Source organism: Lycium barbarum, chromosome 8 (genome assembly GCF_019175385.1).
Source record: "Lycium barbarum isolate Lr01 chromosome 8, ASM1917538v2, whole genome shotgun sequence".
NCBI lineage: Eukaryota > Viridiplantae > Streptophyta > Magnoliopsida > Solanales > Solanaceae > Lycium > Lycium barbarum.
This window is the reverse complement of record NC_083344.1, coordinates 128,630,573-128,774,751: the sequence shown is the minus strand read 5'-3', so window position 1 is coordinate 128,774,751 and position 144,179 is coordinate 128,630,573. Positions and strand designations below refer to the sequence as shown.

General features: G+C 35.9%; 6 protein-coding genes, 3 long non-coding RNA genes, 9 other non-coding genes and 2 pseudogenes across 28 annotated transcripts; 12 read left to right on the top strand and 8 right to left on the bottom strand.

Moving 5' to 3' along the window:
• The first annotated feature begins 2,794 nt into the window (after positions 1-2,794).
• LOC132607347 (TGACG-sequence-specific DNA-binding protein TGA-2.1) lies at positions 2,795-10,081 on the top strand. Its single transcript, XM_060321277.1, has 11 exons — positions 2,795-3,535; positions 4,351-4,454; positions 5,467-5,537; positions 5,676-5,861; positions 6,166-6,243; positions 6,329-6,388; positions 6,507-6,584; positions 6,679-6,730; positions 7,627-7,898; positions 8,562-8,810; positions 9,611-10,081. The coding sequence occupies exons 1-11, from the start codon at positions 3,438-3,440 to the stop codon at positions 9,758-9,760; spliced, it is 1,398 nt and encodes a 465-aa protein (XP_060177260.1). The 5' UTR covers positions 2,795-3,437; the 3' UTR covers positions 9,761-10,081.
• Positions 10,082-13,846: 3,765 nt separating this feature from the next.
• On the bottom strand, positions 13,847-13,953 carry LOC132608449 (small nucleolar RNA R71). The gene has a single exon (XR_009570369.1). It is a non-coding gene; the product is annotated as a small nucleolar RNA R71 (small nucleolar RNA).
• Positions 13,954-28,897: 14,944 nt separating this feature from the next.
• Positions 28,898-31,485, top strand: LOC132608333 (uncharacterized). The gene is made up of 4 exons (XM_060322368.1): positions 28,898-30,198; positions 30,294-30,441; positions 30,659-30,924; positions 31,386-31,485. The coding sequence occupies exons 1-4, from the start codon at positions 29,903-29,905 to the stop codon at positions 31,483-31,485; spliced, it is 810 nt and encodes a 269-aa protein (XP_060178351.1). The 5' UTR covers positions 28,898-29,902.
• Positions 31,486-32,250: 765 nt separating this feature from the next.
• On the bottom strand, positions 32,251-35,097 carry LOC132608332 (uncharacterized). The gene is made up of 4 exons (XM_060322367.1): positions 34,493-35,097; positions 33,656-34,209; positions 32,908-33,518; positions 32,251-32,691 (listed from the first exon to the last, which is right to left on the bottom strand). The coding sequence occupies exons 1-4, from the start codon at positions 35,095-35,097 to the stop codon at positions 32,251-32,253; spliced, it is 2,211 nt and encodes a 736-aa protein (XP_060178350.1).
• A 10,359-nt stretch (positions 35,098-45,456) lies between these two features.
• LOC132607345 (uncharacterized) lies at positions 45,457-52,431 on the top strand. Of its 6 annotated transcripts, none has more exons than XR_009570251.1 (5): positions 45,457-46,091; positions 47,856-47,949; positions 48,219-48,461; positions 50,849-51,118; positions 52,153-52,431. It is a non-coding gene; the product is annotated as an uncharacterized LOC132607345 (long non-coding RNA). The 6 variants fall into 6 exon arrangements; XR_009570248.1 differs by having other exon boundaries at positions 47,731-47,949; XR_009570250.1 differs by lacking the exon at positions 47,856-47,949.
• On the bottom strand, positions 45,796-46,010 carry LOC132608546 (small nucleolar RNA U3). The gene has a single exon (XR_009570455.1). It is a non-coding gene; the product is annotated as a small nucleolar RNA U3 (small nucleolar RNA).
• On the top strand, positions 48,726-48,886 carry LOC132608585 (U1 spliceosomal RNA). The gene has a single exon (XR_009570467.1). It is a non-coding gene; the product is annotated as a U1 spliceosomal RNA (small nuclear RNA).
• A 579-nt stretch (positions 52,432-53,010) lies between the features above and the next one.
• LOC132607344 (uncharacterized) lies at positions 53,011-59,882 on the top strand. 4 transcript variants are annotated; one of them, XR_009570244.1, is made up of 4 exons: positions 53,011-53,558; positions 55,182-55,912; positions 58,300-58,569; positions 59,604-59,882. It is a non-coding gene; the product is annotated as an uncharacterized LOC132607344 (long non-coding RNA). The 4 variants fall into 4 exon arrangements; XR_009570246.1 differs by having other exon boundaries at positions 53,012-53,558; positions 55,307-55,912; XR_009570245.1 differs by lacking the exon at positions 53,011-53,558 and having other exon boundaries at positions 54,028-55,400; positions 55,670-55,912.
• LOC132608545 (small nucleolar RNA U3) lies at positions 53,263-53,477 on the bottom strand. The gene has a single exon (XR_009570454.1). It is a non-coding gene; the product is annotated as a small nucleolar RNA U3 (small nucleolar RNA).
• LOC132608583 (U1 spliceosomal RNA) lies at positions 56,177-56,337 on the top strand. Its single transcript, XR_009570466.1, has one exon. It is a non-coding gene; the product is annotated as a U1 spliceosomal RNA (small nuclear RNA).
• Positions 59,883-60,394: 512 nt separating the features above from the next.
• Positions 60,395-64,345, top strand: LOC132607343 (uncharacterized). 3 transcript variants are annotated; one of them, XR_009570240.1, is made up of 2 exons: positions 60,395-61,010; positions 63,359-64,345. It is a non-coding gene; the product is annotated as an uncharacterized LOC132607343 (long non-coding RNA). The 3 variants fall into 3 exon arrangements; XR_009570241.1 differs by having other exon boundaries at positions 60,395-61,052; XR_009570242.1 differs by lacking the exon at positions 60,395-61,010 and adding an exon at positions 61,527-61,994.
• LOC132608547 (small nucleolar RNA U3) lies at positions 60,715-60,929 on the bottom strand. Its single transcript, XR_009570456.1, has one exon. It is a non-coding gene; the product is annotated as a small nucleolar RNA U3 (small nucleolar RNA).
• Positions 61,512-61,651, top strand: LOC132608589 (U1 spliceosomal RNA; annotated as a pseudogene).
• Positions 64,346-69,313: 4,968 nt separating the features above from the next.
• LOC132608559 (small nucleolar RNA U3) lies at positions 69,314-69,503 on the bottom strand (annotated as a pseudogene).
• Positions 69,504-72,053: 2,550 nt separating this feature from the next.
• Positions 72,054-72,214, top strand: LOC132608586 (U1 spliceosomal RNA). The gene has a single exon (XR_009570468.1). It is a non-coding gene; the product is annotated as a U1 spliceosomal RNA (small nuclear RNA).
• A 6,767-nt stretch (positions 72,215-78,981) lies between these two features.
• LOC132608548 (small nucleolar RNA U3) lies at positions 78,982-79,199 on the bottom strand. Its single transcript, XR_009570457.1, has one exon. It is a non-coding gene; the product is annotated as a small nucleolar RNA U3 (small nucleolar RNA).
• A 6,859-nt stretch (positions 79,200-86,058) lies between these two features.
• On the top strand, positions 86,059-86,219 carry LOC132608587 (U1 spliceosomal RNA). Its single transcript, XR_009570469.1, has one exon. It is a non-coding gene; the product is annotated as a U1 spliceosomal RNA (small nuclear RNA).
• An 8,346-nt stretch (positions 86,220-94,565) lies between these two features.
• LOC132607342 (rhomboid-like protein 20) lies at positions 94,566-109,499 on the top strand. Its single transcript, XM_060321276.1, has 8 exons — positions 94,566-94,844; positions 94,953-95,053; positions 97,781-97,921; positions 98,142-98,208; positions 100,514-100,662; positions 100,754-100,855; positions 105,851-105,979; positions 109,025-109,499. The coding sequence occupies exons 1-8, from the start codon at positions 94,820-94,822 to the stop codon at positions 109,190-109,192; spliced, it is 882 nt and encodes a 293-aa protein (XP_060177259.1). The 5' UTR covers positions 94,566-94,819; the 3' UTR covers positions 109,193-109,499.
• Positions 109,500-115,102: 5,603 nt separating this feature from the next.
• On the top strand, positions 115,103-117,162 carry LOC132605476 (alkane hydroxylase MAH1-like). Its single transcript, XM_060318614.1, has one exon. It carries the CDS (start codon positions 115,159-115,161, stop codon positions 116,707-116,709), a length of 1,551 nt encoding a protein of 516 aa, XP_060174597.1. The 5' UTR covers positions 115,103-115,158; the 3' UTR covers positions 116,710-117,162.
• Positions 117,163-123,013: 5,851 nt separating this feature from the next.
• LOC132607341 (alkane hydroxylase MAH1-like) lies at positions 123,014-124,947 on the bottom strand. The gene has a single exon (XM_060321275.1). It carries the CDS (start codon positions 124,623-124,625, stop codon positions 123,099-123,101), a length of 1,527 nt encoding a protein of 508 aa, XP_060177258.1. The 5' UTR covers positions 124,626-124,947; the 3' UTR covers positions 123,014-123,098.
• Between the last annotated feature and the right edge of the window lie 19,232 nt (positions 124,948-144,179).

Below are 144,179 nucleotides of genomic sequence, written 5' to 3'. Positions count from 1 at the left end.
CTATTTCCAGAAACATTTATTGACAATCATTAAAGCCAAAACTATTATTACATGTTTGACTATGACGCTTTAATCATTACTATTTCATTTATGGAATTTTCAACAAACTTTTTACTTCCTCCAATTTACAATTTGTGTACACTTGGAGGGTCGTTTGGTGCTCGGTATAAGTTGGAATATCCCAACATTAATTTTTTGTATCATATTTGATAGGAGGTATAAATTTATCCTGAGATAAATTTATACCTTATACCAAACAAAGCACAAAATGCATCCTGGGATAAAAGATGAGATATTCCATCTTATCCTACTTATACTGGGATTATTTTATCCCATCCAAAAGATGGGATAAAATAATCTCAACTCTTGGTCTAAATTAGTCCGGGCATTACAATCCCGGGATAATTTTGACTATCTACCAAATGATCACTTAGGGCCTGTTTGGAAAGCCACTCATGTAAATAGAATTTAGGTGTAATTATACAATTTGAAATTGAGGGCAAATAATTATGAAAGTAGAGATTACATAAGAACTCACTTATTTAAATAGGGATAAAATTAAAATAAAAAATAAAAAATCTTGATCACGTAAGTAATCACTTATTTTGAATTAAAATAAAAAAAATTAAGTGGAAACTTATTATCAACCGACGGTTGGACTTCTCCGTTGTTTTGTATATTCCAAAGCTCCAAGCCTCCAACTACTTTTCCTTAGCATTATCCACATCCACCAACGATCATTTACCTATCATGAATCTATAGGTCTTGTACAGTTAGTGCAACGGGGCAACCTATGTCACTATAATGTCTGTCCTAATTAATGAGATTAATTAATGTCTTACGAGGTTTGGCTAAAACTTTGAGCTACTGGACCTTGTGTTTTAGTTGTAGACATGATCTTCACATAGATGAATCAATCATCATATAAAATAAAAATGCAGTGAGATGATTGAAATCTTTTTGCTCTTCAACATTGTTTCAATTTAAAAAATGAAACTTTTTCTGACAAAGAGCAATTTATTCTTCTTAATATACTTATCACATGCGAATTTAAATTAATTAGACAACTAAGTGATTAAAACAACATAAATAGATCAAACACACTGCATTCAGTATTTGGCTACGTCGTATGGATTTTTAGGTCTTACTAACTAGTGTAACATATACTCTTGTTTGTAACAAAAAATTGGCTTAACTTTAATAAGTGTTAAGAGTTATTAGAGAACAAAAGTTTCCAACAAACAGTAAATCAGAAGACAATTTTCCCTCCGATTAACAGTTGTCTAGCTTGGCTCTAATATTTCTTATAATGGAGTCACGTAGATAAATAAAAGACCCAAACTTTACACCTAAACTATCTAATGCGTTTATATGTACATATATTTCGTATTAGTAGTACATATAACTGTTGCGTATTTTCTTTTACTTCGATCATTTTTATTTGCTACCGGTTGCTTCATCTGTATATTATTCTTGCCATTTTGTTGCTAGTATTTTTTTCGTTTAGCCTATTTTTGTACTGCGTAGTTGAGCTGAGAATCTATCAGAAATAGCCTCTCTACCCCTACAAAGGTTGAGCTGAGGGTCTATCAGAAATAGCCTCTCTACCCCCACAAAGGTAGGAGTAAGGTCTGCATGCATCTTATCCTCTCCAAACTCTAATTATGGAATTACACTAGTATGTTGTTGTTGAGTTTATATATATTCTCAGTTAAGCATATTTTGGAGTTTGGACAATTTAAAAAGTCTAGATATACCATTTACAAGAACGACACGCCCCAATGAAATCTCAAAAAGAGCCCGTTTGGATTGGCTTATAAGTTGGTCAAACCAACTTATAAGCCATTTTAAACTTATTTGAGTATTTGGCAAAAATAGAAAATAACTTAAAGTAAGTTAAAAAATGCTTAAATTAAGCCGTAATCAAGAAGTTGCTCAATTCCAACTTAATTTTTTGGCTTAAAATTCATTTTGGTTTGACCAACAACTTTACCCTTTTATCCCTTATATTTTTGTTAATTCCAATACTACCCTTACTTCTAAAAATCCTTTAAGCACTTTTATCCAACACACGTAACTGCTTATTTATAAAATAACTTTCAGCACTTAAAAGTACTTTAAGCACTTATACTTAAAAGTCACTTTTTTTTAGCTAATCCAAATGGACTCAAAGTGGGGTTTGAAGAGGATAGAGTGTACGCAGATCTTACCCCTATCTTGGGTAGAGAGGCTGTTTCCGGTTCTAGACATTCCATTCATCAATTGAAAAAGGTTCCAAACATACCCCTACGTGGCAGCCTAATTATTCAAAACTTCTCCAAATAGAAATGTTAGCTGGAATAACATATTTGAGATAAAAGATAGTGATATAAATTTATATAAACGGATATATAAATAATGGACAAATATAAAACAACTCATAAACCTTCGAGATATCAAATCCTTCAAACTAAAGGGATGCAAGTGAAAACAAAAAATCTTGGATGGGTCATTAGCTGTAATTTCCAAGACTTTCTGACTAGAATCTGAAATTAAAATGATACTATTACGTAAGTGGCCTAAATAATTTAGGGAATATTAAAATATTCCACAATTATATGGTAGTAGTGATGATTTCGGTGGCTTTGAAAATTGGACAAATAAATAAATAAAGCTTAACTTGAAAATGACGTGGTGGCTAGCGTAGTTTGTAATGGTCTCTACGTCACGTTTGTCTTCTTTTTCTCGTTCTTCGTGGACATATATAATATATATAAAATATAACATTATATTAAAGAAAATTATACAAATATAAATACACGGTCCATTGAATTTTGTGTTAGAAAAAAAAGAGTCTTGATATAGAAAACTCTAGATGAAATTGTTTATTTGCCAGTACTTAAACCACTCAACTTTGCTAAACTAGTATTTGTACCAAGTGGGGTATAGAAAATTTATATTTTCTTGATTTTTTTTTTTTTTTTTTTTTTAGCAATTTTAGCTTCTGGTAATACTTATTTTGATGAAAAAAGTAGTTGGTTTTTATTAAAGTTTTGATCTTTTTGCTGTTTTTCATATTTTCTTGAAGTCTTTTAACAATTTTAGCTTCTGGGTATTACTTATTTTGATGAAAAAAGTAGTTGGTTTTTATTAAAGTTTTGACCTTTTTTGGTGTTTTTTTGTGAAGAGTGTTCATTTCCAGCTGTTTTTTTTTGTCGTGGGGTTTAGTTTTCTTGATTCAATGGTCTAGTTTTGTCTTGATTTGTGTTAGCTGTTGGTTTTTGAGAGTTTGTATTAAAGTTGTTTTGATCTTTTATATAGGTTTTAGTTGGAGTGATTAAGCGGTTGGTTTTGGAAGTTTTTGGTTTTTTAGTCAACTTTGATAGTTTTGGTGCTTATATTTGAAGGGGTTTGTAGTTATTGGTTTTGTAAACTGAGGTTGATGATGGTGGTGGTTCATGACTAGTACAACTGTGAAGATTGGTACAGAAGGCAATAGGAGTGGTACTTCTGGGATGCCAAGTTTCATTTCTCAGATACCAGTTTCAAATCACATGTATATCTCTTAACATCCTTTTTTGATTTATTTATGAATTTTAATTCAGTCCTTGTAAGTATTGAATTTGTTTTAGTTTATCTGAGATGGGGATTACTGTTTATTCTCATCTTTATTGTGTTGAAGGATTCAAGTTTTGAAATTGTTGCTAGAGAACTAGGCCATGTGTATTTCATTTTGTTCATGTAAATAACATAGAAGTCACCTATAATTGAATTCTAGCTTGGAGAAGTGACTCCATGAGTTTTAGGATTAACTCTCTCTTTTTATTCATCAAGGTCCTGATAGTGGCTGAGGCACGATTTTCACCAAGGGGTTCATAAATAATTTTGTCCTTTTATATACCATGTGATTTTTGAATTCTAGTTTGGTAAGGTGACTCCATGAGTTTTAGGATAGTTTCTCTCTTTTCATTCATCGGGGTTGTGATAGTGGCGGAGATAGAATTTTCACCAAAGGGGTTCATAAATAATTTTGATCTTTTATATGCCATGTGTTTTCCGGCAAAGAGGCTTTGAATGAATCCCCTTCTGCCCCTGTAGTTCCGCCCTTGGTCGTCCATTCCACAGTTTAGGTAAATCAGCTGTTTGTATTTTCTACTTATCTTCCGCTAGTTCCTAAAAACAAGGGAAATATATAAGAGGAGGAAGGAATGTTAAACCATTTTTTTTTATTGTCAAGTTGTTTGAGAGAGTTCCTGTGGTATAATTACCGTGTTAGTGTGGATCTAGAATAGTTATATGTCATTGAAGGTGACATATTGAATAATCTATTCCTGTTTAATAATGTGTTTGGACTCTGATTTTGGATTTCAGGGGCACAGAAGGGAACAATACAAATACTTCTCGAATGTCTGAATTTGGGGTGCTTGAGCAATATCTTGGATTCCGTATTGGAGATGGTGCTAATGTTAATCGAAGTATGTATTTTTAAGACTAATCCTGAATGTTCTTGGTCTGTCTATCTTTCCTATCTGTCACCTGATAAAAGAATCTTGGCATCAAGTGTTCTTTAAATTACGGACTTACAGTAGGCACTAAGAGCCTGTTTGGATGGGCTTATGCCTATAAGCTGCAAACAGCTTATAAGCTAAAAAAAATAAGTTGGGGTAGTCTAACTTATTTTTTTTGGCTTATAAGCTGTTTTCAGCTTATAAGCTGCTTTAGATAAGCTAAGTCAAATGGGCCCAATTATTTTTTTGAGCTTATTTTAAGCACAAAATGACTTTAAGCTGGCCAGCCAAACACTCAAAAAAGCTGAAAACAGCTTATAAGCAACTTATAAGCAACTTTATAAGCCAATCCAAACGGGCTCTAAGTATGTTTTTATCTTTAGTGTTTTTAGTGAGCATTTGAAAGTACAATTCATGCCCTCGGTCGACGTGGTACTTTAACGATATGAATTCTCTTTATAGATAATCTACGAAAAAGTAATATTTCTATACAGATAATATCTATAGTTTTTGGAAAATATATTCGAGCGCATAGGAGAGTAAGTAAATAATGTTTTCTGATATTGAGATAGCTAATATGAATTAGGAAGACTAAAGTTCATTGTCCAAAATATTTTTTGATACATCTCGAACTGGGTCTTCCTGTTCAGACAATGTTAAATAAGAGTTAAATTAGTATACCTATTACAGGAAGGTTGGATTTCGCGCTAATGAACAAATGTGAATAGGTTATATGTCCTAATATGGGTGCAAGAGATATGACCTTTTTCCATACAAAAGTAGCGATTTTATTCTTGAGCTTGATTTCAACTGTAGTGGAAATGCTAGATTTACTGAAAAGCACTTGTGTTTCTTTCCTATTGTTCAGCTATACGTGATTCACAATTTTCCTGGAACTTGTGTTACTTATGTGAAGACTGACCATTTCCCATCTAGTATGATTGATAAATATGTCTTCGTTGTCCTTTTGTTGGTTTAGGTCCGCTATTTAATTCAACTTCTGCAACTAATCCAATAGTGGGTTTTGACGTCTCTGGAGCCATCAATAGGGTAAACATGACATTATTTTCTCCTCATTTCTTCCTAAAGAGAAGTAGAAACTGTTAACTTGATAGCGTTTAGCCAATTTTGATATCTTTTTTTCTCCTTTTTTTTTTTTTTTTTTTTTTTTTTTTGTCGGGCTTGCAGAATTTAGCTCCTTCAAATGTAAATTTGTCTACTGCTGCTTCGGGATCTCAGGCAATACAATTGCAATCAAACCTAGTTGCTGCCTCCGGCACTCATCCTGAGAATTGGGGAGAGTCCAACATGGCAGATTCCGGTTCTCGAACTGATACTTCAACTGACATGGATGGGGATGATAGAAATCAACGGGTAAGTTACTCTGCGTGTCTTGGTTTCATCGCTTAGCCTGTCTTAGTCCATTTCTACTTGGTATGGAAAGACCTCCGATCTCTTGGAATCAATGTTGATTTGACTAAGAATAAAACTTAATAGAAGTGAAGGGGCCATATAGGCGAACCAACGAAACCGTAGGATCTTTTAGTGTCAATAGTTGTCATTGCTTGCTTGAAAAATTAAGTGAAAATTTCTTTACTTTAAAGTATGATATTTGTCATTATCTGGTTTGTATTTTTACATTTCAGTCATGTATGATTTTTTTTTTCCTATTATGCAGATTGAGACAGGTCAATCCAGGGCTGTTGTAGCTTCAGATTCCAGTGACAAATCAAAAGAAAAAGTCTTGGATCAAAAGGTCCGTTTTTTACTATTTAGTTTCAGAAGAGGTGAACTCATGTTCCTTTATGATATTCTTTTTGCTTATTTGTCACTGCTTTCAGACATTACGAAGACTCGCCCAAAACCGTGAAGCTGCTAGAAAAAGTAGATTGAGGAAAAAAGTAAACCTTTCTTCTCTCATTCTCCTCCATTTTTTTTTCCCATTTCCCCACTTTGATATGTAATGTAAGCCTGTATCTTGTCTTTAAATGACTAATTCAGTACTTGCTTATGGTGTAGGCATATGTTCAACAGCTGGAGAATAGCCGGCTGAAGCTATCGCAGTTGGAGCAGGACCTTCAGCGAGCACGTCAACAGGTATTGGCTTTTTCTTCCTTTCACGTGCTTTCGGGAGGACAATCTTAGGAGGTTCCACAATCTTTTCTTATTTTGGGTTCTTGTCAAACTGAAGGGGAAGTACATTTCAAACATGGGAGATCAATCAAATGGAGTGGGAGCCAATGGTATGCCTTTTTCTTGTCATTTAACTTGTGTTCCCTAGCTTCCTTTTTCATTTCAACAAACAAGAAATTTGCTTGGATTCTTCTAGATCTGTTGAGGATGTATCACTTCTTGATACTAAATTGAGCTAGATGTGGGTTGTTTTTTCAGGAATAGTTCGTCTCTCATATGTTGTAGTTGCGTGATCTGTGTTTAGGAAGCAAATAAGACTGGAAAAATGTGTTCTTTTTGTTTGTAGAACTTCAGTTTTCTTGATTTTCCCTGATTAACTGGACTGGGTTAATAAGATTACTTTTGAAATCCATCTGCATGTCGATACACTGTGGATGACATAGAATTTTAATTTGAGGAACAAAGTAAACTGCAGCTTCCAATAGGTCCTCAATGTCTTAGCTTTGACCCTATATCAAAGGTTGTGAAGCTTTGGGCTATCGATGGGCTTGGTCGATGTTCATAATTATTTTTTAATAACCGTGGTGTCCGGGCCAGCTTGCGCGCACCTCACATAATTCCATGGGATACCTGCGACCTCCCACCAGCAACAGGTACCAGATAACTCTGTCCACCAAGGCTAGGACAGATGTGAAGAAATCACCTAAGTAATATTTTTGTCTCTGCTGGGACTTGAAAACCGACTTTGACATTGACCACTAGGCCACACCCTTGGGTGTGGTCGATGTTCATAATTCTCACACTTATGGTGGTTGCTATGATAAAGATAATGAATGAGTTAGTTGCTGCTTTATGCATTCAGTTTGTTTTAATACATGGCTTTTTCGTATTACACTGGTTTATTTTAATAAGATTATGTTCAACCCCTTATGTAGTTTCTGATTGCACTTTCCAGAAAGTTGTTTGCTCGTGCTAAGATAACCTTTCAGATTTTGCTGTTCTGCAGGGCCCTTAGCATTTGATGCAGAATATAGTCGTTGGTTAGAAGAACACAACAAACACATCACTGAGTTAAGGACAGCTGTCAATTCACATGCAAGTGACCCTGAACTGCGAAGTATTGTGAATAATGTCACTGCACAATTTGATGAGGTCTTCAGGGTGAAAGGAAATGCAGCCAAGGCGGACGTATTCCATGTCTTGTCAGGGATGTGGAAAACCCCCGCCGAGCGGTGTTTTATGTGGATTGGTGGCTTCCGCCCATCGGAACTTCTTAAGGTGACCTCTCTCTTGCTATTATGGGCGTGAATTTCTGCATATGTTCTTGTACATTTCGCATCTAGACTTTCCCTGTATAGGATTATAAAAAGCTGTTATCCTTTTTGATCATGTGTGAGAAGGTCCTATTATTAGCAGGACTAATAAGTTCTTATACTACGTGGAACTTCATTGATTTATCTTTGTGAAAATCTGCCGAGCTCGGTTCCCCCCCCCCCCCCCCCCCCCAACAGTTTTTGGTGCAAAAAAAATCGATCAGTCAGTTTTATTAAAAAAAAGTTCAAAAGCATTTGGGATCAAACCGAAGATAAGTTATTTCGGTTGGTTTTTGCCATGTGTTTAGTAGTGCTTTTTGGTAGTCACCATTAGCTTCAAGTCCATTATGTTAGTGGGACCAAAGGTGCTCCACTTTAGCAAACTTAAGGGACTAAAGATGCTCAAGGTTATACTTGAAGGACCAAAATAGATCTACTCCCATAGATAAGGGACAATTTCGGCTAAAAACTCTAGATCATACTCTTTGCAAAATTGAATAAATCATAATTGTATAGTATAACTTTAAAATGCTATTTCTAAGCCGTGTGCAAGTTACTTTATAACCAATTACACATTATTTTAGTAGTTTTCTCATTTTTTGGTGATATAATTTCTTTGGTACTGCAGCTTCTAGTCAATCAGTTAGAGCCTCTGACAGAGCAACAGGTAGCTGGCATTTACAACTTGCAGCAGTCATCCCATCAAGCGGAAGATGCTCTTTCACAAGGTATGGAAGCTTTGCAGCAATCCTTGGCGGAAACATTAGCCAATGGAACTCCAGCTCCCGAAGGGTCATCAGGGGATGTAGCTAATTACATGGGTCAAATGGCTATGGCTATGGGGAAGTTAGGGACTCTTGAAGGGTTTCTCCGTCAGGTAACTATATTTACTGCTGCTGCCTGTTCTTTTTATTTTAAAGATGGATGTGCTGCAAATGCTTGTTCAGTCATTTGAACATGCGGATGTCGGAGGCAAGCAATGTATCTCTGGAGGTGCAACCAGCATGTCCCCATGGAAACTTTAGAACACGTCTTGTTTCTTCTTTGAACTAAAAATCTCTGGGTACCTTGTCCTCTTTATGTCCTTTAAGGGTCATAAAATAAGCCAAGATTTCTGTTTGCCTGAAGTTCTAAAATCAACAATTGGCTTTTTGTCATCTGTATACCCTTCTCATACTTGTGTCTCTTATGAATTACTCCCTTCGTTCCAATTTAGTGAAGGTGTTTGGCTGCAAACAGAGTTTAAGAGGAAAATGAAGACTTTTGAAACTTTTGGCCTAAAGCCATAAATTTTTGTGGCTATAAAATAACAACATACCCAGTGTAGTCCCACAAGTGGGGTCTGGGGAGGGTAGGATATTCGCAGACCTTAACCCTTTGTGGGGGGCTATAAAATCATTTCAATAAGGGTAAAATGAGAAGTTTGAAGTTAAATTGTTACTAAATTAAAAAAGATGGCATTCTTTATGGGACTGAATAAAAAAGGAAGTGTGTCACATAAACTGGGATAGAGGGAGTATATGATTCAAGATGGCTCATGTTCATTTCCCCGTAGCAATGAGATGTAGCAACTCCATGTACAGAAGTTTCTGGTTTGTTTTATTAGTTTTATTTCTTCTTGGGGGGCAAAATTTGTGAAGCTAAAAGTCTCTGCATCTTTCTGGCAATTTTTAACAGGCGGACAATCTGCGTCAACAAACATTGCAACAAATGCATCGCATATTGACAACCAGACAATCGGCTCGTGCTCTTCTTGCAATAAATGAATATTTCTCCCGTCTTCGAGCTCTCAGTTCTCTTTGGCTTGCCAGACCACGAGAGCAATAAGCGCGACATAGATTGCAGTGTTCTGCTGATACACTGGCCAGTATGAGAGGCTGCTAAGTTAAATGTAAAGTGGTACTTTATGTGGCTGTGGAAGTGTAAAATTTGTTTTTTCTAGGTGTTAGGAATGCCATATGTTTACTTTGTGACATAGGAACCAATAATGTAACTGTGTTTTTAGCTTTGCAAGGCAAAAGTTTAGCTAGGGATTTTAAGTTGAAGAAATGTAAGAGATAGAAAGTTTATGCTTAAACAAATTATAGTTGTGATTTGGGAAATTTCTCTTCGGATGTTGGAAATATAGCAGTATGTCATCATTTTACTTCTCTATTTATGCAAGAAATATGGGTGTTCTTTAAACTATAAGTTTTTATGGCTTAAAGAAGCATACTATGAGCCCGTTTGGATTGGCTTACAGCTTAAAGCTGTTTGCAGCTTATAAGCTGAAAAAAATAAGTTGGGGTAGTCCAACTTATTTTTTTTGGCTTATAAGCTGTTTTCAGCTTATAAGCTGCTTTAGATAAACTAAGTCAAATGAGTCCAATTATTTTTTTGAGCTTATTTTAAGCATAAAATGACTTTAAGCTGGCCAGCCAAACACTCAAAAAAGCTGAAAACAGCTTATAAGCCAACTTATAAGCCAATCCAAACGGGCTCTATATCATAATTATCATTATGTAAATAGATCCGGTAAAGAGAACATGTATGTAATTTATGTTTCCTGCATAAATTGACAAATTTCGTTTCTTTTTACTCTAATTAATTTGTAGGGATGTAACAGACTACTTTCAAAGTCGAAAATCACTATTTTATAATTGAAAGATGGAAAAATAAAATGGAAAATTCATATAATTAAAACCAAAATCACCAACTTATTTCTGGTGAGCCCCTGCTGATATTTTCCTTTTTCTTCATGTTTATGTACTCCTCTATTGTGACTTAAAAGATTAAAAACATTTATATTATTAATCTTTTATTTTGTTGATAAAAAAGTGTGACAAGTAACTCTTAAGAGATTGTAGATACGAATTTTCAAAATAAGATGTCAAAAATGAGTTATTATTGTGTATCTTATAATTTTCAAAGTGTTGGTGAAAAATATTTTGGAAGTAGGTCTAATTGTACGATAAGCAGTAATAAGACATAATTAAGGAAACGTCTAAGAGAATCAAAGATACAATCTATTACAAATAGAAAAAAGAAAAAACCAATGAGTGATGGTACGCTCGTCATCTACGAGAAACCGGACCTAAAGAACCAGTATAAGTAATGGACTAAGCACACAGAGCAACATACTTAAATTTTTTTGTGCGGAATGCCCTTCAAAGGCACTGGTCTTTAATTTTTATCCCTCAAATTTGAAATCTTTAATTTTTGCCTTTCACCCTAGGGTTTTTTGGTTTGAATTCTCGCTCAGTTTTAAAAAAAATCGCAAAGCAGAAGTTTGTAGCAAAGTTAGGCTTATTCGGGCAAAGTTAGGCTTATTCAGGCAGAAGTTTGCCTTATACTTTTGCTCAAAATTTGGCCTATTCGGGCAAAAGTTAAACCTTAAGGCAGAGGTTTGTAAAATTTTAACTAAGTAAAAAAAAAATAAAAAAAAAAATTGCTTGAAGGCAAACCTATGCCCTGAAGCAAAAATCTGCCTTAAGTAGAGTCTGAAACTCTGCCTAGTTTTGTATGCGAAACTCTGCTTAGTTTTGTATGCAAAATTCTGTCTTACAAACCCAAACTCCATCTTGCAATTTTTAATTTTATTTTTGACTGAGCGAAATTTGAATCCAAAATCAAAGGATTTTTAGCGGAGAATAAAAATTAAAGACCACCAATTTGAGGGGGAAAAAATTAAAGACCGGTGCCTTTGAAGGGAAATCGTGCAAATGAGCCTCGTAGAATTTGACATCATTTTGGGCTCGATAGATGGAAGGATAAGGCCAAGAATTTGATGTAGAAATATAGTTGGTTGGTTATTTTCGGTCCATTTTGAGAAGAGTACTGATGTGCCGTGAATTTTGGCACATTTTATGCCTTTGTAACTAGAAATATTGCTTGATTTTAAGTGTTTTTATATTGTTTCTTATGTTATTTTTGTGTTTTATAGGGTTGATTAACTAAGGATCGGAAATGAGAAGTAATGCTGGAAAAACGGACAAATTTGAGCTAAGCGACGGTCCGTAACTCATGTTACGGACCGTAACGGTGTCCGTAACTCATGTTACGGTTCGTACCTTTGAACCGCAACAATGCCTGAATTTCCAGAAAGTTTCATTGAAACCATCAGTGTTACGGTGAAGTGTTACGGTCCGTAACTCATGTTACGGTCCGTAACATGTCACCGTAACATGAGCTAAATTTCCAGAGAGTTTCAATAAAATCTTCAGTGTTACGGTTTAGTGTTACGGTCCGTAACTCATGTTACGGTCCGTAACATGTCACCGTAACATGAGCTAAAATTCGAGAGAGTTGCCAAGTAATTGTCACCACTTACGCTTCAGAAGGACGGATCGTAACACAGGGTACGGTCCGTCGCATGGTGGCCGTAACGTCGAAGTGGTCAAATGACGAAATGAAGGACGGACCGTAACCTGAGTTACGGTCCGTAACAATGCGGCGTAAGGGCATTTTTGTCCAGAAACTTGGCGCGATTTTTGGCTCTATAAATACATAATGTAGGGTTTTAATTCATTATTCAGATTTTATTTTAGAGGCATAAACCCTAGATTTTTAATCTTGAAGTGATTGGAGCATTTAAGGCAACAACTTCACTCTCATTCCATCTTGTATTAGTATTGTAAGTGTATTATGTTAATCTTTAAGCTTTTTCTGTCAAGAAACATTATGAGTAGCTAATTTCAATTCTAAGGTTGTGAATCCCATGATGGGTATTATGTGAATGGGTTTCTATTATTGATATATGCATAATGGTTGTTGTTATTTATTCTATCTTTGTGTTGTAACGTTGGGTAATGATTGCAAGCATTAGCCGAAGCCATTATATTGACTTTTCTTGGGAAAGAGAGTCAATATTGGTAAGATTGAATAACAATGACTCGAGGCGTTAACCCTCGTTTAATAGACTAACTTAGGAATAAGAATAAGTCTAAATTGGCATTATTGGTCGCTCTTCGATTGTAACTCTTTTATATTCGGAAGAATCATAAAGAGGAAATACTGCTTAACTGTTGGGAAACATTAAGAAGTCTTTAAGAGATCAAGTGCATATTCTTAGAACAACCATTAGAAGTATATCACATTGAAATTCGAAGCATAATATCTAATCAAATTGGGAAACACAACCTTAGTCTCTCTCTCATATTAATTACATTCTAAGTCAAAGTATTCAATTACATTATTCAACAATCAATTCAAACTATCCGGAATAGGATTAAAGCATTTAAAGATTGGTATCGCATACGATTAGTACTCTTTTCTCTCCATATTCCCTGTGGGATTCGACCCCAACCTTGTTGGGTTACTATATTTGACAACGTCCGCTTTACGCCATTAATAGGTGTAATTTGAGCGTATCAAATTTTGGCGCCGTTGCCGGGGAATACGGTTCAGAAATTACTAATTGTTGTGTACTATTCTTTAAAACTTTTTCTATTCCATCACACCTCGTTTGCTGTTTTAGTGAACCAGGTGAACATGGCTGGAAGACCCCATCGCAATCAAGGGAACCAAGGGGGGATCCAAGTGAACCATCCTGCACCAGAAGAAGAGGAGGATGAGAATGTATTTGCAGAATTCATCGACGAAGCTGATTATGCTTCTGCTGTAGTTCCCCCGAGAACAGGAAATGCTAATTTCAAAATTGATAGTTCTATCTATCAGCTATTGAAACTTGAAGGCTATTTCCGAAATTCTTCGGAAGACTGTCCCCTTCGACACCTAAAGAATTTCGTGCATGTATGTTCCCAACAATCTCAAGGTGCTGTTCCTGCTGATGCACTGCGACTGCGGGTTTTCAAATATTCATTAGCTGGCCAAGCTAGGGAATGGTATGAAAAGCTCCCGAGCAATACTATTCATACCTGGAATGAGCTGGCCAATATCTTTCTAAAAAAATGGTTCCCACCCAGCAAAAAGGCTGAGCTTTGGGATAAGATTTTTGGGTTTAAACAACTTCCAGGGGAACAACTATATGCTGCATGGGAGAGGTTCAAATATTATCTAGCTCAATCTCCGAATCATGGATTTCCAGATGCAATTCTCACAGAGAAGTTCTACAAGGGGCTAGATACAATGAATCAAATAGCTGTCAACACTGCAGCTGGGGGATGCTTTATGGACAAAACCTTTGTCAACATCACCCGGTTGCTCGACAAGCTTACTACCCATAATCAAGCCTGGCATTCGACTGATAGCGAATTCCTATCATATGGTAGTCCCTCTGTGGCCGCGGTGGCCAAAGAAAATCATGAGCGAGATCATGCGTTCGCTCAACTGCAAACCACCGTGGATTTATTATCCAAAAGGCTTATGGAGAAAGAGGCCAAATGTGTAAACGTTATCGATGAGATGCCACCTCATGCTCCCGGAATGTATCAAGTTTCTGACGAAACTTATCTTGAGGGGCAGCCACAATATGAGGATGCGAATTATGTCAATAACTCGCAAGGGGGTTATCAACGGCAAAACTACCAAGGTTCCGGTAATCACCCATGGCAAAGGCCTCAACAAAATTACCAAGGACAGAATTATGGAAGAACTGATCAGGGTAATCCCAATCAAGGGAATTACAATAACAATAATTATGGCAACAAGAGCTCTAACCCCTACATTCCACCTAGGGGGCAAGCATCCAATTCCCAGCCATGGAAAGATAATTCAGCTACTAACTCTGCTGGTAACACGTCTAATGATTCTGCAGAACTGAAGAGTATGATGCAGAAAATGCTGATGAATCAAGACAGAACAGAGAGCACAATCAAGGGAATGTCCCAGGTCCAACTATCGCATTCAGCTTCCATTCAGAAGCTTGAAGCGCAATTCAGAGACCTTTCCCGAGAAGTGCATACTCCTCAACGGGGACAATTACCGAGTGATACAGTTCCTAATCCAAAAGGTAGTGGAGTGAACTCTGTGGAGAATGTACTTGCCATTAGCACCAGAAGTGGAAAAATACTTCAGGGTGACAATAAAAACCCAATTGATCATGAACCAATTGTTGAAAAAGAAGCGCAGCCTAGTGTATTGGATGATATTGTCGAGGAAGAAGCAGGGGAGGAAGTCCCCATTGTAGTTGAAGAAGAGCTGAATCTTAATAAACCAAAGGAACCGGTGGAAAACCAGGAAAAGGGGAAGGCAAAACTTTCCGGTGCTCTTCGCCCTTTGAGCCAATTGTTTAAATCTTCACCGCCTTTTCCTCAAAGGTTGGTGAGAAAAACAGAAGATGAGAAGTGCTTGAGATTTTATGATCAACTCAAGCAGTTGACGATGAACATTCCTTTCATGGATGCTGTTAAAGAAATGCCTGGCTTTGCTAAGTATTTGAAGGATCTTTTAACAAAGAAGAAAAAGCCATTGAAACACGACACTGTGGGTATCACTCACCGCGTTAGTGCCATTCTTTCCAAAACCACTGTGCAAAAGAGGGAAGATCCTGGAGCATTCACAATTCCATGCACCATAGGGCAGCAAAATTTTGCCAGGGCTTTGTGTGATAACGGGGCTAGCATAAATCTTATGCCCCTGGAAATTTTTAAGAGATCGGGGCTAGCTATGCCAAGGCCAACTACCATGAGGTTGCAGATGGCTGACAGATCGATAAAAAGGCCAGTTGGAGTAGTTGATGATGTGCTGGTTCAAATCGGGGAATTTCTACTGCCGGCAGATTTCGTGATTCTTGATTGTGCTATTGATCAAGAAATTTCTATTATTCTGGGAAGACCTTTCCTTGCCACAGGGAGGGCTCTTATGGACTCCGAAAAGCACGAAATAAAGTTCCGGGTGAACGATGAGGAGGTGACTTTTCACGCTAGCAAAGGCATGAAGTTACCTAGTCCTTATCAAAGCATTTCAGTCATAAACTCTGTTGACAAGGTGGATGAAGCAGTGGAATTTAAAATGGAGGAAGAATGCTTGAGCGAAGCATTGTTGGCCATCTTGGTGAATTTTGATGCCGACCAAATGGAGGGATATAATGAGACAGTGAATTCACTCACAGGTCTGGGGTCTTACTCTTATGAGCCCAAGAAATTGTCTCTTGATCTAGAGAAACGAACAACTCCTCCAGCAAAACCATCAATTATTGAGCCACCGAAACTGGAACTCAAGAAACTGCCATCACATCTTAAATATGTATTTCTTGGAGAAAATGCTACTCTTCCAGTTATTGTGTCATCGCTTCTGAATGAGGGCCAAATTCAAAGACTCATCGTAGTCTTGAGAAAGCATTTAAGAGCTCTGGGTTGGACTATTGCAGACATCCGGGGGATTCCCGCCGGAATTTGTGAGCACCGAATACAGTTGGAGGAGGAAAGTTCGCCGAGTGTTGAACATCAGAGAAGATTAAATCCACCGATGCAAGATGTGGTGAAGAAGGAGATCATTAAGTGGTTAGATGCTGGGGTGGTTTACCCGATTGCCAACAGCCCTTGGGTAAGCCCTGTTCAGTGTGTGCCAAAGAAAGGGGGCATCATTGTTGTCCCTAACTCGAAAAATGAGTTGATTCCAACAAGGACTGTCACCGGTTGGAGAGTGTGTATGGACTACCGGAAGCTGAATACCGCATCTTGCAAGGATCACTTCCCTATGCCTTTTATTGATCAAATGCTTGATCGGCTAGCCGGAAGATCTTATTACTGTTTCTTGGATGGGTACTCAGGATACAACCAGATCAACATTGCGTTGGAAGACCAAGAAAAGACTACTTTCACTTGTCCCTATGGGACATTCGCTTTCAGCCGGATGCCATTTGGTCTTTGCAATGCACCAGCTACCTTCCAAAGATGCATGATGTCCATATTCTCTGATATGGTTGAAAACTTTCTTGAAGTTTTCATGGATGATTTCTCGGTGGTGGGAGATTCATTCGATGAATGTTTGGGTCATCTTGATCGGGTGCTGCAACGGTGTGAGGAAACCAACCTCGTGCTCAACTGGGAGAAGTGTCATTTTATGGTCAAGGAGGGCATTGTCCTTGGCCATAAGATTTCAGAAAAAGGGATTGAGGTTGATCAAGCTAAAATCGATGTGATTTCACAACTCCCTCCGCCCATTTCAGTAAAAGGAGTTCGGAGTTTCTTGGGGCACGCCGGATTCTATAGAAGGTTTATCAAAGACTTCTCAAAAATTGCAAATCCCATGTGCAAACTCTTAGAAAAAGAATCCAAATTCAATTTTGATGAAAAGTGCATCAAGGCGTTTGACGAGTTGAAGCTGAAATTAACCTCCGCACCGATTGTGGTGTCCCCAGATTGGTCACTTCCCTTTGAATTAATGTGTGACGCCAGTGGTCTTGCAATTGGTGCTGTGCTTGGACAGCGGCTAAACAAAATGCTACACCCAATTTATTATGCCAGCAAAACATTGAATGGAGCCCAGCTGAACTATACAGTAACGGAGCAAGAATTACTTGCTATTGTTTATGCTTTTGAAAAGTTCCGGGCTTATTTGTTGGGTGCCAAGGTAGTGGTTCACACTGACCATGCTGCATTGCGCTATTTGATGACGAAAAAGGATGCTAAGCCTCGGTTGATAAGATGGGTGTTGTTGCTACAAGAATTTGACTTTGAAGTCAGAGACCGGAAAGGGTCAGAAAATCAAGTAGCTGACCATCTTTCCAGACTGGAAGCACCAGGGAGACCGAGTGATGTGCTAGATATTGATGACACTTTCCCGGATGAAAGAGTTTTGGTCATTTCCAATGATGTGGCACCATGGTATGCCGATATTGCCAATTATTTGGTAACTGGCATAGTTCCTGAAGAGTTGAAGACATATCAAAAGAAGAAGTTCTTGCGAGACTGCCGACAGTATTGTTGGGATGAGCCTTACTTATTCAGAACGTGTGCTGACAATATGATCCGGAGATGTGTGGCGGAATCTGAGGTGATGGACATCTTGAAAGCGTGCCATGATTCTCCAGTTGGTGGACATCACAGTGGAAATCGAACAGCAGCCAAGGTGCTAGAGTGTGGCTACTACTGGCCAGCCATTTATCGTGATGCAAATATGTTGGCACGCTCTTGTGATAAATGCCAACGCCAGGGCACAATAGGTCGGAGGCATGAAACTCCGATGAACTTTGTTCTTGAGGTGGAGCTATTTGATGTATGGGGAATTGATTTTATGGGGCCCTTCGTGAGCTCCTACGGCCTGAAATACATTCTTGTCGCAGTGGATTATGTCTCCAAATGGGTGGAGGCGGTGGCCTTGCCTAACAATGATGGTAGGAGAGTCAATGCGTTTCTCAAAAAGAACATCTTTACTAGATTTGGCACTCCTAGAGCTATTATTAGCGATGGTGGATCTCATTTCTGCAATAAACCATTTGCTGATCTTCTTGAAAAATATGGCGTGCATCACAGGGTTGCCACTCCATATCATCCTTAGACGAGTGGTCAGGTTGAGGTCTCAAACAGAGAAATAAAAAGCATCTTGGCAAAGACGGTCAATGTGAATCGCACTGACTGGTCTAAAAAGTTGGATGATGCTTTATGGGCATATCGCACGGCATTCAAAACGCCTATAGGGACTTCACCGTATAAGTTGGTATTTGGGAAGGCATGTCATTTGCCTATTGAGCTTGAGCATAAAGCCCTTTGGGCATTGAAAAAGCTGAATATGGATTGGCATGAAGCAACTAAGCTGCGGTTGTTTCAAATCAACGAGATGGATGAATTTAGGTACAATGCCTATGAAAGTGCAACACTGTACAAGGAAAAGATGAAATACTATCATGACTCGAAGATCCTAAAAAGGGATTTTCAGCCAAAAGACTTGGTCTTGTTGTACAATTCACGCCTGAAGTTCTTTCCAGGCAAGTTAAAGTCTCGTTGGTCTGGTCCTTTTGAAATTGTGAGTGTGTCCCCAAATGGAAGCGTCATTGAGGTGAAATCCGAGGATGGCACTCGGACTTTTAAGGTGAATGCACAAAGAGTGAAGCATTACCATTGGTGTATTGATGATGGTAAGGTCGTGGATAGGTATCGTTTGAAATATGGCTCCTGAACTCGAAAATGAGGTACCACGTCGAGCCGTGACGTTAAACCAAGCGCTGTGTGGGAGGCAACCCACATTTAACGCTTTGTAAGTAGTTTAAAGTTTGTATTTTCATTGTATTCTTTTGTGTTGTTGATGTGCTAATGTGGTGGGATTTTGAGAACTGAAGGGACCAAATAACTACCAAGTGATCCAAGGCGAGACGCTCCACGTTACGGCCCGTAACTCTTGTTACGGTCCGTATCATGAAGCGTAACAGGCAAAAAGAAAAAAAGAAAAAATCACTGAAGGGTGAGGAAGAGTGTTACGGTACGAGTTACGGTCCGTCGTACGTGTTACGGACCGTAACACTGTGTCGTAACTTTGATGCAAAATATGGGCTTCACTGGAAATTTTCAACATGTTACGCCAGGTGATACGGACCGTAACATGAGTTACGGTCCGTCGATTGGACTGCCAGGTCATTAATGAATAAACGAAACAGGGTCGTTTGATGAACCGTAACACAAGATACGGACCGTATCCTATGATACGGTCCGTAACAGGTAACGTAATTGTCGGAAATGTTTAAATACATTACCGACGGTTCCCATTCCAAATTATAACGATTCTTCACACGTTTTTCAACTCCCTCTCCCTCATAAATCCTCTCTTCTCTTCTTCACATCCTCCTCTCTTCATCCTCCTCCCATTCTCCCCCATATTTCTCTAAAATCTCATTACTATTTTCTTATCCACAATCACTGTTTTAAGTTGAGTTTCATCCTTACAATCGCCAACGATCAGGTATTACATGTCTTTACTCTTTTCTTTTAGCTATCAATGCGAGTTCTATGATGCTCATGAGTAATTTCGTAAAATATGTGTTGAAATTCGTGTTTTGGGCTGTGTTGATTGAGTTTGCATTTAAATTGATAAGTTATGGGGGATTTGACATTGGTTGGGGGTTGGGATTGGTATTGGTGCTGTTTAAAAGATTCGTGGGTACAAGCAACTGCTTCCCACTGAATTGGAGGGCAAATCCGGTTGAAGGTTTCATTCGTGAAATTACTAAATCGGTTTGCCCACCAACTGTTCGATACAAGTCCCCAATGAAAACTTTAATAAAATCGGGTGAAGTCTGAGTAACCCGAGGCATGTGAGGGGATATAATATTGTTTCACAACATACCCATGGATCATTAAGTCGAAAATCTTGGCCTCGTGCTTAAAACGATAAAATTTGGCCAAGCCATTTGTTTGCTACTCTGTTGCCCGTCATTATGTGTTACGGACCGTAACGTACGTTACGGACCGTAACATCACACCGTAACACCTCTCAAATTTCCAGTAACTTTTCTGGAAATTTTGATCACGTTACGGTACGACGTTACGAACCGTATACTATGATACGGACCGTCGACTGTGTTACGGTCCCTTTGCTTAATTGAACCATTTCAGTTACGGATGAAGATACGGCCCGTAACACCATCGACGGTCCGTCGACTGTGTTACGGTACCTGACCTAATTAAAGTCTTTGGCTTAAATTCATAAGGTGTAAAATTTTTACAACTTCTCGTACATCATATCTAACTTTTCCTTCCACAGGTATGGGTAAACCACGACAATCAAAGAAGGCTTCACCTAAGGTCGTGCAAAAAGGAAAAGGTCGTGCTGCAAGCAAGGTAACCTCACGGCTGCGCGACGACGATCTGATCAAGGACGCCAGGCCTAAAAAGAGGTCGGTCGCACCCAGCAAGCCACCCCCACCAGTTGCACCCAGCCAACCAGACCCACAATCAGAAAGTTCCTCCTCGACTGAGGAGTTAAGAGAGTCGAGCTCGTCGAGTTCGTCGAGCCAAAGTGAACCCCAGCGGGCTATCACACCAACACACCGACCTCAACCACCCATTAGACAGTCTACTGCGGAGGAGCGCGAAAAAGAGCGCGAACAGGAAAGAAGGAAACTTGACATTCGGCTGCAAACTATGACTGAGAAGATCCTCCGGTTTAATGTGGAGGGATCTGAAGATTTGTATAACAAGGGGTGTGAGCGGGTAAAAGGTGAGGGAATGGACCCAAGGCGGAGTATTTTCGAGGAACGGAATGTCATCTTCGATGGAATCGAAGGATATCCCGGCATTAGTGATACTATCCGATTCCACAAGTTGGAGTTTTTGAAAAACCCCGTTGGGTCCTACATATCGGTTTTTGTTAGGGAATTCTACGCTTCATATGGGGCAGCTGTATTCAAAGTAGTGAAGAAAGGGCAGCGAGCAACTCAAGTACCGGCAATGAATGAGGTTGTATTCCGGACAAAGAAGATAGATGTCTCTCCATCGGCTATAAATAAAACACTATTCGGGAAAGATTATATAGAGCCTACAGCAGCGGAAGAAGGGGAGTTTGCCTACAAAATTGAACAGAAGGATACAATCCCCGTCCGAAAATGGGTAGCTTCTGTTATTGCACGGACAACAGATCCTGAATGGGCCATAGTGCCAAAGTTGACAGCCACCACGCGGATTTGGAAAAACACCCTAACGCCAGAGGCAAAGTTTTGGTGGCAAATTGTTCTGTTCCGAATCCGTCCTACCCAATCAGATAATTATTTGACTCCAGACAGGGCTGTTCTTGTGGCTTCCATAATGTCGCGATATAAGATCAACTTCGGGCGACTGATAGCCGAAGACCTCCGAGAGAGAGCCACCCAGCCGGCCAGTTCCCTCATTAATCCATGCCTGCTTACGCTACTATGCTTGCGTTCAGAACCAGAACCCCTACCCCATATCGATCACAGTGTGATTGCCAGCCATATTTATGACATCACAAAAGGGAAAGATGAGGTGTTCAGCCAAGGTTCGTTGCCCTCTGCATCGGTTTCTGAGGTGCCGGAGGGGCCTACGGGATCAGATGTTATACCCTTGGCTATCATGGGTGAAGAGGGAGCTGCTGCGGATCAGCACACAGATTCTGAGGCTCCACCGGCTGATCATGCTACACAGTCTATGCCACCTCCAGCCGCACCTACTTCGGGTGGTCCTACCTTTTACACTGGAGCAAGCCCAGTACCACCGCAGGCAACACCAGGAGTCCCACCCGAGCTTGCGAGAAAAATGATGTTCAACCGGGACAATTTTGGGGCGGTGGTCTTACAAGCGGATCGCACAGATAGGCAGGTCAAGCAGATCATGACTGAGCTAAAATTATACACAAAAAAAGCTATTGATGCAGCGCTGCGACCGATAAAAGAACAGATAAAAGAACAGATGGCTGCGGACCACCTACAATCATTACAAATCCACTCCCGGATAGATGGTATTGAGCGCAGGATGACTGAGCTGACTAGGACACACCCTACTATGGAATTGGGCGGTATTCGGAGTGAGTTGCGGTCTGTCAAGGATGATGTGCAGAAATTGAAGGCCCAGGAAGTGGCTGTGGCGACAGACCAGCTTCCTAAAGTACACACGGAGTTGGTACAGACCTTATACCAGCCGATTCAGAGCTTACTAGGGGATGATGACAACGATGACACGGTTGAGGAACAGCACGACGAGGAGTTGGAGGAGGATATCCCCTCTTTGGACAAAGGGAAGCGAAGCAGAGCCTCGCCAGATCTCGAGCCCACTCTCCAAAGTCTTGATCCATATGCTGAGTTACGCCCACAGAATGAGGAAGAGGAGCGGCGTACTTTGAAAAGAATCCGCCAGGAGTCCCGGTTAAGTTCCGACACCGCAGGAGCTACTTCTAGCTCAACTCAGCCTACAGAGCCGGCTCACCGTATTTCTCCCCCATCCACTGCTCCACCCCATGATGCTGCGACAGATCCGAGTGCCTAGTGCGCTCCAGGGAGGCCCTCCAAATTTTTTACTGCGTTATATTGATGCTTTGAGGGCAATGCATGCTTTTAAGTTGGGGGTGTGGTATTTGCTGATTGGTTGTTGGGATTGCTGTTTTAGTATACTGGATATTGTTTTTATTGTTTTGTTTTGGTAAATATCTTATCAAAATTGTGATAGTAAGCATGTGTTTAAGACAATTGTTATTGTTTTGTTTTGTTGGTATTGTTTTTATTAACAAGTATGTGTTAGGACGTTCTTCGGCTGTTCTTTGCTATGTGTTTCTATTCCCGAAGAATGCTGTGTGTATGTTGAACCTAGCATGTTTAGAATGTTTAATATAGAAGTAAAGTAATGCTGACTTAAGTGGTGGTGGTCCGTGTTTCTAGCATAGATAAAAATGGTTTTTACAAGTTCAATGATATCCCTCCGAAAAATAATTTGTGATGTACATCAAAACTGAGTTGTTGATATTGACATGTATGGTTCTTTTAATGACATTGCAAAGAAAGGGTGTTTATGTATGTGAAATCTTCAAACGAAAATGAAGTCGGAGTATTTAAACAATCCTTATGCCATTGTGTTGTGAGTTTTTAGCTTCTATTTGCATATGATGCCTGCAATCTAGAACTTGCCCGGTTGGTCGTGCGTGAATTCTAAGGAGAATTAGATTGTGAAGTGATCTTAGGCTTTCTTTGTATTAACCTCAAAGTATCTTAAATGAGCCTGGCCCGTACAGAAAATGATCCCTAGTCTCCCATTTTTGAGCCTATAGACTTTTTCTTCGAATAAACCCATTTGGCACCAAGTCCCTCCTTGACACGGAAGATTGACAAATGAGGCTAAAAGCCTAAGTTGGGGGTGACAAGTCAAAAATGCGGAAAATGAGGCTAAAAGCCTAAGTTGGGGGTGATAAGTCAAATATGTGCACGCATGGTATGCAAATTTCTTTGTGAGTATGAGTGTTCTTCTGTCTCTTTAGTCTTCTGTCCCATTTATGTCGTAAATGTGTGTTGGGACATTCTTTGGTCTATGTGAGGGCATAAGGATTGTAGGTTTCAAAATAACTGGCTTTCCGGAAGTTGAAATTCATGTGCATAGAGGCCCCCGTACTATGATTATGTCATTAATTGAGGTTGCATAGTGAATTGACATTTTTCCGAAATGTGCATCTTGTGTCACAAATAGGAGATGGATAAGAGCCTAAATATTTTTCTTGAATTGAAGAGTCCGTGCTAGAAACACATGCCAAAACCACCGTAGTCATTCTTATTTTGCTAAGATGTCGTGTGTTAGTAGTGAGTATTGTTGTAGTTGCTTGAGGACAAGCAAAAGCTTAAGTTGGGGGTGTTGATGTGCCGTGAATTTTGGCACATTTTATGCCTTTGTAACTAGAAATATTGCTTGATTTTAAGTGTTTTTATATTGTTTCTTATGTTATTTTTGTGTTTTATAGGGTTGATTAACTAAGGATCGGAAATGAGAAGTAATGCTGGAAAAACGGACAAATTTGAGCTAAGCGACGGTCCGTAACTCATGTTACGGACCGTAACGGTGTCCGTAACTCATGTTACGGTTCGTACCTTTGAACCGCAACAAGGCCTGAATTTCCAGAAAGTTTCATTGAAACCATCAGTGTTACGGTGAAGTGTTACGGTCCGTAACTCATGTTACGGTCCGTAACATGTCACCGTAACATGAGCTAAATTTCCAGAGAGTTTCAATAAAATCTTCAGTGTTACGGTTTAGTGTTACGGTCCGTAACTCATGTTACGGTCCGTAACATGTCACCGTAACATGAGCTAAAATTCCAGAGAGTTGCCAAGTAATTGTCACCACTTACGCTTCAGAAGGACGGATCGTAACACAGGGTACGGTCTGTCGCATGGTGGCCGTAACGTCGAAGTGGTCAAATGACGAAATGAAGGACGGACCGTAACCTGAGTTACGGTCCGTAACAATACGGCGTAAGGGCATTTTTGTCCAGAAACTTGGCGCGATTTTTGGCTCTATAAATACATAATGTAGGGTTTTAATTCATTATTCAGATTTTATTTTAGAGGCATAAACCCTAGATTTTTAATCTTGAAGTGATTGGAGCATTTAAGGCAACAACTTCACTCTCATTCCATCTTGTATTAGTATTGTAAGTGTATTATGTTAATCTTTAAGCTTTTTCTGTCAAGAAACATTATGAGTAGCTAATTTCAATTCTAAGGTTGTGAATCCCATGATGGGTATTATGTGAATGGGTTTCTATTATTGATATATGCATAATGGTTGTTGTTATTTATTCTATCTTTGTGTTGTAACGTTGGGTAATGATTGCAAGCATTAGCCGAAGCCATTATATTGACTTTTCTTGGGAAAGAGAGTCAATATTGGTAAGATTGAATAACAATGACTCGAGGCGTTAACCCTCGTTTAATAGACTAACTTAGGAATAAGAATAAGTCTAAATTGGCATTATTGGTCGCTCTTCGATTGTAACTCTTTTATATTCGGAAGAATCATAAAGAGGAAATACTGCTTAACTGTTGGGAAACATTAAGAAGTCTTTAAGAGATCAAGTGCATATTCTTAGAACAACCATTAGAAGTATATCACATTGAAATTCGAAGCATAATATCTAATCAAATTGGGAAACACAACCTTAGTCTCTCTCTCATATTAATTACATTCTAAGTCAAAGTATTCAATTACATTATTCAACAATCAATTCAAACTATCCGGAATAGGATTAAAGCATTTAAAGATTGGTATCGCATACGATTAGTACTCTTTTCTCTCCATATTCCCTGTGGGATTCGACCCCAACCTTGTTGGGTTACTATATTTGACAACATCCGCTTTACGCCATTAATAGGTGTAATTTGAGCGTATCAAGTACCGAGTTATTTTTTGAAAAATTTACTGGACATAACTACCTCTAAGACTTATTTATTAATAATAGCTACCTTTTATTTTATTTATTGTTAATAGCTTAAATTAATATCAAAATTACCGGTTGTAACTGATCTACAAGCGTCTCTGTATTTCTCTAAAGTTACGACCCATGTTCCCCAATAACTCCCAATCTCTTCTCTTTTCAAATTAATTTCTCTCCCATCTTCAATATCTTCAACTGTATTATACGCCAATTATCTATCATCATTATTATCACGATTCCATCTTCCTTAATCGTTACTCACACAGTGTAGGTAACGAATTTTAATAATTTCTTAGAATTTTTTTACTTTCTTTGTTGTATTTCTCTATATTTATTCTTATATTTCATCGTTTTCTTTGTTTCTTTTTCTTTCCTTTTTTATTTCCTGTTTTCAGCCATTGTTAGAGTCTTTAAAACAAGATCTAATTATCCATTTTAATGGCGGAAAGAGATACTCCAAGTAGGAATACTCGAGGTAGTCCTCATGCTTATGATGATCCTAGTTTCTCTTTGGGATTTTCACAACAACAACTTCCAATTGCAGGAGAATTTGCTAAAATTGCTGCTGAGAGAAGAAGCAAGAAGATTCATGACCCATCAAGGATGCGTCAACTTCCTCCAACTGAAGTTCCAAAACGGAGCAAGCCAAAAGATGATGTACCAGTAAAAAAGGTTCTAAAGTTGCTCAACAAAATAAGAGAAAAGTAACCAAGCCTTCTTCAGACGTTAAGGGTAAAAATGTTGTTAAAGATGTAGATCTGGAAGAGGATGAACAGGTATTGATGAAATTTTTCGATTTTGTTGTTTTGTATTTCACTATATTTCTGTATATTTCGACATAATTGGATATGCAATTTAGTATATTTCCGTGTATTTAATAAAATCTATATGTGCATCAACTGTAATTTACATCATATACAACATAATTATGGAAGTTGTTTTTCGTGGTTAATTGTATTTAATTATATTTCTATGTATTTTCACAAGTACATATGTTTACTATTATGTACTTATTGATTTTAAAAGATGTGTTAGTTGTGTTATGCAATTTTTTTTTTTTTGTGTGTATATTTTTCTTGGATATGCAATTCAGTATATTTCTTGTGTGTGTCTATGTTTTATACAATTGTTTCAGCCTTAACTTAGTGTTGCATTTTTATTTTAGGATCCTAAATTCTATGTTTGGAGTCATCCTGAAGAGGCTCCATCGATGCAACGGTACACTAATATCGAGGTGTTCAAAGATATCAAGAGTAAGCTAACTGTTGCACAGTTAGAGATCTTTTCCAAGACAATATTTGGGAAATTCCTCGGAATGCAGCACCTGGAGGTTCAAGCACAAATTTTTAGGTGCTTCATGGTAAGAGAGCTCAAGGAGAGCACTTCTGATTGATTTACAATTGATATAAATGGTACCGTATTGAGATTTACCATGAGAGAATTTGCCCTTATGAGCGGGCTAAATTGTGTAGCCGATGAAGGTGAATTTACATACGATGAGGAAAAATCGAATAGGATTATGGATGATTATTTTGGTGGAACTAGGAGTAAAGTAAAAAGATTGGAGTTCATTGATTGCTTTAAGAATAAGTGTTGGGGAGATAATGATGAGGACGCTGTTAAGTTTGCAATTTTGTTTTTTATAAATACATACATCTTTTGCGGTGAGCCTAGGAAAACGAATATACCAAGGGTTCATTTTGAAGTGGTTGAGGATGGAAGGTATGTAGATTATCCATGGGGCAAAGAAGCTTTTAACGAGTTGATTAGAAGCATCAGCAAGAAGTATTCTGCCACAACACAGTATTATAGGATCCATGGGATGCCACTGGCTATGCAAGTTTGGCTTTATGAGTGTTGTTCAAGAGTTCCATCGTATCTCGCTATTAAATCCGGAAATTCCATTCCAAGAATGTTGAATTGGAGGTCCATCGACAGTCAGCCCAAATTTAATATTTTGATGGAAGGCATTTTTAGAGACGACAAACAGTCGGTAATATTCGAACACTCTAACTTATTTTTATGTTTTTTCATAGCATTTTATTTTGCAATTATGCCTTACTGATTTTAGTTTGTACTCCACTGTTCTACTGTCGTATTTATTGCTTTTCTGCTGGTTTTTTGTATTTCACTATATTTCGATGTATTTCCTTTTGCATTTTCACCATACTTTTTAAATTTCACTATATTTCTTTGTATTTCCATGTTTTTCAGTGTTCAAAATGTAAGTGTGAATAGTTTTATAACACACTAATTAAATATTTATTTCACACTAATTAAATACTGATTTTAGTTTGTACTCCACTGTTCTACTGTCGTATTATTGCTTTTCTGCTGGTTTTTTTTCCTGGTTTTTTGTATTTCACTATATTTCGGTGTATTTCCTTTTGCATTTTCACCATACTTTTTAAATTTCACTATATTTCTGTGTATTTCTATGTTTTTCAGTGTTCAAAATGTAAGTGTGAATAGTTTTATAACACACTAATTAAATATTTATTTCTTTCTTCTTCAGAGCTATACATTTGCAAATACAATCCCCACTAGCAGTGAGTTGGAGAGCCTCCAATTGCCCGATGTTGTTGTCTGTCGAGATACAGTAGACAAAAATGTCTTAGTTGATGCCAATGAAGGTACCCAAGTCATAGATATGCCAATGGATGACTTTAATGATTTCAGTACTACTCCCCCCCCCCCCCCCCCCCCCCCCCACCTTTCTAAGGGCAAACAGCAACAACGGACGAATCAGACAGATTCTCCACCTTCAAAGAGACGCAGACAACTTCATACAACAGCTTCCACATCTAAGAAACAACAAATCCACACCGAATCACAGACAACTGTGAAGAAGAATCACAAGGATCAAAAGGTTGCTCAAAAACCTATTTTACAGAAGTCTGCTTCACCAAAGTTGAATGAACAAATGAATAGACCCCAAAACACCACAGTCCTACATGATGTCCCTACTAGTTCCATGAAAGAGGAAATGCAATTGCTAAGGAAAGATTTTCAAGTTTTCAAGGAATCAGTAAGTGTTTTTAGTTACGAAACAAAAAATATTTTGGTGTATTTAATTTACTGTTTCTAAACAAATTGAAATACTATTTTTGTTTAAATATTAGGTCGTTGGTGAGTTCACAAGTGAGTTGTCCAAGCTTCGAACTTTCATGGATGACAACTTCAAGAAGCTATTTAAAGCAATCAAGGTGAACAATTCTGCGGACAAGGTAAACGTGTGAAATAGAAATTGAACTAACATTTTTAGACTCTTATTGCGAAATACAATTTATATTAATTCATTTTTTTATGTGAAGGCTGCCGATAGTGAGGCGCCGGAGCATCAAACTGATGCTGGGCTACAGTTAACGCCTGAAGAAAACTTACGACATGATTCTACCATTCAAACATCTCCTCCGAAACATGATGATGAGTCAATTAAGGTAAAATGAGTTTGTGACGTGAAATCCATCTTTTAAAGTTATGTTGTTGTGCATTGTATGCACAAAAAAGTATATGGTTGCCATGTTCCAGTATTAAATTTTAAAGTTATGTTTTCCTCGGTATTTTCTATTTTACAAACTTTCGTATTTTATGGCGTTTCGTTTGTATTTCACTGGTACAATTGTCTATTTTACAAACCTTTTTTTTTTTTTTTTGTATTTCTATGTATTTCCACCCCCACAGAATCAATCTAATCCTGACCCTATTTTTGTGTATTTAGTAATTCTCCAACCTTATATTTTTATGTTATGATTTTGTTTTAAATTTTGATTTTTTCTTATTCAAAAGGGTGTTGGACCAAAGTTACATGAGGAAGTTCCGGAAATTGTAGTAACCGCCGGAAATTTAAGAGCAGATACACGTAAAGCTTCATCTGAAGAGATTAATCGGGCGGACGAAGGATCTTTCAATTCAACAGAGGTAAATTTTACATTCAATCTTATAGATCTTTTCAAGATACTGCTATACTTAACATTTATTAAATCTCCTTTTTTTTAGGGAATGGTCGCAGAGATGCTCATTGAGTTGCCTCTAGAAACTCGTGTACCAAAAGCAGGTGCGGGAATACAACCCGGGGACATCACTGATCATTCAATTTTAGAGACTCCACACAGGTTCGATGAGAACATTACTAAGTCACAATGGTTGATCCCTGACGAAATGTTACCAAGCCAAATAGGTTCGTCATGATTATCTGTGTTTCATCAAACTGGTCACAAAGGATTTGTTATGCCAGTAATGTCTGCTGATAAAGGAATACAACAGCCAGTGATTAATGCGGAAGTTGTAATTGCTCAACCAGATGTTATTCCAACTAGGATAGTCAAACCTAGTAAATACTTCAGTTCACCTTACATGACCAATTACGGCTCTGCAGAAGCTTCTGTTCAAGACCCCACACCTTCCATATTTGAAAAGAAGCATCCATTTGTTGAAGATCCAATTAATGGCCCGCGAAATACTTCGCTTATTCAACAATACCGGAATTGGCTTGAACAGGATCTACTTCTAAGGCATGATAAAAAGTAAGTTTGAACGTATTTACCTTTTTAATTTATATATTCATTCTTTCAGCAAAGTAAACTGTTCAAAATGAAAATAACTGATTGTTGTTATTTAGAAAGGGTAAGGAAAGCCGTTACAAAAAGAATAAGCAAGCTTTGGATCCAGATGACATCAATTTTGGCTTCAATTTTGGTGTGTTACATGTTGACGACAAAAACTGGTTCTATCTCTTATCGATGAATGGACAGTCTTGGAATGATGAGGTGCTATATTTCCCATTCCCTCTTTTCCCATATTTCTCTATATTTCTCTATATTTCCCATATTTATCGATATTCCTTCTGTGTATTTCTCTATATTTCCTGCATCTTGACTGCATATTTTTCTGCAGAAGCTTATTTCATTTTTTTAACCAGTATCCATTAGACTAATTTCATTTTTTTTACATCATATTGATGTCATTTTTTACTACTTGCGGAAGAAAGGCAAGTACGACAAGGATAACAGATTCAAATTCACAACTGTTGACTGTATGTTCTTCTCCAAAATTGATGAAATTCGTCGTGCATATGCTAATCCGGAGGGGAACAGTAGTGTTGCCAGTTCGGAGAACGAAATATGCGAGTACATTAACGGGCATAGGATGCTGGCTAATGTGCCATGGCATACAGTTGATTGTGTTCTCATCCCTGTCAACATCAAAGAGGAAAATCACTGGATCTTGATTATAGTGCCATTCACTGACAGGTATTTCTACTCTTTTTTTAAAAAAAAAATCATTAAATCTGCATATCTCCCTGTATGTTCCTCGTATTTCTATCCTACAAGGTCCGTATGAAATTTAATTTACCAACCTGTTAACCGAGCTGATGTAATATTCTTTTACGTGCAGGCGTCTGTACATCTACAACTCATACTGAGCTGCTGGTCATGATGGTGTTGTTAGAAGAGAAATACACAAGATAGCTACCCTATTGCCACATTATCTACATTTGTCTGGATTTTATGAGAAAAAAAAAAGGCATCGATTGGATTAACCACCCATCATACAAGGGCAAACAACAGACTGATGACTTTCATGTCATGTATGTGAACGACCTGCCACAACAAGCCTCTAGCAGCATGTATGTCTTTCAACATCAGAGTTCCATTTTTTTTTTTTTTCAAAATTCTCAACCAATAATCATTTTTATTTTTTATTTTTTCAGGGATTGTGGTGTGTATGTTGCCGCATTTGCTGAATACTTTTGTTCTAGACGAGGCGTTCCATCTGAAATTGATGCAGAAACACTACGTAATAGATACTAGGCATTACTATGGGAATACGGATGGCAAAAGGCTGATTTGAATGCCTTCAGTGACAATGAACTGCCGCCAAGACCAGTTAGGCCTGCCATAGATTACAACGCGGTCGACACAGTAGTTGTTAATTAGTCCACTAGGTTTTAATGTTCAATCGTTTTTCACAGTACTGTTTTGCTGACCATTTTTCTACATTTTGTTGTGTTGTTTTGTAAAGAATTGACAAATGGCAGTGTTTTTTCATCAATGACTTAACTAATTTCTTTCACGACTATTTTTTGTTTAAGTCTCCCATATTTTTATTTATCGTTTAATGAAAACAGCCTCTGGTGTATTTTCAATATATTTCAATGTTATATACCCACTCTTCAATTCGACAAATTATTCCAGGTGAACTGGAATACTCTTACAACTGGAATACTCTTACATTTTGAACACTGAAATACAGAGAAATACACAGAAATATAGTAAAATGTAAAAAAAATATAGTGAAAATGCAAAAGGAAATACACCGAAATATAGTGAAATACAAAAAATCAGTGTTGTATTCCAGCACCTGCTTCTGGTTATTCCAGTCCTAATGCAACTTAATATTTCTAAAACATTTCACTTATTTTTCATTTTAATGTCCGTTAACACCGAATTGTATGCAATATTATTATGAAAATAAAGGACAAAAATTACAGAATACAACGATGAACCAAAAATTTCTTTATTTAATATTTTTGGGGATAAGGTATTTTAAAAAAAAAAAAATTACAATCTAAACATCTACTTCTTACGTGGCTCATTGGAACAAGAACGTCTATTGTGACCAAGACGTCCACAAGTACTACAAGCATTCCTACGTTTATCAATCATCGTCTCCATTAATGGTTTATCTCGCTTTTTCTTTGGCCTTCCCGGGGGTCTCTTGTATCTTGGTGGCAAAACAACTTCATCGCTTATGTGTTTGGGAATATTCCACTCACTCTCGTCATGCAGAGGATCCACAGGTACATCATACGTCTTAATCACTGTCTTTGGTTTGAATAGGTCTGAACAATATTCATCAGGCATAAGACTTTTACTCTTCAATACAACCCATGCATGTGGACATGGTATCTCGTCCATTTGGAACATCCGACAACTGCATGTTTTCTTTTTAAGATCAATTATGAATCGCCTTGCCTCATCATTTACGGTATACACATATTCAGTTGATGGTTCAACCTAATCAAGATGAAATGTGTCAGACCAGAATACATTGAATATTAACAACGATAAGTAATATGAAATACATGGAAATATACAATCCAAACAGAATTACTTAATATGAAATACATGGAAATATACAATCCAAACAGAATTACTTAAGTACCTTCTAAATATGCTGAAATATATTGAAATATATGTAGGCAGACTTCAACAAAATAAACAGTAACATACCGTCATACGTAGAGATTTACATTCGTTTATTGATAATAATTGCTGGAATGCTTTCCCAAGTGTTGTGAATGTGTATGTACCGTTCCTCCTATTAGTGCAATTCCATCTCCCAAACATCTTCCTCACTTCTTCAAGAAAATCGAAAACCGGCAACTCTCTTGCTGCTACCAATTTTCCATTAATACATTCGGATATATTTGATATCATTGTCCATCCTCTGTTAACGGGTGAATACAGTCGAGCCCACTTTTCCCTTCTAGCATCCTCCAAGTACTCTTTTACCCGAAAATCAACCTTCTCAATCTTCTCCATCAGCTTATCAAACTCAGCCTGTGTGTATGCTTTTGCAAGTGCATAGAATACAGGACTCAATACTTCACCATTCGACTTGTATTTCGTGGTCACATTTTTCCATAAATGCCATATGCACGCCAAATGTGGCACAGTTGGATACACTCTACTCACCGCCTTAATGATGCTCTCATGTCTGTCTGATATAACACACATGTTATCCCTATTCCCATAAGCTTGTTTGAACTGCTCAAAGAACCAGGTCCAAGACTTATCGTTCTCTGAATCTATCACACCATACGCCAATGGTAGAATATTACCTGCACATACATGTTTTTGTGTATTATTACAGTGAAATATAGCATAAAGCATATTGGAACTACATCAGAAATATAATGAAATACAACGAAATATACCAAAAACAGAAAAAAATGTATTTAAACATTTTGGCATCTACCTGCACCATCCAACGTGCTGGCTGATACAAAAGTACCGTTATATGTAGTTTTAAGGTGGGAACCATCTACTACAACTATTGGTCTACAACACTCGAAGCCTTTTATGAACGCTTTAAGTGCTATAAACAAATACAAGAACTCGTTTTGTTGTGATTTGTGCATTCTCACATGTGATCCAGGGTATGTTTTATCCAATATGTAGACATATTCCGGTAACTTCTTGTATGATTCTGTTGGTTCCCCTCTTAATTCATTCATTGTCTTTTCTCTAGCCCTCCAGGCCGTCATATAAGAAACATCAACGCCATACTCAATTTTTACGTCGTCTACTATATCACCAGGTGTATATTTCCTCTTGTGATTTGCTATTTTTGGCTTAATAACTGATGCACCAATCAACCAACTTGTTGCTTGTCTTTGGGAATACACTTTGTCCTTCAATGGACACGTATGTTCGTCATGAAAAGATCTCACTCTGAACATTTCAGAGTTCGCTATACTTGAAGCTCTGAATTTCCAACAACAATCAGTTGAACAACATACCAGAGTGTAACTACATAAACCAATACAAGAAAAGAACAATCAGATTGAAGTTTCAAACACATACAACATCCTAAATACATCGTCTATATATACTGAAATGGTTAGATAATGGAATTAAATAATTCAAACAGTTCGTATTTCACTGTATTTAATTAAATCCAACTGAAATGTAATGGCAATACAATAGTTTACGTCACTGTATTTCAATGCATTTCTTAGTATATTTCACTATATTTCATATATATTTCATAGTATATTTCAATGTATTTCATATTTTTAGGTGACTAACATACCTTACGGCATTCGACCTCTCTGTCCTGAAATTGAATCTTTTGCGAATTGCATAATTCGCCATAACATTCTTCAGAGTGTCCTTATCTTTGTAGATTTGATCAACAAAAACATCTTTATGTTCCTTGTTCGAAATTATCAAGTCATCGTTGTTTTGAAATAAAACAACAGCCTTAGCACAATCCGACGCATCCAAATCATTTGAATCAACTACGTTTATAGCATACATATAATCATTAAATTCAAGTTGAAACATATCGTCTCCAACTGCAGATTCGCCGGACATAAAATTCTCAAGATCATTATCAGTTATGCTAACGCACAACGGATATGCTTCAAATCCCCTGTTTTCTCTCTTAAGCTCAACATACACCCTTACTCCCATATTGTTGCGTATTTCAATTGGCATGTTGTCTCCTTCAACAGCATATTTTATTGATATCGTTTTCCTGCTAATATCAACACCTAACTGAATTGCTATAGTTTCAACCAAATCACCGTATGAACAATAATCTTTGAAGACAACTGCGTCTAGTTTGTAATCAACAAAGCAATTCTGTTCATTCCAAAAACCGGAGTGTCTGATCACTGTTGTTATGCTTGACATGTTTCGTTTTGATAATTCAACAAAACTAGAAGAACAATGACTGCATTGGAAAAAAAAATCATCGTTCCAATCACAGAAAATTGAATAAAAAAAAATCACACAAATCATTGAAAATTTGAAACATACCTTTTGTAGAATCTGAAATACAAATCTGATCTTCACTAAAATTCCATATATACACTCGTCCTTATCTTATTGAATGTATTTCAACTTGATTTTGAAGAATTCGAATGTAGAAAACAGAGCTCAAAGAGATTCTTCTGTAGTTGGATCTTTTTAGATCTTCAGTATTTTTTTGAATTCAAAAAGTTTTGATTGTGATAAAGGTGGAGAGAGATACGTAATCTGTTATGGAAGAACATTCATTACGCGTGATTAATGGGCAGATTTTAACTGAATCCCTGAATTTAAAAAAAAAAATCTTTTCCATAAATACGGCCTAATTTTACTCAGCAGTGTTGGACGTTCCGTGTATTTCACTATATTTCAAAAAAATGAAATACACGCGTTTCAACTAAAAAATCAGCTACGCTTAGTAAATAACAATTTTATAGCTATTTCTTGTTACAAGCTACTAAAAGGTAGCTATTTATGTAAGTTTTACTTATTTTTTGGACAATTTACATATTATAATTTTATTAATTGGTGAACCCTGAACTTTTGACATCTGCTTGTCCATGACATCTGCTTGATGTTGAAATATAGTTGGTTGGTCATTTTCAATTTGTTGATGACCTGGATAGTTCTTTCTGGAAATTTTTCGTCTTTCCAGTCCCAATATCTACACAATATTGCATGCAACAACTGCCGTAACAAAAAAATTCATTACAGATCTTCCACAAAAAAAATCACAAGAAAAAAGAGATAACTTACATCATACTTATGACATCTGAAAAAAAGTCTCCCACGGTGCTGAAATTTTGATAATAATAATAATAGAGAAAATATTACATTTTAAGCATTTATATGATTTTTTATATAAAATTCAATGTGGTCTGGCCTTTTCGCGAATTCCACACATAATAGAAATTTAGTAGAATTATCTGGAGTCCATGGTTCACAGAACTCTCATATGTTGGAATGACATGAAACTCTTAATGATTATGCCTCTTTAAATGAAACCTTAATTACGATTATCATCACATGAAACTCTTAATGATTATGCCTCTTTAAATGAAGACTTTTGAAACTTTTGGCCTAGAGCCATATAAATTTTTGTGGCTATAAAATAACAACATATCCGGTGTAGTCCCACAAGTGGGGTCTGGGGAGGGTGGAATATTCGCAGACCTTAACCCTTTGTGGGGGCTATAAAATCATTTCAATAAGGGTAAAATGAGAAGTTTGAAGTTAAATTGTTACTAAATTAGAAAAGATGGCATTCTTTATGGGACTGAATAAAAAAGGAAGTGTGTCACATAAACTGGGATAGAGGGAGTATATGATTCAAGATGGCTCATGTTCATTTCCCCGTAGCAATGAGATGTAGCAACTCCATGTACAGAAGTTTCTGGTTTGTTTTATTAGTTTTATTTCTTCTTGGGGGGGCAAAATTTGTGAAGCTAAAAGTCTCTGCACCTTTCTGGCAATTTTTAACAGGCGGACAATCTGCGTCAACAAACATTGCAACAAATGCATCGCATATTGACAACCAGACAATCGGCTCGTGCTCTTCTTGCAATAAATGAATATTTCTCCCGTCTTCGAGCTCTCAGTTCTCTTTGGCTTGCCAGACCACGAGAGCAATAAGCGCGACATAGATTGCAGTGTTCTGCTGATACACTGGCCAGTATGAGAGGCAGCTAAGTTAAATGTAAAGTGGTACTTTATGTGGCTGTGGAAGTGTAACATTTGTTTTTTCTAGGTGTTAGGAATGCCATATGTTTACTTTGTGACATAGGAACCAATAATGTAACTGTGTTTTTAGCTTTACAAGGCAAAAGTTTAGTTAGGGATTTTAAGTTGAAGAAATGTAAGAGATAGAAAGTTTATGCTTAAACAAATTATAGTTGTGATTTGGGAAGTTTCTCTGCGGATGTTGGAAATATAGCAGGATGTCATCATTTTACTTCTCTATTTATGCAAGAAATATGGGTGTTCTTCTTTAAACTATAAGTTTTTATAGCTTAAAGAAGAACATACTATATCATAGTTATCATTATGTAAATAGATCCGGTAAAGAGAACATGTATGTAATTCATGTTTCCTGCATAAATTGACAAATTTCGTTTCTTTTTTACTCTAATTAATTTGTAGGTGTGTAACAGGCTACTTTCAAAGTCGAAAATCACTATTTTATAATTGAAAGATGGAAAAATAAAATGGAAAATTCATATAATTAACACCAAAATCACCAACTTATTTCTGGTGAGCTTGCTGATATTTCCCTTTTTCTTCATGTTTATGTACTTCTCTATTGTGACTTAAAAGATTAAAAACATTTGTATTAATTTTTGTTGATAAAAAAGTGTAACAAGAAACCGGAGCTAAAGAACCAGTATAAGTAATGGACTAAGCACACAGAGCAACATACTTAAATTTTTTGGTGCGGAATGCCCTTCAAAGGCACCGGTCTTTAATTTTTGTCCCTCAAATTTGAAATCTTTAATTTTTCCCTTCATCATAGGGTTTTTTGGTTTGAATTCTAGTTCAGTTTAAAAAAAATCGCAAAGCAGAAGTTTGTAGCAAAGTTAGGCTTATTCGGGCAAAGTTAGGCTTGTTCAGGCAGAAGTTTGCCTTATACTTTTGCTCAAAATTTGGCCTATTCGGGCAAAAGTTAAACCTTAAGGCAGAGGTTTGTAAAATTTTAACTAAGTAAAAAAAAAAAAAAAGGAAATTGCTTGAAGGTAAACCTCTGCCCTGAAGCAAAATTTTGTCTTAAGTAGAGTCTGAAACTCTGCCTAGTTTTGCATGCAAAAACTCTATCTTACGAATCTAAACTCTATCTTGCAATTTTTTATTTTATTTTTGACTGAGCAAAATTTGAATCCAAAATCAAAGGATTTTTAGCGGAGAATAAAAATTAAAGACCACCAATTTGAGGGGGGAAAATTAAAGACCAGTGCCTTTGAAGGGCAATCGTGCAAATGAGCCTCGTAGAATTTGACATCATTTTGGGCTCGATGGTTGGTTATTTTCGGTCCATTTTGAGAAGAGTACCGAGTTATTTTTTTGGACAATTTACATATTATAATTTTATTAATTGGTGAACCCTGAACTTTGGACATCTGCTTGTCCATGACAAATTTTTCTATTATTATTATTATTATTATTAAGTGTGGAAGGGAGACTAACACAACATTGACTACTTGTATCGAAAGTTGTCTGAGTTGTATATTAAATTTGGACTTCTTTCAATTTTATTTGGTTTCTTTCCTTTTTTTTCCCAGTTGTGGGTCCACTTCATTTAATAAGTACTACTATTTGGTTTGCCACCTGTACGTATGTATTCCACTTTTACTTCATTTTATTTTGGATTTATTTCAATTGTACTTGGTTTCTTTCCTTTTTTTTCTAGTTGTGGATCCACTTCATTTAACAAGTACTACTACTTGGTTTGTCACCTGTACACGTGTATTTCATTTTTACTTTCATTTTATTACTCTATTATAGAAAGCACACGAAATTGTACTCTAAGTAGGGACTAACATGTGTACAGTTCAGAAGTTTAACATTAATTCTACCTCTTGTGTTTTTACTTTTTAGGTTCCCACGTGTTCGCAGTGTCTCAATCGTCCTTTTATTTTCTTCATTTGACATATACTCCCTCTGTCTCAATTTAAGTGTCTAAGTTTAACTAGACAATAAAAATAGACTTTTGAATCTTGTGGTTCTAAATTAAAAATGTGTATAATATAATAAAATATCCTTTGAATCTTGTGATTATAAACTTGACATGTATATTTGGATTGTCAACTTACTAAATATAAAAAGAGGCGGACATAACCAAAATAAGACAAATTTTAACAACAACTGAGAAATTAAGGGAAAAAATAAGAGAAAAACAAACAAAATATGGAGACTCACTAAGGAGTTTCATTTGTAGATTGCTTCTTCGCTTAATCGCTTCTCCTCTTAATTTTTTCATTGCTCCAACAAATTGTACCAAAAATTGTCTGAGTTGTATATTAAATTTGGACTTATCTCAATTGTACTTGATTTCTTTCCTTTTTTCTCAGTTGTGAGTCCACTTCATTTAACAAGTACTACTACTTGGTTTGCTACCTGTACAGGTGCATTTCACTTTTACTTTCATTTTATTACTCTATTATAGAAATCACATGAAATTGTACTCTAAGCAGGACTAAGATGTGTACAGTTCAGAAGTTTAACATTAATTCTACTTATTGTGTGCTTACTTTTTAGGTCCCCACGTGTCCGCGGTGTCTCAATTGTCCTTTCATTTCCTTCATTTGACATAAACTCCCTCTGTCTCAAATTAAGTGTCTAAGTTTGACTAGACAATAAAAATAGACTTTTGAATTTTATGGTTCTAAATTAAAAATGTGTATAATATAATAAAATATCCTTTGAATCTTGTGATTATAAACTTGACATGTAGGATATTTGAATTATCAACTTACTAAATATAAAAAGAGGCGAACATAACCAAAATAAGATAAATTTTGACAACAATTGAGAAATTAAGAGAAAAAATAAGAGGAAAAAAAAAACAAATTATGAAGATTCACTAAGGAGTTCATTTGTGGATTGCTTCTTCGCTTAATCGCTTCTCCTCTTAATTTTTTCATTGCTCCTCTTTGCTTTGATATTTAGTTTTCCATTTTGTTGCTTATTTTATTCTTTCTTTACAAGTCTCTGGTTATTGTTTCTTCACCCTTTTAAAATTTATTATTTTATATTTTCATTTAGCAATTTAAGAATTTTACATAGGGATTAAAATCATGTGATTTACCATTACATCCATTTTTTTTAAAATTTAAACTTCTACCATTTAGTCAATGATTAGTTAGGATACATCCTAAATCATTTTTTTTTTAAATTTCTGACTAAGTCTCTTCAAATAATTAAATTGACTAAATATGGTGATTAATCATGTTTTGCTAGTTCAAAAAAAAAAAAGTCAAAACATGAAATTTCAGCCATATTATAAATGGAATCAAAAGTTGAAGACCGCCCCACTGAGACTATTTTTGTAAGGACGGAAAAATAACAGTCTGTTAATTGTTTTAGTGTGGAATGACATTCAAAGGAACTACTCTTTAATTTTTGCCCCTCAAATTTCAAAACTTTAATTTTTGTCTTTTGCCTAAACTCATGGGTTATGGGTTCGAACTCCCGCTTGCTCGGTGAAATATTAAAAAATATTCGCAAGGCAAAAGTTTGTAGCAAAGTTTTGCCTATTCGAGCAAAGTTAAGCCTTAAGATAGAGGTTTGTAAAATTCTAATTAAGTTAAAAAAAAATTGTCTGAAGGTAGTTTGTCTTCTGTTGAGGGAAAACTCTACCTTGTAATTTTTGTTTTAATTTTTGACTGAGTGGGAATTTGAACCCGAAATTAAGAGATTTTTAGCGAAGAACAAAAATTAAAGACCACCACCTTTTTGAGGGACAAAAATTAAAGACTAGTGCCTTTAATTTTTGGAGAATCTCACTTAAAGCTTATTGGGTTTTGGAGAAAAAATAGCGTCGTTACTTTTTGGATATCATAAAGAATTATTTACTCAAAGTCAGTATGTAAAATGAGAGGCGTCGTCAAAAGTTTCAAAAGATTAAGATAGATAATCCTCAATTGTATGGATTGTACATGTTTGTTTTTTAATATTTTGACAGAAATATGTCATGTGTCAATTGTCCCTCATCGGTTAAAGAAAAAATATTAATGAGTTTATAAGCTAAAATGAGCTCTTCCACCTATTAGACTAGTCTTTTGGGATGAACTCTCATTTTTAGTCTATAACAAAATGATTAAATTTCAATTAATTTTTTATGTTAGGAAGTTTTATCATTTTGGGCAATTTGCACGATTACCCTTGTTTGGGGGGTGGTTTTTAATTTTTGCCCTCGCGTAAGATACCCCGAGGTTCTAGGTTCGAATCTCGGCTCAGTTAAAAAAAAAAAAAATCGCAAGACAGAGTTTCGTAGCAAAATTAGACCTATTTGGAAAAAAAAAAGTTTCTACCTACCTTGCAAAATTTCACAAGGCAAACTTTTTGCGAAGTTTTGCCTTGCGATTTTTTTTTTTACCGAGCGGGGTTCGAACCCAGAACCTGGGGGTATTTTTGACCAATTTTTTAAGCGAAGGAAAACAAATTAAAGGCCAATAATTTGAGGGGCAAAAATTAAAGACACGACGCCTTTGAAGGGCGATCAGTGCAAAAAAATGTACTCCTATCATTTTCCCACGTTTTGAATGAACTAGAGAAACCCCCTAAACTAAAAAAGTTTATTTTTCATATTTAAAACGACAAAGGGTCAGATCTGTCCTTCAACTATAGGATATTGCGTGCATATGCCCGTCGTTTAAGCGTTGTACCACATATGCCCTTACCATTATATTTTGGGTCACTCGTGCTCTTGATTTAATGAAAATATATTGGTGAGCATATTTGTTCAGTTTCGCATAGTATAAGGGCATGTATAATTTATTAAATTTTTTGAATATTATCCCACAAAAATAACAATATGACACAAAATATCATTGCATTCTAAAACATAAAAAACATTTGCAATTCCAGTCCATCTACTATTACGTTACATCTAAATTATACAATAAAAAAATCAAAAGCAATTACAACGATCTTTTAAAGGTTGTTTTCACAAATAATTGCACCATTTCCCCTTTTTAAAAGATTTTTCTTTTTACTAATGATAACATTTTTTATTTTTCAATTTGTTGATGACCTGGATAGTTCTTTCTGGAAATTTTTCGTCTTTCCAGTCCCAATATCTACACAATATTGCATGCAACAACTGCCGTAACAAAAAAATTCATTACAGATCTGCCACAAAAAAAATCACAAGAAAAAAGAGATAACTTACATCATACTTATGACATCTGAAAAAAAGTCTCCCACGGTGCTGAAATTTTGATAATAATAATAGAGAGAATATTACATTTTAAGCATTTATATGGTTTTTTATATAAAATTCAATGTGGTCTGGCCTTTTCGCGAATTCCACACATAATAGAAATTTAGTAGAATTATCTGGAGTCCATGATGTCAGATGGAGTGAAGCAACTCCACATCCACAAACCCTTCCACAACTATTTGAAGAACTCGAAGCTTCCGACATTTCATAAACAAGTAAAAGAATAAGAAGTGTGGAGTTACAAAATGTAGTATCAAAAATCATCGGCTAGCATAAAGTGCACCATTGTTTTTTGAGAACTACTGGTAGAATATGTAGTTCAAGAATTTCAATGAATCAAATATGCCCCTATACTATGCGAAACTAAAAAAATATGCCCTTCAATTTTTTCTCCGGGTTTTCATTAAATCAAGGGCATGAATAACCCAAAAAGTAATGGTAAGGGCATACGTGGGATAACGTTTAAACGATGGGCATATGAGCGCAATATTGTATAGTTGAAGCGTGGATCTGGCCCTTTGCCGTATTTAAATTTATGCTTAAATCACCAATAAAAAATGCTCATTTTTATCATATAAATTAATTAATAATTAGATAGAGAATTACTCCCTCCATCTCAAATTATTGGTCGTAATTACTAAAAATAGTTGTCTCAAATTATTTATCATTTTAAAAGTTCAAAGCATAATTAATTATTTTTTTCCCATTATCCTTGGTAAATATATGTCATTAATGAAGATGACAAATAAAAGAGTAAACATTTAATTGAGAGATTATAGTTTAGATATATATAAGGGTAAATTTAGTCAAAATATCCCTCTAAATGGAGTATATTTTAAGGGGTATATAAAAAAATCATAAATAATTTGAGGAAAAAACTGACGATAATTTGAGACGGAGGAAGTATGCAAGAATGATTTTTTTTCTAAAGATCAAAATCTCGTAAAGCAAACTAATAGTACTAATATATGTCATTAATGAAGATGACAAATAAAAGAGTAAACATTTAATTGAGAGATTATAGTTTAGATATAAATAAGGGTAAATTTAGTCAAAGTCAGTATGTAAAATGAGAGGCGTCGTCAAAAGTTTCAAAAGATTAAGATAGATAATCCTCAATTGTATGGATTGTACATGTTTGTTTTTTAATATTTTGACAGAAATATGTCATGTGCCAATTGTCCCTCATCGGTTAAAGAAAAACTATTAATGAGTTTATAAGCTAAAATGAGCTCTTCCACCTATTAGACTAGTCTTTTGGGATGAACTCTCATTTTTAGTCTATAACAAAATGATTAAATTTCAATTAATTTTTTATGTTAGGAAGTTTTATCATTTTGGGCAATTTGCACGATTACCCTTGTTTGGGGGGTGGTTTTTAATTTTTGCCCTCGCGTAAGATACCCCGAGGTTCTAGGTTCGAATCTCGGCTCAGTTAAAAAAAATAAAAATCGCAAGACAGAGTTTCGTAGCAAAATTAGGCCTATTTGGAAAAAAAAAAGTTTCTACCTACCTTGCAAAATTTCACAAGGCAAACTTTTTGCGAAGTTTTGCCTTGCGATTTTTTTTTTTTTACTGAGCGGGGTTCGAACCCAGAACCTGGGGGTATTTTTGACCAATTTATTAAGCGAAGGGAAAAAATTAAAGGTCAATAATTTGAGGGGCAAAAATTAAAGACACGACGCCTTTGAAGGGCGATCAGTGCAAAAAAATGTACTCCTATCATTTTCCCACGTTTTGAATGAACTAGAGAAACCCCCTAAACTAAAAAAGTTTATTTTTCATATTTAAAACGGCAAAGGGTCAGATCTGTCCTTCAACTAGAGGATATTGCATGCATATGCCCGTCGTTTAAGCGTTGTACCACATATGCCCTTACCATTACATTTTGGGTCACTCGTGCTCTTGATTTAATGAAAATATATTGGTGGGCATATTTGTTCAGTTTCGCATAGTATAAGGGCATGTATAATTTATTAATTTTTTTGAATATTATCCCACAAAAATAACAATATGACACAAAATATCATTGCATTCCAAAACATAAAAAATATTTGCAATTCCAGTCCATCCACTATTACGTTACATCTAAATTATACAATAAAAAAATCAAAAGCAATTACAACGATCTTTTAAAGGTTGTTTTCTCAAATAAGTGCACCATTCCCCCTTTTTAAAAGATTTTTCTTTTTACTAATGATAACATTTTTTATTTTTCAATTTGTTGATGACCTGGATAGTTCTTTCTGGAAATTTTTCGTCTTTCCAGTCCCAATATCTACACAATATTGCATGCAACAACTGCCGTAACAAAAAAATTCATTACAGATCTGCCACAAAAAAATCACAAGAAAAAAGAGATAACTTACATCATACTTATGACATCTGAAAAAAAGTCTCCCACGGTGCTGAAATTTTGATAATAATAATAGAGAGAATATTACATTTTAAGCATTTATATGGTTTTTTATATAAAATTCAATGTGGTCTGGCCTTTTCGCGAATTCCACACATAATAGAAATTTAGTAGAATTATCTGGAGTCCATGATGTCAGATGGAGTGAAGCAACTCCACATCCACAAACCCTTCCACAACTATTTGAAGAACTCGAAGCTTCCGACATTTCATAAACAAGTAAAAGAATAAGAAGTGTGGAGTTACAAAATGTAGTATCAAAAATCATCGGCTAGCATAAAGTGCACCATTGTTTTTTGAGAACTACTGGTAGAATATGTAGTTCAAGAATTTCAATGAATCAAATATGCCCCTATACTATGCGAAACTAAAAAAATATGCCCTTCAATTTTTTCTCCGGGTTTTCATTAAATCAAGGGCATGAATAACCCAAAAAGTAATGGTAAGGGCATACGTGGGATAACGTTTAAACGATGGGCATATGAGCGCAATATTGTATAGTTGAAGCGTGGTTCTGACCCTTTGCCGTATTTAAATTTATGCTTAAATCACTAATAAAAAATGCTCATTTTTATCATATAAATTAATTAATAATTAGATAGAGAATTACTCCCTCCGTCTCAAATTATTGATCGTAATTACTAAAAATAATTATCTCAAATTATTTATCTTTTTAAAAGTTCAAAGCATAATTAATTATTTTTTTCCCATTATCCTTAGTAAATATATGTCATTAATGAAGATGACAAATAAAAGAGTAAACATTTAATTGAGAGATTATAGTTTAGATATAAATAAGGGTAAATTTAGTCAAAATATCCCTCTAAGTGGAGTATATTATTTTAAGGGGTATATAAAAAAAATCATAAATAATTTGAACAAAAAACTAACGATAATTTGAGACGGAGGAAGTATGCAAGAATGAAATTTTTTCGAAAGATCACAATCTCGTAAAGCAAACTAATAGTACTAATACCTTTGAAATCGAAAAGAAATCCGAAAGCAAGAAAGAGAGAGAAGTTTATCAAATTCTGTTAAGAATCTGGAAGGTTCTCCTTTCCACTAAGATTTTAGTCATATCCAAGTGAGAATCTGCTCTCGTAGATTTTGCTTAGTTCATACAGATTGTTGTTTACCCAGAAAATTTCTTCTATCTGCTTTGTGACCAACAGCCATGGAAACAGTCCTCAATTGGGAAAATTACAAAATGTGTGCAGCAAAAAAAAGTGAGAATCTGTCAGACAGCCATTAGACCATCCCAACACCGTTGACGGAGCTGAGAACGATCATCTACGGCGGCCATGAACCCGAAGGCCATGGGTGCTGTTAATCACGCTCTGGTCAAATGGCCACGTGTCATCAACCAGACTTAGTTTCCTGTCTCCTTAGAACTCAAGGATACAGTGGTACGAGCCTATAGAACAGATCCTGTTCAAGTAAGGTCGTGACATTCCTTGTCACGACTCTTGCTTAAGTAGCAATTTCCAGCATAGTGTTCTGCCGATGTGGGACGAGGAGCAACTACAGGTACAATTTTTATGACAAGAAAAAAGGGAGAAGTTTTGCTTGGTTAGTATTCCTTCGCATGCTAATACCGTTGATTTAAGAAATTCTTGAATATCGGAAGATTTGAGAAGTTCCCCAAGATGGGAAAGAGAAGAAATTTGGGGTGTGGAAATTATTTTCCTACAAAATGTTTTATTCGAAAACAAGTGGTTTCTTACTTAATTAAAGAATATTACTCCCTCGATTTAAAAAGAGAATGTCCAATCACCAAATCAAATAAGAATTAATCTTATTTTTTTAGATTTACCCTTATTATGTGTTAAGTGACTAAATCTTAATACCTATTTAGTTAGGTGTACTTTAGTCAAATTACTTTTTTTTTTTCTAGGAGGTAATATTTTTTAAGGGATGTGCAAATGGCTAAGTGGACACTCTTTTTGAACTAGAGAGAGTATCCCGAGAGCATTTATATGTTCTCTAGCAAAAACACTATGGGGTGGGATGGGTGGGGTTCGGGGTTGGGATGATCAAGGGATTGGTTTGCAGGCGTTGGGTGGACGGGGGAGACAATGAAATTCGAATTAGAATGCCACTTATGAAACTTGTTTGTACTTCCGTTAGAAAGGTCAGTTTCCTCCACACCATACAATCTCTTCGTGTCAAATGGGTTGTCTAAATTGCAACACAGCCATTAAATGAAATGCAGGAAAGAATTCCTATGTATCTGTGTGAAGTTGGAAGAGTTAGTTTTGAAAGTTAGAAAGTTTTTGTCTATGTGTTTTTGATATGCAATTTTTTCTCCTAATGTTCTTTCACCTAAATGATGAGCTGAAGAAAATGGATGAACAGCTAAAAAATGACAGAAGCTTTTCTTGTAAGCAAGGTTTTAGTCTCCTTTAAGCTCAGAGGCGTACGTAGCCTGTAAGGTTGGGGTTCAACTGAACCCCAAACTTTGGACACGGAGCCTAAACTTATGTGTAAAAAATTATTAAAATTGCAATAAATAGTAGATATGAACCCCTAACTTTAAAAATATAATGGATTTAATGCTAAAAATCTATAGATTGAACTCATAAAGTTTAAATCCTGGATCCGTCTCTGTTTAAGCTAAAAGATTACGTATCGAAAAAATTGTAATTGTAATTGTAATGCTAAAGGGTACAATTGAAATAAGCAGAGCTCAAAATTTTGGCACCTAAGTTTTAAGACAAAGGGGAGCTTCTGATAAATTATTTTTGAATGACAAGTTCATAAAGTTAAATCATTTTGACTACCATTGCCCAAAAACTAAGATAAGTGATTTCATTTCAATTGTATTGCACTACCAAACTATGCCTAGATATGACTAAGAATCTGATACAACCATATGTCAACGCCTTGTATTCAAATGTTTGAATTGAGCAAATAATTTGTCCTGAAAATACAAACCAGCTTCACTAATACACTGGGGTGTTCTTTATTGATCTTATGGATAGTGAAGAACAGCAGTATTCCTTTAATTAGCAGATGTGCAGAGGCCCTTTCAATAGTTTTGATCATGTCTGCAGTTCATAAAGATGTTTATTTGGAGCATTTGGATGTATGTTTGCGTAAACTATGACAATTCATTTCTGATTTTTAGCTAAGGCACAGGGATAAATTTGTTTCATCTGTTCTTCAGATAGCTGCAGTTTTTAACTTGATTTTGACGCTTCTTGATGGATTCTGAATATGAGCTTCTGTTCTACGGTGTTTGAAATCATTATACCATCACCAATGCCTAACAGAACTGTCGGCCTTTGTCAGCTCCTCTGTTGTTTGCCGGACTTAATGTTGTTTGGTCTCAACGATAACTCCTGTTTGCGATTTTGTATGCTTCCGTCCTTATTGGGAAAGAAGAGTAAGATACATATTTTCCATGTATGATGTATCCTTATGATGCTGCAAATTATTCCTCCGTTCAGAATTCAATGTCTTACTCTACAACTTTATGTTCATCCTTGTTTATATATCATCTGGCCATGTTATTGTGTAGATGAGAATGAGGAATCCATTAAATATAATATTAGTATCATGTGGTTCACAGAACGCTCATATGTTGGAATCACATGAAACTCTTAATGATTATGCCTCTTTAAATGAAACCTTAATTACGATTATCATCAACAGGTGCCATCTTGCTGCTGCTTTGTTTAGCTTGTTTTATATGTTGTTGATTACTCAGAGAACTTAGTGGTGTGTTTTCACCAACACCATTCAGTAAGTTAAGCAGAGAGGTGTCTGCAATACCATTGAATCCTCATTGTTCATCTGCTTGCTAATTTTGCTGTCAAACACTCTGGATTTGGATGCAATAAGAATAGAAAGATCTGCCGAAGGTCGCGTTGCTGGCTGCGGTACTATGTATCTACAGTATGACACTTGAATTTTCAAGATCAATTTATATATTATCGTTCTTCTGATTTTTGTGTTGCAACACTAGTATTTACTTCATAGTTATCATGTATATTAAAAGAGAATCAAATATATGCTCCATTGATATCTTTTCTCTATTTCCAAACAGAAAGCTAAAGAAAGAAACAATGTCATTTTAACTGATTCTCCCATATCACCAGGAGGGAAGAGAAGTGAAGCAAAAGAACTAGTATAAAATATGGGCTGGGCACACAGAGTAACATACTTACCTGGACGGGGTCAATGGGTGATCAATAAGGCCCATGGCCTAGGTTGGTGACCTCCATTGCACTTAGGAGGGGTGCCCGCCTAAGGTCGGCCCAAGTGGTCGAGCCTACGTCATAATTTGTGGCAGCGGGGGCCTGCGTTCGCGCGGCCCCTACCCAATTCTAACCCAAAATTTTGTGGCCCATTAGGAAATTGGTGCAACTATATGTTCGATTTGTAGATCAGAAATCAGCAGACTGACTTGCATTTTTGAGTTACTGTATAAATTAGGTATCCTGTTAATTTCATGTGTTTGATATTTCTTGTACTTTGAGTATTTTCTTTTTTAAGATTGTTTCTTGCTCTATTTTATTTTTATACTGCCTTGAATTACTAGTCCTTATCTAGCCTTTTTTTTTTTTTTTTTTGCCATTCTTCTCTTGAGCTAAGGGTCTTTCAGAGGGGTAAGGTCTGCGTACACTTTACCCTCCCAAACCTCACATTGTGAGATTTCATTGGGTACGTCGCCGTTGTTGTTGATACAATTTGAGATTTTGTGTCCGATTAAGATGGACTGACTAGTTCTAGGTTTTGATGTACTTGGGCCAATTTCACATTTTATTAACAGAATCGAAAGCTAACTTGTGAGTTCCCTTCTTTTCTCAGTTACCATTCTTTTAATTAAAGAAGATTTTATTTTGTGATATCATTTTATTTTGAAGTATCCCTAAAATCTAAACCCCGGATGGGTTTTGGTTTAAGATTAAGTTAGCATGATAACTATTATTCCTGTGTGTACCTTTTTTTCGTTTTTGGTCTGCAAAATGTAAATTTGAACAGCTGGTTTATAGAAATTGGGTTCTTGATTCTTGCGCCCGTGGCCCCACACACAACAAAAAATGGAAGAAGCTTTACTTTGTGCCTCCTTGAATTGAATTTGAGTGAGATATTTAGAATGTTACATACATATATGGTCTCACATTAGAAGATAGTATTGTGTGGGCATCTGTAGAAGCTTTCATGCACTGATTACTCCACTTATTTTTGCTAGAATGAGCTTAGTGAAGTATCGGATTACTATTTTTATCCATGAAGTTAGTATTAAGTTAGAAAACTAATAAATGGAGGTTTAAACTGTTATTTGGTAATAGGATAAAGTTGAAACAATCTAAGAGCTCAAAATTATGCACCTAAATCTCATCTCAAAATCATCTTTAGGGCTTTGGAAGATGTTGTTGATGAGCGAAAACCTCATGAAAATAGAAGTACTACAATATAACCCAAAATCCTCTTTAGGGCTTTGGAAGATGTTGCTCGGATTCTTCTAGATCTGTTGAGGATGTATCACTTCTTGATACTAAATTGAGCTAGATGTGGGTTGTTTTTTCAGGAATAGTTCGTCTCTCATATATTGTAGTTGCGTGATCTGTGTTTAGGAAGCAAATAAGACTGGAAAAATGTGTTCTTTTTGTTTGTAGAACTTCAGTTTTCTTGATTTTCCCTGATTAACTGGACTGGGTTAATAAGATTACTTTTGAAATCCATCTGCATGTCGATACGCTGTGGATGACATTGAATTTTAATTTGAGGAACAAAGTAAACTGCAGCTTCCAATAGGTCCTCAATGTCTTAGCGTTGACCCTATATCAAAGGTTGTGAAGCTTTGGGCTATCGATGGGCTTGGTCGATGTTCATAATTATTTTTTAATAACCGTGGTGTCCGGGCCATCTTGCGCGCACCTCATATAATTCCATGGGATACCTGCGATCTCCCACCAGCAACGGGTACCAGATAACTCTGTCCACCAAGGCTAAGACAGATGTGAAGAAATCACCTAAGTAGTATTTTTGTCTCTGTTGGGACTTGAAAACCCACTTTGAAATTGACCACTAAGCCACACCCTTGGGTGTGGTCGATGTTCATAATTCTCACACTTATGATGGTTGCTATGATAAAGATAATGAATGAGTCAGTTGCTGCTTTATGCATTCAGTTTGTTTTAATACATGACTTTTTCGTATTACACTGGTTTATTTTAATAAGATTATGTTCAACCCCTTATGTAGTTTCTGATAGCACTTTCCAGAAAGTTGTTTGCTCGTGCTAAGATAACCTTTCAGATTTTGCTGTTCTGCAGGGCCCTTAGCATTTGATGCAGAATATAGTCGTTGGCTAGAAGAACACAACAAACACATCACTGAGTGAAGGACAGCTGTCAATTCACATGCAAGTGACCCTGAACTGCGAAGTATTGTGAATAATGTCACTGCACAATTTGATGAGGTTTTCAGGGTGAAAGGAAATGCAGCCAAGGCGGACGTATTCCATGTCTTGTCAGGGATGTGGAAAACCCTCGCCGAGCGGTGTTATGTAGATTGGTGGCTTCCGCCCATTGGAACTTCTTAAGGTGACCTCTCTCTTACTCTTATGGGCGTGAAATTCTGCATATGTTCTTGTACATTTCGCATCTAGACTTTCCCTGTATAGGATTATAAAAAGCTGTTATCCTTTTTGATCATGTGTGAGAAGGTCCTATTATTTGCAGGACTAATAAGTTCTTATAGTACGTGGAACTTCATTGATTTATCTTTGTGAAAATCTGCCGAGCTTGGTTGTTCCAACATATTGGTAGCCCGTATTTATATATTTATGTACATGAATTTTGTATCTATATTCGTTATTGTATTCCTAATCTTCGATTACGATTATTAGAAACCCTAGCTTAATCCATGAATCATGAATTCTTCCTTATGTGTTCTCATTATGTTTATATGAAACTTTATGGTTTTATCTAGCAAGTTACAAGCATGTTTTCAAGTCAATTATATATATATATATATATATAATTATGAACTATTGTTATTACTCATGAATCAAGAACATGTTTGGAAGATTATGACAAGTTATCTCATGAAACCATATTACAAGATATTTTATGAAATCATGTTACAAGTTATTTCACGAAAATCATGGGTTTCTTAGCCAACTATATCATGTTCATATTTTTGGGAATTGCTTAGTTAACCGAGAAGGCTCAGATAGCCTGAAACTACGTTGCCACCGCAGGATAAGGGTTGTCAGCAAGGAGGTAACACCTTCATTATGCAGTTTGGATCCTTACATGCTTATTATTACCTAAATCTCATATCCCTGACAAGGTGTGAGTGTTCTCCTGGTAGGACGCAAGTACCAGATCATGTTGTCGGTTATACTATAGCATTCCTCACGTTACAAGCAGTTTTATATACATGTATTTCCATTGATTTACTATTTTCAGACTTTACTCACGTTTCATGCTCATGTTCAAGTTACATTCAGTTTCAGTTCATGTCTTATACGTATGTTGTGCCATGTTCTTCATTTCAGCAGGTTTTTACATACTAGTACTATTGACCATGTACTAACGTTCCTTTTGCTCGGGGCCTGCACTTCACGGTGCAGATACGGGTTTTCAGGAGCATACACCTGCGCAGTAGGATCACCTCAGTTATCAGCTTATTGGTGAGCCCCATTCCTCTCAGGGTTCAACATGGAGTCTGCATTAGTATTCAGTTTATGGTAGTCCAGGGCCATGTCCTGGTAGTTAGTATTCAAACATATTTTAGAGGTTTCAAAGACAGATGTTAGTCCACAGAGTCAGTTATGCTTTCATGTTTGCAGACTGTTATGTTTTCATGATTTTTCACGCTATGAGATAATTTCAAGACTTTATTCCGCAAATTACATTTTCATGATTCACTTAAATTGCATCATATAGAGTATATTGTTTTGATGCCGATGTTGACAAGCAAGCCATGAGGTTTGCTCGGACACATGCAAGCAAGGCTCGAGTACCGTGTTACGCCCAGGCCATGGTTCGGGGCGTGACAACAAATATAAGAATAAACATTTAATTGAGAGATTATAGTTTAGACGTGAATAAAGGTAAATTTAGTCAAATATCTCTCTAAATTAATATTTTTTAAGAAATATATAAAAAAACATAAATAATTTGAGAAAAGAAGACCACCGATAATTTGAGACGGAGGGAGTACGTAACAATGAGGGCCCGTTTGGCCATAAATATCAAAAACTTTTTCACTTTTTTTGGAATTTTTGAAGTTGGAGTTGGAGTTGTGTTTGGTTATAGTTTTTGAAATTGTAGTTTTTAGTGAAGTGTAGCGTAAAAAGTGATTTTTTTTTTAGTATTCCGAAATACAACTTCGGAAAAAAGTGAATAGTTTTTATGGCCAAAGCGCCCGCTGAATATTTCGAAATATCAAAATCTCGTAAGCAAAGTAATACAATATAATACTAATACCTTTGAAATCCAAAAGAAAGAGAGAGAAGTAATTCGAACCATTATTAAATTCTGTTAAGAATCTGGAAGGTTCTCCTTTCCACTAAGATTTTAGTCATATCCAAGTGAGAATCTGCTCTCGTAGATTTTGCTTAGTTCATACAGATTGTTGTTTACCCAGAAAATTTCTTCTATCTGCTTTGTGACCAACAGCCATGGAAACAGTCCTCAATTGGGAAAATTACAAAATGTGTGCAGCAAAAAAAAGTGAGAATCTGTCAGACAGCCATTAGACCATCCCAACACCGTTGACGGAGCTGAGAACGATCATCTACGGCGGCCATGAACCCGAAGGCCATGGGTGCTGTTAATCACGCTCTGGTCAAATGGCCACGTGTCATCAACCAGACTTAGTTTCCTGTCTCCTTAGAACTCAAGGATACAGTGGTACGAGCCTATAGAACAGATCCTGTTCAAGTAAGGTCGTGACATTCCTTGTCACGACTCTTGCTTAAGTAGCAATTTCCAGCATAGTGTTCTGCCGATGTGGGACGAGGAGCAACTACAGGTACAATTTTTATGACAAGAAAAAAGGGAGAAGTTTTGCTTGGTTAGTATTCCTTCGCATGCTAATACCGTTGATTTAAGAAATTCTTGAATATCGGAAGATTTGAGAAGTTCCCCAAGATGGGAAAGAGAAGAAATTTGGGGTGTGGAAATTATTTTCCTACAAAATGTTTTATCCGAAAACAAGTGGTTTCTTACTTAATTAAAGAATATTACTCCCTCGATTTAAAAAGAGAATGTCCAATCACCAAATCATTTTTTTAGATTTACCCTTATTAAGTGTTAAGTGACTAAATCTTAATACCTATTTAGTTAGGTGTACTTTAGTCAAATTACTTTTTTTTTTTCTAGGAGGTAATATTTGCTTAAGGGATGTGCAAATGGCTAAGTGGACACTCTTTTTGAACTAGAGAGAGTATCCCGAGAGCATTTATATGTTCTCTAGCAAAAACACTATGGGGTGGGATGGGTGGGGTTCGGGGTTGGGATGATCAAGGGATTGGTTTGCAGGCGTTGGGTGGACGGGGGAGACAATGAAATTCGAATTAGAATGCCACTTATGAAACTTGTTTGTACTTCCGTTAGAAAGGTCAGTTTCCTCCACACCATACAATCTCTTCGTGTCAAATGGGTTGTCTAAATTGCAACACAGCCATTAAATGAAATGCAGGAAAGAATTCCTATGTATCTGTGTGAAGTTGGAAGAGTTAGTTTTGAAAGTTAGAAAGTTTTTGTCTATGTGTTTTTGATATGCAATTTTTTCTCCTAATGTTCTTTCACCTAAATGATGAGCTGAAGAAAATGGATGAACAGCTAAAAAATGACAGAAGCTTTTCTTGTAAGCAAGGTTTTAGTCTCCTTTAAGCTCAGAGGCGTACGTAGCCTGTAAGGTTGGGGTTCAACTGAACCCCAAACTTTGGACACGGAGCCTAAACTTATGTGTAAAAAATTATTAAAATTGCAATAAATAGTAGATATGAACCCCTAACTTTAAAAATATAATGGATTTAATGCTAAAAATCTATAGATTGAACTCATAAAGTTTAAATCCTGGATCCGTCTCTGTTTAAGCTAAAAGATTACGTATCGAAAAAATTGTAATTGTAATTGTAATGCTAAAGGGTACAATTGAAATAAGCAGAGCTCAAAATTTTGGCACCTAAGTTTTAAGACAAAGGGGAGCTTCTGATAAATTATTTTTGAATGACAAGTTCATAAAGTTAAATCATTTTGACTACCATTGCCCAAAAACTAAGATAAGTGATTTCATTTCAATTGTATTGCACTACCAAACTATGCCTAGATATGACTAAGAATCTGATACAACCATATGTCAACGCCTTGTATTCAAATGTTTGAATTGAGCAAATAATTTGTCCTGAAAATACAAACCAGCTTCACTAATACACTGGGGTGTTCTTTATTGATCTTATGGATAGTGAAGAACAGCAGTATTCCTTTAATTAGCAGATGTGCAGAGGCCCTTTCAATAGTTTTGATCATGTCTGCAGTTCATAAAGATGTTTATTTGGAGCATTTGGATGTATGTTTGCGTAAACTATGACAATTCATTTCTGATTTTTAGCTAAGGCACAGGGATAAATTTGTTTCATCTGTTCTTCAGATAGCTGCAGTTTTTAACTTGATTTTGACGCTTCTTGATGGATTCTGAATATGAGCTTCTGTTCTACGGTGTTTGAAATCATTATACCATCACCAATGCCTAACAGAACTGTCGGCCTTTGTCAGCTCCTCTGTTGTTTGCCGGACTTAATGTTGTTTGGTCTCAACGATAACTCCTGTTTGCGATTTTGTATGCTTCCGTCCTTATTGGGAAAGAAGAGTAAGATACATATTTTCCATGTATGATGTATCCTTATGATGCTGCAAATTATTCCTCCGTTCAGAATTCAATGTCTTACTCTACAACTTTATGTTCATCCTTGTTTATACATCATCTGGCCATGTTATTGTGTAGATGAGAATGAGGAATCCATTAAATATAATATTAGTATCATGTGGTTCACAGAACGCTCATATGTTGGAATCACATGAAACTCTTAATGATTATGCCTCTTTAAATGAAACCTTAATTACGATTATCATCAACAGGTGCCATCTTGCTGCTGCTTTGTTTAGCTTGTTTTATATGTTGTTGATTACTCAGAGAACTTAGTGGTGTGTTTTCACCAACACCATTCAGTAAGTTAAGCAGAGAGGTGTCTGCAATACCATTGAATCCTCATTGTTCATCTGCTTGCTAATTTTGCTGTCAAACACTCTGGATTTGGATGCAATAAGAATAGAAAGATCTGCCGAAGGTCGCGTTGCTGGCTGCGGTACTATGTATCTACAGTATGACACTTGAATTTTCAAGATCAATTTATATATTATCGTTCTTCTGATTTTTGTGTTGCAACACTAGTATTTACTTCATAGTTATCATGTATATTAAAAGAGAATCAAATATATGCTCCATTGATATCTTTTCTCTATTTCCAAACAGAAAGCTAAAGAAAGAAACAATGTCATTTTAACTGATTCTCCCATATCACCAGGAGGGAAGAGAAGTGAAGCAAAAGAACTAGTATAAAATATGGGCTGGGCACACAGAGTAACATACTTACCTGGACGGGGTCAATGGGTGATCAATAAGGCCCATGGCCTAGGTTGGTGACCTCCATTGCACTTAGGAGGGGTGCCCGCCTAAGGTCGGCCCAAGTGGTCGAGCCTACGTCATAATTTGTGGCAGCGGGGGCCTGCGTTCGCGCGGCCCCTACCCAATTCTAACCCAAAATTTTGTGGCCCATTAGGAAATTGGTGCAACTATATGTTCGATTTGTAGATCTGAAATCAGCAGACTGACTTGCATTTTTGAGTTACTGTGTAAATTAGGTATCCTGTTAATTTCATGTGTTTGATATTTCTTGTACTTTGAGTATTTTCTTTTTTAAGATTGTTTCTTGCTCTATTTTATTTTTATACTGCCTTGAATTACTAGTCCTTATCTAGTTTTTTTTTTTTTTTTTTTTTGCCATTCCTCTCTTGAGCTAAGGGTCTTTCAGAGGGGTAAGGTCTGGTACACTTTACCCTCCCAAACCCCACATTGTGAGATTTTATTGGGTACGTCGCCGTTGTTGTTGATACAATTTGAGATTTTGTGTCCGATTAAGATGGACTGACTAGTTCTAGGTTTTGATGTACTTGGGCCAATTTCACATTTTATTAACAGAATCGAAAGCTAACTTGTGAGTTCCCTTCTTTTCTCAGTTACCATTCTTTTAATTAAAGAAGATTTTATTTTGTGATATCATTTTATTTTGAAGTATCCCTAAAATCTAAACCCCGGATGGGTTTTGGTTTAAGATTAAGTTAGCATGATAACTATTATTCCTGTGTGTACCTTTTTTTCGTTTTTGGTCTGCAAAATGTAAATTTGAACAGCTGGTTTATAGAAATTGGGTTCTTGATTCTTGCGCCCGTGGCCCCACACACAACAAAAAATGGAAGAAGCTTTACTTTGTGCCTCCTTGAATTGAATTTGAGTGAGATATTTAGAATGTTACATACATATATGGTCTCACATTAGAAGATAGTATTGTGTGGGCATCTGTAGAAGCTTTCATGCACTGATTACTCCACTTATTTTTGCTAGAATGAGCTTAGTGAAGTATCGGATTACTATTTTTATCCATGAAGTTAGTATTAAGTTAGAAAACTAATAAATGGAGGTTTAAACTGTTATTTGGTAATAGGATAAAGTTGAAACAATCTAAGAGCTCAAAATTATGCACCTAAATCTCATCTCAAAATCATCTTTAGGGCTTTGGAAGATGTTGTTGATGAGCGAAAACCTCATGAAAATAGAAGTACTACAATATAACCCAAAATCCTCTTTAGGGCTTTGGAAGATGTTGCTCGGATTCTTCTAGATCTGTTGAGGATGTATCACTTCTTGATACTAAATTGAGCTAGATGTGGGTTGTTTTTTCAGGAATAGTTCGTCTCTCATATATTGTAGTTGCGTGATCTGTGTTTAGGAAGCAAATAAGACTGGAAAAATGTGTTCTTTTTGTTTGTAGAACTTCAGTTTTCTTGATTTTCCCTGATTAACTGGACTGGGTTAATAAGATTACTTTTGAAATCCATCTGCATGTCGATACGCTGTGGATGACATTGAATTTTAATTTGAGGAACAAAGTAAACTGCAGCTTCCAATAGGTCCTCAATGTCTTAGCGTTGACCCTATATCAAAGGTTGTGAAGCTTTGGGCTATCGATGGGCTTGGTCGATGTTCATAATTATTTTTTAATAACCGTGGTGTCCGGGCCATCTTGCGCGCACCTCATATAATTCCATGGGATACCTGCGATCTCCCACCAGCAACGGGTACCAGATAACTCTGTCCACCAAGGCTAAGACAGATGTGAAGAAATCACCTAAGTAGTATTTTTGTCTCTGTTGGGACTTGAAAACCCACTTTGAAATTGACCACTAAGCCACACCCTTGGGTGTGGTCGATGTTCATAATTCTCACACTTATGATGGTTGCTATGATAAAGATAATGAATGAGTCAGTTGCTGCTTTATGCATTCAGTTTGTTTTAATACATGACTTTTTCGTATTACACTGGTTTATTTTAATAAGATTATGTTCAACCCCTTATGTAGTTTCTGATAGCACTTTCCAGAAAGTTGTTTGCTCGTGCTAAGATAACCTTTCAGATTTTGCTGTTCTGCAGGGCCCTTAGCATTTGATGCAGAATATAGTCGTTGGCTAGAAGAACACAACAAACACATCACTGAGTGAAGGACAGCTGTCAATTCACATGCAAGTGACCCTGAACTGCGAAGTATTGTGAATAATGTCACTGCACAATTTGATGAGGTTTTCAGGGTGAAAGGAAATGCAGCCAAGGCGGACGTATTCCATGTCTTGTCAGGGATGTGGAAAACCCTCGCCGAGCGGTGTTATGTAGATTGGTGGCTTCCGCCCATTGGAACTTCTTAAGGTGACCTCTCTCTTACTCTTATGGGCGTGAAATTCTGCATATGTTCTTGTACATTTCGCATCTAGACTTTCCCTGTATAGGATTATAAAAAGCTGTTATCCTTTTTGATCATGTGTGAGAAGGTCCTATTATTTGCAGGACTAATAAGTTCTTATAGTACGTGGAACTTCATTGATTTATCTTTGTGAAAATCTGCCGAGCTTGGTTGTTCCAACATATTGGTAGCCCGTATTTATATATTTATGTACATGAATTTTGTATCTATATTCGTTATTGTATTCCTAATCTTCGATTACGATTATTAGAAACCCTAGCTTAATCCATGAATCATGAATTCTTCCTTATGTGTTCTCATTATGTTTATATGAAACTTTATGGTTTTATCTAGCAAGTTACAAGCATGTTTTCAAGTCAATTATATATATATATATATATATAATTATGAACTATTGTTATTACTCATGAATCAAGAACATGTTTGGAAGATTATGACAAGTTATCTCATGAAACCATATTACAAGATATTTTATGAAATCATGTTACAAGTTATTTCACGAAAATCATGGGTTTCTTAGCCAACTATATCATGTTCATATTTTTGGGAATTGCTTAGTTAACCGAGAAGGCTCAGATAGCCTGAAACTACGTTGCCACCGCAGGATAAGGGTTGTCAGCAAGGAGGTAACACCTTCATTATGCAGTTTGGATCCTTACATGCTTATTATTACCTAAATCTCATATCCCTGACAAGGTGTGAGTGTTCTCCTGGTAGGACGCAAGTACCAGATCATGTTGTCGGTTATACTATAGCATTCCTCACGTTACAAGCAGTTTTATATACATGTATTTCCATTGATTTACTATTTTCAGACTTTACTCACGTTTCATGCTCATGTTCAAGTTACATTCAGTTTCAGTTCATGTCTTATACGTATGTTGTGCCATGTTCTTCATTTCAGCAGGTTTTTACATACTAGTACTATTGACCATGTACTAACGTTCCTTTTGCTCGGGGCCTGCACTTCACGGTGCAGATACGGGTTTTCAGGAGCATACACCTGCGCAGTAGGATCACCTCAGTTATCAGCTTATTGGTGAGCCCCATTCCTCTCAGGGTTCAACATGGAGTCTGCATTAGTATTCAGTTTATGGTAGTCCAGGGCCATGTCCTGGTAGTTAGTATTCAAACATATTTTAGAGGTTTCAAAGACAGATGTTAGTCCACAGAGTCAGTTATGCTTTCATGTTTGCAGACTGTTATGTTTTCATGATTTTTCACGCTATGAGATAATTTCAAGACTTTATTCCGCAAATTACATTTTCATGATTCACTTAAATTGCATCATATAGAGTATATTGTTTTGATGCCGATGTTGACAAGCAAGCCATGAGGTTTGCTCGGACACATGCAAGCAAGGCCCGAGTACCGTGTTACGCCCAGGCCATGGTTCGGGGCGTGACAACAAATATAAGAATAAACATTTAATTGAGAGATTATAGTTTAGACGTGAATAAATGTAAATTTAGTCAAATATCTCTCTAAATTAATATTTTTTAAGAAATATATAAAAAAACATAAATAATTTGAGAAAAGAAGACCACCGATAATTTGAGACGGAGGGAGTACGTAACAATGAGGGCCCGTTTGGCCATAAATATCAAAAACTTTTTCACTTTTTTTGGAATTTTTGAAGTTGGAGTTGGAGTTGTGTTTGGTTATAGTTTTTGAAATTGTAGTTTTTAGCGAAGTGTAGAGTAAAAAGTGATTTTTTTTTTAGTATTCCGAAATACAACTTCGGAAAAAAGTGAATAGTTTTTACGGCCAAAGCGCCCACTGAATATTTCGAAATATCAAAATCTCGTAAGCAAAGTAATACAATATAATACTAATACCTTTGAAATCCAAAAGAAAGAGAGAGAAGTAATTCGAACCATTATTAAATTCTGTTAAGAATCTGGAAGGTTCTCCTTTCCACTAAGATTTTAGTCATATCCAAGTGAGAATCTGCTCTCGTAGATTTTGCTTAGTTCATACAGATTGTTGTTTACCCAGAAAATTTCTTCTATCTGCTTTGTGCCCAACAGCCATGGAAACAGTCCTCAATTGGGAAAATTACAAAATGTGTGCAGCAAAAAACATGGGAGAATCTGTCAGACAGTCATTAGACCATCCCAACACCTTTGACGGAGCTGAGAACGATCATCTACGGCGGCCATGAACCCGAAGGCCATGAGTGCTGTTAATCACGCTCTGGTCAAATGGCCACGTGTCATCAACCAGACTTAGTTTCCTGTCTCCTTAGAACTCAAGGATACAGTGATACGAGCCTATAGAACAGATCCTGTTCAAGTAAGGTCGTGACATTCCGTGTCACGACTCTTGCTTAAGTAGCAATTTCCAGCATAGTGTTCTGCCGATGTGGGACAAGGAGCAACTACAGGTACAATTTTTATGACAAGAAAAAAGGGAGAAGTTTTGCTTGGTTAGTATTCCTTCGCATGCTAATACCGTTGATTTAAGAAATTCTTGAATATCGGAAGATTTGAGAAGTTCCCCAAGATGGGAAAGAGAAGAAATTTGGGGTGTGGAAATTATTTTCCTACAAAATGTTTTATTGGAAAACAAGTGGTTTCTTACTTAATTAGAATATTACTCCCTCGATTTAAAAAGAGAATGTCCACTCACCAAATCAAATAAGAATTAATCTTATTTTTTTAGATTTACCTTATTAAGTGTTAAGTGACTAAATCTTAATACCTATTTAGTTAGGTGTAGTTTAGTCAAATTACCTATTTTTTTTTTCTAGAAGGTAATATTTTCCTAAGGGGTGTGTAAATGGCTAAGTGGACACTCTTTTTGAACCGGAGGGAGTATCCCGAGAGCATTTATACGTGCTCTAGCAAAACACTATGGGGCGGGATGGGTGGGGTTTAGGGTTGGGATGGTCAAGGGATGGGCTTGCAGGCGTTGGGATGGTGACCTCCATTGCACTTAGGAGGGTTGCCCGCCTAAGGTCGGCCCAAGTGGTCGAGCCTGCGTCATAATTTGTGGCAGCGGGGGCCTGCGTTCGCGCGGCCCCTACCCAATTCTAACCCAAAATTTTGTGGCCCATTAGGAAATTGGTGCAACTATATGTGCGATTTGTTGATCAGAAATCAGCTGACTGACTTTCATTTTTGTGTAACTCTATAAGTTAGGTATCCTGTTAATTTCAAGTGTTTGTTATTTCCTATACTTCGAGTATTTTCTTTTTTTTTTAGATTGTTCGTGGCCTTTTTTTTGCTATGCTTTCTGGATTTCATTGGGTACTTCGCCGTTGATACAATTTGAGATTTTGTGTCCGATTAAGACGGACCGACTAGTTCTAGGTTTTGATGTACTTGGGCCAATTTCACATTTTATTAACAGAATCGAAAGCTAACTTGTGAGTTCCCTTCTTGTCTCGGTTACCATTCTTTTAATTAAAGAAGATTTTATTTTGTGATATCAGTTTATTTTGAAGTATCCCTAAAATCTAAACCCCGGATGGGTTTTGGTTTAAGATTAAGTTAGCATGATAACTATTATTCCTGTGTTTACCTTTTTTTTGTTTTTGCTGGTAAGCCTTGGCGTAACTGGTAAAGTTGCTGCCATGTGACCAGGAGGTCACGGGTTCGAGCCGTGGAAACAGCCTCTTGCAGAAATGCAAGGTAAGGCTGCGTACAATAGACCCTTGTGGTCCGGCCCTTCCCCGGACCCCGCGCATAGCGGGAGCTTAGTGCACCGGGCTGCCCTTTTTTTTACCTTTTTTTTGTTTTTGGTCTGCAAAATGTAAATTTGAACAGCTGGTTTATTGAAATTGGGTTCTTGATTCTTGCACCCGTGGCCACAGACACAACCAAAAATGGAAGAAGTTTTACTTTGAGCCTCCTTGAATTGAATTTGAGTGAGATATTTAGAATGTTACATACATATATGGTCTCACATTAGAAGATAGTATTGTGTGGGCATCTGTAGAAGCTTTCATGCACTGATTACTCCACTTATTTTTGCTAGAATGACTTAGTCAAGTATCGGATTACTATTTTTATCCATGAAGTTAGTATTAAGTTAGAAAACTAATAAATAGAGGTTTAAACTGTTATTTGGTAATAGGATAAAGTTGAAACAATCTAAGAGCTCAAAATTATGCACCTAAATCTCATCTCCAAATCCTCTTTAGGGCTTTGGAAGATATTGTTTATGAGCGAAAACCTCATGAAAATAGAAGTTCTACAATATAACCCAAAAAGTGTTTATCGGAAGTAATTTCTTCTCAAATGTTTCGCAATCCCCAAGCGCTGCCTGGATATGTAACATTACCACAAGTCAAAGACGTGTATTCAAATGTTTGAATGCTCACTTATCTTGAGGGAGAGGGAAAAAAAAAATAGCCTCACTTAGAGCAAACATTTGTCCTAAGAATACCAATTTTCCACACTATTATATTGGATTTCCTTGTTTATGATTATGGATAGCAAAGAATTAAGAGTAGTATTCCTTTATCAGAAGTGTAGACGCCTCTTCAAAAGTTTCATTATGTGTGCAGTTCAAGGAGATAGTTTGGTTGGACCATTTGGATGTATGTTTGCTTAAACAATGAGAAAGCGTTTGTAAGATGCAGTTGTTTGCATTGTGTGATTTAGAGCTAAGGCATCAAGTTTAATTTATTTCGAGTGTTCTTCAGATAGCTGCAGTTTTTGAACTTGAGTTTGATGCTTCTTGTTTATAATTCCATGATTGATCTGACTATGAGCTTGCATTTTACAGGATTTGAAGTCATTATACCATCTCACCTATGCCTCACAAAACTCGGCCTATGGCAACTCTTCTGCTCTTTACAGGGCTAAATGTTGTTCTGGTCTGAACAATAACTCCTGTCTTATTGGGAAAGAAGAGTAAGACACTTATTTTGCCTTTATCCCTATGAAGATGAAAAATAGTTCTGCCTTTCAGCAGTGTCTTACATCTTTTACGTTTCATCATTGGATCGCGTCTTCTGGCCATGCTATTGTGCCCGACGCAAAATTCATTAAAGTCACAAAAACTCTTGATGGTTACTCTTGTTTTGATGAACCTTACAGTTATCATCATCATCATCATCATCTTCGTCATTTTCCGTATTCAGTAGATTGAATATGTTGTTGTTGTAGTAGATTGAGTAGAGGGTCGTTTCTATTTCCTATCAAAAGTGGCCTTGAAATGGATTTTATCTTTAATTTTCACCTAACTTTTCCATAACCCTGTAACTCAAATCTGATTTATGTCTCTTCAATGCTCTACTTTCAGTAGTCCTTTTATGCCCCTGCTTTTGTTCTCCTTCTCTTTTTTGGAGATTGCCATGTTACTGGTGACTATCTTTTTGTCATCTATGCCAGAGAGAACGTCGACATCAGGAACATGAAACCGTGTTGAGAGGTTAATCATCAGTGTAATTGGGATATCGAGGTTGAGGATTTTGTTTAGTTTAATTTGGTCATAAGAAAACGGACTTATAGAGGAAGTTGGAGAACTAATGAGCATCTGGTTTTATTGCGTACACGAGTTTCTGTTGTTTCCTTGGTAGATATAAAAGCTGAGCACATGTATTAAGCATTATACGTGGAACGAAAATGAAGACAAAGATGATGTAGATGTCTCTTATTAGCTGATAACTTAGATTGCTTGAGGAACCTTTGTTTTGTTATCTTTACTTGGTGATTGTTGCTGTCAAACACTATTGATTTGGATGTAATAAGAATAGAAAGATCTGAAGGACGTCGCGTTGCTGGCTTTTGTACTATGCGTCTATAGCATGACACACAAAAATTTCAAGATCAATTTATGTAGAGCAGTGTTCGTGTTTTATGTGATGCAGAACTATTCCTTATTTTGTGATACCATTCAAGTGATCTTGCTTCTTTGATATCTCTGTTTTCGTGTTAGTATTACAACTTGTCCTCTTTGAAGTTTATTTCAGCTCAATTTCATCTTTTTCAGCAGGACAGAATTTTCTGAATCAAAATTTTACCTTATCAGAGGACCACTATCTTAAATTAGATTGAGCTTCAACTTAGCAGTAAAATTGGAACTATTGATTAAAGAGGTGAACCTAAGAAGTTTGTTTGCAACAGTGGATTTTGAGTGTCCAATTACACATGACTAGAGATTCAAGAGTTTTAAGTCTAGAGTGTTAACCACCAAGCTCTCCTGATTAAGACATTCACATTAGTTGCATGATAATAATTTATTCTAGGGAAAAGGGTCATATGCTCTTCTACTTTAGTGTATCCGCTAACTTTGTCATCCGTTAGCCAAAGTAGTCAAATATACCCCTTCAGTTATTTATAAGTTGGGGCCAACTATACCCTACGCGAAGTTCCACAATACCTCTCATTTCTAACATATTTTCACATAAACAAGTCTAGTTATTAGAATTGAGTGACATGGACGCCACATGACATTTAACTTATTCCATGTAGTGTCTACGTGACAATTTTTTTAAAAACAACCTGGAAAATTGATTTTTCTAAAAACACATCTGTTAAAAATGACTTTTATTAAAAATCTGATTTTTATTTTATTTTATAAAACCCGCTTCTTAAAAAAGAAAATTCTAGAAAATTGATTTTTTTTTATTTTTTTAAAAATCAGTTTTTCAGATTTTCAAAAATGAACCCAGATTTAAAAAAAATAAAAAATAGGACGCTTTTAAAAAAAAAAACTTTACAGTTTTCCAAATTTAAAAAAAAATATTTTCCAGATTTTTTTACTAAAATATTCAATTTTCGAGAATACATTTTAAAAAAAGGGGTTTTGTTAAAACAAAAAAGTTTCAGATTTTTAATAAAAGCCATTTTCTTCTAGATTTGTTTTAAAAAAAATCAATTTTCTAGATTGTTTTTTAAAAAATTGTCATGTAGGCACCATATAGAATAAGTTAAGTGTCATATGTGGTGTCCATGTCACCAACTTCTAATGACTAAACTTGCTTATGTGGGAATATATTAGAAATGAGGGGTGTTTTTGAAACTTTGCTAACGGTAGGGGTATATTTGGCCCCAACTTGTAACGGGAGGTGTATATTAGACTACTTTGGCTAACGGAAGATAAAGTTAGCCAACAAGCTAAAGTAGAGGGGTATATTTGACGATTTTCCCTTTATTCTATTCCTTCTAACGTTGAAAATAGCTTACGTTTGCCATTTTAATACTACATTGTTTGGTGAAAGACATGAGAACACTGAGTTTATTGCTTAAAATAGTCATTGAATAGTTAGAAATATCAAAGTACTTTTTCTTGTATAGAAAAATCACTTATCTCTTGTTATTTCACTCAAAACGCCACTCAAATCGAATAGGGATATATCCAACTACTTTTTAATGACGTGGAACTCGAAGGTACTCTATTTTTTGGAAGTCAGTATGAAAAAATCTTGAAGCATTATGAAATTGAAAAGAGAACCAAAAGGAGAAAGAGAGATGAGATTCCTATTTTTAAAATATTCTACACCCCATCCCAATTTATACAACAACAACAACCCAGTGAAATTTCACAACGTGGGGTCTGGGAAGGGTAGAGTGTATGCAGACCTTACTCCTACCAAGGTAGGACGACTGTTTCCGAAAGACCCTCGGCTCAATAAAAAGCATAAAAAGAGGTTAGATAAGGCCAAGAAATTCAAAGTGATATGGAAATGAAAATAACGGAAGCGACTGAGCCATGATGAAACAGTTTGCAAAGGGACAGTAGCTATCACAGATAAAATAAGATAATCAAAGTACAAGAAATAACAGATAGTATCAGAAATCAAAACACAAGAAATTATAGCGCGACAATGCGACTACTAATATGAAAGGATAAACGAGAGTACTAGTTTTCTAACCTAATCTGGATCCTTCATACCCTCATATCTAAGGGCATGTCCTCGGTAAGCCAATTTATGTGATGCATTTAATTAGGCACGACATTAGAAAAGAGAAAAAGAAATGCTTCTCGAAATTCATGGTCTAAAATATTTCTACTATATATAAGAGCGGTGGAGGGACGAACACGGCTGTCCCTCCTTGTACCAACCGCTTCAAAAATTGTACACTTAATGAATTCTTATACTAAAAGCTATATAACTTGTACTCTTTAACCAACTACTTTTTTTATCCCACATGTGTTATGGTACTTAATATTTATTTTCTTTTTATGTATACACGTATGCACTCAGTTATTTCCTCGTGCACATTTACTTGTTCACTTTTGACTTTTCACGGCCAACCGCTTTAAAAATTGTACACTTAATGAATTCTTATACTAAAAGCTATATAACTTGTACTCTTTAACCAGCTACTTTTTTATCCCACATAGACATATGTCATAATACTTAATATTTATTTTCTTTTTATGTATACATGTATGCACTTATTTATTTCCTTGTGCACATTTACTTATTCACTTTTGACTTTTCATGTTCTTTAGGAATTAATAAATCCCACGTAGACATACGTTATAGTACTGAATAGTTATTCTCTTCTCATGTATAGACGTATGCACTTCAATTTTAATTCTTCGACACACATTTATTTCCTCCGTGCACTTTTACTTGTTCACTTTTGACTTTTCACGTTCTTGCTGAATATTTATTTTCTTCTCATGTATACAGGCATGCACTTCAATTTTAATTTTCACATATTGTTTTCTCTATGCACTTTTACTTATTTAATTTAGGCTTTTCACAGTCTTTAAGAATTAATAAATGAAGTACTCCATCCGTCCCATATTACTTGGCCAATTTACTTGACTTTTCACGTTCTTTAAGAATTAATAAATGAAGTACTCCATTCGTCCCATATTACTTGGCCACATTACTATACTCGACTTTTCATATTCTTTAAGAATTAATAAATGAAGTACTCCCTTCGTCCCATATTACTTGGCTACATTACTAAAAATATATGTCTATTTTTCTATTCTATATTTTTCTTTTTTTTCTCTCTATTATATATAAGTGTGGTGAGTGGACGAAAATAGCATAAAATGTTTGTACCACAAGCTTTACAAATTGTACACGCAATGAATTCTTGTATCAAGAGCTATATAAATTGTACACTTCAATCAACTACTTTTAATTCCATGTGGACAATAAATTGTACACTTAACATCAATTAAACAAATACGCATAATTCTTGAATGGACTATGAATTCGGATACGCAATTTCTAAATTTTATGAAAAGTAATTTATATATATAAAAAAACATAAATTATAATAATTGAAAATTAAAAAAAAAACAAATAGATAGCGGTCAAAAAAATTCTTGCTTGACTCTCAAAATTCAAACTGTATCACATAAATTGAATAAAGAAAGTATTAGTTAATATAGTACATATTTTCAGCGTATTAAATTATTTAATTAATATATTGAGTTAATTTAGTGTAAATATGCAGATAAATATTTACTCATGTGACCCCTTAGAGGATGTACTTTTCTAGAAAATACGAGCATCCCCTAATTAGGATTAGTTAGGATGATAAGAGCAATAGGTAAACACATATCACACGCTGAGTGTTTAAACTAAATCAATGTACTGCCTCTTTTCTCCCTCTTATTACGTTCTTTAAGAATTAATAAATGAAGTAAAATCAGTAATTAATGTGAAAGGTAAAATAAGAAGAATAAAAATTTCTTTGTCTTGATATGTTAACATGGACAATTACTTTTATCCCCATTTTCCTTCTTAATTCTTAAAGAACGTGAAAAGTCAAAAGTGAACAAGTAAAAGTGCACAGAGGAAATTTTGTGTAGGAGAATTAAAATTGAACTGCATACGTCTATAAATGAGAAGAGAATAAATATTCACCAAGAACGTGAAAAGTCAAAAGTGAACAAGTAAAAGTACATGGAGAAAATAAATGTGTCGGAGAATTAAAATTGAAGTGCATATAGAATAGAAAAATAGATAGATATTTTTAGTAATGTAGACAAGTAATATGAGACGAAGGGAGTACTCCATTTATTAATTCTTAAAGAATGTGAAAAGTCGAGTATAGTAATGTGGCTTATTCTTCTTTGTATTCTCTGATTATTGTTTCTTTACATTTATAAAAATGTATTATTTCATATTTTCATTTCGGAATTAAAATTTGGTGATTTACGATATATATCTCTCTAATTTTTATTTCCCTGTAACAATTCATTTTATCTATAATTGTTAATATAAAAAATTTATAATGTAACTAATTTTTTTTGATTAATTTAATAAAAATATTTTATTAGTTTTGCTTTTAAAAAATTCAATATATACAACACAATGGTTCTTATGTTTGGATCTGAATAGTTAATTAATTGAGATAGATATTAACTTGTCGGTATACATATAACATATTAAACAATTTAAAAGAAAAAATGTAGAATCAAAATATTAATTTTCCCTCACCTTCATACTAATTTTATTTTTCACATCGACGAACAACTTTCATTGGCATGACAATGAGAATTTTTTTAAAATTTATAAAATATAAACCTTAAAGACTAATTAATTAAAGTGAATAAACATGTTTGACTCGTATATGACTAGTATATAAATATTTGTGTGAGTCATCTTTTAAGATAAAATAGAAGTTAGACGTAAATTATTTTTAAAACTTTTCGTTAAGGTTCTATGTCTGATTTTGCAAGAGGGCTTTAGCTCAGCTTCAATTAACAGATATGGAGAGCAGAAAGCAGTTAAAAAAAAAAATTGCAACAAAGAGTTTGAATCTGTCAGACAGCCTAAATTAGACCATCCCAACAACACCGTTGACAGAGCTGAGAACGATCATCTACGGCGGCCATTAACCCGAACGCCATGGGTGCGTTAAATCCCAGACTTAGTTTCCTGTCTCCTTTGAACTCAAGGATAAAGTGGTACGAGCCTACAGAACAGATCCTGTTCAAGTAAGGTCGTGACATTCCTTGTCACGACTCTTGCTTAAGTAGCAATTTCCAGCATAGTGTTCTGCCGATGTGGGACAAGGAGCAACTACAGGTACAATTTTTATGACAAGGAAAAAGGGAGAAGTTTTGCTTGGTTAGTATTCCTTCGCATGCTAATAATTTGAAATGAAAGCTGACCGTTGATTTAAGAAATTCTTGAATATCGGAAGATTTGAGAAGTTCCCAAAGATGGGAAAGAGAAGAAATTTGGGGTGTGGAAATTATTTTCCTACAAAATGTTTTATTGAAAACAAGTGGTTTCTTAATTACAGAATATTACTCCCTCCAATTCAAAAAGAGTGTCCACTCAGCCTCTTTTTTTTTTTTCCAAAGAGAATGTCCACTTACCAAATCAAGAAAGAATTAATCTAATTTTTTTAGATTTGCCCTTATTAATTGCTAAGTGACCAAATCCCAATACCTATTTAATTAGGTGTAGTTTAGTCAAATTATCTATTTTTTTTGTAGGAATTAGTATTTTCTTAAGGTTGTGCAAAAAGAGGCGGACCCAGGATTTTGACATAGAGGAGCCACCAATGACCACTGCCTTAATATAAATATGTCACTTATTATGTGAAAGTTTGGCGTGCAACTCTTTAAAAATTTAATTATTATGCTAAGTTATTGGTAAAGTAGTAATATAAAGTAAAAACTTCAAAATTGGAAGAAACGAAAATAGGTTTAGAACGGAAACAAAACAAACTCAACAAAAAATAGAAATAAAGGTGCTGCACGCGAGACTCGAACCTAGGTGTCATATAAGGACCTAAGGGACACAACAATCAAATGCACCAAAGCAATGGATATCTCTCAGGTTCCTTTTAAATACATATACATTCTTTAAGGTATATACACCATATATGTACAGGGTATTCCCGAGGTTAGGGGGACACGTGACCCCCCCTAATAGGGTGGTTCCGTCTCTGTGTGCAAATGGTTAAGTGGACACTGTTTTTGAACCGGATGGAGTATCCCAATAGCATTTATATGTTCTATAGCAAAACACTATGGGGGTGGGATAGTCAAGGGGTGGGTTTGCGGGTGTTGGGTTGATTGGGTAGACTATGAACTTAGAATGCCACTTATGAAACTTGTTTTCCGTACTTTCGTTAGAAAAGTCAGTTTCCTCCATACCAAACACACTCTTGATGTCAAATGGGTTATCTAAATTGCAACCCAGCCGTTAAATGAAATACCAGCAATAATTCCATGTATCTGCGTGAAGTTGGAAGAGTTAGTTTTGAAAGTTAGAAAGTTGTTGTCTATGTGTGTTTTAATATGCAATTTTTCCTTCTGATGTTCCTTAGCTAAATGATGAGCTGTAGAAAATGGACGAACAGCTAAAAAATGACCGAAGCTTTTGTTGAAAGCAAGGTCTCAATCTCTTTAAGTTAACAAAACTACTTACCGGAAAAAAATACAGTGTTAAAGGGTACAATTGAAATAAGCAGAGATCAAAATTTTGGCACTTAAGTTTTAAGACCAAGGGGAGCTTCTGTTAAAATTATGTTTGAACGAAAAGTTCATAAAGCTAATTATTTTGACTACGTTACGAGTAACTAAGATAAGTGATTTCATTTCAATTGCATTGCACTACCAAACAATCTAATACAGCTATATGTCAACCCCTTGTATTCAAATGTTTGAATTTGAGTACTTACTACTCCTGAAGGTGAAATAATAAGTCGTACCTTCAAAGAGCAAATAATTTGTCCTCAAAATACAAACCAGCCTCACTTATACACTGGGGTCTTCTTTTGATCTTATGATAGCAAAGAATAGAAGTATTCCTTTAATTAGCAGATGTGCAGAGGCCCTTTCAATAGCTTTGATTATGTCTGCGCTTCATATAGATGTTTATTTGGAGCATTTCGAGGTATGTTATCCGTAAACTATGAGAATTGTTTACCCTTGATTCTGATGTTGATTGTATTTCATACTTTGTTGAGTTCTGGATATGAGCTTTGCTTTACAGTGTTTGAATATGTTTTACCATCATAAATGCCTCACAAAACTCGGCCTATGCCAGCTCTTCTGTTGTTTGCCAGACTTAATGCTGTTTTGGTCTTGACGATACCTCCTGTCCATGTTTTTGTATGCTTCATCCTTATTGATAAAGAAGAGTAAGATGCCTATTTTCCTTGTATCCCTATAGAGCTGAAAAATTATTCCTTTATTCATTTGCTTACTCTACACTCTACAGCTTTTATGTTCATCGTTGTTTATACATACTCTTGCTGTTCTATTGTGCATATGAAATTCATTAATAATACAATTTGTATCATGTGGTTCATAGAACTCTTAATGTTGAAAATCACATGAAACTCTAATCACATGGAACTCTTAATGTTTATGCCTCTTTAAATGAAACTTACAATTATCATCAACAGGAGCCATTTTGCTGCTCTTTAGTTTAGCGTAAGAGCAACGTCATTTTGACTGATTCTCCCACATCACCAGGAGGGAAGAGAAGTGAAGCAAAAGAACTAGTATAAAAAATGGGCTGGGCACACAGAGTAACATACTTACCTGGACGGGGTCAATGAGCTATCAATAAGGCCCATGGCCTAGGTTGGTGACCTCCATTGCACTTAGGAGGGGTGCCTGCCTAAGGTCGGCCCAAGTGGTCGAGCCTACGTCATAATTTGTGGCAGCGGGGGCCTGCGTTCGCGCGGTCCCTACCCAATTCTAACCCAAAATTTTGTGGCCCATTAAGAAATTGGTGCAACTAATTGTTCTATTTGTATATCAGAAATCAGCTATCGACTTGCATTTTTGTGTTTAATTTAGGTATCCTGTTAATTTAAAGTGTTTGTGAAAAATAATTTTGGATTTCGATACAATTTCGGATTTTGTGTCCGATTAAGATGGCCTGGCTAGTTTTAGGTTTTGATTGACTTGGGCCAATTGCACATTTCAATTTCCGGCATTTTATTAACGGAATTGAAAGCTAACTTGTGAGTCCCCTTCTATTCTCAGTTACCAAAATTCTTTTAATTAAAGCCGATTTTATTTTGAAGTATCCCTAAAATCTAAACCCTGGCTGGGTTTTGGTTTAAGATTAAGTTAGCGTGATAACTATTATTCCTGTGTTTACCTTTTTCTTGGTCTGCAAAATGTAAATTTGACCAGCTGGTTTATAGAAATTGGGTTCTTGATTCTTGCACCCGTGGCCACACACAGCAAAAAATGGAAGAAGCTTTACTTTGTGCCTCCTTGAATTGAATTTGAATGAGATATTTAGAATGTTACATACATATATGGTCTCACATTAGCTGATAGTGTTGTGTAGGCATTTGTAGAAGTTTTCATGCACTGATTACTCCACTTATTTTTGCTAGAATGAGCTTAGTCAAGTATCGGATAACTGTTTTTATCCATGAAGTTAGTATTAAGTTAGAAAACTAATAAATAGAGGTTTAAACTGTTATTTGGTAATAGGATAAAGTTGAAACAATCTAAGAGCTCAAAATTATGCACCTAAATCTCATCTCCAAATCCTCTTTAAGGCTTAGGAAGATATTGTTTATGAGCGAAAACCTCAAGAAAATAGAAGTACTACAATATAACCCAAAAAGTGTTTATAGGAAGTAATTTCTTCCCAAATGTTTTGCAATCCCCAAGCGCTGCCTGGATATGTAACATTACCACAAGTCAAAGACGTGTATTCAAATGTTTGAATGCTCACTTATCTTGAGGGAGAGGGAAAAAAAAAATAGCCTCACTTAGAGCAAACATTTGTCCTAAGAATATCAATTTTCCACACTATTATATTGGATTTCCTTGTTTATGATTATGGATAGCAAAGAATTAAGAGTAGTATTCCTTTATCAGAAGTGGAGACGCTTATTCAAAAGTTTCGATTATGTGTGCAGTTCAAGGAGATAGTTTGGTTGGACCATTTGGATGTATGTTTGCTTAAACAATGAGAAAGCATTTGTAAGATGCAGTTGTTTGTATTGTGTGATTTAGAGCTAAGGCATCAAGTTTAATTCATTTCAAATGTTCTTCAGATAGTTGCAGTTTTTGAACTTGAGTTTGATGCTTCTTGTTTATAATTCCATGATTGATCTGAATATGAGCTTGCATTTTTAGGATTTGAAGTCATTATACCATCTCACCTATGCCTCACAAACTTGGTCTATGGCAGCTCTTCTGCTGTTTACAGGACTAAATGTTTTTCTGGTCTCAACAATAACTCCTGTCTATGATTTTGTATGCTTCCATCCTTATTGGGAAAGAATAGTAAGACACTCATTTCCCTGTATCCCTATGAAGCTGAAAAATAGTTCTCTCTTTCAGCAGTGTCCTACATCTTTTATGTTTCATCATTGGATCGCGTCTTCTGGCCATGCAATTGTGCCTGACGCAAAATTCATTAAAGTCACAAAAACTCTTAATGGTTACGCTTGTTTTGATGAACCTTACAGTTATCATCATCATCATCGTCATTTTCCATATTCAGTAGATTGAATATGCTGTTGTTGTTGTAGTAGATTGAGTAGAGGGGTGTTTCTATTTCCTATCAAAAGTGGCCTTGAAATGGATTTTATCTTAATTTTCGCCTAACTTTTCCATAACCCTGTAACTCAAATCTGATTTATGTCTCTTCAATGCTCTACTTTCAGTAGTCCTTTTATCCCCCCTCCTTTTGCTCTCCTTTTCTTTTTTGGAGATTGCCATGTTACTGGTGACTAACTTTTTGTCATCTATGCCAGAGAGAACGTTGACTTCTGGAACATGAAACCGTGTTGAAAGGTTAATCATCAGTGTAATTGGGATATCGAGGTGGAGGATTCTGTTTAGTTTAATTTGGTCATAAGATAACGAACTTATAGAGGAAGTTGGAGAACTAATGAGCATCTGGTTTTATTGCGTACATGAGTTTCTGTTGTTCCTTGGTAAATATAAAAGCTGAGCACATGTATTAAGGATTATACATGGAACGAAAAAGAAGACAAAGATGATATAGATGTCTCTTATTAGCTGATAACTTAGATTGTTTGAGGAACCTTTGTTGTTATCTTTACTTGGTGATTGTTGCTGTCAAACACTGTTGATTTGGATGTAATAAGAATAGAAAGATCTGAAGGAAGTCGTGTTGCTGGCTTTTGTGCTATGCATCTATAGCATGACACACAAAAATTTCAAGATCAATTTATATAGGGCAATGTTCTTACGTTTTAGGTGATGCAAAACTATTCCTTATTTTGTGATACCATTCAAGTGGTCTTACAAGAGATTGAAGGCATTGTTTCCTTGATATCTATGTTTTCGTTTTAGTATTACAACTTGTCCTCTTTGAAGTTTATTTCAGCCCAATTTCATCTTTCCCAGCAGGACAGAATTTATTGAATCAAACTTTTACCTTATCAGAGAGCTCACAAAAAGTTCATCCAAAGATGTTTGAAATGAAATCTGGTCCCGTTGCATTCCATTGCCACCTAAAGTTGCCAAAAGTAATTTATGGATGACTTTGGGTTTGATATGTGAACTGTGTTGCTTGGACTCTCCAAAAATGCTACCACACCCATGTCGAATACTAAAAAATGCACTAATTTTGGAGGATTCAACACACATCTGGCGGCATTTTGATAGAGTCCGAACTAAGCATATGATAAGACACAAAAGTTCAGCTTAGCAAAGTACTATCTACATATGTATAATCTGGAGAAATGGTTTGCTCTGTAGGCTTCTAAACTGGTTATGTTTGTAGTTTCTCCTTATAATGTCTGTGGGGCTTCATTTTTGGCTGGAGTTGATACTTGCTTTTCTCTTCATCTTCATCTTCATCTTTTAGTGAAAACCACTATCTTAAATCAGATTGAGCTTCCACTTAACAGCAAAATTGGAACTATTGATTAAAGACGCGAGTCTAAGAAGTTCCCATTTCTTGTTGGCAACAGTGGATTTTGAGTGTGCAATTACACATGATTAGAGATTCAAGAGTTTTAAGTCTAGAGTGTTAACCGTCATGCTCTCCTGATTAAGACATTCAATGCAAGATAATAATTTGTTCTATTCCTTCTAAACCTGAAAATAGCTTACATTTGCCATTTTAATACTATACATTGTTTTGGGGAAAGACATGAGATGAGTCATTGCTTAAAACAGTCATTGAACTATTAGAAATAGGTAAACAAACTACAAAGTACTTTTTTCTGTATCAGAGAAATAATTTATCTTTTGCTATTTCACTCAACACATCACTCAAGTCGAAAAATGATACAATATCCAACTACTTTTTAATAACGTGGAACTCGAAGGTACTCTCTAAATTTTTGGAAATCTTAATGAAAAAAATCTGGTAAAGCATTTTGAAATTGAAAAGAGAACCAAAAGGAGAAAGAGAGATTTGAAATTCCTATTTTTACAATAATCTACTCTCCATCCCAATTTATAAGAAAAAAAGAAATAGTTATTTAAATTCATGTTCTAAAATATATATATAAATATTTATGTGATTATAAATCATCTTTCAAGATAAAGTAAGAAGTTTAAAAATAAATTATTTTTTAATTTAAAAAGATATTTAAAAACATCATTATTTGAATAATTGAAAACAAAAACGATGAAGTACGATTCTTTTATTACCTTTTAGGAGTATTATTTTTGGACACAAACCAAAGAAATTATATCACATAAATTAAAGAGGAGGGAAGAATATTTAGTACTATTTTTTATAAGTTAAAAAAGATACTTTTCAATTAGGTAAAGTAGATTGCTTTACTTTGTACATATTCTTGTTGCCCCAAAAATTTCAATTTTATCCTTAGGCCTTCAGCAAATTCTTTTTGGAGAATCTCACTTAAAACTTTTGGGTTTTGGAGAAAAAATAGCGTGTTACTTTTTGGATATCATAAAGAATCATTTACTCAAAATTAGTATGTAAAATGAGAGGCGTCATCAAAAGTTTCAAAAGATTAAGATTGATAATCCTCAATTGTACGGATTGTACATGTTTCTTTTTTAATATTTAAACAGAAATGGGTTATGTGCCAATTGTGCCTTATAATTAAAGAAAAAATATTAATGAGTTTATAAGCTGAAATTGGCTCTCCCACCTATCAGACTAGTTTTTTGAGTTGGACTCTCCTTTTTAGTCTATAACAAAATGATTAAATTTCAATCAATTCTCTTAATTATTTATGTTAGGAAGTTATATCATTTTGGGCAATTTGCACGATTGCCCTTGTTCGGGGGGTGGTCTTTAATTTTTACCCTTCGCCTAAAATACCCTGAAGTTTTGGGTTCGAATCTCAGTTCAGTTAAAAAAAAAAATTGCAAGGTAGACTTTCGTAGCAAAATTAGGCCTAATCGGGAAAAAAGATTTTCTACCTTGCAAAATTTCGCAAGGCAGACTTTTCGCGAAATCTTGTCTTGCGATTTTTTTTTTACTGAGCGAGGTTCGAATCCAAAACCACGGGGTATCTTTGAGCAATTTTTTAAGCGAAGGACAAAAATTAAAGACCAGCAATTTGAGAGGCAAAAATTAAAGACCAACGCCTCTGAAGGGCGATCCGTGCCAAAAAAATGTATCATTTTCCCACGTTTTGAATGAACTAGTGAAACCCCTAAACTAAAATGGTTTATTTTTCATATTTAAAAAGGCAAAGGGTCAGATCTTCCCTTCAACTATAGGATATTGCGTGCATATGCCCGTCGTTTAACTGTTGTCCAACGTATGTTCTTACCGTTACATTTTGGGTCACTCGTGCCCTTGATTTAACAAAAATATATTGGGGGACATATTTGTTCAGTTTCGCATAGTATAAGGGCATGTATAATTTTTTGAAATTCCTGAATATTATCCCACAAAAACAACAATATGGCACAAAATATCAGTACATTCTAAAACATAAAAAACATTTGCAATTCCAATCCATCCGCTATTACATTACATCTAAATTATACAACAACAACATCGAAAACAATTACTACCATCTTTTAAAGATTGTTTTCACAAATAAGAACACCACTTTCCTTTTTTAAAAGATTTTTCTTTTTTTTTTTTTACTAATGATAACATTCTTTTTATTTTTCAATTTGTTGACGAACTGGATAGTTCTTTCTGAAAATTTTTCGTCTTCCCAGTCCAAATATCTACACAATATTGCATGCAACAACTGCAGCAACAAAAAAATTCATTACATATCTCACAAAAAAAAATCACTAGAAAAAAGAGGTAACTTACATCGGACTTATGACATCTGAAAAAAGGTCTCCCACAGTGCTGAAATTTTGATAATAATAATAGAGAGAATATTACGTTTTAAGCATTCATACGATTTCTTATGTAAAATTTAATGTGGTCTGGTCCTTTCGCGAATTTCACGCGTAACAGAAATTTAGTAGAATTATTTAGAGTCCATGATGTGAGATGGAGTGAAGCAACTCCACATCCACAAAACCTTCCACAACTATTTGAAAAACTCGAAGCTTTCGACATTTCATAAACAAGTGAAAGAATAAGAGAGCAAAGTGTGGAGTTTCAAAATGTAATACCAAAAAATCATTGGCTAGCATAAAGTGCAATACAAAAAAACTTTAAGAACTACTGGTAGAATATGCAGTTCAAGAATTTCAATGAATCAAATATGCCCCTATACTACGAGAAACTAAAAAAAATATGCCCTTCAATATTTTTTTTTCGGGTTTTCGTTAAATCAAGGGCACGAGTAACTCAAAAAGTAATGGTAAAGGCATACGTGGGACAACGTTTAAACGATGGGCATATGCGTGCAATATCGTATAGTTGAAGGGCGGATCTGGCCCTTTGCCGTATTTAAGTTTATGCTTAAATCACCCATAAAAAATACTCATTTTTATCATAAAAAATTAATTAATAATTAGACAGAGAATTTCTCCACCGTCTCAAATTATTAGTCGTGATTACTAAAAATAGTTGTCTCAAATTATTTGTCATTTTAAAAGTTTAAGGTACAAAAAATTATTTTTTTCCATTTATCCTTAGTAAGTTTATGTCATTAATGAAGATGACAAATATAAGAATAAACATTTAATTGAGAGATTATAGTTTAGACGTAAATAAGAATAAATTTAGTCAAATATCCCTCTAAATTAATATTTTTTAAGGAATATATAAAAAAACATAAATAATTTTTGAAAAGAAGACCACCGATAATTTGAGACGGTGGGAGTACGTAACAATGAATATTTCGAAAGATTAAAATCTCGTAAGCAAAGTAATACAATATAATACTAATACCTTTGAAATCCAAAAGAAAGAGAGAGAAGTTTCTGGAAGGTTCTCCTTTCCATTAAGATTTTAGTCATATGCAAATTCAGTTCTGCTCTCGTAGATTTTGCTTAGTTCATACAGATTGTTGTTACCCAGAAAATTTCTTCTATCTGCTTTGTGCCCAACAGCCATGGAAACAGTCCTTAATTGGGAAAATTACAAAATGTGTGCAGCAAAAAAAAGTGAGAATCTGTCAGACAGCCATTAAGACCATCCCAACACCGTTGACGGAGCTGAGAACGATCATCTACGGCGGCCATGATGAACCCGAGGCCATGGGTGCTGTTAATCACGCTCTGGTCAAATGGCCACGTGTCATCAACCAGACCTAGTTTCCTGTCTCCTTAGAACTCAAGGATACAGTGGTACGAGCCTATAGAACAGATCCTGTTCAAGTAAGGTCGTGACATTCCTTGTCACGACTCTTGGTTAAGTAGCAATTTCCAGCATAGTATTCTGCCGATGTGGGACGCGGAGCAACTACAGGTACAATTTTTATGACAAGAAAAAAGGGAGAAGTTTTACTTGGTTAGTGTTCCTTCATATGTTCTACTAATTTGAAATGATAAGCTGACCGTTGATGTAAGAAATTCATATGGGATTATTGAATATCGGAAGATTTGAGAAGTTTCCCATGATAGGAAAGAGAAGAAATTTCGGGGATGAAAATTATTTTCCTACAAAATGTTTTATTGGAAAATAAGAGTCTGTTTGAATGGGCTCTCGTGACTTTTGACTTATATTTTGGCTTAAAAATAAGTGTTTGTTTTTATTTTATCCAAACACTATAAAAATACTTCAAAGTTATTTTGGCTTAAAAGCACCCAAAATAAGTCAATCCAAACAGGCTCTAAGTGGTTTTTTACTTATTTTCTAGTGTTCGGTAAGTAATCAAAAAATATTGTCCCAAGAGCATTTATATTTTCTCTAGCAAAACACTATCGGGGTGGGGATCGGGTCGGCAAAAAAATTATACCGTATATATAAGGTAATTTCTTATTTTTTATCTATATATATAGAGTTTGAATACCCTGAACACAAGAGAAGTGGTTGTTTCAGTGATTTAGGAGGTTCAAAATTCACCTTGAGATACTAAGTTCAAATTCCAACAGTACATTTTTATTTTTCGAACTCCTCAGTGAAAATCCTGAATCCGCCACTGGATTCAGGGTGGCGGGGGTGAGATGGTCAAGCGGTGGGTTTGGGGGTGTTGGGTGGATGTAGGAGACAATGAATTTAGAATGTCACTTATGAAACTTGTTTTCCCTACTTGCATTAGCAAAGTTATTTTCCTCCATACCATACACAATTGGTGTCAAATGGGTTGTCTAAATTGCAACACAGCCATTAAATGAAATGCCGGAAATAATTCCTATGTATCTGTGTGAAGTTGGAAGAGTTAGTTTTGAAAGTTAGAAAGTTTTTGTCTATGTGTTTTTGATATGCAATTTTTTCTCCTAATGTTCTTTCACCTAAATGATGAGCTGAAGAAAATGGGCTAAAAAATGACAGAAACTTTTCTTGTTAGCAAGGTCTCAGTCTCCTTTAAGCTCAGAGGCCTACGTAGCCTGTAAGGTTGGGGTTCAACTGAACCCCAAACTTTGGAAGCGGAACCTAAATTTATGTGTAAAAAATTATTAAAATTGCAATAAATAGTAGATATGAACCCCTAACTTTAAAAATATAATGGATTTAATGCTAAAAATCTATAGATTGAACCCATAAAGTCTAAATCCTGGATCCGCCTCTCTTTAAGCTAAAAGATTATGTATCGAAAAAATTGTAATTGTAATTGTAATGCTGAAGGGTACAATTGAAATAAGCAGAGCTTAAAATTTTGGCACCTAAGTTTTAAGACAAAGGGGAGCTCTTCTGATAAATTATTTTTGAATGACAAGTTCATAAAGCTAAATTATTTTGACTACCATTACCCAAAAACTAAGATAAGTGATTTCATTTCAATTGTATTGCACTACCAAACTATGCCTAGATATGACTAAGAATCTGATACAACCATATGTCAACGCCTTGTATTCAAATGTTTGAATTGAGCAAATAATTTGTCCTGAAAATACAAACCAGCTTCACTAATACACTGGGGTGTTCTTTATTGATCTTATGGATAGTGAAGAACAGCTGTATTCCTTTAATTAGCAGATGTGCAGAGGCCCTTTCAATAGTTTTGATCATGTCTGCAGTTCATAAAGATGTTTATTTGGAGCATTTGGATGTATGTTTGCGTAAACTATGACAATTCATTTTTGATTTTTAGCTAAGGCACAGGGATAAATTTGTTTCAACTGTTCTTCTGATAGTTGCAGTTTTTAACTTGATTTTGACGCTTCTTGATGGATTCTGAATATGAGCTTCCGTTCTACGGTGTTTGAAATCATTATACCATCACCAATGCCTAACAGAACTGTCGGCCTTTGTCAGCTCCTCTGTTGTTTGCCGGACTTAATGTTGTTTGGTCTCAACGATAACTCCTGTTTGCGATTTTGTATGCTTCCGTCCTTATTGGGAAAGAAGAGTAAGATACATATTTTCCATGTATGATGTATCCTTATGATGCTGCAAATTATTCCTCCGTTCAGAATTCAATGTCTTACTCTACAGCTTTATGTTCATCCTTGTTTATACATCATCTGGCCATGTTATTGTGTAGATGAGAATGAGGAATCCATTAAATATAATATTAGTATCATGTGGTTCACAGAACTCTCATATGTTGGAATCACATGAAACTCTTAATGATTATGCCTCTTTAAATGAAACCTTAATTACGATTATCATCAACAGGTGCCATCTTGCTGCTGCTTTGTTTAGCTTGTTTTATATGTTGTTGATTACTCAGAGAACTTGGTGTGTTTTCACCAACACCATTCAGTAAGTTAAGCAGAGAGGTGTCTGCAATACCATTGAATCCTCATTGTTCATCTGCTTGCTAATTTTTCTGTCAAACACTCTGGATTTGGATGCAATAAGAATAGAAAGATCTGCAGAAGGTCGCATTGCTGGCTGCGGTACTATGTATCTACAGCATGACACTTGAATTTTCAAGATCAATTTATAGATTATTGTTCTTCTGATTTTTGTGTTGCAACACTAGTGTTTACTTCATAGTTATCCTGTATATTAAAAGAGAATCAAATATATGCTCCATTGATTTCTTTTCTCTATTTCCAAACAGAAAGCTAAAGAAAGAACAATGTCATTTTAACTGATTCTCCCACATCACCAGGAGGTATGCCTGTCAACCGGTTCCAACCGGAACCGGACCGGTAACCGGTTAGGAAACCGGCCGGTTCCGGTTCCAAAACCGGAACCGCCTAACCGGTTCCGGTTAACCGGTTTTAAGGTCCAAACCGGAACCGGTCCGGTTTGGATTCATTAAAATATATATTTTTTTTTTTTGTATTATATATATATATATTATAGTATTTATTTGTATATTGTAGGTATATTTACATATGTTATACAATTTTATAATTAAAGTTTAAATATTTACTGACTAACAGCCTAACAGCAAGTCAGCAATACAGAATAGTGCTTTTCGTACACACTTAATATATATATATATATACTATATGTACTTATATATATGTACTATATACTCTATATACTTATATATATGTATAACTTAATATATATACTATATATACTTATATATATGTATAACTTAATATATATACTAAATATATGTATAACTTAATATATATACATATAGGATAGCTTAATATATATATAGGTATAACTTAATATATATACTATATATACATATCTACTATATATACAATATATACTTAATATATATACTATTTATATTTATATAATATATATACTTATATACTATATATACTTATATATGTGTATAACTTAATATATATAGTATATATATTATATATACTTACTTATATATACTTATATACTATATATACTATTTTTTCTATATATACTTAAAATATACTAAGAATATACTATATATACTATATATATATATACTTATATACTATATATACTTATATATGTTTAAGTATACTATATAACTTAAGTATATTCTTAGTATATTTTAGGTATATTTCTAACTTAATAAAAGTAAAAATATAAACACAAATAAATAGAAGAAAGCTCAATGAGCCATATATTTTATTCATTCTTGGATAACATTTATTTGCAAGTTGTATTTTTTTTTAACTTGCAAATAATACATGAGATATTCGGTCATGGAAATATCTTCAAAGTCTTCCATTTGGTCCGGTCCACTAGCTATCAAATCTTCAATTTCTTCCTCTTCGCCTTGCTCCACTTCTGAGTTTTGGTTGCGTCGCTCCGATCTAATCCAATCTCGAATGCACACTAGTACTTGCAAGCTAAAGTCGGATAATGAATGTCTATGGTCTCCAATTTGCTGTCTTCCTTGGCTAAATGCGCTCTCCGAAGCCACGATTGATACTTGAACCGTAAGGATATCTCGAGTCATTCTTGAAAGTATCGGATAGCTTGCCTTGTACTTCTTCCACCATGCTAAGACGTCCACCTCATCCAGTTGGCTGATATCCACATTTGGCTGCATCAAATAAAAGTTAAATTCATCAAAGTTTGCAGTAGAAGAAGATGTAGGCTGTGAATGTAAAATTTTTAAACCCGACAAGCCCTTTTTGCTACTATGAGAAGTAGTAGGGCGTGGAGCAACTGGTGTAGCACGTTCTTCCAAACTAGAATAATGAGTAAAAACTCTTCTAAACTCATCATCAATAGCGAGATCGGCTTCAGCTAAAGATGGTTGAACTCCCTCTTCAATTTCTAAAAATGTATAAATTTGACTAATCAAATTTTTAGTATAAGACACTTTTAAACAAGGATTTAAAAGGGAACCCAATATAAATAAAGTTGGGATGGGAAAAAAATACTTCTTAAATTTGATTATCATTTCAAAAATAGCCACTTGATAATCGGGTTTATATTTATACTCTTGTAAAACTCTAGCTATTTCCGCTAAGTAGGCTAAAATTCCGGTTACCGTGGGATAGAATTGTCTAGAAAAAGCAAGAGTTGCATTATAAAAAATTTCTAAGAGTTCAATACATTCTTTAACATCTTCTCAATGCCTATAAGTTAACCAATCCTCACTATCAATATTATATTTGTTGTGAACTTGTTGTATGGGAATCCTATACTCATATGCTTGTTGTAGCATAATGTAAGTGTAGTTCCACCTAGTCTCAATTTCTACTTGAATTTTCCTAGGTCTAAGGTTATTTTCCACACAAGCATTCTTAAAATCTCTAATTCTTCCCCTATTAGCATTACAAAAAAGAAACGCAACAGCATTTCTAACTTTTTGAACAGAATCATCAAAATGCATAAGACCATCTTTAACAATTAAATTTAAAATGTGACAACTACATCTTACATGAAAAATATTTCTTAGAGGAGGGTTTATTTCTCTTTTTAAAAGACCAATTGCCTTTGTATTATTAGAAGCATTATCTAAAGCAATACAAAGTGTTTTTCTATAAATGTTAAAAAATCTCATTATAGTAGACATTGAATCGGCTAAAAAAAATTCATCGTGACGACCTTTTCCTTCGTCGTATAAAAAAGCTATAATTCTTTTTTGCATAACCCAGTTGTCATCAACCCAATGACATGTAATAGCAAAGAAATCTAAATGGTTAATACTAAGACCCAAATCAGCGGTAAGACAAACATTACAATTTAAAGAATTAAATACATGGCGCAAATAAAATCTATATTTTTTAAACAAATCTATAACATCGGCTCTACAAGTACTTCTAGGAATACTCTCAAATAACGGGTTATAACAACATTGAATGTAAGTAACAAACCCTAAACCCGAGGGAAAGGAAAATGGTAAACAATCATAAGCTACCATTTTAGCTACTTCTACGCGTTCTTTTTTCTTGTCATACTTAAAATTTCTACCGGTTCGTGGGTCTATCGTCATTTGAATCCCCCCCACATTTGAACCTGTTTGCTCTCCCCAAACATCCATATGTTTGGTTCTCATATGAGCATTTAGTGTACCCGTTCCACCATCCTTACCAGTTCCTTGCTTAAAACTAAATACTTGTCCACATAGGGTACATGTAACTGATTGATTTTCCCTATCCTTAGTCATAAATTTCCAAACTTTAGCTGTTGGCCTACGAGTTCTAGGTGGTTTGTCTTGTGTATGTGATTGTGCAGGACCTGTATCTCCTATAGAATTTTCGGGGGGTTGTGTTTCATCATCATCATCATCTAAGTCTTCATTAAAAGTGTCGGTAAAATGTTGTTGCATTGCCTCATGACCTAAAAGTGGATTATTTCCACCAACATCAATACCTAAATTAAGTGTTTCTTCCACAAATGTTTCCTCATTAAGCGCACCCCTAACAGTACGACTACTACTACCGGCACCACGTCTTAATCTCTTTGACATTATTAAATAGAAATAATTTAAATCACAAGAAAATAAATTACAACAAATTAAATTGCTAGAATTAAATTGCGTAAATTAAATTTCAAAAAATAAATTGCTAGAATTAAATTGCGTAAATTAAATTTCGAAAAATAAATTGCTAGAATTAAATTGCAAAAATTAAAGATAGAGTTGGAACGAAGGTACCAAATTGCCGGAATAATTTCCGACAAAGCGAAGGCGGCTAGAATTGCAAATCCACCAAAGCTACTTCGGATTGTTGCAAAATCACCAACTCCACCAACAATATTATAATTGCAAAATTAATAATTGAAAGTTCAAACTATAATAAGACTTTGTGGCTAATTATTGCAAAGTAACTATAATTGAGAGATTGAGATTTGAGAGAAAGATGAAGAAGAGTGAATTGAAATGAAAATGAAGAAGGGTTTATATAGGGGTGGGGGAGGGGTTAAAGTGTTAAAAAAAAAAATTGGGGGCCAAAAATTAAGAAAATGACCGTTGGCAACGGTCCATTTGCAAAAATGGACCGTTGCCAACGGTCCATTACCGAGGCCCAAGTCCAACGGCTCTTTCCTTTTTTTTTTTTTAAATTTTAACCGGTTCCGGTTAAACCGGTTTAACCGGTTCCGGTTAAGAAAAAATTGGAACCAGACCGGTTAACTAATATCCGGTTAACCGGTTATACCGGTTCCGGTTTAACCGGTCCGGTTACCGGTTAAAACCGGTTACACGGAACCGGTTGACACCTTTACCAGGAGGGAAGAGAAGTGAAGCAAAAGAACTGGCATAAAATATGGGCTGGGTACGTTGAATAACATACTTACCTGGACGGGGTCAATGGGTGATCAATAAGGCCCATGGCCTAGGTTGGTGACCTCCATTGCACTTAGGAGGGGTGCCCGCCTAAGGTCTGCCCAAGCGGTCGAGCCTATGTCATAATTTGTGGCAGCGGGGGCCTGTGTTCGCGCGGCCCCTACCCAATTCAAGTCTAAACTTTTTTCAGTCCACTGAGAAATTTGTCCACTTGTTTATTCTGACGTTGTATTTTAATGGAAATTCCAATAATATGTTGCGTGAAGTAAAGTTCATTTGTTTCATCCTTTTAATTTGAGCTTAAGCCATACTTTATGTACGAGCAAATGGATTATTAATGTTTTAATAGTTACATAGTTCATCGCGTAAAGGCTATTAATGTTTTAATAGCTACATAGTTCATTGCGTAAACGCTAGTCGATAGTGCTTTCAATTTGTAGATCAGCACTAGCGGGCTCCCGCTGGGGCACCCCTACGCAATTCATTTTTTTTTGCGCGGATTGCCCTTCTTTTGGGGTGGTCTTTAAATTTTGCCCTCATATTACTGGTCTTTAAGTTTTGCCCTTTACATTGCAACTCTGAGCGTTCACGCAGAAATCATGAGGTTCTGAGTTCGAATCCCCGCTCAAGCATAAATTAAAAAAAAAATTGCAAGGTAAGGTTTGGGTCGCGTGTATGTCGGACCCGGCATACACTTGTTAAAGAATTACCAAATTTATGTCAGACTCGGCATACTCATGCCTTATGGGCAGACTTGGCATAAGTATGCCAGGTTCGGTATAACTTTGGTAATTCATTAACAAGTTTATACCGGTGGGGGCATACTTATGGGCAAACTTTTAATAGGCAAACTTTATGTCGGACCCGGCATACTTTATGCCAAGTCTGCCCATAAGACATAAGTATGCCGGGTCCGACATAACTTTGATAATTCCTTCACAAGTGTATGTCGGTGGGGGCATAGCGAAATTTAAACTCTGCCTTGCGGTTTTTTTTTAAATTTTGACTGTGTGAGGGTTCGAACCTGGAACCTATGGGTTTTAGCCGAAGGGCAAAATTTAAAGATTTCAAATATGAGGTGCAAAATTTAAAGATCACCCCAAAAGAAGGGCAATTCTGCGAATTGCCCTTCCCAATTCAAGTCTAAACTTTTCCAGTCCATTGAGAAATTGGTCCACTTGTTAATCTGACATCGAATTTTCATGGAAATTACAATAATATGATGCGTGAAGTTAAGTTCATTTCTTTCATCCTGTTAATTTGAGATTAAATCATACTTATGTACGAGCAATTGGTTTAGTAATGTTTTAATAGCTACATAATTCATCGCGTAATGGCTAGTCGATTGTGCTTTTAATTTGTGGACTGGTTTGTAGATCAGCACCATTTGTAGATCAGCACCAGTGACATACTGACATATATCGTGTGTTGAAAATCTTACGGAAAATACTTGATCACGAACCTTGTCGGAAAAGACTTGACCACGAACCTTGCAGAAAATTCTTGAAAGCTTGAGGCATGTCAATTAAGACACTGTCCTTAAGGATATTTCACCCGGTATGGGTGCAGTGGCGAAGCCAGGATTTATGCCAAAGGGGTTCAAAAATATAAAGAAGCCATAAATGAAGAAGTTAAGGGGGTTCAGCGTCTACTATATATACATAAAAAATAGTTTTCACCTTGTATATACAGTGCAATTTTTCGCCGAAGGGGGTTTGTGAACCCCCTGGGCTCTTACTAGGTCTGCCCCTGTATGGGTGTATCCCCCAAAATTCAACAAGCTCCTCTAGTACAAACCCAGGAGCCAGAATCTAACAAAGATTTATTTTATACAAAACCCAGCACTGTAATATTGGAAGAAGTATTTCTCTTGAATCTCAACTACAAAGGAAAGGACAATAATATATATATTGATCAAAGATGGCTTAAAAGCCTCCAACGTTAATAAGCACTTAAACGTCCCAAGAAGTTAATGGCAATAAGAATTGGTCCTCAGAGTATTGCTTGAAAACGTATCAACATTATGATATAGTAAATGCCATATTCATGATAAAGAATTGATTGGGTAATGAAGAATAAAGGGACAGTTATGGTTTCAATAGTAATGTTAGGATTGTAGAATAATAAGGTATTAAGGAATGAATTTAAATAATAATATAAATACTTCTTTTTGATATTTTTTAATTATTTTATCAACATATCGTGCTTTTATTCCATGTCTTTAATTTTTTATTTTTTTTTGTTAAATCTCGTAGTTGAAAAGGGCTCATAGTGACATATCGAGTCCGGAGCCTAAAGGATATAAAATATACGGTATAAACCAAAAGGGCATTATCAAAAATTTATATACCAAAAGGGGTATAACGTGGGCTGATCCACGTTATACCCCAAAAAACTTTTTCCGTTGTCAGATGCCATCAACGAAAAATTAAAAAAAAATAAAAAATTGTATAACGTGGATCAGTCCACGTTATACAACTTATATTTATAACGTGGACTGTCCACGACTCTTCATCTTTATGCCCTAAAATTCTTTTACAATATTTATAGATGCAATGTCTATACAAAGCTTAAGCAGGACGACTGTTCAACACTTATATTATGCAAAATATAAACTTGCTATAAGAATCAACATTAAACAATTGTGTAAGTGGGCTTAGCTTGAAGTAATGAAACATTAACAACTACTCCTCGGGTTTAAAAAAGAGTGTCCACTTAGCCTTTATTTTAATTTTTTTTTGTTTAAAAAGAGTGTCTACTAACCAAATCAAAAAAGAATTAACCTTGTTTTTTCAAATTTACCCTTATTAAGTGAAGTGACCAAATCCCAATACTTAATTAGAGGTAATTCAATCAAATTACCTATTTTTGTCTAGAAGTTAGTATTTTCTTAAGGGGTGTGCAAATAGCTAAGTGGACACTCTTTTGGAACCGGACGTAGTATGAATTTCGGATCAATTTGTTAGACGATGAAAGTGATCACTAACTTCATATTAAATAGGAGTATATTAGAAGTTTGCTGCAACATACATGTAGGTTGAATACTTAACATATGCAAGTGGAAATCTAAAACTCGATAACATTCACAACTTTTTCAGTACCTACATGGAGTATAATATAAGACACATATTCCATGCCATTTTGCAGTCTCCATGTGTTTAATTACTCCTAGAGCAACCCATCAGCATGAAATATATTTTAGGGCATAAAGATGAAGAGTCGTGGACAGTCCACGTTATAAATATAAATTGTATAACGTGGACTGTCCACGACTCTTCATCACGTTTTACAAAATATATTTGTAAAACGTGGACTGATCCACGTTATACAAAATATATTGTATAACGTGGAACGTTATACATTTGTTTTAAAAAAATTTTCGTTGATGGCATCTGACAACGGAAAAAGTTTTTTGGGGTATAACGTGGATTAGCCCACGTTATACCCCTTTTGGTATATAAATTTTTGATGATGCCCTTTTGGTTTATACCGTGTATTTTTATACCCTTTAGGCTCCAGACTCGTGACATATCTATACCCTTTAATCCCATAGAACTATTTTTTATCCCACATTTAATGTTCAAAATTCTCACCAGAAAATTAGACGTTTGCTCTTGTGACGTGGATGCACCATTCTTTTTCAAGGGTTATATAAATGACTTCTTAATACTATATTAAGTTAGTTTTAGGAAGGAACTTTATAAAATTAGGGGTAAGAGAAGTGCAGCTGATCCTTATGTCTTTCATCAAGGTGCAGAGGTAGAAGTCCGGCTACGAATTTAGAAACTTTTGCTCAAATAATGTATTTTGTGAAAAAAATTCATTAAATATATATAATATATATAGTTCTTAGCACTTGAAGTTATCATTCTAAATTTAAAAACTCATAACATTGACCCGTCTTTAGGTTTCACCTTAGAAAAATAGCGAGAGCCGATATACAAGGCTCAAAACCTCTAATGGTGGGTATTAGTATGTGAGGGTCGGTCAAACTTTTGGCACGCATTGTAAGACTAGTTGCTTAGTATTTTTAAATTAAACTTCTAAAAAATAATGCAGATCACATTATTGAATTGTATTGAATTGTATTTTAAGATAATTATAGTGTCATTACTCTGGGGAGAAAGAAGTTTTAATTTGAAAAGTAAACGAATAAGTGAAAATTGGGATAAAGCTTTTTTGTTAAGGTAACACTTAATTTGGGACGGAGGGAGTATAAAAAAACGTATTTAATGTTTTTGCTAAAGACATAGATGAATGAACAAGTTATTTGAGAAAAGTGTTAATTACCTGGATGTTAAGTTATTTTTAATTATGCTGGAATAGTGTCTAGGAAAAAATGAGTTCTAATTTGGACAGTGAATCTATATATAATATAAAGCTAGACATAGATAAGGTGATGTGACACCTCTCTATGGCCATCATTTCTATTTATCTTTTTTCTCAATTTTTTGCATTTTTTTTTGTTCATTTCTCTACATAATCTGGTAAAGCCTTCATAAAGTAAGTATTGCTTGACAATAAAGGCCAAGTAACTGCCTAATTGACTCAGCCCACGTAGCATAACAGTAGCTTCGGATTAAACGTGCAATGTTGGAAAAAAAAAACTGAAAAAAATATAACTCCCTCCTTTAATTTATCATGCAAATTATAATTGGGTGTAATTTAGTTTCTCCACTTCCTTACAGATTAGATATGTTAATTATGAATCATGAAGGTATTTTAATCCATATTCCTCTTCATATTCATTTGTGTGTTTTTATATTTACACTATATATAGAGAGCAAAGGTGACTTGAGCTTGATGTAACTTGCTTTAGTTGGCTTATAAAAATGGCTATTTTCTATTTGAGCTAGACAGTAGTAGGAATGATTGGCTTGTGAAAGTTAGAGTTTGTAGGATGTGTGAATCTCTTAATACCAAGAAACATGGAGAGTTGATTATTTTGGATATGTTTTTTGTCGACGAAAAGGTACTTTAGACCCGTTTTCATTACTTTTAAATTTTCTTATGATAATTATATGTGTTTGTAGTAGTTTTCTCTAATAAATCATTATACTTATAATAATTTTTCAGTTTCGTAACCTCTACTCAATAATATTTAATGTATATTATTCACTCACAATTAAGCTTATAATTAGTTCTTATGCATCTTTTTATTTTTATTTTTTTATGAACAGTATAGAGATTATGAATGAAGTTGTGCATACGCTAATTTGTATTCAAATTTGCATGTTCTAATTTACTATTTGTTGATTTTTAGCAATATGGTTATTGGAAATGAAAAATTGAAAATGTTTTTCCCATCATGCAATGAGGTAATTCCTAAGGTTACATCCTTAATAATATCGATTAAAAAGGAATCCTTTAGTTAATGAACCCTGAAGTCAATCACCAGTACAAAATTCCCGTAAACTAGGCAATATATGTTCCTTCGCATCACATTCTATATTATTATGTGAAATGTAAATATTACATACTCGCAATTTGTAAAATATATATATATAGTGGAAATTAAAATTGTGCGGAAGGAAGGTACCAAAGAAATTGAGGAATACATATAAGAGTTTAGTTTATATTTCTTATGAAACAAATTAATCACGAAGAATAATATAAAATTCAAAAATCCATGAATTGAGTCTAAAAGTTCTTATAGCATGTTGCCACCAGTTCATATAAGTGAAAAAATTTGGGTTGATTCACTTAGATGTGACATCTAGGAGATTATTGAGGGCTCCGACGATTCTATCTCTTTACCTTTTTATGTTTTTCTTTCTTTTTAATTAGTTTTTTATTGTTTGAATGTAGTTTCTTTATTGAATCTGTTAACTATTAAATTATTAAAGATTTAACATTTCTCTTCTAAAATGATTGGATAACTGATGAATATTTAAAATGGTTTTAAGCGTTTTGCAGTTGCAAGATTTGAAAGAATTATCATCAATTGTGTCATGTATGCTGACCTATTTGTCTTCTATTTCCCCTATGATCACCCTTCGTATTTTGCTTATTCTATTACCTTTTTTCCTTTTTTTTTTTTTTTCTTCCTTAGATGACAAAATTTGTTATTAGTTTTGGATATCCAATCTTATTTTTGAGTATTTCAAAATAGTTGAGAGAACAAGTTAAAATTGAATAGCTCAACTTATGGTGCAATTATTATTTAATCATGTGTAAGTGTTTCTTGAAGGAAAAGAAGAAGATATATGTATTTCATGTGGCAATAACCTCAGTTACAAAACACGGGCAAAATTGTTATATGTAAGTATTCTTAAAAAGTGAATCAAATATAACTCAAATGCAACTAGATCTCCAACTTGTATATACTCAACATTAATCTTAATTGGAACTGATTTTAGAATGAGATGATATAATTCGTATATGAAGTTGAAGTTTTTATACTTTTCTGGACACATTAAAATAGAGAAGATGAAATTAATTGAAAAATAATACTTCTTCAATAACTCAATATTATTGGATTTCTAATTGAAATATGTGTGACAACATCAAATATTTTATCAAGAGCAATACTCTTATAATCATTGATTGGGGTTTCTTGAGAGACGCTCAACACTGCTAAAATTTATGATTCGAACAAATATTTCGTCATTATATCACTATAAGTTTTCACTTTTAGATGAAAATATATTTTCATTCTACTTCAATTTTCTGCCATTTGATGTCACGACACTAACGTTTAATACACGTTGAAATATTCTTAATCTCTTCACGTGAGTCTACTTTTTTGTTATTTTTTAATATTTGAGTATTAGAAAAAAATTGTTGATAAATTTAATTATCCTTGTGTTTTTAATAACCGCGCGAAGCACGGATATATTTCCTAGTTAAAGATATTGTGATTTTAATAAGCCGGTAAATATAACTCGGTAGTCAATTATTGCATTTTCTTACCTCAAGCTATATTTTAATCATACTTCTAAGTAGGCGTTTGGCCATGAAAACAAAAAAATATTCACCTTATTTGGAATTTTGATGTTGGAGTTGTGTTTGGTTATAGTTTTTGCAAATAATATTTGGTTGTTTGAATGTAATGAAAGTGAAAAAAATGTGAGAATAAAGTTTTTGGTGTTTTTTAAATTCCAAATACAACTTCACGATCAAACATTGATTTTCAAAAAAAGAGAAAAAGTTTTCCGGAAAAAAGTAAATAATTCTCATGGTCAAGCGGGCCCTAAGTTAGATTTATATACATTTCAAATTAGGGCTGGGCATAAATACCGAAAATCAAAAAACTGGACCGAACCGAACCGAACTTCAAGAAACCGAAACCGAAAGAACTGAACCGAACTAGTTTGGTTCGGTGTTCACCTCCAAAAAACCGAAACCGAAATAGCCGAACCGAACTTTGATGAAACCGAACCGAAGAACCGAAATTTATATATTACCCAAAAAAATTAAAATAGTCCAGACCCATTAAGTTTAAGCAAAAAAAAAAACTCAATTGTAATAAGCTCTCTTTTGTTTTTGTATCCCTAATTTTCCACTTCAGTTGAGAAAATCAAATATCCTTAACAAAGAAAGATGACCGGGATGTGTCTTTAGGATTAATGTATGTCCTTTATGTATTTTCTTAATTATTCTTACCGTATGTATATAACACCTAGTAATCCTATATTATGGTTATGGTTTTCTGTTCTTATGTATCCTGTTTGTTTGATTTTGATTTTGATTTTGATTTTGATTTTAATTTGTTAGTTTTATGTTTTGTTGCTTTTGAGAATATGAATTAGTATAAATGGAATCGCTTCTAATATCATATAAAAAAAACCGAATTGAAAAAACCGAAACCAAACCGAACCAAACTTCAAAAAACCAAACCGAACTAGTTTGGTTCGGTGTTCGGTGTCCACCTTCAAAAAATCGAAACCGAAATAGCCAAACTGAAGTTTGATAAAACCGAACTGAAGAATCGAACGCCCACCCCTTAAAGATATTGTGATTTTAAGTAAGCCGGTAAATATAACTCGATAGTCAATTATTGCATTTTCTTTCCTCAAGCTATATTTTAATCATACTTATAAGTAGGCATTTGGCCATGAAAACAAAAAATTATTCACTTTAGTTGGAATTTTGATGTTGAAGTTGTGTTTGGTTATCGTTTTTGCAAATAATATTTAGTTGTTTGAATGTAATGAAAGTGAAAAAAAATGTGAGAATAAGGTTTTTGGTGTTTTTCAAATTCTAAATACAACTTCACGATAAGACATTGATTTTAAAAAAAAGTGAAAAAGTTTTCCGAAAAAAAGTAAATAATTCTCATGGCCAAGCGGGCCCTAAGTTAGATTTATATACATTTCAAATCTCAGAAATAACTAAAATTATAAAGAAACTTAACATCAATATAATTAACAATAACTTAACATCAATATAGTTTTCTCATACTTTACAAAAAAGGAAAATAGTAATTTTCAATTTATCACATGTTTTTATTGTTTTTTCTTTTTCTTTCTGGTTTATGTTGTCTTGTCAATTAAAAACAAAAAGTGAAGGGTTTTCAACAAACGCGGTTATTTTTAACTTGCGAAAAATTGATCTCGGTGAAGAACAAACCAAAGGACCCCAAGTGTGTGACCAGTCAAACTACTAAAATAGCAAGGTAAAATTGATCTTAGTTTCCTATTTCTACTCAGTAAATAGGTAGGATTTAGCAGATCTTTGTTCGGTAAAGAGATTGGGACAAACCCAAAGTGGTAAATTAGTGGTGAAATAGAAGGGTAAAAAGCTCGTTGTAATCGCTGTAAAAATGAACGTCGGCCCATCTGGTTTCAGTACGTATTAATCCCAATTCAATTTCTATTTATATACACTTTTTTTGATGTAACAATTGCTTGTTTTCTAATTGAATTTTCACTTTGATGTTGTAATTTTTGAAATAGACAATGCACCAGTGACAAGGGCATTGGTTATTGCGTGTACCATTTTTACCATCATATTTGGCGTACGAGGTCGTGCAAATCAGCTAGGATGGTCTTATCAGGTACTTCTACTTTCTGGGTTTCGCTTCTTTTTTGTTTTAATTGGTGTTTTTTTTTTTTTGGGGTAGATTTGTGTATTTAGACAGTGATGGATTTGTGTATTTAGATAGTGATGAATATATGTATTTAGATACTGATGGATTTGTGTATTTAGACAATGATGAATTTGTGTATTTAGGTACTGATGGAACATTTTTCACCTTTTGATTACACTGATTATGCTTTTTTGCCTCACCAAATAGGGCTTAATTTGTCCTGGTGTATATTTTGTTGAATGGGCTAATTGTCGAGTTGAATTAGATTCGAGGGTTTCTAGAAATGTGAAAAGAAGAATATAGAGATTGAATCTTTAGTGCATAGTGACCCATTATCGTTCTGGGTTTCTCTTTGTTTCGGCTCTTTTTTTTTTTTTTTTTTTTTTTTTGGGGATAATATTTCTTTTGTGGATTTGTGTATTTAGATACTGACGGAACAATTTTCACCTTTTGATTATTACGATGTTGCTTTTTTTGCCTCACAAATTAGGTCTTTTTGTTGCCTGTGTATATTTTGTTGAATGGGCTAAGTTTTGAGTTGAATTAGGTTGAAGGGTTTCTAGAAATGTGAAAAGAAGAATATAATGATTAGATCTTTAGTGCATAGTGACCTATTATATTTAGTGCTTCATTTGCTTTGTATCCTGTTGTTTTGCCGTCTTATTTTCTTGTAACCCTGCTTCAAATTCTTTTTTTCTTTTGAGCCGAGGGCCTATCGGAAATAGCCCCTCTACCCCATGAAGGTAGAGGTAAGGTCTGCTTACATTATATCCTCCCCAGATCCCACTTGTGTGGGATTACACTGGGTATGTTGTTGTTGTTATTATACCTATAAAGGTAGGGGTATGGTCTGCGTACATCCTACCCTCCCAAGACCCACTTGTGGGATTACACTAGGTATGTTGTTGTTGTTCCTTTTCTATTTCTAGATTCAAACTGTAGCAACTCTCAAATACGAGATGGAAATGAACACAACTATAGCCTAGGCCGACAAGTTAACTTGTTTAATGGTGTTGGCGAGATTTCATACATTTGATTGAATTGAGAATGGCCTTTTAATTTATTCTTCTTTTCATGAAAGAGGTCTGCTTAGTTGACCCTTGTCCAATTATAAGCATAGTGGCAGCTAAGCTTAGTTGTTAAGGTGTACACATACTTTATTTTTTCTGAGTGGAGGGAGGGAACAGAGGTAGAGTAATTTCGTGGTTGTTACTCATTATTTATGTCTAAGAGGATAAAGATACAGCCTGCTTTCTCATCAAGTCATGCATAGCTATGTAGTAGCAGTATTCCTGGATCATTTTTCATTTATTCATGTTTTGCTTTTTGAGGATATGATAAAAGAGGTTATTTTCTATATCTATTGAACATGAGATCGGTTTGTCACTCCTTGAAGCTACTTAACCGTTTTCTTCCTTGTCTGTAAACCTGGATAAAGTTAAATGGTTTCTTTATGAGCTTGAACCACGTAACTCCTTAGTCAAACATCACAATAAACAATGACTAAGCACAAGTAGCAGATACAACTAGCTGACCTTGAATCCACTTGTACTATGACGCTTTTATCAAGTATTAGTACAGGTTATTTGAAAAGAGTCCACGTAACATCGATATCAAGTGGTTTTATTCGTACAATGTACGGTAGTGTAAATGCAACCACATTCGTTTTTTATTATGACATCATCAAGCTATTTTATCCAATAGTGATGAAGACTTTATGTGCTCACTTGATAAGGTTGCTAATAGTGTTGTCAAAGGTGTGCTTAAAACTCGCTTAAGCCCTGAAGCGAGGCACAAAACATGTTGAGCGCTTTGCCTCGCTTTATGGGCGCTTCAGTGTTGTCATCAAGGCTTCATGGCATACTTTTCCTAGCCAATGAGCGTAATCCTGAAGATGCAATACTAAAAATTTGATATTTTACTTTCTTGTAAAAAAAAAAAATCAATTTCTTTGTCCATAGATTTGTTATTCATGCTTATGATTATTAATCTTGGACTACACATACATATTTGTATTTTTCCTCCATTTGCGCCTTTTTTCATTGAAGCCCACGCTTTACTTGCGTCTTGAGCTTAAAGCCCCAAAGGACCTTAGAGCCTTAGTGTGCTTTTCACTTTTGATAACACTGGTTGCTAATACATTATGGAGGTTTAATAGGCCTAATTGTCTTACCAAATACCCATCATCCAATAGCAATACAAGATTGTAGATGACCTTCTCCTATTTTACTACCAAACGTTCGAATGTGAAGGGATATGAGCTCTGCCAATATCCGTGTAAAGACATGTAACTTATTTGTAATAGCGAGGGATATACCACACAATTCCTAATGGGTTTAGAAGCACCCAACTCCATCTGTGTGTTTTGGGAACTTAAGAAAAATAGGTTCTTATTTGTCCTAATATAAATGTTGCTTTTATAGCTCAGCTGTTATGAGTTTTCGAACTTAAGAAATATAGGATTCTCTTTTAACGTAATATATGTGTTTTCATCTCATAGCTAAATCCATTCTGAGTTTTTGAAATTAATAAAACACAGGGTTCTTTTTTCTTCTAATATACAGTTTGTTTATAGAGGATTTATTCTCTTTTACTATCTTCTTAGCCTTTTAGGTATGATCTCATTGTTTCAGTAGGATTCCCTGTAATAATATAGTAGAACTGCTGATTGATGTATCCTTTTGCTTGTGCCAGGATATCTTCCACAAGCTTCAAATCTGGAAGCTGATCATATCTGTTTTTACATTTTCATCTACCCCTGAACTTGTATTTGGATTATATCTGCTGTACTACTTCCGTGTCTTTGAGAGGCAAATCGGTTCGAACAAATATTCTGTAAGTGCTTATTGAGGTAGTACTTTTTTTGGATAAGATATTGGGGCAGCTTCAACTTGCTTAATAAACTAATGGACAAATAATAAAAGCAGCAAGTGTTAAATCAACTAATTGGCAAATAATAGAAGTCATAGTAAATACCTTTTTCCTTTTCTTTTCTACCTGTTATTTTTCTTTCTTTTCCACATTGTAGTTTACTTTTCTACCTCTTGTTCTGCAGGTTTTCCTGCTATTCTCTTTTGTCATCTCTTTATTGCTTGAGGTTCTTGCTCTACAACTTATTAAAGGTATTGGTCATTTCTAATCATCTGATATGATATTTCTTTTTGAATCTTCTCAACCTTGCTAGAAGTGACCGTGCTTAGAAAATCTATTGGTAGAAAGAGTTGGGTTCTTCAGTATCAGAACAATGAGGCTGGATCGTACAAAATAATTATATGAGGTGGCTAACATAGAGAATGCGTTCTTTAGGCTCCTAAAGCTCCAAAACTGGTGGAAGTGGGGCATGAGATGGGGCTAATATGGATATAAGAAATGGTGATGTTTTGTCCTTATAAAAAAGGAAATAGTGATGGTTTGAGGTGGTGCAGATATGACAAAGTACTGAAACTGAGAGGTGATAAGCAGAAATTGAGAGAACAGATACCTGCAAGGGTGGCCGAGTTGGTTGAGTAGGTGATCTCTCAAATTGGGGTTCTCAAGTTCGAAGCCCCCTGTATGCTTTCTCGGCCGAGCTTGTCGCATAGGGCTTTCCTAGTAGGTTTACCTCTCTTATGTGGTTTGCGGGCTATTAGACTAGAGTAGGGTCTACCTTGTGCACTCGAAGGGTAGTTGCTGCGGGTTCCCTTGTTAATTTAAAAAAACAGAAAAGAAGAGAAATTGAGAGAAGAGATAAGAGGCAGGCGGAGCAGAAAAGGATAAGAAAAAGGTCACAGAATACAGACAAGGATAATCTGCATAACCCAGTAGGATGGCAGCTAGGAGGGCAGGCTCTGCAGCAGCCTGTTCACAGATTCTTGTGAGAAATTTTTTAGCTGTCTTTTCCTCCTAAAGACTCTTGACTTGCTGTCCAAGTCGCCCAATGCGCTTACCGAGACTCGTAGCTTGTTATATGTAGCTTGCTGCTCAAGTTTCAACGAAGATACAGCAAATTGGATATCTCCAGAAGATATCAAAAGTTGTGACGCACCTTTAAGCGTCTTATCAAATAATAATACACCTTACAACATAAATGGAAATACATAAATAGCGAAACCCAGGAAGGAACTTCTCTCAACAACTACAAGTGTAGAAACTTTCCAAAAGCAACACGAACTACAAATCTGGATTCCCCTTTTCTTATAATATTTCCTCAAACTTTCTGGCCATGATATTTGCATCATTCAAGGGGAATGTGTTCTTTTTCTTTGGGTTATCATGATTCAGTCCATGAAGTGTCTGATTGAATTTTTCCATGCTTAGTTTAATAGTTTTCATTGTAAATCATCAATGTCGGTGCATACTGAGCACATGTTGCTTTTAACTATTTTTTACTACTATGAATTTGCATGGAAATAACAGCCTGAAGGGGTCTATATTCTTCATTCTCCTTTACAGTCGTAGCTTGTGAAGGGGTCTATATTTTTCATTCTCTTTTGTCGTATCTTATATTGATTACTCAAATGGAAGTCGAAATCCATAATAGGTAAGAGAAGCAGCTGTTAAAGGGCTAACTCCAACTGTTCTTTGTGTATAGGACCGATCATCTCTTTGAAAGAATTAGTGCTTATTTTTTGTCAACCCTCAATCATCTCTGGCTTCTAATGCCATAGAAAACGGAATAGTGAAGAGTCTGATCCTGATACAGTTAGAGTTTGGAAGAAATCATTATGTTTCTATTTGAAAGGTTTAGAGGCTTTGGACCATACTTGTGCTCCTTCAGATTATGTAGTATTAAGTTATCTTGTTATTAATATGGTTTATCTGTAAAAGAATTCTTTTTGATAATTTTGTAAAAGAACCTCCCTGAAATTTCCTTACCACAAAGCACTACGTTAGCTAGTACTTTGTCTAGGCAAATCTCAGAACCTTGTATACTAGTAGCTGTTTTGGGTCATAACTAGACTTATATGGCACATTCTCAAAGTCCTTCAGCTGGCTAATTAGTGTATCATCAGAACCTGCTCCAAATTTAGAGAGCTGGCTACACAGTTGGTCTTTGAGAAGTATGATGTGCATAGTTAAGAGTAACAAGGAGTAGTAATTGGCAATAACAGCTGGAAATTGGAAATCTAAAGTTTCTAGGTGCCAAATCTTTGTTCAGCATTTGATTTGTAAGGCATCGCTCACCTCAAGTTTGCAGGAAAGAGGTGCTTAATATGATGCTAAACCAAAATAATCAACTTAGTTTGATCCTTCTCTTTTTCGGTGAAGACCGTCTCTGGTCTACATTGTTCCAGTTTCGCCTGTAGTTTCCATTAGTATAGGTAACTTTAATGCAATTTGCGTTTTACTTTTGCAAAAATATTATTGCATGAGGCCTTCTTATTGCTATTCTTGAATTGGAAAAACAGGTTCCTTAGCCATTGATGTATTTTAATTTTTCATTTTCAGATCCTTCCTTGAGTATCCTGTCTGGGCCCTATGGACTAATTTTTTCTTCCTTTGTGCCCTTTTATCTCGACATTCCGGTTTCTACCCGGTTCCGCGTACTTAGTCTCCACTTTTCTGACAAGACTTTTATTTATTTAGCTGGTCTCCAGGTATTTATACCTTTATCATGGCTTCTAAATAAATATTGTCCCTAGATTGAGTTTCTTCTCATCAATATTTACTTGATATTTTATCTTGCAGCTTCTTTTCTCATCCTGGAAACGATCTATTGTACCCGGGCTCTGTGGAATAATTGCAGGTTGCTTGTATCGTTTGAACATTTTCCGTATTAGGAGAGTGAAGGTTAGCCCTGTTCTTGTTCTTCAAAACTTTCTCTCTCTCTCTCTCTCTCTATATATATATATATATATATATATATATATATATACTGAGTTAGCATTCTCTGAAGATAGTCAGTATAATATCATGGTATATATTAGGTATTTATGCGATACTTATCGCTTCTCTGTTATTATATGTCTGGAGAACTTGCTTGATCCAAAAAAAGAAGCCTGGCGAATTTGACATAGTCTTGCATGCACACATGTAGAATTTGCTGTTAGTCAATATCATTGCTTTTCTGCACTTGAATTTCATGTAGTTGGGACATGCATCTTCTGTCTGAGTTGATGGGAATAACCCTTGTTCTGACTTCTGAATGACTACAAGTTTTTTTTTTTTTTTTTGAAACAGGTAACATTTTGTATTATAGACCAGTACTGGGGAAGTACTGAAAACCCCTTTACAACAAAAAAAGGAGAAAAGAAGGAAAAAAAAAAAAGGGCAGCCCGGTGCACTAAGCTCCCGCTATGCGCGGGGTCCGGCGAAGGGCCGGACCACAAGGGTCTATTGTACGCAGCCTTATCTTGCACTTCTGCAAGAGGCTATTTCCACGGCTTGAACCTGTGACCTCCTGGTCACATGGCAGCAACTTTGCCAGTTACGCCAAGGCTCCCCTTCATAAAAAAAATAAAAAATTAAACAAGAGTCACTGAAGCATAGCTGCAATCCTAAAATGAATCAAGAACATCTAGGATTGTCTCTGTATCTTCAGGGTATGCATTTGTACACCAAAAACAAAGTAGCTTAACACAGGTGAGCTTGATTATCTGAATTGTACTACTTCTATTCTCAAAACATCTGGCATTCCTTTCTTTCCAGATTGTCCACCATATACATGCTGGGATGATCCTCCAATTTCTTCTATTCTTTGCCCCAATCCCAGCCTCCTCCCAGCTAAAAAGAGTCTCAACAATTTTGCTAGGCATTGTCCAAGAGATGCCCCTGAGATTGAGAAAAATCTTCCATAACTGGCTTGTGACCTTGCAATGTAGAAATAAGTGTCCTACAGTTTCAGCTTCAGTCCCACATAAGTAGCAGTGTGAGTCTATGGTGATGCCTCTCTTCATCAGGTTCTCATGTGTCAGCACAGCCTCCTTAGGAGCCCGTTTGGATTGGCTTATAAGTTGCTTATAAGCTGTTTTCAGCTTTTTTGAGTGTTTGGCTGGCCAGCTTAAAGTCATTTTGTGCTTAAAATAAGCTCAAAAAAATAATTGGGCCCATTTGACTTAGCTTATCTAAAGCAGCTTATAAGCTGAAAACAGCTTATAAGCCCAAAAAAAATAAGTTAGACTACCCCAACTTATTTTTTTTAGCTTATAAGCTGTTTGCAGCTTATAGGCATAAGCCCATCCAAACAGGCTCTAGCTAGCAACCAAGTAAAGCAAGCAACCTTGTGTGGTATCTTTACTTTCCAGATGTGTTTCCAAGGCCAAATAAAGGTCTGTGGCGCTGTTGTGTTCATAATCTTGTACCCAGATTTCACCATATACTGCCCTTTGGTATGTCCAGTCCACCACAAACAGTCTTCTCCATCTTTCACCCCTTGAAAAGTTTCCAGAAGGCTAAAAAGTTCAGTCAACCTGGGAATTTCCCAGTCGTTCATCATTCTCCTGAAAAACAGCTCCCAACCTTGAGGTGACCACATGTCAGCCACTGTCTTATCTGATGTTGAGCCAAAATAAACAGATCAGGAAAGGAATCCTGCAAGCTCCTACTGCCCAACCACTTGTCTTTCCAAAAGAATGTTTTATTACCATTCTGAACTTTAATGACAGAGTGTCTCTTTAAGAAAGGCCACCAGGCTCTGATGGACCTCCATAAGGTCACACCATATGGGTTATTTGCCTCCTTGGTGACCCAGCAATCCAGTTCCCCATACTTTATCTTGATAACATTTACCCAAAGAGATTGAGGCTCCTTAGAATACCTCCATAGCCACTTCAATTTTAATGCCTTACTATGATTCTTCAAATTTTTAATACCAAGACCACCCTGTTTTTTGCTAATAATCAGTTCTTTCCACTTTACTAAGTGGAAATTTCTTTTGTCACTGTTCCCTTGCCAGAAAAAGGATCTTCCAATCTTATCCAGTCGTTGAACCACTCCAGAAGGGATAGGGAATAGAGATAACATGTAAGTTGGTAGAGAATCAAGCACTGCATTAATCAAAGTAAGCCTGCCTCCCAGAGACAAATACTGAGATTTCCATCTGGACAACTTCTTTTCACATTTCTCCAAAATTGCATCCCATATCTCTTTGGATTTTGACTTTGCACCTAGTGGCATTTCAAGATAGACAGTAGGTAACTGACCCACTTCACCGCCCAAAATTGAGACCAACAACTCCAATTAGGGACAGAGTTAATGGGATAAATATGGCTTTTCCTCCAATTGATATGAAGTCCCGAGATTCCTTCAAAGTAGACCAAAATGAATCTCAGAAACTTAACCTGCTCCTCTTCTGCATCACAAAAAATTAAAGTGTCATCTGCATATTGAAGGTGAGACACCTCCAAACTCCTGTCGCCTTCTCTGGCTACCTCAAAACCTGAGATCCACCCATTTGATTTGGCTATTTTTATCATGTTATTTAGACCCTCCATGGCAAGAATGAATAGAAAAGGTGACAACGGATCTCCTTGTCTAATCCCTCTACGAGCATCAAAAAAACCTTCAGGAGCACCATTGATAAGAATGGAAAACTTGACAGTGGACAAACAGAACCTGATCCACCTGATCCATTTCTCCCCAAAACCCATTTGTTTTAGAATTCTAAGAAGAAACTCCCAATTCACATGATCATATGCTTTCTCAATGTCCAGTTTGCGCACAATGCCAGGCTTGTTTTGTGAAATTCTTGAATCCACTGCTTCATTAGCAATTAACACAGCATCCATTATCTGTCTCCCTCTGATGAAGGCCATCTGTTGAGAGTCCACTAGTTTATCCATCACCTTTTTTAACCTTTCAGTCAAAACCTTTGATAAAAGCTTGTAGAAACTTCCTATCAGACTTATCGGTCTGAAATCTTTCAGCTCCTCTGCCCCTGCATTTTTGGGGATCAAGGCAATATAAGTAGCATTGAAGCTTTTCTCAAACATTTCCTGATCATGGAAATTGTGAAAAGCCTGCATTATATCTTGCTTTAAAACATCCCAACACTTGATATAAAACCCCATTGTGTACCCATCAGGACCAGGTGCTTTATCTATAGCACACTGCTTCAGGCAGCTATATAGTTCCTGTTCCTCAAATCTGTTTTGAAGGGAATCCCTCTCTGCTTCTGTAATTGAGGGGTGATTAATCAAGTCTCCAGTAGGCCTCCAGCTCTCTGTCTCTGTGTAGAGTTTTTTATAAAAAGAAATGATTTCCTCCTTGACTCTTTCTGGTTCCGCTATGCGATCCCCTTGTACCACCAGATGATCAATATTGTTGTTTCTCTTATGAGCATTGGCAGTGTTATGGAAAAATCTTGTGTCGTCGCCTTCTTTCAACCATAAAGCCCTGGATCTTTGTCTCCATGCAGTCTCTTCATTTTTTAATAGCTCTTCGTACTCCATAAGTGTAGAGGCCCTCTTGATTGCCTCCTCCTCTGTCAGAGCTCTTCTATCAAGCACAGAGTCCAAATTTGCCAATTGATCAAGCAAGTTGACCCTTTTGATCTTCAAATTCCCCTGTTCATTCATGCTCCATTCCTTAAGTTTACCTTTTAGAGCTTTAAGTTTGCAAGCTAAAATGTAATCAGGTCTCCCAAAGAAAACAAAGGAATTCCACCAAGAGCTGATTCTGCCCACAAAACCTTCAGTATTCAGCCACCAATTCTCAAATTTGAAGTATGCTTTACTATGTTCCCAGGAACCACACAATAGGGCAGTTGGTACATGATCAGAGGTCAGTCTTTGGAGTGTGGTTTGCTTCATGTTACTGAATTGATTATTCCATTCAGCCGAGCACAAAATGCTGTCTATTCTGGATGCTCTATTATGAGTATCTCCGCTGAACCAAGTGAAAGTTCCTCCTTCTGAGTTCAAATCTAGAAGTTCCATGTCATCAATAAAATCTTAGAATTCTACCATAGCTGAGGATCTCCTCAGACAGTTCCTCTTCTCAGAGGCAAACCTGCAAACATTAAAATCACCACATACAGCCCATGGACCCTCCATCAGTCCTCTGACTGCTCCCAGTTCCTCGTTCCTCCTTTCTTTCTTGCAGTTTGGAGCATAGACTCCTGATATGTGGCAGTTAAAATTCTGTAACAGTGCCTCAAATTTACAAGTTAAAGTATATGCACCTATTTGAAGTACTTCCCCCTTCCATACTCTGCAATCCCAGAGCATAAGAATCCCTCCTCTGGTACCACTAGCTTCTAAGCATGCATATTTCACCCATCTTCCACCCCAAATTTGTTTAATAAGATCCTGAAAATACCCCTCTAATTTTGATTCCTGTAAACATATAATATCAGCTGTCCATTGATCTAGAAGAAGGCTATTAATTGACCTTCTTTTCCCCAGATCATTCAATCTCCTAACATTCCATGACACAAGTTTGAGTCTCATGACTCAACCTGTGTTTTTCCTTTCCCCTTGACTACAAGAAATTATTAGGCACCATTTTTCACCAAATGCTCAGTTATAGGCTGAATGCTATTGCTGGAAGGCCAAGCTAATGCTTGCACTTGTTTTTTTTTAAATCTTGAGAGTTCCCTACATTCTTTCCCGCTGAAGGTAATTATCAGCCCAGATATCGTAATGCAATGTAGGAACAAGTAGATAAGCTTCATAGAAGCAGAGAACTCTGAGCACCGCTGTTGATTTGCCTACTGATTTTATGGTTTTGAAATGATGTTCTCCAAATAATTTCTTGCTTGAGATGCTAATATTGGGCCTTTTATAAGACACAGTTTGCCATGATGTTTTATTAAGAAGCTGACTTGCATCAATTTTCTTCTTTTAGTTCCCAGGATTTATTACATCCTTCTTTGCTCGACTTTCTTTGCCATCGATTGGTAACACGCCACCGCCTTCAGCACCAGCAAGAAATGCTCCAGGAAATGTACCAATCTTTGCAGGTCGCCAAATGGAGGCAAGTATTGTTTTTGATGCCTTGGTTTAGTTAGTTAAGTATTGTTTTTGATGCCTTGGTTTAGTTAGTTAATAATGTAGTTGTTAACTCTTTTGATGTTTTAAGGGAAAGCTGAGTGTGTCTCAGTGTCAGGCTAGTTGAAAGAAATGCCTGATTTTAGTTGCTGCCTTGGAATGCAAAGGAGTCCTGCTTGTGTGACTCTGTCAGTCATCTAAAACACATATCTTCGTTGGATTGGCTGGCCTAAAAATGGACCAGTATTACTCCAATTGTATAAAGCACTTAATACCCAAATCAGTGTTTTGGACGGCGCGCGGCGACAAAAGGCGACAAGGGCCTGCCTCGCCTTAAGGCGAGGCGAGCGGCGAGGCGCTCGCCTTTTGAAGTGCGGCGAGGCGCTCGCCTTTTGAAGTGCGGCGAGGCGCTCGCCTTTTGAAGTGCGGCGCCAATAAATACCAAAAAATTAAAATATTTAATTGCATATATAAATAATCAAAATCTCACGAGCAATAACATATTAGCAAATATTTCAATTCAAAAATTAAAAGTAGATAGTAGATTCTAAAAGTTTAGAACTTGAGTGAGTCAATGACTCAATAATTATTGAACAGAAAAAACAGAGGAGAAAATACAGTCACTGCCTCACTGGCAGTTGAGAAAAAAAAACAGAGGAGAAAATAGAAAAAGAAAAAAACAGAGTAGAAAAAGAAGAAGAGAATAGAAGGAGGAAAAAAAAAATTGCAGAAGTCGCCGAAAACAGAGGAGTCGCCAGAAAAAAAAAAGAAGAACAGAAGAAGAAGCAGAAGAAGAAAACAGAGGAGGAAGAAAGAAGAACTGAAGAAGAAGAAGAAGAAGAAGAAGAAGAAGGAGAAAGAGAGCGTACCTGAAAAGCTTGAAGGAGAGAGAGGCAAAAAAAACCCTAGCAGTTGTTTTCATTTAAGTCTTCAACTTTTAATTGCTTTTTTTTTTTTTTTTTTTAAATACCCACTGTCGCCTCGCCTCGGCGCCATTAGCGCCTTTGGCTCGCCTTTTGAAGGTGAGCTCGCCACAGCCCTAAAAGGCGGCAGAGCCACGCCTCGCCACTTTGGCGAGATGGCGCTCGCCTTTCACAACACTGACCCAAATAAGATATCCCTTCATGGCTATTAGAGATCGAGATGTTCACAAGTATCCAATTCTGAAGGAGAAATAGTTACTATTTATTTCCCATCAATATCTCACGTCCTCTCCCTGGCCATCTGTAATCCACAACTATTATCTTCTCTTCATCGCCTTACGCCAAACATAATTGAGAATACTTTACCTTTATTTACCCAAAAAAGAGAAACAGAGAATACTGGAGTTTTTCTATATGCCTTGGCTTCAAGTGAAAGAACTTGTGCGAAGAACAACCTGTTGCCTCTCCTAGTACAGCAGCTAAAACCATGTTTTCTTTTTTTGATAATGGTAACAGCTTGTATTAATCACAAAAAAAAAAAGGCTGTTAAGCCAGTATTTACAGAGTTAAAAGTGAGCAAAAAAACTGCTAAATGCAAAGGAAAACAATAGAGACTCTAGGAGTTGAAGTAGAGCCACTGTGTCCTCTTTGTATTCCTGTTTGCACCAAAAGTGAAATAGCAAAATGCAGCTGAGCTTTATCTTTTGGATTAAATTGCTTTTGCCATCAAAAAATCTCAAATTTATTTCCTTCCAAATAATCCACCATATGCATCCTGGGATTATGCTCCATCTTCTTTTTTGAGTTTTGGTGCCCCCCTTTCTGTTTCAGCAAGACAGCATCTCCAGTGAACCCTGGCATTGTCCAGCTCAAACCTATCCTAGCCAAAAAGATATCCCAGAGTTGGGTGGTAACTCTGCAATGCAGGAACAAATTATTATTTGTCTCTGCAGTCTTCCACAAAAAGGGCAGATAGAGCATAGCTGAAGTCCCTTTTTTTTGTAGCTTATCCTGTGTCAAACATGCCCTTTGACAACTAACCATACAAAACATGCCACCTTATATGGAATCATAGTCTTCCATATGTGCTTCCAAGGCCAAAGAACATTAGAATTGTTTCTAGAATTCAGCAAATGGTATAGCCCTCCTTCACTTCCTACATTGTTTTGGCAATCCAATGATGATAGCACAAATTAAGTACTTTTTAATTTATTGGGGCAGGTTTTTTTTTTTTTTTTTGGGGGGGGGGGGGGGGGGGAGGGTAGGGTCTATTTGAAAAAGTAAGTGTTGTGAGAGAGAGACAGAGACACCCCTGCGGTGGATTGGGTGCGAGGATGGTGGAGCAGAAAGAATATTGAAAGATGAAAAGGCAAATAGACACATGAATAAAGAAAACTAGGGTCAGGGAGACGAGTACTGACCAATGATAATTTCCCCAAAGTTCTATTTTCCATGGTTACTTTCAGATGAGTATGTGTCGTAGAATCTCAGAAGTTTCAAGATCTCTTATTGATTCCAGTATGTGACTGAAATGATTGAGGGGGGGAAAGGAGACAAAGAAAAGAAGAATAAATAATCCAAATATGTAAGTGAAATGATTGAGAGGGAAAAAAAGAGACAACGAAAGAAAAATGAATAATGAAATTACAGAACTGTGATATCTACTGCAAAGTTACCTTTTCTGATGTTCAAATGAGAATATGGTAATGATTAAACATTGCTTGTCCTCTCCATGTCTACTGGAAAATCTGACCCTTATTTCAGCCACAACGTCCAGATGGCTAATGCAAGTGATTGAACTAAATGAACTGCTATTTGCACTCTGGAATCTTGTTTTTATGTTAAAGAGTTTTTGTCAGTTAAGTTTTGCTTTCACATTTTTCACTTATGTCGTTGAATTTCACATTTTATCTGGACTGATGGAATTGAGAGGTCACTTTGTTCAAAATATGAGTGAATTGATGAACCCATATTCATCACCAATGAATTGATTCTTGGTGTGTTCCAATGGAAAACCAACTTCAGTCTCATCTAAAGGTTCTATGCTCCTTCTTGAAAGATCATGAATGCTCTAACATGAGTCTACTGCTTTCTCCTGCATATTTCAGGGGAATTACCCAGCTCCAGTTTCATCCACCCCAGAGCCACCAGAAGACGCTATTGCTATGCTGGTGTCGATGGGCTTTGATAGGAACTCGGCAAGGCAGGCACTCATCCATTCAAGAAATGATGTTAATACAGCCACAAACATCCTTCTTGAGTCACAAAATCACTGAGATGGAACTTGCACTAGTTCTTGGAGGTGTTCACAATTTGGTATTTTCTGGAAAAAAGTTGGATTACATTCTCTTCCAATCTTTCAAGGTGCTCTTCGGTTTTTGATTCTCTGTTTCTTTAGCATTTGATGTACTTGTCTCATTCCAAAACCACCCTAATTGATTATAATCCCCGGATCAGCATATACAGGGTTGTTCAAATGCACATTTTAGAGATTAGGTTATGTATAGTTGCAGTGACGGTGATTGTAAGTCTGACCAAATTACTCACTCCTATAGGTTGAAAATAGTTTCTTGTTCTTTGAAATCCTGAATTATCCTCTTTTTCTTATTGGGGCCTGAATGTTAATTGGTTCTTTATTCGTCGTCTTGGTGAGGGCTTGTGTTTAGTAAAAATTGATGGCAAACACTTACTGCTCGGCACCAACATACCCAGTATAATCCCACAGGTGGAGTTGGACTGTTCGGCACCAAGAGGCCAGTTTTTCTGGAAATTTCAATGAATTACATGAAATATCAAAAGTCAAAGGTGTCCTGTAAATTTTAATGCTAAATGTAGATGTGATATAATTTAACAAATCCTTGCGTTAGCCAAAGATGTCACAAAACAGTGGTATGTTGAACCATTTATAAAAATGTGTTCCGAGGGTATGTTGAACCATTTAGGTCATTATCTAAGAGACTAAATACATTATCTTTTAATCCTGAAACGACATTGAAAATATATTGATTTTTCCTATTAACCTAAATCATGCACCCAAAGGGTAGCATGATGGAACTGATGTGATATCAGATATGAATGGCACCAGTGTCCAACTTATCCTTTACGATTGATATGTATGACATAACAACAACACTCAAGGGCGTTGCCTTGTGGTCAATGAAGTGGGTTGAGAACCATGAGGTCTCAAGTTTACACTAGGTGATTTCTTCTCATCTGTCCAGTTCTTGGTAGACAGAGTTACTCGGTACCTGTACTGGTGGGAGGTAGCAAGTACCTCGTGGGATTAGTCGAGGTGCGCACAAGTTGTTCCATACACCACAGTTATCAAAACAAAATGATTGATATGTATAACTCCCTACCAAATCCCAGATCCTTATCTTTCCTGTTCAGCCATATGATATTGACACTTTTGCTTGCTGATACTCATGTAGGCTCGATTATAGTGATTGGAAAATGACTAACTCAATAATGAGTCCATAAATCTCTTGCTTTTCCTTCTCTGATTTGGCTTTTACATAAAGGGTTTAATGGGAAATAACACATTGTTTTGTTATTTGTTTTAACTCAATGCCTGATAATTCTTGTCTTCTGTGGTTTATATTTGTAGTGGAAGATACGTAAATTAGTTGAATTTACCTTTATATAAGTAAGAGGTGCCTGCAAATTCTGGTTGAGGGATTGTAACTTTTTGAAACTAAAAAGGTTTTGGTGAATTTACCACTTCAGTCTTTTATGACTTCTTTGTATTACTTATGAAATACATCTTTCTTTATAAATTGTAATGTAAAGTTCCTCCCCTTCTGAAGAAAAAATATACTACTTAAAAGCTCATAAGGGTCCTAAAAAACACTGAGAGAACTAAAGCTAGTTTGATAAAGAAACTTCGATTCAATGGGTGCCCTTGAATTCTCTCTCTCTTGATTATCATCAAGTTTTTTACTTGTTCTACATGGTGGTACCTTAGAAATAGATGGTGGAAATTAGCTCAGTGCCAATAAATTGGCCTCTCGTTGGAATGTTGCATGGGCTTATTCGAAATTCTCATCGTATCCATGAATATGCCACTGCTGTTCTTTTAGAAACTAGTGATCCTGCAAATGTGCACCACATCCTTAGCAAAAATTTCTCAAACAATCCGAAGGGTGTTGAGTTCCGTAAAATTTTCGATATATTAGGAAATGGAATCCTCAATGTTGATTCTGAGCTATGGGAGATTCATAGGAAGACCCCCATGTCCTTAAATGAGTCATCCAAAGTTCCAAACTTTGTTAGAGAGGAACATGTGGGGCACAGAGGCGGATTCAGGATTTGAAGCTTGTTGGTTCCCAGCTAGCAGTGTCTATTGTTATTGGGTTCTCAACTCAAATTTCGTATATATTTGAAGGGTTTCACATTATAAATACAAGGTTCGGATAAAAGTTGTGGGTTCCCGCGAACTCACACCCAATGGTGTGGATCCGCCCTTGTGGGATATAAATGTGGGACTTTTGTTAGCGCACCTTGCAATCTTTCACCTCAAACTACGTTCCTCATGGCACATCACTAAGCTTCCCGAATTAAGTTCCACAGGGCCCGTCACCTCCTGGGCTATTTGGAGATTAGCTGTGCCACATCTACATTATTCGAATATATATGACCTCTAAGTTCACGTGCTAGCTTCTTCTTATGTGTGTGTTTCCCAAGCTTCGAGAAGGCAGTAAACTGATCCATCTCCATACCCTTTCCCAAACCATAGGCTTTGATGTTAGTTATTGGGTCAAGTTATTACAAAGATCTTCTTAGCACGGTGATGTTCGGTTTAGGCCAAGTCTGTATGATTTTCCTCAAAAGGTTTCACACATTTAAAAGTATCGCTACATCTTGTATGTGTTTTGTTTCTTTTTAACTATTAATTGTGGAACTTTTGTTTGCACACTTGACTAAAACCTAAGAATATAAGGTGTAGAGAAAGAACTAGAAATGCCTTTCTTCACAAATTATAAGCTTAATAAACCTTCCTTTAAAATTTTCCACAAAGAGACATATTTTGGTATGAATATCTGGTATATATTCGAAATTTATTGCCTGATTAATTTGGATTCACGCTCAGATAGATAGGAGTGATTCTTTTAAATAAGGTCTCCTTGTGGTGGAGACTGGAGGGGTCCGGTTTGGCTCGGATGCCTACCAGTAGATTACTATCTAGAAAAGTGTACAGAAAAAGAAGGGATCATCATGCCAAGCCTCTCCATCCTATGTGAGGAATGAACAAACTCATTCTTGTACAATTTGAGCATTCTACATTAAAAACCTATACAGTGCACTAGACTATTATAGACTAAACTAAGTCTAATGCCAAAAATTAGTAAGGAGGACTCCCCTTAAAGTTCTCAAATAGTAACCTAAGCTATAAGAGATACCCTTGAATGCTAAGGCTCCTTTTCTGTGGTATGAGTGTAAACGTAGGTGTTCAGTGTCAAAAAAGGCATTGTAAGGTCTTTCCACATGGATCTTGTTGAACTTTGACTCCCTAGTAGCGAGAGCAACTTAGAAAGATAAAGGAGTTGAAGTCGTGTAAACCAGAAATGAATTAACAAATATGAAGCAAGACCTACTCCTTTTGATCCCAGAATAATTGAAGAGGATTATCTCCAGTCACCAACCCGCCAACGCTCGTAATAATCCGGGTCGGTCTGTCCCCCATTCATCAGACACGAGGTATGGATAACGAGGCCACCTCCACAGCCTTTTCGAGGCTTCACTCTCTCCCCTGAATAAGTAAGGCCGCGTTAGCCTGGGCGAAGATGGATATAAAGAGTAAGGAGTGAAACAAACTACTAGAAATAGGTATTCGTACGCGTAAGAATGAATATGTGGTTAATTCAAATACATTAACCAGACGAGTTGACCATGCTGAGGAATTTATTCGGTCCATCTTCGTTGTGGTTCTAATCTGATTAAGCAAAGATGCTGCCATAAGTGATGACAGTTCTACATTTGTTGATACCCCTAGATTAGCCAAGGTATCAGCTACCATGTTGGTTTAACTATAACAATCATTAATCATGAAATGTCCCTATAGCATCAAAAAAATAGGATAAAATTGAGTTAAAAGACCTCGATTCAAGATAAAATCATGAGAAAGTGGTATCTCTTTAGGATCTAATCAAATATTTAGAAATTGATTAATCGTAAAGATACATGTTCTTGATGCACGCCCAAGAGAGAGACCCAAGTCCTAATACCTTTGTCAAATGCTGATTCAACATAGATTCTACATCTTGAGTTTTCTGATCTTAGTGATGGTTTTTTGCATTTGCCAGTTTGGGTTTATGCTTCCTGTTACCATAGTAACAATCAACATTGATTCAAGACGCAATATTTAAACATGAATGCTGATTTTAAACACACCAAATAATAAAGCATTGGCCTCAGCTACATGGAGCGTTTGTGTTTCGATTTGACTCAATTTTTTTTTTTTTGGTTAAAGAAAATCAAACCAATTAAGTCATGTTTTAAATATTTAAACCAAATCAAATCAATATAACATAAATTTTACAATTTTACTGATTTAATTGGTTTGATCCCATTTTTTGCAATTATTTTCGATTTGTTCAGACGTGATGGATAATGCAAAGTAATTGATATACCCCTAATCTCATTGATTTGATTTGTTCCCTTTCCCTCTCAGAATTATATAGATTGTGGTCCTCTGATTAAGCCCTTCACCATCTCAATGTTTAGCACTCTCTTAACTTGTTGAACATCATAATGTTACTGTTAAGTCCTGAAACAACAAGCTAACCTTTGAGAATTGAGAAGTAAACAGTAACATGAGATGCAACTATTCTCTATTTAACTAAAACAGATTTTAATCAACACAGCCAGCAAACTTATAAGACATTCCCCTGTGTACATTAAAAAATGCCACACCGATAACAACAATAAACACAGCACACTATACTTGTTGATAGAGCATCTCTACAGACGGTATATCCAGAGCTAAGGGTTTCATCGGAAAATTATAATGTATATATAAGTTAAAACTATTTTTGATGTATATATAGATCTCCTTGGCTTTTTCGTATATTTATATTTTTGTATTTTGAATCCCCTTAATGAAAACTTTGCATGGCTCCACCATTGGGTTCATCCTTTATAGTTTACAAACACATGAGGATTTTTGTTGTTCCATTCCAACAAGAATATACAAATCGCGCATTATGGTATCAATTAACTTTCAATCCATGAATAACAGTCCTTAATTTCAGTTCTCAAATCTTGATTTTATTTTTTTCCCATACTTGAACTGATTCAGAAAGAAAGAAAGCAGATCAGACAATAGTTTCTCTATCAATCATTATAGCATCGACTTCAAGGTGACGGAAATATCTATGAAGAAAAAATTGAAACATATCCATAATGAAAATATCTATATGTGTATATATAAAATAACAAATATGTTTATATTTGTCCGTTTGCTTCTGTCTATTAGTTAAATACCAAATCAAACAAAATATTTTTGTTTTTGTTTTAAAGTTAATACCAAACCAAATTTAAATACACAGGGCAATGCTTTACGGGCGTCAAATATACATTTGGATCGGACCTCTTATTAATGCAGTCTCTTTCGAATTCGATTCCTAATAAAAGAAAAAGATTGTTGGCTTGACTATTCCGATTGAGAATATGGAAAAGTCTATGAAATAGAAGCTCTTTCTATCTTATTAGTCAAGCGCGTTAGTTGCAATAAAAAACAATTTTATTTTGTCGGTTTTACAGTTTCATTTTATTACACGTAGGTCCATTTAAGGGGAAACCACTTCCTACCAAAAGTTTCTCTACATTTAAGATTCGAACTAAAAATCTCTTAATAATTAAGGATCGAGGGATTCAATCCATCCCCCATACTACTGGTGAGACAACTAATTAATATGATATAAATGGCACCATATGTCTAAGTATCTAATCTATCCTCTATGACTGGTATGTACACCTACCTGCCAGATTTTCGCATCCTTACATCCATCTATCATTGGGGTCTTAGCTAGCTTAAATTGACACCTGTGCTTATCAACTCATGTAGGGGTCCAAGATTGTGATTTTGAAAATGCCTAATTCAAATATGAGGCCATGCCTTGTTTTTTCTGGTCAAATTTGTCCTGTCTTATTCACCCAACATTCTTTATAAAATGTAAAGTTGAAAAGATACTGTCTTGTCACTTAAACAAGTCCCCTCTCCATTTCTTTGTTTGAAAAAGAAATGGATATCCTTGAATTTTCTCTTTCTATATTGATTATCATCATATGTTTAACATATTCTACATGGTGGTACGTTAGATATATATTGTGGAAATTAAGCTATGTGCCAACAAATTGGCCACTAGTTGGAATGTTGCCTGGGCTTATTCGAAATGCTCATCGTATCCATGAATTTGCAACTGATGTTCTTGTAGAAACTAAGGGCACTTTTGAGTTCAATGGTCCTATTCTTGCCAACTTGAACATGTTGGCTACTAGTGATCCTGCAAATATCCACCACATCCTCAGTAGAAATTTCTTAAACTATCCAAAAGGTGTCGAGTTTCGTAAAATATTCGATATATTAGGAAATGGAATCTTCAATGTTGATTCTGAACTATGGGAGATTCATAGGAAGACTACAATGTCTTTAATGAGCCATCCAAAGTTCCAAACTTTGTTGGAGAGGAACATGTGGGACATTATTGAAAACGGGCTCCGACCAATTCTTGATGCTTTTGCTGAACGAGGCACGACGTTTGATTTGCAAGATATTTTCCAGAGATTCACTTTTGATGCTATTAGCAAATTGTTACTTGACCATGATCCGAAAAGTTTATCTATTGGTTTACCTTATGTGCCATGTGAAAAAGCTTTCAACGACGTGGTGGATGCACTTATGTACAGACACTTCTTGCCAGAATGTTTATGGAAATTGCAAAAATGGGTTAGAATTGGTAAAGAGAAGAAGCTCATTCAAGCATGGGAAGCTTTTGATCAGTTCTTATATCCTTGCATATCGCGGAAGCAAGAAGAGTTGATGCACAAAACAATCAAAGACGAGGACTTCGACTTATTTACTCCCTATATTAAAGCATACAATCAATGGACGAATGGAAATAATAATTCGGGTAATGTACAAGAATTTTTAAGGGACACGATTTTGAATTTGATGTTCGCTGGAAGAGACACCACGAGTGCAGCTCTCACTTGGTTTTTCTGGCTCTTAGCTAAAAATCCCTTAGTAGAGACAAAGATTAGAGAAGAGATTCAACAGCAATTGCATCTAAAAGAAGATGAGAACCTCAAGTTTTTCAAAATAGAAGAAACAAGAAAACTTGTCTATCTACATGGTGCTTTGTGTGAAACTCTGAGGTTCTTTCCATCAGTTGCAATTGAGCATAAAATTCCACTTGACTTTGAATTTCTCCCGAGCGGTCACCGTGTTAATCCAAGTACAAGAATTGTGCTATCCTTCTATACAATGGGGAGAATGGAGACTATATGGGGAAAAGATTGCTTAGAATTCAAGCCAGAGAGATGGATTTCAGAAAGAGGAGGACTGAAACACGAGCCATCTTTCAAATTTCCAGCATTTAATGCGGGTCCACGGACTTGTTTGGGGAAAGACATGGCATTCATTCAGATGAAAATAGTGGCCGCCACCATCATATACAATTACCATATCCAAGTGGAAGATCAAATTATTTCTCCAAGTGCTTCTATTATCGTTCAAATGGAAGACGGCCTGAAAGTTAGGCTTGTCAAAAGGGTTCCTCTTATGTCCAATTAATACCGAATGCAAGAACAAAGAGGTCTGTGCTAGATTGGTGAATAGTGACGTACGCAGAATTTTATGTAAGCTGATATATAAAGAAGTGAAACAAATCACAATAACATGATCATCTTAATAAAACACCTTCAAGTACATTAATACAATTATCCCGAGATTAATGTTTATTTTTTCAAATGTATCATGATAGTCGTCTAAGCTTTTCTTTCACCAAGATGTACACACTTTTATTGCATCCCCTCTCTCTCCAATCAGACTTTAAGAGTCTCTATCACTAGCTTGTTCTAATAAGTGATTGCTCAAGTACTTAGATGATTTTTGACTAGTTGCATGGATCTTCTATTAAAATCTGTCACCTATATTTTATATTTAGGTATTATTTTCGGTTATTATGTACCAAAAAATTAGTGAAAAATCTTGATAAAGCGGTGTTGGATGATATCGCTTGCATCAACGTAAGTCCGCCTAAGAACCAATTCTTTTCTGCATGGTTATGGGATGTTAGATCTTTCATCTTTTAGAGAATCCGAATGAAGGTAGTTTTTTTTCTTTATCTAAGCACGAAAGGGGGGTATCAATCTTTAGGTTACATTTTTCCGAAGATGGACTCTACCTTTCAGTTCTTATAGTTTCTACGTTTGTATAACATCTTGTCTAATTACTTTTTGTCATCTAGTTTTGGTAAATGAATCTTTCTACATCATTTGAAGAACTGAAATGATAAGATAGCGATATTGTTGTGAACTCAGAAGACAAAATTAAGTGGTACCGCACTATCTAGTGCCAGTCAAATCGTTAACCTTATTTTCTTTAAATCTTCTGGTCCTAGAAGAGCCACGCCTCTGAAACTACTAGTGGTCCAGCAAAATGTATATGACTAACAATTCATGAATTGGGGCCTTCCAAAACCCTGTCCATTTATGAATCAGCCCGAAGCCAAGGTGAATGCTGGTAAGCATGTCGGCCGATGTCCACATCCACCTGATTTTGAGATCACCATTTAAGTCATATTCGTAGTGTGTGAAAATTTACAAGTTTACCAATTTCGAAACAATTTTAGATATGCGGTCTTTGAAGTGTCAAATGACTGAAGTTCGGCCATTTTTACCTGAACTTCAGATATATATGGTTGAAGTTCATCTTTTTTCCAAAGTTCAGTTATTTTTGTTTTCGCTTCAGCCATTTTTGCCTAAATTTAAACAATATGTGGCTTGATTAAGTCATTTTGCATGAACCTCAGCCTCTTTTGCTTGAAGTTCATACACATACGGCTAAAGTTCAATTGCTCTTTGCTTGAACTTCAGATATAAATTCTTAAACTTTAGCCATATAACTTTGGAAACAACATATCTCAAGCTTTTCCTAAGCGGATAGACTTGCAAAAATTTCAAAAATATGTACATATTAAATAGCGATGCCCAAATAAATCCTTTTTTTGTGCGGAATGCCCTTCAAAGGCACTGGTCTTTATTTTTGGCAATCAAATTTAAAATCTTTAATTTTTTTCTTTCTTCTAAAAATCATGGGTTCTAAGTTCGAATCCCCGCTCAGTCAAATACATATAAAAAAATAAAAATAAAAATCGCAGGGCAGAAGTTTGTAGCAAAGTTAGGCCTATTCAGGCAAATTCAGACTTTAAGGAAAGGTTTGTAAAATTCCAACCAAGTAAAAAAAAAGTGCCTGAAGGCAGAATTTTGCTTTCACCACTCTACCTTAAGTTAGAGCTTAAAAATCTGTCTTGCGAATCCAAACTTTACCTTGCGGCTTTTTTAAAAAATGTTTTTTATTGAGCGGGTGTTCAAACCCGAAACCAAAAATTTTTTAGCGAAGGACAAAAATTAGAGACCACCAATTTGAGGGCCAAAAATTAAAGACCAGCGCCTTTGAAGGGAAATCGTGCAAATGACCCCAAATAAATTACCTCATGAATTCTTACTCTCACACAAGGAGCTTTGGGCCAATTGGGCCGAGAAGAAGCAATAGGGCCGAAGGCCTTATATAGCTGATTTGGGATCCAACTATTGGGCTTGTAAAAGGGAATAGGGCTTGGCAACTTTTTTTTTAGGGGGATTGTCCTTCATTTTGGGTGGTCTTTAAATTATGCCCTTCAAATTGGTGGTCTTTATGCTTTGCCCATTAAATTGGTGGTCTTTAAGTTTTGCCCCTTAAATTAGTAGTCTTTCAGTTTTGCCCTTCCCTAGACGCCCCTTGGTTCCGGATTCGAACCCTTGCTCAATCAAAAATTCACAAGGCATAAGTTGGGATTCACAAGGCAGAGTTTTGCATGCCTCAAGCAGAATTTTGAATGCTAACTCTACTTGCACGCATACAAAACTCTCCCTGCAGGCAGAGTTTGCAAAAATCTACCTGCAAGTAGAGTTTGAAACTCTGCCTGAGGTAGAATTTTGCATGAGTTTTGCATCCAAAACTCTGCCTGCAGGCATACAAAACTTTACCTGCAGGTAGAGTTTGAAACTTTGCCTGCAGGTAGAGTTTTGCATGCCCCAGGCAGAATTTTGAACGCAAACTCTACTTGCAGGCATACAAAACTCTACATGCGGGTAGAGTTTGAAACTCTACTATGCAAACTCTGCCTGCAGGTACAAACTCTGTCTTGCGAAACTTGCTACAAACTCTGCCTTGCGAAACTTGCTACAAGGGAAACTTGCTACAAACTCTGCCTTGCGAAACTTGCTATAAACTCTGCCTTGCGATTTTTTAATTTTTTTTAATTTTTTACTGAGCCGGGGTTCAAACCCCAAACTTCATAGTATTAAGAGAAGGGCAAAAGTTAAAGATTTCAAATTTGAGGGGTAAAAATTAAAGACCACCCCAATGGCCCGGTTAGCAATAATAAGTTACGAATTTAGTGCTTCTCTTCTCCCTTTTTCTTTCTGAGCCTATTATTCCTTCTTCTCCTTCAGTATTTTCTTCTATTGTCACAATTTGATCTACGTACTAACCTTCCCTTGTAAATTGTAATAGTTACTTTTGAGTTTTCAATCAAAGGTAGGGGCAGAGCTTGAAGTTTACTGTCGAGTTGGTCAATCCAACATGTTTAGTCTAAACTCTATATTTGTAATATGAAATTTTACTAAAAATGTACAAAAAATTATTAGAACTCAATACTAAGGCTTGATATCGTTATCGTAGAACTTAGAACTCATAAAGTTCAAATTTGGCTCCGTTGCTATTAAAGAACTTATTTCCGTGCTTGTTGCGTTCACTACATACATTATCACTAGGGGTGAAAAGCTAACATAATAATATGTAAGTCAATTTTTCACGAAATCTATTTTAGCAAAGCATATGATGTCGCTTCACGACGTGGAGCCGTAAATAGTTTTACCTTACATCAATCTTGAAGAAAACTCTAAAACTACAAATGCGTAGATCGTTTGTATATTACAATGAACAGATCCTGTATATTTGGAACTAAGAATGATGTCTGCTAATACCTTTTGAGGAGATGTTTTGACATATTTTCCCGCTTGCAATTAATTATGACTCTCTAGAACACTCTACATGGAGGTCCCCATTTCATCATGAATTTGCATACTTCATCTGGACCACGTTATAAGTGGCTACTCAGAGAACCATACGGGCAAACAAAGGTATATGTAATGGACCCAATGAGTTGAAAGCCCTTAACGTGCTTGGTTCACGAATATCAACGGATCAGACAAAAACAAATAAAGTATCCTATCCTTCCACATTTAATATCGATAAAAAATGAGTTAAGACGCCCATATTATCTATGAGTTATTGAATAAAAAATTAACGTTACGGCTTCCATCTAACTTATCGAATGACATGTGCCTTCCTTTCATACGACTTCAAGTTCTAATAATTGGATTCTAAATTTAATTGTACATATTTAATGTGTTTTTTAATTTAAATACATCATTTGAACAAAAGCTACTGAATTTGATGGAACCGTACGTGAACTTCTGCCTTCTCCCATGTTACCCTCTATAAAAGAAAGTGTTTTGGTGAGTTATCCGTGGTTAATTTATACTCCATTTTTTTCAGCGGATAATATATATGGATTGTTTCATATTCAACCGATTTTAACAAATTGATTATCCAATCTATTTTTAGCGGGTTGAGGAATATTTTATTTATTTTATTCATTTTACCAGTGCTACTTCAGCCTTCGATCAGAAATATGTCGGTTTCAAGAATTTCTAAGTAAATAAAGAGTGTTGTGGACTAAATAAGTCGGTGAGTTTCGACTATGAATGGTCAAGAAGAAAATAAGAGGACCCTTAAAATGTTTGCTTTGTCCGTGTCAAAGAAATTCGATTTAATTTGTATTTTACAAATTTAGCAAGTTGGTGGCTAAATCAAAACAAGACTTCATAATTGACTAAATAAAGTAAGAAGCAAAGGGTCATGTATCATGTTCGGAAACAGAGTCCGGAGCCTAAAGGGTATAAAAATACACGGTATAAATCAAAAGGGAATATTCAAAAATTTACATACCAAAACGGGTATAACGTGGGCTGATCCACGTTATACCCCAAAAAACTTTTTCGGCTGTCAGAAGCAGTCAACGAAAAATTAAAAAATAAATAAATTATATAACGTGGACTGATCCACGTTTTACAAATATATTTTGTAAAACGTGGACTGATCCACGTTATACAAAATATATTGTATAACGTGGATCAGTCCACGTTATACAATTTATATTTTTTTCCCCCGTTTTACAAATACTTGGTAAGACGTTGCCTCTATTTAAATCATATTCGGCTGTGTTTTTAATTAAAAAAAAATTATTGATTTTTTTTAATTTTTAAAGCATATAGTTAATTTCAGTGATTAACTCAAATAAATATTTTAACACATGCAATAATTAAATATGTGTTATATATGCGAACAGAAATAAAAAATAAAATATAAGTTAAATAAACGTCACACATTAACTGAGTAATAAATGTTAAATTACATACTAACTATTAAACGACACAAGACATGTTATATATTCTTGGAAGATTACATAAGGAAACAACGATCGTACAACTTAAGAAAAAACATAAAAACCAACAAGCAACAACAACTACTGATTTCTGTCGGGGCAGCAATTCTTTTTATGACCTGTTTGCTTGCACGTACTACACTTTCTAGCCATGCGAGCAGGAGCTATATCCATTTCATTCCTCCTTCTAGTTGTAGTCCGCGCTCCTGAACCCGAAGTAAGTTTTGTTTGAAAAAACTTAGTATTTAACTGTAAGGTTATTTTAGTCAACTTTAAATGTCGAGAAAATTAGTCAGCTTTATTTTCAAAATTGAAACCGCAGAAGTGAAATTGACATTCACAGCTACATTACCCCGGGATTTTTACATTGAAATCTATTGCGTATCATCATCTTATAGGTAAATAAAACTGAAAATTTCACGCCAATTTGGGGAAAAATTGAAATTGAATGGGATAAAAGGTGTTTTTTAAAAAATCGACTCGGCCAAACCGCCTTATGGCGCTTGTCCGCGTAGATCTCGAAAAAAATACTCAAGTTAAAAAAAAACGCGCAAAACGAACGTCCGAGCGCAAAGTTATGGCCATCTAAAGTTTGACCACTTTACAACTAGTTTTCAAACAAAACGTACTCCGGGCACCTTTTCAACCCCTAAAATGACGATCTGAACGTCTACGTATCCTTGATGTATTGAGCCTACATTATTGTACGCAGAAAAAAATATCAGGTTCTATATAAAATATTGACGTTTCGGAGTCTTGACACACGACTAATCGTTGGTCAAAGTATGAAAAAAACACTAAGTTTTTTCAAACAAAACTTACTTCGGGCACCTTTTCAACCCCTAAAATGACTATCCGAACGTCTACGTATCCTTGATGTATTGGGCCTACACTATTGTACGTAGAAAAAATATCAGGTTCTAGATAAAATATTGACGTTTCGGAGTCTTGACACACGACTAATCGTTGGTCAAAGTATTGAAAAAACACTTCGGGCATTTTGGTTCCGGACTCCTATTTTGTAAAACGCTGGGAAAAAAATATAAATTGTAAAACGTGGACTGATCCACGTTATACAAAATATATTGTATAACGTGGATCAGTCCACGTTATACAATTTAATTTTTTTTTTTTTAATTTTTCGTTGACTGCTTCTGACAGCCGAAAAAGTTTTTTGGGGTATAACGTGGATCAGCCCACGTTATACCCGTTTTGGTATGTAAATTTTTGAATATCCCCTTTTGGTTTATATCGTGTATTTTTATACCCTTTAGGCTCCGGACTCTTCGGAAACATGTAGACATTTGAATTAGAAAGAGAACAGTCAACAAGAGAACAATTTTATTAGGATTTTCTTAAAGAGCTGAGGATATATTCCACATACATAAGACATATAGAGATGCATGTGCTATACCCTTTTATCAACCTTCACCATCAGACCATTTTTCACTTGCATGATAATAGAAGTAGTGGGACAAATATTTTCTGGTTCCACTAATTGGATATTGTAATTGTGTATGATGGTGGCTGCCGCTATTTTCATCTGAATGAACGCCATTTCCTTTCCTAAACAAGTTCTTGGACCCGCATTAAACGCTGGAAATTTGAAAGACGGCGCGTGTTTGATCCCTCCTCGTTCTGAAATCCATCTCTCTGGCTTGAATTCTAGACAATCTTTTCCCCATAGAGTCTCCATTCTCCCCATTGTATAGAATGGAAGAATTATTCTTGTTTTTGGACTAACACGGTGACCGGTTGGAAGGATGTCATGATCAAGTGGATATTTGTTCTCTAAAGAAACTGATGGAAAGAACCTAAGAGTTTCCAACAAAGCACCATGTAAATAGATCAATTTTCTCGAGTCTTCTTTGTTGAAAAACTTGAGTTTTTCATCTTCTTTTACATGCAATTGTTGTTGAATCTCTTTTCTAATCTTTGTCTCTACTGTGGGATTTTCAGCCAAGAGCCAGAAAAACCAAGTGAGAGCTGCACTTGTGGTGTCCCTTCCAGCAAACATCAAATTCAAGAAAGTGTCCCTCAGAAATGTTTGCAAAGTACCCAAATCTCCATCTTTCCATTGGTTGTACATTTTGATATAAGTGGTTAAAAATGCGAATTCCTCGTCTTTAATTGTACTTTTGTGCATCAACTCTTCTAGCTTACGCGAAATGCAAGGATATATGAATTGATCAAAAGCCTCGCGAGCTTGAATGAGCTTCTTCTCTTTACCAATTCCCAGCCATTTTTGTAATTTCCAGAGACATTCTGGGATTATGTGTCTGTGTAGAAGTGCATCAAGAGCATCGCCGAACGCCTTTTCATATCGCAAATAAGGCAAGTCAACGGACAAACTTCTTGGATCATGATCAAGTAACAGCTTGGTGATAGAATCAAAAGTGAATCTTTGCAAAACGTCTTGCAAATCCAATGTTTTGCTTTGTTCAGCAAAAGCATCAAGAATTGGTCGAACGCCTTTATCAATAATGTCCCACATGGTCCTCTCTAACAAAGTTTGGAACTTGGCATGGCCCATTATGGACATTGTGGTCTTCCTATGAAGCTCCCATAATTCATGATCAACGTTGAAGATCCCATTTCCCAAAATATCAAATATTTTACGAAATTCGGGTCCTTTTGGATAGTTTGGGAAGTTTTTACTAAAGATATGATGGATATTTGCAGGATCACAAGTAAAAAACATGTCCAAACTGACAAAACTAGGACCTTTGAACTCATAAGTGCCACCATATTCTATAAGAACTTCAGTCATGTATTCATGGATACGATAAAGATTCACAATAACTGCCGGCAACTCCCTAAGGATTGGCCAATTTGTTGGTGCTGATGTTGTTGTCCTTCTATATATGATGAACCATATAAAATAAGTAACGAAAAGAGTTGTGAAGAAAAGGAAAAAATATTCAAGGAAATCCATTGAGGGTTGGAAGCTAGCTTTGGTTTTTGCTGGTACTTTTGTAGTGTAGAGGAATTCTTACCTTGTAAGGTTTTACATGCGTTGCAACATTTAGGCTATAAATTTAAGAGGTCCTCCAGTGACAATCAATCAATTATTTGAGTTTGACGTTGATTGTACACGTTCTTGAAAAGGAATGACAACTTCTTTAATTTGGGAGTAATCCATTACATTTGACTATTAAACAATTTCGTCCCATTTGCTTTCACGGATTTGTTGATTACTCTATAATTGGTCTTTTCAAGATAAGCATCATGCTTTTGGATGTTCAAGATTTCTCTAGGCTAAAATGAATAGATACTTTCATCTTCCAAGAGAAATATGAACCATAAAGACGGTGATATTTCTAAGCAATAACGACAAAGGCATTATTTTTTTTTATTTTTATTTTTGGAGAAAAATATGGTCGTTGGAGAGGAGAAACGTACCCATGATAGAAAGCGTTTTCCCGTTTAATCTAAGCAAGAGGATATAGAGGCAGATTCAGTTGCATGTAGGAGTGAATCTACCTTGTAAAGTGGCTTCTCACTTATCCCCATTTTTAAATAAGGAGATCCAACATCAAGTGTAGCAATTGGTAATTCATTCGATCGGGAAACTATATCCAAGCTTCATAAAGTCCCCGCTATTTGGACTTTTCAAATTTAGCGAACTAAAACATTTCAGTACGTAGTTAAAGAAGGGAAACTAATTATTAGGAAGGGAACATTGACCTACAAATAAATTGACTTAACCGATTCTCATTCTTACTACTATACGAACAGTCTTCTTCGGCTGAGGCTGTAAAATCCAACTATTTTTATTATAAAGAGCTCCTGAGTAAGCACTCTTCTATGATTAGTACAACAACCTTAGGTTAGAAAGTAGCATGTAAGCACTCATGACTTAAAAATCATGGGTCCTATTTAAGCCTGTCAAGTGGGCCGGGCCAGGTCATATAAATGCGGGTCACATGGGGCGGGGGCGGACCGGGCTGGGAGTCGGGTTGGAGGAGTGAAAGGGGTGTCCGGCCCAGCCCCCTACCCGGGTAGGGGTACATAGTGGGCTAAGTGGGCTGGGCTGGGTTTTAGTTAGTGGGCCGGGCCATATTTTAATTATTTAAAAAAAATTCTAATAGTAAAATTTATTAAGTTTGATACTTTAAAACCTAGTTGTTGTCAACTTTATTTTAACCATCAAGTTCTTTAAATTATACTTTGGCTCTATTTTCAATCTATAAATCTCATTCATTCTTCTCCATATTATCTCACAATTCCCTACTCTCCTCTTTCCCTAAATTTCCTACTTATCTAAATCTCTCTCTCTCTTCCAGCTTCCAAGTTCAAATTTCAAAATTTAAATTTAATGGATAATGATAATCCTCCACCTCCTCCTCGAGTCCAAAGATCAATTTCAAGTCTGGTGTGGTTGCATTTTGAGCGAGTAGATGAGGAACATGTTAAATGTCAATATTATGGTCAAATATATTTCCATAAGTCTAAACCGGTTTTTGGGGGTACCGTCTGTTACGTAGGCACTTGGACAAAAGGCACAAAATTGAACTTTGAAGTTTATCTCTTCTTTAAATTTCTCCATCGATGCTAGCGTTTTGAACTTTTCATTTGTAATAAGTTAACCGTTCAAGTTTGTATGTTTTGAATTTGCAATGTTATCAATTTAAGTTTGAAGTTTTATTTTAAATTATTTATGTAGTCTTGTATCACATTCTCAACTTTTTATAATTTTTAGCACTTAAATAGCCGCTGGGAGTCTTCATTCCAACAACATATTCAAGAAATACACAAATATACCATTAACATATACAAGATATACATAAATTAGGAACTTTTTTTTTCTATAAATAAGCTAATCTTTTTAACCAAAAAAAAAAAAGTTGAAATGAAATCACACAGTAACTAAATGGGAACAATGCATATGAGTTTTGATACTAAACCAAAGTTCTTAATTTAATTATCTCATCTGATCCTAAGTCCTAATGTCATGTGCAGATTGTCACCTCTCCATCATCGACAGAGACATTTCAAATACGCTAAAAAATATTTAATTATTAATATATAAAATATTTGAAACTAATAAGATCTGAGACATTGGTTGTTCTACATTTTCGTACTTCATCACAATCTATCTTCCAATTTCTCTGTGAGTTTATCCTTTTATTTCATTTTAACGATTATGTAAACTCAGCTATCAGTAGGGATGACTCATGACACAACATTTTGACATAACTATCTTCCTTTTAATTATGCTAATTGATTATTTTTATACTAATATCCATGATGCTCAATAGTGTTATTATATTAATTTGCTCGAATCATGTTCACGAAACGATATTTTCTCTGCCGCCATAATTTTTTGTGTTACCAACTTATTTTTTATAGCAAATAGGAGAAAAAAGAAGAAGTGGCGGAAGTTACGAAATCTGTCATATATATGTAAAAATGCCTATTTATGATTATTATTTTTTTTTAAAATAATTCTAAGTGGGCGGGGTGGGGCGGGGCGGGGCCCCCGTGGGCCAGAACCCGGGCTGTTGGTGAGCCGGGCTACTGGGCTAAATGGCATGTCCGGCCCAGCCCCCTAATTTTTTCCACTAGCCCAGCCCACCACCCTCTTGTCAGGTTGGGGGGCCGGGCCGGTTATGGGCCGGGTTAGGTGGGCCTGTCCCGGGTCAACCCGGCCCAATTGACAGGCTTAGTCCTATTGGACCAATGAGTACCAAACGACAGATTGTTATAAAAAAAATAACAAAAAGATTTCTTTCTCATAACCAAGAGTTATTGTTTGGGGCCTCACAAACAAAATTAAACACAAAAAGTTTAAGAATAGCAAGTGATATTATTATAGAACTCGCAATTTCAACCTAATTGAAACCCTATGAGTTGTCTCGTTATAGGATCAAATCAGAAATGGCGGCATTTAATGTCAATTGGTTTCATTTTTTATTTTATTTTTTCTGTGGAAAGTGAAGGTTCATCACGTATTAGGTATGATATTAAAACTTGAAAGCTCGAGCTCACATGTGGAAGATTTTCCATTTTCCAACAAAAAGGGGAATTTTAATTTGTCATTTTCCGACTTTACGGTGAAGCGTCACATACTCACATGTATCGTGTGAGTTAATATAAGTTGTCTTGTATACGTTGAATTAAAGAGTGAGATAAAAAAAATTAAAAAAAAAAAAGCTTCTGAAAGTTTTATAATTTATGAAAGTTTAGAAGAAAAAAAAAAAGGAAAATTTGACATTTTCTAAAAATAAAGTGAAACCTCGAGCTCACATGTGTGATGTGCCATCTGAGTTGATGTAGGCTGTCTTGTACGATGAAAGGAGTGAGATAAAAAAGCTTTTGAGAATGTAATAAGCTATCAAAGATTCTTAATAACGAATCATTTTAAGATCATGCATGAAACTTCACAAAAATAAGTTAAATATTAGAAAAAAAGACATCATTTGACTCTTGAACTTGACACGAAAACTTAATTTAGCAACTTAATTTAAGTTGTATTTATTTACCCCCCCCCCCCCCCCAATAACTTCCAAGTCAATTAAATACCCCTTTAGCGGGTGACGTGGCAAAAAGGTATGATGATTTTCTCAAAAGCGCGTGAAAGGGGAAAAAAACACCAAAAATAATTTCAGCTGTACATATGTCCTTTTCTAATTGGATGACAATTTATTATACTTAATTATACTTTTTTAATATTTTATTTTTCCTTTTTCTTTCTTTTCTCTTTCTTCTTCTTCTAACTGTCACGCCCCGAACCTGGGCCTGGACGTAACACGGCACCCGGTGCCTGACTGCATGTGACCGAGCGAACCAACTGGCTGGCTGAATCAACATGTGATATCAAAAACATAACTGAATGTGGAAACAACTAAACGCATGCTGATATACTAAAGGTCTGACTGAAATCATAATGCGGAAATACTTAGACAATCTGAAATATCTGAACGTAGCCAACATGGCTTAAACCAAAACAACTGAACAACTGCCAACAAGGCAAACATAATAAATATCTGACTTTCTGAACTGTGTCTATGAAGCCTCTAAGAGTACTGAATAATAGAGCTGTCTATAAACTGAAATAACTGGATAGCTGACAATGCCTCGAAGGAATTTGGGGCTCACCAGTAGCTGATACGTGTACTCCTAAATAGCTGAGTCGTCAACCTGTATATCGTTTCCTGCATCGCGAGATGCAGGCCCCCAAGCAATAAAAAGAGACATCAACACATTTGAATTGTACTGGTATGTAAAGCAACTGAAGCAATAAAATACTGGAACTGAAACTGAAACTGAACTAAACAGGAAAGCAAGAAGTTGAAGTACTCCCTGTTCTGGATGAAGAATCACCTGTAAAACTGTAAATATAACTGTGGCCTAGGGCCCAAATAATGTGCACAAAAACTGTGGCCTCAGGCCCAAGCAATACGTATGCATAAACTGTGGCCTAGGGCCCAAAAATACAGATACAGGTGTTCAACATTAACAATTTACAAAACTGAGACTGGCTATAGCTGATAGCATGATAACTGTTTCTGATTATGGGACTCTTGCAAATAACTGGTTATACACTGACTGAGACTCATGTGATAATAATGCATAAGTCCATAAAGATTACGTGTTGAGTTCATGATGTTCAAAGTGACAACCATGAACGAATTCTGTAACTGTAACCCTAGAAGATAACAGTTCTATATCATATCATGAAACTAGGGCTAACTATATTCTGAGTCAATTTGCTGACAAGTATGAAGAATGAGGCGTAGGGAGAATCATGAACATTCCCTAACGTAGATAGTTAGCCTCACATACCTTAATTCCAGCCTTTGAGCGTAATACAATGTTCGTCACCCCTTTCAACTTTGATCTATATCAATACAAGCCAAAGGGATTCTATATTAGCAATAATATTCATGCTTTGGTCATCTAAGCATTTTATCAAACTCTTAGTGGGCATAAAGCTCCACAATCTCCATTAATGGTGTTTCTTCACCCAATTCCCAGTCTATTACTTCTAGGTGATTCTACAATCTCAATTAGATGTAATTAACACCATTCTCCATCACCCATATCATTATAACAATCTCAAGTCAACAATTCAAAACCCTACTATAGTTCGTGTAATTCTCTTTACTAAACCCATTTACTATTCTCCCAAGAACTCATCAATTCACTATTATGAATGATTAGAGTCTAGAAACATTACCTTTTTGACGTTCAATCCTCTTGAATTCAAGTTCTAGGGTTTCCACGCCCAACAATAATGTTCCACTCACAAATCTATTGATTAGAAGGGTTTACTCAAGTTAGAAAGAGATTGGGGACTTGAATTCAACCTAGAATCATGATAACACTTACCTTGTATGGTTCTTCAGGCTTGGGACTTGTTCTTATTGACTTTAGGGTAATTTTTCGTGAATGAGGTGCTGGGGAAATAAACCCCAAACCTTAGATATAACTAAAAACGCGTAACCCGACTTTTTGACCCGAATCTGACCCGATTTGCGATTGGTCCGCGATGCGGGACCGTCTCGCAATGGTCTGCAGCTAAATACTCAGACTTGCGCGATCGGCCCGCGATGCGGGGACATCGCACGCGCCCCCACGCGCTTGAAAGAGCTACGGGTGTCGGTTCTGCACAGCGTTCGGTAAAATGGACATAACTTCTTGTACAGAGCTCTTTTTGGGCTCCATAATATACCGTTGGAAATATATTTCAAAGGGCTACAACTTTCATGTTTTAAGCTTCCTCAAATTCCCAACGGATTTTCACCAAATTGGACTGGAAGACAGACATATCGAAAATTTAGCCGATTCTATCGAATTTTAAGTGCCTTACTATTAGCCATATTGAGACGATCATATCTCCTTGCTCCGATCTCTGATTGTCTTGGTCCTTATATCGTTAGAAAGGTATTTCTACATACTACAACTTTCATTAAGGGTACTTTCCCGAATTCCCAACTAATCAAGGAGTTATCTCTGCCCGAAGTAGGCCTATCAACCATTTTCGCAAAACGTTCAAATCTTCAGTTTTTCCACTAAAACTCTAATGATATGAGTCTAAACTTAGTTCCAAGATACGGGGTGTTACATTATCTCCCCCTTGGGATCATTCGTCCTCGAATGATGGATTCTGATAAAGAGTGACTGTCGAGACATGTGCACACTAACTGTCATGAGCACATGAAAACTGAACTGAAAAAGGTCTGAACTGAATTATTTATTGAACTGAACAACTACTAAGCTGACTGTCTAACAGGCTGAATACTGATAATGTAGAAACTGTAGAAGGAAAGATCTGAGAGGGGAAGGTATAATACCTTTACCGGTTTCTGCTGATTCTTCAAAGAGATAGGGATAGATGGACTTCATGTCTTCTTCTGTTTCCCATGTAGCCTCTTCAACTTTCTGACTTCGCCACAAAACCTTCACTGAGGCTACCTCCTCAATCCTCAACTTGCAAACATGGTGATTAAGGATTTTCACTGGGACTCTTTCATAAGTCAAATTATCATTGACTGTTATGGTAATTATTTTTGTAAGTAAACTCAATAAGAGGCAGGTGGTCACCCCAATTACCATTGAAATCAAGGACACATGGTTACTGAACTGAATGAATACATGATTATTGAATTGCTCAGATACTGAACTAAATGTCTACTGAACTAACTGAATACTAAGCTGACTGAATACTGGATTGACTGAATACGGAACTAGCACACTAACTGAATACTGGACTGACACGAATACATGAGTACTGGACTAATATCTGAGTACTAAGCTGACATGAATATTATAACATGATATCTGAATAGCGTATCTGTCTGATCATCGGTCTGCGATTGAAAAGTTCTGCTGAGGTTAACCCTCGCACCCAATCCTTTCTGAAATGATCTCTAGAAGTTTGCTGTTAACTGGGCACCAAAATCTGAAATGATGGACGCTAAGGTCCCATACAATCTGGCAATTTCATTAATATATGACTTGGCATAATCTTCTGTTTAATCTGTGGTCTTAACTGGCAAGAAGTGCGATGACTTCGTAAGTCTGTCCATAATCACCCAAATCGGGTCGTGCCTTCTAACTGAATGAGGTAGACCTGCTATAAAGTCCATAATTATCATCTACCATTCTCAAAACAGGAATATTTATATTCTGAGACAAGTCGCAGGGCCTCTAGTGTTCGGCTTTCACTTGCAAAAAATATTGTGCCACTTAGCTACAAACCCTGCCACATTCTGGAATTGTGATCCTGTGACACAATCCGCTCTTTGAGCCCATCTACATCTGGAATGTATAATTTGCCTCGGTATCTCATGGTACCATTATCTCCCCCTTGTTCAAAAGCTAAGGCTTTCTGTTCGTGAATCCCCTCTTTCATCTGTAGCAAGTAGGAATCACCAAACTGCTTCTCTCTAACTTCGATGACTAAGGAGGAATAAGCCATGTTCTGGGCAACAAATCCCACCCGCTTCGGAGTCCGAAAGTCGAATTCCTAGCTTGGATAGGCGGTGAACTTCTTTTACCTTAGTTCTCTTGTCTGCCTAAATCATGAGCTGTACTTCCTATACTTGTTTTTTTTTTTTTCTGAGATACTTCCTAAAATACTCATAGTACTGTTGTGCGCTAAGTCTATGACTAGCACCCTAAAGATTAGAGTCTCATGCAATGGCACTACCATTGTGACACATAACTAGGCATGATCTTATAGCTTTTATGTGATCGCCTAATCGATGGTAATTGAACTTGACACGATTCGTTCGATGATCATTCTACTCATTTCGGGTTTCCTCTAAGTTGAGGCATATTCCCTTTGGAGACTATCTCATTATGCCAACCTAACTGAACTAAGGTTCTTCATATCTCATACTAACCCTTCGGGTCTTCAATTATCTCACTGGACTTACTGGCGTTTTATGCATCTCCCCCTTAGATCAAGGCTAACATCTTATACTTACCAATTCATCTCTTTTGATGGGATCCAATTAACATTCCTTATCTTCTGTAATTCCTTTGTACTCTACAACACTGATGACTTTTTTTTTTTTTGACTCACATCTGAGCAATTTCTCATGGGGAAAAACTAAATTTACTTACATGAACGGGTTGCTACTGTATTCATAACTGGCATACTCCATCTTAATGACTTAACTCTACTCACACTGTAAATCTTAGGACAACCCCCTTTGACAACTCTTAAAGGCTATTCTTCTGTAATTTGCTCTCTTACGGCTTAGCTGATTTCTTCTTCCACTAATCACTCTACTCTGAACTTAACTTAAGCCCTTGGTTTCTAACACACATTCGGATGTATCCGAACTGTCACCCACTTAAGATGTTCATCTAACTAAGGAAATCAAATCATACTTCTACTAGTTCTGCTGAAATTGCTAATGCATTGTATCTACTCAAAACTTACTTACTATTTTTCTGTTAATCACCTGCTAGCTTCATATTTTCTTATTTTGCTCTGAATAACCTAAGTTATTTCTAACTCTCCCTCATCATCTGATGCTATTCTATGGTTATATAATATCTTTTCTGAACTATGGATCACACTTAACAAACTGTCATCTATCTTATACGAAAGATTGGAACAACTAAACCCAAACTTTCTATACACTTCAAAATCGTATCAGACTATACACATCAGGGATAAACACTTACTCATATAGCTTAATCGAGAACTATCACATCTTCTTATCTCATAATAATAATTACTTCTTATAGTAACTTACAACAATCGTACTCTCTAACTCTGATCTGACTAACTTAAACAAACTAAAATCATTCCCGAAAATTTAATATCATCTGCTCATGGTTCTTATTTCATACATACCTCTTTTATTAATAGACATAGTTCATACGAAAATCTCATCTGTGGTGATAACTGGGGATGCCTGTTTGTTCTGACTACCTGTTGAAACATCCAAGCAGTCTTCACTGAGAACTAAAATACCAGGCTTAGCTGTATTACAACCTGACTGGGCTTGAGAATTAAGAGGGGCCACCGAAACACATATCAAGGCACAAACGGTACACCCCTTTGGTGTCTCATATAACACCTGTTACACATGAGATTCTGAAAACTTCTATGGCTCACACGGGTATGTCACTGAGAGGCTGGTGCTCTTAAAATCTATTTCTAGCTAAACTGACCTTTTTGATCATATCTAGACCTCAAGACTAGTGCACTAGCTGCAGATGGAGTGGGTCCTGATAACCTCCGGTAGAAAACTGTCTGCCACCACCTCCTTGAGATCCTTCATGATTTATGTTTCCTGTAGACTTAGCTCCTTTTCTAATTTCTCTGATATCCTCTCCCTATTATATCCCATTCTCCTTTCTCAAGAACATCATTATCATTCAACCTACCATTCATTCTACTACACCCCTTCTCGGGCAACTTATATTATATTCCACTTTCAATAGCACTTGAAGTCTCATTCGTTACCAGTAAGTACTGCACAATTGTACCCCTTATGGGTAAACATCCTTACTTGGACCTTGAATTATCTGTTCGTCGCCTGCGAATTCGAAACGTATGTAATTTGATTGGAAGAGAAGGTTACTTATTACTCTAAGACATGGCACGATCTAGAGTAGAAAGAAATGAGACAATCCTGAATGTCTTGGTGGTCAACTGTTTATATATGTATGGGGCCCTCACACATATAAAAGAGACCCCGTTGGACACGGCATCATAGACTCCCTAAGACACTTGAACCTAATGCTCTGATACCAAGCTTTGTCACGCCCCGAACCTGGGCCTGGAAGTAACACGGCACCCGGTGCCTGACTGCATGTGACCGAGCGAACCAATTGGCTGGCCGAATCAACATGTGATATAAAAAACATAACTGAATGTGGAAACAACTAAACGCATGCTGATATACTAAAGGTCTGACTGAAATCATAATGCGGAAATACTTAGACAATCTGAAATATCTGAACGTAGCCAACATGGCTTAAACCAAAACAACTGAACAACTGCCAACAAGGCAAACATAATAAATATCTGACTTTCTGAACTGTGTCTATGAAGCCTCTAAGAGTACTGAATAATAGAGCTGTCTATAAACTGAAATAACTGGATAGCTGACAATGCCCCGAAGGAATTTGGGGCTCACCAGTAGCTGATACGTGTACTCCTAAATAGCTGAGTCGTCAACCTGTATATCGTTTCCTGCATCGCGAGATGCAGGCCCCCAAGCAATAAAAAGAGACATCAACACATTTGAATTGTACTGGTATGTAAAGCAACTGAAGCAATAAAATACTGGAACTGAAACTGAAACTGAACTAAACAGGAAAGCAAGAAGTTGAAGTACTCCCTGTTCTGGATGAAGAATCACCTGTAAAACTGTAAATATAACTGTGGCCTAGGGCCCAAATAATGTGCACAAAAACTGTGGCCTCAGGCCCAAGCAATACGTATGCATAAACTGTGGCCTAGGGCCCAAAAATACAGATACAGGTGTTCAACATTAACAATTTACAAAACTGAGACTGGCTATAGCTGATAGCATGATAACTGTTTCTGATTATGGGACTCTTGCAAATAACTGGTTATACACTGACTGAGACTCATGTGATAATAATGCATAAGTCCATAAAGATTACGTGTTGAGTTCATGATGTTCAAAGTGACAACCATGAACGAATTCTGTAACTGTAACCCTAGAAGATAACAGTTCTATATCATATCATGAAACTAGGGCTAACTATATTCTGAGTCAATTTGCTGACAAGTATGAAGAATGAGGCGTAGGGAGAATCATGAACATTCCCTAACGTAGATAGTTAGCCTCACATACCTTAATTCCAGCCTTTGAGCGTAATACAATGTTCGTCACCCCTTTCAACTTTGATCTATATCAATACAAGCCAAAGGGATTCTATATTAGCAATAATATTCATGTTTTGGTCATCTAAGCATTTTATCAAACTCTTAGTGGGCATAAAGCTCCACAATCTCCATTAATGGTGTTTCTTCACCCAATTCCCAGTCTATTACTTCTAGGTGATTCTACAATCTCAATTAGATGTAATTAACACCATTCTCCATCACCCATATCATTATAACAATCTCAAGTCAACAATTCAAAACCCTACTATAGTTCGTGTAATTCTCTTTACTAAACCCATTTACTATTCTCCCAAGAACTCATCAATTCACTATTATGAATGATTAGAGTCTAGAAACATTACCTTTTTGACGTTCAATCCTCTTGAATTCAAGTTCTAGGGTTTCCACGCCCAACAATAATGTTCCACTCACAAATCTATTGATTAGAAGGGTTTACTCAAGTTAGAAAGAGATTGGGGACTTGAATTCAACCTAGAATCATGATAACACTTACCTTGTATGGTTCTTCAGGCTTGGGACTTGTTCTTATTGACTTTAGGGTAATTTTTCGTGAATGAGGTGCTGGGGAAATAAACCCCAAACCTTAGATATAACTAAAAACGTGTAACCCGACTTTTTGACCGGTATCTGACCCGATTCGCGATTGGTCCGCGATGCGGGACCATCTCGTAATGGTCTGCAGCTAAACACTCAGACTTGCGCGATCGTCCCGCGATGCGGGGACATCGCACGCGCCCCCACGCGCTTGAAAGAGCTACGGGTGTCGGTTCTGCACAACGTTCGGTAAAATGGACATAACTTCCTGTACAGAGCTCTGTTTGGGATCCATAATATACCGTTGGAAAGCTATTTCAAAGGGATACAACTTTCATGTTTTAAGCTTCCTCAAATTCCCAACGGATTTTCACCAAATTGGACTGGAAGACAGACATATCGAAAATTTAGCCGATTCTATCGAATTTTAAGTGCCTTACTATTAGCCATATTGAGACGATCATATCTCCTTGCTCCGATCTCTGATTGTCTTGGTCCTTATATCGTTAGAAAGGTATTTCTACATACTACAACTTTCATTAAGGGTACTTTCCCGAATTCCCAACTAATCAAGGAGTTATCTCTGCCCGAAGTAGGCCTATCAACCATTTTCGCAAAACGTTCAAATCTTCAGTTTTTCCACTAAAACTCTAATGATATGAGTCTAAACTTAGTTCCAAGATACGGGGTGTTACACTAACCCCCCCCCCCCCCGTCCTCCCTCTCCTTCTTCCCCATCCTTCAAATCGTTGCTGCTATCTTCCTCAGCTTCTTTCTTCCTTTTTTTTAAAAAAATTTTTTTCTCCTTTCTTTGTCTTAATGGGCAGTTCGTGCATTTTCTTCATTGCTGAGCATATTTGAAGGGCAGTTCGTGCAATTTCTTCATTGTTGTTGCATAAGTCCATTTGAAGGGCAGTTTAACAACAATAAATTATGGGTTTCTAGTAGTTATTTTAAGCGAATATGAAATTGAAAGATGTGACGCTGACCTCGGTGTAACTGTTGCTGGGTGAATTATTATTGTGTTCTGAGGTTTTCGAATCAGATTTGAAAAATGACATTGAAAGTTTTCAAAAATCATTTGAGATTATGAAGAAGTGGCGAAGCAAGCTTGCAAAGAGTGGAAGTGGGTATGCTATATTGAAATTGGGAGAAGCCTCTGTTATCGTCTCTATTTTTTCTAAACAACAATGAAGAAATGGGTTTTTGTTGATACCCACCGCTGCCTCTTTTTTTTTTTTTTTTTTGGTTGATATCAATCCGAATTTCAATCCAAAATTTGTGGGTTTTGTTAATTTGGTGATTTGAATGAGAAGTAGAAACAAAATTGGAAGAAGATGGTCTGTTGGAAATTATTGTTGCTTCGGTGGTGGGAAAGGTTGGCGGCAGCGGCGGTGGTGGTTATGGTGGAAATATGATTAATAAAGAAATTTTTTAACAAAGATGGGATTTTTCAGTTGGTTTGATTTAAGGAGGCAGTGGTTATGGTGGTGGTGTGGTGGCGGCGGCGGCGGTGGTGTGGTGGTGGCGGCGGTGGTGTGGAGGTGGGGAGTTTAGGAGGAGGAGAACGGCGGCTATGGGTCCATCTTTTTTTTTCTTTTTTTTTATTGTTTAATAAAATAATAAAATAGGGAAAGAATGAAGAAGAAAGAAAAATCTAAATAAATAAAAATAATTTAAAAAAAAATTAATGACGTGGACCAATCACCAGGCAAGTGGTGAACAACACTTAGATCTTAACTGGTCCACGCCGCTAAGGGGGGTATTTAATTAACTTGAAAGTTGTTAAGGGGGGTAAATAAATACAACTTAAGTTGAGTTGCTAAACTAAGTTTTCGTGCCAAGTTCAGGATCAAATGATGTCTTTTCTCTAAATATTAATATACAATTTATCCTATCTTATATAATATGTTTAATTGTTCACCACGACAAAAAATTGTGAATCTAACACATTAGCAAATTAGGAAAATTGTCTTTACTACAAAGAATCACATGAGAGGTGATGAATGTGTCTCATGTGTTTTCATATTTTATTGTATTTTTTAGAAGAGAGGGAGAATGAAATTAGGGGCGGATTCATAGTTTTAGTTGCAACTCACGTGAATTCATTAACTTTTATTCAAATTTTATTCAGAATATATATTTTTAGTTTTCTTCCTTCTAAATGTCTCTAAATATTGTATTATTAATTTATCATTGTATATATTAACTTGAAGTCATTATAAGAATACATACACTTCAAATTCAGAATCTGCCTCTGAATGAAATTATTATGAGAATTGCGAACACGGTATACGTAAGTACTTACTGTCGAGTATTTACCCTAAATCAATTCAATTTATTATAATTAAGTAGTTTAATAAAGTAAAAATATACATTAACTAATCGCAATTAAGTGATAATTATTTATACTCAAACAAATACTATCATATATTTATTGATTTGATAAAAACACCCGATACGAGTAAGTTTTACTTGCGAACACACACGGCAAGCAGTGGAAGTGCATAGAAATATAGATTCTTTTTAAGACAGAAATGTAGATTCAAATTGGCATATCACTTATCCATCATCAGAATTAATTACACAAATAATTTTCTCATGAAAAGCACATAACAAGAACTTTGGTACCAATAGATGTAAACGATTGATTAACGATGAATAAGGTATTTACTTGTTCGATTTGAAAAATCAAGAGATAATTTATCATTTTATATCTAATTTATTTTTATTACTTATTAAGTACTATTCATTTTTCAATATTTAAATAACTTATAGTAATAATTATAGGTATAATAAAATTATCATTTTATTTACAAAAAAGGGCCAAATATATCATTCGTTATACTTTGGGTTCAAATATACCTCCACCGTTATACTTTGGGTCCAAATATACCTTCCTCCGTTAAAATTGTCCAAGGTGGACAGTGTCACGCCCCGAACCATGGCCTGGGCGTAACACGACACTCGGTGCCTGACTGCATGTGACCGAGCGAACCACATGGCTTACTGAATCATCATGAGGCATACATGAGCGGAGATATAACATGAGATATGATGGGCTTTAAGAAAACACATAAACTCATAATAATTTGTAAAATACTTGTTTAATCATGAGTGCGGAAATAACATGCATGAGCCAAAACGGCTAACCGACTCTGAAAGTCTAACATGACACTTGTCTAGTCTATGAAACCTCTAACATGAGTTTGAACATGGAACATGCCTGCTGGGACAAGGCCCCCAGCATACCTTTACTGCATAAAGTAAACTACTGACTAAACCCCGAAGAGAATAGGGCTCACCCAAAAGCTGATACGAGAGCTGTCCTACTGAGCAGATGCGTCGTCCTGTAATTCAGTACCTGTGTCGTGAAATGCAGGCCCCCAAGGTAATAAACGGGGACGTCAGTATTTTGAATGTACTAGTATATAAACACATGAGAGAATAAGCGGGCACATAATACATAGACATGAAATTTAAACTGAAACTGATTACTGAAACTGAACATGAACAGGAGTACTGTAAGCATGGAGTAATCTGTAACTGAGATGAAAACATGATAATAACTGTAATACCGACATGAACCACCACGGGGAGAAACGTGGTGTTATATCCCGTATTTTATACGTCGAATTATTCATAAGTTAATCGACATAAGTTAAGGACGGGATTATTTTGGGATATGTAATAGGACTTTTAATTTTCAATTTTAATTAGTACACAAATTGCTTATAAATTTTACTTAGTGTATAAATATTAATGGAGATTAGGGATTAATTAGCCATGATTAGATTATTAAGTGGGGATTAAGAATTAATTATTCACTAATTAGGCACTAGTGGCCGTGTGGGCCCCACCAAGACATGTGGCCAAATTTGATTGGCTCAAGCCATGAGTGGGACATGTGTCCAACTAGTAGGCATCATATTTAAGTCAAATTGATGACTAAGGAACTCATTTATCATCTTTCAAACTTGAGGAACTTAGAGATAGAGAGAGGAGCTCTCAAACCTAAAGAGAGAGAAGGTCACGGCGGCTACTGTTCACGCCGTCACTGTTCACGCGTCACTGTTCACGCCGCCGCTGTTCACGCGCCACTGTTCACGGCCAGCTGCTGTTTGCTTCCATTAAAATACCAAATCCTACCTTGAATTGAAGGAGAAGAGATGACCATCCATGGCTGCCAAGTTCTCGGCCATGGCAGCCCTTGATTGCCTCAAGTATTGCAAGGAAAAATCAAGGTTTTAAGGTAAGGATTGATTCCATCTTGCATGTTTAGTGATGCCTTGATCCTTGCTCAATTTGGTGGAAGTGAAATCTGTAAAAAAATGAAAGCTCAAATCATGCTCGAATGTATATTAGTTTCATGGGCTGTTTTAATTAAAAATGGTGAATTAATTTTGGTTGTGGTTGTCATGGAGTATATGATGAAAATGAAGGAATTGAATGGTTAGAGTTGAAGTATAAGTTGTTGTTTTGGCAGTGAGTAGGGGTTGTTCTAACTTAAAATGATGAATTAATATTGATGTTGTTGTCGTTATGGGTGTTACGGATCGTATGACGAAAGTGAAGGAATTAGATAATTAAAGTTAAAGTCGTGTTGTTATGAACATGTTGTTATCCTTGTTGAATTAAAAGAATTGAAGATATGGTTGTGTCCATATGTTGTTATTGGTATTTCTGTGTCAACAGGAGAGCAATTGGAAAATTCGGGATAGGCGAATATATAGGGGAAGTGCTGCCCGATTTTCGTCAAGTCTTTAGATAATAGAAAGCCTTAAAACGAAAATATGTGAACTAAAGGAATGTTCTATAAGGAATGGGCTATAGATTTGTGAACTAGAAAGTGTAGTTACTAACGACAACGTTACTTTATATAAATAGGCTAAAAGAGCGACGAGGCTAAAGGGATTCGCGAATAAGCGCTAAAGGTATGTAAGGCTAACCCTTCTTTCTTTTGGCATGTCGTAGATGTAAGTGATGAATGATATGAACTTTGGGGTAATTCTATTCATAAGTTTTGAGTGTGATTCAAGATTCTTATTCACTTCTTGATTTTAGAATTCTTAAAGTAATTGAGCTATTGCCTCTCAAGTCTTTTGTACGTTGGATAATAGTCGATATATATATATCAGCTTCTATTTTTTTTTTTGGAACTCTATGATGACTCATCTCTTAACTTCTATAAAATGTTTCATACTATATTGACAAGCAACGTTTTGTGACTTCACTACATATTCATACTGTATATCATATATATTGTTATTGTTCCACCTGATCAGCTGGATTATGATATTATTAAGCCGGAAGCGGCTGCCCGAAGGGGCCATTATTATTAAGCCGGAAGCGGCTGCCCGAAGGGGCCATCATTATTATGCCGGAAGCGGCCGTCCGAAGGGACTATTGTATTATTATGCCGGAAGCGGCGGTCCGAAGGGACTATTGTGTTATTAGCCGGAAGCGGCTACGAGTAGGATATTCTATATTTATATTGTGTATGCTAGAATTTGGGTAAGGGACCATATGACATGGTTCAAAATACTGTTCCAGGTTACTCCCGGGTTGCTTTCTAAACTTGTTTACTGTTACGCTTTTCCTTGTTTATGATTTAGTAATGCTTTACATATTCAGTACATATTCCGTACTGACCCCCTTTCTTCGGGGGCTGCGTTTCATGCTCGCAGGTTCAGGGACGCGGTTCGACAATCCAGCCACCTAGGAGGAGTCAGCACTGAGAGTCAGACAGCTCCACTTGCTTCGGAGACTGTTCCTGTCTTGGTATAATTTTGTGTATATATTTCGGGCACGACGGGGCCCTGTCCCGTCACCTATGCACGACCATACTCTTCTAGTAGTCTGCGAACAACGTGGGTGTCATGGTTACTGTTTGGCCTTGTCGGCCATTGTTTTGTTGTACAGAAGTATTTGTAGCCTCGTTGGTTTGCCTTGTCATATGTTATGTATATATAAATATGTTTAGGGGTGTTTTGAGTTACAGGTCAACTTTGGTATTCTATTTACAGCTTGCAGACTTAGTTAAATAAACCTTATTGAATGCCACGTTTGAGTACAGGTAACATAAGTTGGGTTATCGGGCAGGTTAAGCTCGATCACTCGTCATGGCCCTTGGTCGGGTCGTGACACGTGGAGTCTGATCTCGGCCCAATCAGCTAAGCCATCTTGTACCTTGCCAGGGTACAAGATATGAACATGACATGAATGGATCCAAAATCCCTCAATGGGGAAAAAATGAAGGATTCGTCCTAACTGGGCGGAGCGATCCTCATCCTACGTTAGCATACGTAGTTTTAGGCTGTCTGAGCCTTCTCGGTATTAATACAACTCCCGAACATGAAAGATAACTGAAGACATGATTTCTGATTCTTAACATGAACATGGATACATGAAGACATGACAATAAATACATATATACAAGTTTTTCATGGAAATAAGCATAATATCTCATATCTTGTGTTATAGAACCCATGGGATGCAAGTTATGGGTTTTTCATAGATTACGGACTGAGTCTCAATTACCAAAACAGTAAATTAAGACTAAACAAACGGAATTGTAACTGACAATATAATATATCATGGTTCAAGTGTATAGGGTTTATCATGAATATTTCTAGAACTCTAAAACCTAATATGTAATCATGGAATACTGAAACATGGGGAAAAACAAGGATATTCCCACACGTGGATAGCGTCTACATACCTGGAAATGCTCCAAACTTGTAATGAAAATATGAACTTTGAATAAGAATCCCAAAACCTAGTCTTGAATCCCTTTAATTGGGTTTTCTTGAAAACCCTATTTTAAGAATGATGAGTTCTTGCTTAATGATCATGAACGTATGTTGGAATTGACTTGGAATGCATGGAATAGGCTTACCTTAAAGTATCTTGAAGGTTGGGAGAGAAGAGCTTCGTCCTTAGGGCTTGAGAGACTTCTTTAGGGTTCTTTACCTCAGAAAAATTGGTTTAAAACGAAGTGGGAATGAATATATCGAAGTTTGGCTCTTAAAACGTAGTGGTCGGTGCGCGGTCGCGCAGCTGGAGGGTACTTCGCGCAGGTGATCGCGCAACGAAGGCAGTAACACTGCCTCTGGTGCGCGATCGCTCACCTGAAGGGTACTTCGCGCAGACTGCGCAACGTCCAGTAAAACGGGGATAACTTCTAGCACAGAGCTCCGTTTGAGATCCATAGTATATTGTTGGAAAGGTATTTCAAAGGCCTACAAATTTCATGTTTTGAGTTTTCTCAAATTCCTAACGTCACTACCCGAAAATTGGACATAAGTACAGACTGTCTCAGACTTAGACGAATTTAGAAGGCCTTAAGAACTTCACTTTTTGGTTTGACTTCAAAACGACTGTTTATCACCCGAATGGATTCATATAGCTAAAATATCATCTTTATACTAGTTTCATACATTCACATCTAACTCGAATTTACGGGATGTTACCGATATGGTTTAGTATGAGAGTACGAGGTGTTACAGACAACAGATGTGACGTGGCACTAACGACTCGGTGAGGCGGACGCTACGTGGTATGCCACCTCCCCGCCCAACTCATTTACCCCTCTCTTCCCCTTCTTCAGCAACCACTACGATCTTCTCTCCCTTCACAACCATTGCCACCATTAGCACCACCATCTCCACCTTCACTCCCTCTGCCTACATATTATCTGTTCAAGCTTTAGGCTTTCATTCAATCTTAACAGCTGCCAGATCAGAGTAACTATTGAGAAAATTTCAATGAGCTTTATTAAAAAACGACCTTGAAGTTGACTAAAGTTGCCTTTGCCGGAAGCAGAAAGAGCAGTTTACTAAAGATCAACAATGTAAGGATGATGAATATTCATTTTTTAGAGGAATGTAGCATAGCCTCTTTTCATTTTTTAGTTTTTATATTTTTACATTCACGGATAGGGAAATTTTACCCTGTCATTTATGATACTGATCAAAACCAGCAGTCTTGATGAGCTTAATCTGCTTGTATAAAAGGGGAAAATGAGTAGTGAATCAAAAGGTGTTTCTGCAGATGTAAATGATGCTACTGGAGTTGCTTGGACATGAAATCGTCCTCATTTTAGTT

Excerpts from the sequence above, each read along its gene's own strand:
- LOC132607347 (XM_060321277.1), top strand. The coding sequence starts at position 3,438 with ATGACTAGTACAACTGTGAAGATTGGTACAGAAGGCAATAGGAGTGGT. Across the intron at positions 6,244-6,328 it reads AAAAAGTCTTGGATCAAAAG|ACATTACGAAGACTCGCCCA; the intron begins GTCCGTTTTTTA and ends CACTGCTTTCAG. Across the intron at positions 7,899-8,561 it reads GCCCATCGGAACTTCTTAAG|CTTCTAGTCAATCAGTTAGA; the intron begins GTGACCTCTCTC and ends TTGGTACTGCAG.
- LOC132608333 (XM_060322368.1), top strand. The coding sequence starts at position 29,903 with ATGCCAGTAATGTCTGCTGATAAAGGAATACAACAGCCAGTGATTAAT. Across the intron at positions 30,442-30,658 it reads GACAGTCTTGGAATGATGAG|AAAGGCAAGTACGACAAGGA; the intron begins GTGCTATATTTC and ends TACTTGCGGAAG. Across the intron at positions 30,925-31,385 it reads ATAGTGCCATTCACTGACAG|GGATTGTGGTGTGTATGTTG; the intron begins GTATTTCTACTC and ends TTATTTTTTCAG.
- LOC132608332 (XM_060322367.1), bottom strand. The coding sequence starts at position 35,097 with ATGTCAAGCATAACAACAGTGATCAGACACTCCGGTTTTTGGAATGAA. Across the intron at positions 34,210-34,492 it reads GAGAGGTCGAATGCCGTAAG|TTACACTCTGGTATGTTGTT; the intron begins GTATGTTAGTCA and ends TGGTTTATGTAG. Across the intron at positions 33,519-33,655 it reads CAGCACGTTGGATGGTGCAG|GTAATATTCTACCATTGGCG; the intron begins GTAGATGCCAAA and ends ATGTATGTGCAG.
- LOC132607342 (XM_060321276.1), top strand. The coding sequence starts at position 94,820 with ATGAACGTCGGCCCATCTGGTTTCA. Across the intron at positions 98,209-100,513 it reads TGCTCTACAACTTATTAAAG|ATCCTTCCTTGAGTATCCTG; the intron begins GTATTGGTCATT and ends TTTCATTTTCAG. Across the intron at positions 100,663-100,753 it reads TTTATTTAGCTGGTCTCCAG|CTTCTTTTCTCATCCTGGAA; the intron begins GTATTTATACCT and ends TTTATCTTGCAG.
- LOC132605476 (XM_060318614.1), top strand. The coding sequence starts at position 115,159 with ATGGATATCCTTGAATTTTCTCTTTCTATATTGATTATCATCATATGT.
- LOC132607341 (XM_060321275.1), bottom strand. The coding sequence starts at position 124,625 with ATGGATTTCCTTGAATATTTTTTCCTTTTCTTCACAACTCTTTTCGTT.